The sequence below is a fragment of the Motacilla alba genome, chromosome Z, assembly GCF_015832195.1.
Source record: "Motacilla alba alba isolate MOTALB_02 chromosome Z, Motacilla_alba_V1.0_pri, whole genome shotgun sequence".
NCBI lineage: Eukaryota > Metazoa > Chordata > Aves > Passeriformes > Motacillidae > Motacilla > Motacilla alba.
The window spans coordinates 13,261,800-13,378,274 of record NC_052046.1 but is presented as its reverse complement, the minus strand read 5'-3'; the positions used below and the strand labels follow the sequence as shown (position 1 = coordinate 13,378,274).

The following is a 116,475-nucleotide window of genomic DNA, read 5'->3' as shown; positions in this document are numbered from 1 at the left end:
ACATGGTGCAAACCAGAGGGAGGGCAAAGCTGGATTTGTGCTGTTCCTAGGACTGCAAGTCCACAGGCCCCATGGCACTTCGCTGCTTTGCAGTGGATGTTCAGTCACTCCTCTAAAACAGTGGCACTGGGAATGGTCGATTCTTATTTCATAGGGTACTTACAGCAGCTTTTTTCTACTTAGTATTTAAGCTCTGAACCATTTATATAGTTTCCTATATTTTAATGTGTATTAAAATCTTGACACTTAAGACAATATGCAGTAGCACAAACATCTACCTACACTTGAATTTTGTGACTTGCAACACCTAGTAGAGTCTCAGGTTGACTGACATGTGGTTCTACAATAACATCAACTATAATAAAAGGCCTGATTGGGGGAGGTCCTCAATGACTTCCCCTGATGGCAGAGTAGCAAAGGTCAGAGTGCAATTTACAGAGAAGTGGAAGCTGATTTTTCCCTTACTGTTTGTGAAAATTGCAACAATCTAGTAACAATTTTACTGTCTCATCAGCAACTTCTATTCTTGCTAATATTTCTACTGTGTATTCATAAATAAACCTTTAGAATTAACAAAACAAATAAATTCTTTATCATCAAAAACTATGTTTTAGGGGATTAAAAGTGGAGTAGTTGGAGAGACACAAAGGGTTAGCCACAAGCCAGGGCACTTTTTGTCTTGCATCAAATGATAGCCCTAGCACAGGAGTGATTAATGCAATGCTTCATTTGCTGGGTTAATGATATCCTGCCTGGTCTAGAGACAGCCTGAAATGGTATTGTCTGTATTCTACTTCACACTAAGGTCAGCCAGAATATAATTATATCAACGATATTTCCCTGTAGACTTCTGGCCTTTTATAGAATTGATGCTAAGGTTACTCAATAGTTTACCAAGCTTTAAATAGTCTCGTGTCTTCATTGTCCATGTTCATTATGTATTACAGCCCTAAAGACAGTCTGTGCTCTGTGACTACTGCAAATGCCAAGGTTCCAATGACAACTGAGTGGAGAAAGAACATCCTGTTATTATGGTTTTGAATTGTGAAATTGACTTGGGAGAGTTTTTGTATTTGTTTCTGTATGCTAAGGCAATCTCACTTTTTTTTTAAAGCTTTTTAATTGCCTGTTTTGCTTTTAATGTATTTGCCGTGTTTCAGGGATTAATGACAATGCCTTGGGATGTGTCTCCATGAAATATGTCAAATAGCATTACTGCTGCGCTAACTTTAATGCAAATTATTCTCTCTCAGGGGACCTTGTAGAAGGATATTGTGTTAGATACTGGAATTTGTATGCTGCAGAAACTACACCAAACAAACAAGGGCTGTGAGGGTTCTGGTTTGAAAGAGCTGGGTTAGAACAAAAGAGCTCAAGTTATTAGGATTCAAAACTCAGAGAGCTTCAGTGATATACTGGCAATACATGAGACTTGTCCAGAGCACAGACATTTCAAGCTGTATGTACACAAAGGTCATCCCTGGGCAAACAAGTAATTACTATTCTTTAGAGTTATGTTCTGATCTTAAAACAAAAGACATGGTGAATAAACTCTGCAGCTTGAATCTGCCCAAAGTTGACTTACTGTTCTGTTTTTTTCCACATCTTTGCCTGCTTTTATTCCAAATCACCACCATGTGCTTGCTTCTTCTGCATGTCTGGTGCCGGCTTTGGCACACTTCAGTCCTCTCTGTGCCAGTTTAATTTATCATAAGAGCAGAAAATAAATCCAGGGGAAAAAAAAATCTGGGTGGGTTTGAGCTGTTTTTATGAGTTAGGTCTTCTCCCAGAAAGGTCCAGTGAGCAACAGACCCATGGAGAGGGTAAAAACATAACACAGTCACAGAAAAGAGAGATGGGGCAAAAGAGGAGGAAAGTGGGAAAATAAGGAGGGCAAGAGAACTTTCTGTTTGCAGATGCAGCTAGCCACTGCATCTGCTCAAGTGCCAGTGAATTGCCCCCTTGCACAAACTCTTCTGGTTTCTGCTCCTCCTAGACTAGCAGATAGTGCTCATTGCTTCAAACTACTCCCCTGGACAGGACTGTGGCATCCAAATGCACCATATTAACTTAGCAATCAGTTGCCTAGACAGGCCTGATTTAGCTGTTCATTGAAGGTGAATATTTATCTTTCATTGCTACAGTTACTGATACTTGCCTCCCCGAGACATTCTACCTTCAGGCTGACAAAAACTGCTCAGATTCAGACCATCTGTCTGGGGAGACGGCAGCAAACAAAGTATGGCTAGTAAACATGAGAGGGATTTTCAATGGTCTTCATCACCAAGGGTTGGGAGCAAGCTTGGATCCACTCTGAGCCTAAAAATCTTGTCCACAGAGATCACAGAGGTCAGTGGCTTCTGCACAAGCTCTTCTGAGAGCTCACCTGCCAGCTGTGTGCAGAAGCAGCGGTACTGTGTCTACAGCAGAGCTATATGCTCTCATGCGTCCAGCAACCGCACACCTATATAAAACAGGTGATTTTAATGAACCAGAGGGCTGGCATCATGACTTTAGCACTTTAAATACGCTAACACAGAAGGAGTCACATGAAACAGACTAGAGTGAAAGCACTATTCCATTTGTGTGTGATACAGAGCCACACACAGCATATAAAGGTATGTACTAGAGGTTAAACTACAGGGAGGACTGCAGACACTGTTCTAAGCAATTACTCCTCAGGCCCAAATAAAGCAAATTTTTCAAAAGAATCCAATGATTTCAGTTTTTGTTGATTTTTTCTTGTATTTTTCTACATTGTTTACTCTAAGTTTTCCTTCAGTTTAATAAATTCATGAGGTGCTTTATATGACTGCCTGAAAGAGCAGTATCTCATACTGATAATCCAGATCTCTTCTGGCCTGAGGTCTTTGTGCTTTTTAAAATATCATCTCTTTCTGATTTCTCTGTAGAGTGAATAGAATGTCAAATATCAACCATTAGCAACCTTGCCCATGCTTTTATATTTCTGGTTCTTTCTGAATCAGTGAATATATTCTAGACTTATTATTGTAACTAGTTGAAAAGCTAAAATCCCTCAAGCACCAAACCTTGAACAAAATCTTTCATCAAAGTCCATTAGTCTCCCTCTGAAAATTTCCAAGTATCTTGAAATTAAAACCTTAAAAATGTTTTCCAATAAGCAGAACAAAGTTTCCTTTCCTATAAAGGAGAGTTGGGGAACAAAAGGAAGGCAGGACTTCAAAGAAACAGATCTTATTAGGATATCTTTTTGAACTGCAGCATTTTTAGGACCATCTAAAATTCATTTTCTCAGCTTATTTAAAAAGTCAGTAATTAACCCTAACTGCTACTGTGAAACTTCCTGGAATAAGCTTTTGTGGATATCTTCCATCTGGAAACAAAGTTCAACAAATAAAGTAAGGTTTTGCAAACTTTCGTAGAGGCAACAGAGATGCGGCACGTTGTGTAGAAACAGAAGCAACACAGCCTTGACTCCAGCTCTCCCTCGTTCTGGACTGGCTATGCATACAACCAACATCAGACTGTGATAATTGAAAACATGTACCAGTAATAAGAAAGGGATAATTCAGTTGCAGAGATTCACCTGAGCCCAGAGAAGTTTAGATGAGCTCAACATTTGCTATTTTTTCAACAACAAGCTTGTAAGTGTAGTGAGTTATTCTAGTTTTTCTCTGTACTTGCAGTTCAGTTAAAAGGAGCAGGACTGAAGCACAGGGTCACTGTGACCATATTAATGATGTACTTTTTTATTTCCAGATACAAAATTCTCAGAAAACCTCTTCCTATCCAGACATCCAATTACTTTTATGTAACAGTTTTTGATTAGTTGGAGTTACATAAATAGGAAATGTTTTATCTGAGAGTGGAGACCATGTCACTAAACAGCTCTGAAAGAAGTTTAGTTTCTCTGAAAGAAACTTCATTTCTGGGGATTGGACTTGTCCCCACTTAGCCTGAGAAGACATCCCATTCTATGCTTATTTGGTTGAAAGACCACCATGAAAATAATCAAAAGTATGGTGTTTCTAATATAGGTGGAGGTTCTGTAGAACTTCTAATAGCTAGAAAAAAACTATTCAGCAAACAACAATCTACAAACTCTTCAGAACCAGCAAATAACTTTTGAGATTTTTATAAATGATTAAAAAAAAGAGAGAGATAAATACTGGTAACTCCAAAGAGAGAATGTAAAATATAAAGTTTGTGATAGCAACAGACAAGGAAGCCTCCTGATTCATCCTTTGTAGGGCCTCAAGGCAAGAGAGGTACACAATTCTGCTAATTTATTGGTGAATACATATTTGGTCTTCTGAGACAGTAATGAAAAGCAGGTGTGCTGTTTTTTGCTGGAGTAGGGTTAATTTTTTCACAGTAGCTAGTACAGGGCTGTTTTGGATTTGTGCTGAACACAGGGTTGACAATACAAAGATGTTTTTATTGTTGCTGAGCAGGGATTTCATACAGCCAAGGCCCTTTCTTCTTTTTCTACAGCCATGCTAGCAAGGTGCTGGGGCTTGTGGGAGGCTGGAAGAGGCACAGCTGGAACAGCTGACCCAAGGGATATTCCTGACCATATGACATCAAGCTCAGTACATAAAGAGGGGAGAAGAGGGTGGTACTCGGGGACATTTGGAGTGATGATTTTTGTTTTCACTAGACATAGCCATTATGTGTAATGGGGCTCTGCTCTCCTGGAGATGGCTGAACACCTACTTGATCATGTGTAGCTGTGAAAGAATTCCTTATTTAGCTTTGCTTGTTCACACAGCATTTCCCCTGTTAAACCCTCTTTATCTCATCCGATGAGATTGCAGGCTTTTACACTTCCAATTCTCTCCTCAGTCCCATTGCTGTGGGATGAGCAAGCAACTGCATGGGGCTTAGTTGAGAGCTGGGCTTTAAGCTAGGACGCCAGGACAGGGAAATACTTCCATGTAAAAGCAAGTGTCATCCATAAGAAAGATACCCTGAGAAAGGCTGGTGGTCAGTTTTGCACTGAGGTCAATTACAACCTTGTAAAATGGTCGAGATATGGAGCAGAAAAAGTAAATCACCGATATTGTTTCTGGGAGGGCTACCATATTTATTGTGCTGCTAATATATAATAAGTAGGTTTAGACATGTCACAGTTTTGTGACCTTTACACAGTGCAACATGCTCTCAGACATTTTTCCCTATTTGAGCAGACATTTTTTTGGCTATATATCTTCCTAATGTATATTCAAGTTCTGCTCAAAACTGTGCAATTAGTTAACAAGGACTAGCTACAGGGATAACCCAAATCTGAAACTGTACATATTGGCATATTCTCCACCATCTGCCAGAGAAGTTGAGTTTGCCCTGCATCATCTGGAAGACTGTCCATGCTAGGTGTGTTAGTCTAATCTAGGTCTTGTGGCCACAGGACTGAAAGTTCCATTTTGTGATCAAAAAAGAAAAAGTTCAAAAAGCTCCATTTCTTTTCTGTGCCCTCTTTGCACACACTAATAAGGTTAGGCACTATTTTGTCTTCTATTTTTGGTAAAGTGAATTAGTGTAAGAGGGAAATTGGGTGTTAGGGGAATTCCCTGATGGAGCCGGTATGCCTCAGTTCCAGTAAATGCAAAGCTGAAAATGGGAAAACATTCCAGAATAAACAGAAGATGGTATTTGTAACTGCAAAGTTGAGCTGACCTTTGTTAGCAATTCATTTGTACTTAGGGAAGGTTTTCAGCCAGTGAAAATAATAAAATGCAACAGTGATTTTGAAAAAGGAAAGTGAACTTAGGAATAAGCCTTTATCTTCAGTAAACATAAAACTTAAATTTGTCTGTTCCATTGCAAAGCCTTTTTTTTTTTTTACAGCTTGTGTCTCACATCCAAAAATGAAAAGCAACAAATTCATACAAGGTAAATAGTGTTAAGCAAGTGACAGGTTGTTATACTTTAAAGTGAGCTTATTCCTGATTATTAGATCTAAAGTAAAACTAGAAACTTATAAACAATAAATATTTGTGAAAAATTGATTTTTCCACAAGAAAATCAGATACCTTATATTTTATGGACAGCTTTGCATTTACTCACATAGGTGGATACTTCTAATTGCAATATACATGGGGAATTTGAAAATTTACCATGTATATGCTGTAGCAGTTCTTTTAACACTAACAGGTGTCAAACCTGGATGAGTTCTGTAAAACTGAATTATCTGCTTACCTGGGGAGACAGCAGTTTAAAAAGGCATGTCTCTGTATTTCTCCAGCATTTCCAGGAAGAGAATATCAAGCCATATTCTAAAGAATGGGTGGTGAGAAGTAAAATCATTCACATTTAGTAAAATCACACTATTATGAAAGATAGTCATTCATATATGCACTTACAGCATAGCTGAGAAACACAAGGAGGGAATGTAATACTGAAGACATACCTAGCCAAGCATTTAATTCTATGTAAAAAGTCAGAAAATTGAGAGAGTAAAATAGCCAAAGACTTTTACTCCCAACACTTCTGCAGGAAAGAGAAGTTTTTTTTCACAACCAGTTGATACTGTGTTTTTCCAAAGATTATGCCCATGTATCATTCATACAGAACATTTGGAAATAGAAAAGAATTGACATTGTAAGTTATGTTTAGACATTCGGCTTCCAAGTTAGCAAATTTCAACCATATTGCCTGGGCTTAGGTATAGGCTGTGTCTAGCTATATATGAGACAAGTTTTGATATTTTTTAGTACAAAAGAAAGGAAAGAAAACATTTTTAGAACAGCTAAGTGTGTACCATCTGTGTATGTGTCTGCACAGAAAGATACACACAAGTATCTCAGAATAGTCTGAGTTGGAAAGGACCCACAACAATGATTGGGCCCAGCTCTTATCCCATACAGACCCACACAGGGATCAAAACCACAACCTTGGTGTCATTAGCACCATGCTCTGACCTACTGAGCTAATCTCAGGATCATGACTAGGTAACATTTGCTTTTCAGTTATATAATTTTCAATAATAAATCTTTTGGATTTAATGCGCTTTAGAATAACTCCAAAAATGCAATTCAGAGAGTTACATAACACAGGGAAAGGATGGATATTTAAAATGAAGGCCTGTCAGTGGGCATGTAAAAAAGGGGACTTAGCACTTATTTGGCCAGCCACCACAAGAAAAAAGCTACCACTACAAGAAAAGTAGGCAAAATTTGAAAGTAGAACTAATGAAGATCCGACCTTTTTTTTCCAAGTATAAAATTGGTCAAATGCATTTTTCTGAGAAAATGGCAGCCTTAGAGATTAGAGATACAGTTATGTCTCTATAGTTAGAGGCCTTTTATCAAATCACAGCATGACAAAAGTACAGCTGGAAGAAACCTCAGAAGGTCATCCAGCTTATTTGCCTTCCCACTAAAAGATCCACCAAATCAATGCCATTTCAGACAACCATTTGACCAGGCTTTTCTCAAAAATTCAAGAACCATCTGAAGGAAAATTAAGTCCAGTACTTTGCAGTCTGTACTGGTACAAACATTTTCCTCACAACTCACTAAAATATTTTCTGCTGCAATGTAAGAGGCACATGGTTAGAAGCTACGCATTTCCACCTGGAATGTGATTCAGACTACAGTACCAGACAGTGGTAGCTTAAATGCTTTTTGTACCTCCTCAATGAAAATTTTGCTCCAGGCTTGTGTGTGCACACATTTTTGCATGAATAATGCTACAAAGTTTTAAGACAACAGTGTCAAACAAGACAAGATCAAGAAAGGTTGCTTTTTATCAAAATAATACCAACAAGAATATTTTGTTGTTACAGAACTGAGAAGTAACTTATAAAGGAACTTGTGGCTTTCTCCTATGCACTTTGTTTGGTGCTCAGCCCGAACTGCCATGCAACCACCTCTGCAAACAGTGAAAGCCCCTCTGAGAATTTGGCGCAACAAAGCCCCACAACCCTGTAGTGTATCTAAGCATAAGAGTAAACAGAAAGCAAAAAGGAATCAAAATTAAACAAAAACAGAACCAAAGCAAAAAAAAAAAAAAACAAAACAAACAAACAAAAACCAGGGTCATTTTAAAATTCTGTATTTTCTGAATTCTGTTGCACTGTGTAGCAAGCATGTCCAAGGCTTGTTCCTACCTCTGCTGAGAAGAGATATGCTCTCCCTGTTCCCCTAGACAGATGGAACAGGAAAGATTCTAGTGTGGTTTCTAATGGGGAAGAAACCAGGATCCCCCCTGCAATGACTCTAAGATAAAGGTTAAAGGCAGCTGAGGAAATGGGCAGGGAGATTTTCCTGCTGTGTTTGTGATGGTAGTCATGCTTTTGCCATGATCTACAAGTATTAGTGCTATTCCCAAGGTGGTCTGAAGGCTATTACCTAGTCTCTCTCTCTCTCTCTCTCTGATGCTGAGGAGTGCAAATAGAATAACAGAATGGTTTGGGTTGGGAGGGACCTTAAAGATCATCTTGTTCCACCCCCCCTGCCATGGGCAGGGATACATTCTACTAGACCAGCCTCATCCAGCCTAGTATTGAACACTTACATGGATGGGGCAACACAGCTCCTCTGGGCAACCTGTCCCAGCACATCTCTGCTCTGACAGTAAATAATTTCTGACTATTACCTAATCTTAACCTGCCTTTCTTCAGTTTAAGGCTATGTCCTTGTCCTACTACTACATGCCCTTGTAAGAAGTCTCCCTTCATCCTACTTGTAGGAATCCTTTTAAGTACTGGCAGGCTGCCATAGAATTGTAATTCAAAATATTGAGTTGTTAAAAAAAAATTTGCACTTCCACTGTATTTTAACAAGCAATTTCAGAATTAATGTCAGCTGTTTAATTTTCTTATGTTCATTTTCATCTTAAACAAATAGAAAGATTTTTCTGTTATGCTTATTAGTTTCTTAGCAGGATACAATAGGCTTATTCATAAGCACTGTTGTTTGCTAAAATTTTCTGTTATTGTCATGAAGATGTAAGAACTGTACAGATAATATTCATTAATATTTCAATTTATTAACCTAATATACTGTTACTGTTGGAGAGTTTTTACTGAGTTGTTTAGTAGAAAGGTTTTACTTGAACTCTACTGTCATCTTGTGGTGACCAATGTTGCTGGTTCAAACTAACATACAAAAGTTTTCAAACTGAAGAATCTGGATATTATACAGATGAAGTTATGCTGCTTCTGCCTGCTAGGTAACAAATAATCAGTGTCTTCCCCACTAATTCCAACTGAGATATTTACCTCCGCAAATCAGGATGATAACCAGACACAAAGGCAACTAAACCAACCCCCATGAAAACGTTGCCTTTGAATTCCTCAGTTTTCCTGTAGCATTCCGGAGATGCTGTTAACTTTGTTAAAGTGTTTGATATTCAGGAGGATACCAAAAGGCATGCCTTTGATCTATGAGACCACACTAAGAAATAAAGACTTCCGTTTTTCTGCACCACAGAAGATAACTGAAGATAATATTTAGTGCTGACTAGCTTCAAACATCTATATATGTAGGTTGAATTTTCACTATTCCCATCCCTTTAACTCATTCCTGCTTGAGCAAAGGGTGCTACATGTGCACAAATGAGCGACGCCATATGGTGACATTGGACAGAACTTGCTTGGATATCAGTTGCTCATTTGTTACACACTAGTCCTTTCAGCTGTTCAAGTTCAGTAAAACCAGTTCAACTCCTCTGTTTTGTATCACACCACAGGGTGTGTGTGGCTGTACTGCAACCCAGTGATGGTGTAATGTAGTAGCATGACATCAAACCTGAGCAAAAGAAATTCCACTGAGGTTATTTTTGGCTCACACACCCCTTCCTCTCTAATGCCTAACCAGTCATGGTTCTGGACTCCTTGTCCCTGAACTAGACTTAACTCTAAGGCTTATTTCTAAAGGCATATCTATTTTTTTACTTCAGTGTTTTAACTCCAACCAGATCAGTCAGACTGTGGAACATGGTGCAGAACATGGTATTCAATAAACCCTAGCCTAGAAGATTAATAGGATCACTGTTTGAAGGCATAACAAAGGATTTTTTCCATCAACAAACCTGCCTGAAACAAAATTGCTGTACAGAAGCTGTGATGGGATGTCAGCTGCAGTGATAGACTCCTGTTCCCTACATCAAAAAGACAGTTCTGAAATCCAGACATGTCACCTTCTGAATTTTGGATTACTTCCTATGCAACAAAGAAGCAGCATGAATTAGTCAGTGCTGAATTTAGACTGGTGCCATTCAGCAGCTGCCAGTACATGAGCCTGTGGGTTTTGAGGAATGGGCAATGAACTCTGTTCTCCCCTGTGAGCTTCACACAGACTAAGACCTTCTGGAATGGTACTGGGTCAGCCACAGCTCTGCCCATTCTCTACCCTAAAAGTATTCCTGAATACTAAAGAGAAATGCATGATGATAGCAACAATCTTTCTTTCTGAACAGGTTTGAAGACATGTAAATGAGGAAGATTATTTTTATCCCACAAAGGACAGGAATAATTCCTGCATATTCTTGCAGGCAGCCAAACCAACAGACTTCCTTCGGAGGCTGTTGCCATGGCACCTGTCCAATGTCCATGCCATCTTTGAGATTTCTGAGATTTAGTGAGAAAGAAAGAGCAAAGGATGCACTAGATAAAAGGCACACAGCAAGGCTGCTGGGAGAAATATGACTCCAGCTCAGCCTCTAAGATGTACTCATAACATTTGAGTTAAGTGGTTTGTTTTGGGTTTTTTCTGAATGGTATTTCATCCATAGAAGACTGTGATTTCTCTTCTGATTTCTGGTAAGGAAGACAGAATTGCTATAAAATATCTTCATTGAGTCAAGTAAGGGCAAAATTAATTTTACCTACATTCAGCCACCTATGTGCCCAGACTAATGGGCCTGCCTAGTCCTCTCTTAGAATTCATGGAAAAAGGGTTCCTCCCAAGGATCACTTCTTCACCCTACTTCAGACACCTAATTTAAGATAGAGTGATTTACCATTTGGAACCAATCTCTCCCTTTTAACTACTGCAGGACCATGGATGGAGTAAATGTCTGGATTTCATGTGAGGTAAAATTATTACAGGCAAAGATTTTTGTTATTTCAGAAAGAGATATTGCCACCCAAAAATGAGAGAACTGAATGAATAGCCTAAGCCACAACTTTTTGGGTCTGGAAGCCATGCTGCCGAAGTCAAAATGGCTTTTTCCCTCACCCCTCAACCTTAGCAGATGTCAAAGGCCTCCCACTACACAAATTAGCATCAAAATAATTCAAAAAGAGGCTACACTCCAAAAGAAATGGGGAAAAAATTAATATTTAGACAACCATATGAACATGATTTGTCCAGGAGTGAAAATGCAGCAGCAGGTCAGACACAGTTTTACTAATCTGCGGACTGTGCTGTGGGACTACCCCTTTTTCTGATCAATGAGCTCCATGTCACAGGGGTTTAACTCATTCATAGTGGGAGGGTTGCTCACAGTTTGTTGGCTTCTGGTGGGCCCAGACAGCTGTACTTGGGAAAAGCTGCATTTTTAGTCAATAAACAAGGACTGAGATCTAGCCTACCAGAAAAAGACATGCTTTCATCAAGTACTGTAAGACAAGTTACATAATTTTACCATCAAAGATAGATAAATAAACTGGCTATAGCATCAATTTCTGGCTCTGTTTGGGATGACAAGGTAATGATTTGGTAATAAGGTATACATAAATTTCTCCAATTTCTCCTGAAATGAACTCTGTCAAGATAAAATTGTGTATAGAAGGTAAGTCTACTGAAGATGCATAGTAGGCAGGCATGTGAGAATTTAAACAGTAGATTTTCAGAGAATCACAGAATATGCTGAGTTGGAAGGGACCTGCAGGACCATCAGCGAATTCTTGGCCCTGCACAAGACAGCCTCAAGAACCACACAATCTGTCTAGAGCATTGTCCTAAAGCCAAATGTCCAAATGTTTCTTGGACTCAGACTCGGTGCTGTGACCACTTCCCTTTTTTGTGCCCATGATGTCCATTGCAATGCTTCTGATCTCGGGCAGACTGTGTAGCACTGTGGAGGGGTCTGGGGGAGGACATGGACAAATGGAGCACAGGAGGGCCTGTTGTTCAAGGCAGCTTACTTCGAAAGTTGTATTACAGGCAGAAGTACCCTGTGCCTGAATTTTACTCATAAAAACTCACCCTTATTATTAAACCTTATTGCTCTCTACAACTACCTGAAAGGAAGGTGTAATAAGGTGAGAGCTGGTCTCTTCTACTGTGCTTAGAGAGGGGAGAACAGAAAATAGTGTGAAACTGAGAGATTGGAGATTCACGTTAAAAATTTTTGTCACTGCTCGGGTGGCCAGAAATTGGTTACCCCAAAGGTGGTGGAATCGCTCTCCCTGCAGGTGTTCAACAGGCGTATGTGTTTGGCATTGGGTGATGTGGTTTAGGGGCTTAGGGTTACAGGGGTAGTGCTGGACGGACCGGTGGACCGCATGGTCTTGGGATATCTCCTCCAAAATTGGCGAGTCTGTGATTCTGTAAAAGTAACTTCGACTGTCGGTGTGAGCAGGGTCAGGACTTGGCGCTGAGTCACTCTCCTGGCACCGCGGCCGCTGCTACAGAGCTGCACCCCCGGGGTGCCCGGCGCCGTGCCCGCAGTGCCGATGGTGCCCGGCCGGGCTCTGCGCCCGCCAGGCGCCGCCTCAGCCCGGGCCCGGCCCGCGCCCGCACAAGCGGCCGCCCCCGGAAGCGCTCGCGGGGCCGTGGCGGAAGCGGGGCGGGGCGCGTCCTCTTTGGTGCTGGCGGCCGGCGAAGATGGTGAGTGCTGGGCTCGCTCGTGGGACATCTGCCGCCATCCGCCGCCATCCGGCGCCGCGCCGGGCCGGGGGCGCCATGGGAGCAGGCCGGGCCGCGGGGAGAGACCCCGCGCTGTGCCGCGCCGGGCTGGGCGCCGGGGCCGGGCCGGGGCCGGGACCAGGGGCTGGCGGCGGGCGCGGCTGCCGCGCCGGGCCGGGCAGGGCAGGGCAGGGAGGCCGTGATGCGGTGTAGGGCCGCGGACGCTCCGGTGACTCCTGCTTCGTACGTGCTGCCGCCGTGGCCGAGCAGCCGGGCCGTAACGTAGCAGGAGGGGTTTTGCTCGGCAGGGTTGAGTGTGCGGCTGCTGCGTGTGAAGCGAGTCGGTTTTCGTCGGGAAAGAGCAGTTTGCAGCTTTAGGGTGATGGGTGTGGGGAGAGGGGAGCCGATACAAGCGCCCTGTGGCTCCGTTTGATTTCAGCACAGGGGCGGGGGCACGTAAGGAATGGCGGCAACGGGTCCTGAAAATGGAGGCTGCTCGTAGTTAAAACTGAGTTGTTGTTCAGAGTTGAATGTGCCTCTGACGTGTTCTTGCGACTCGGTCTGCGCTCGGCTTTTTAAGGCTTGTTCTTTTAGTTTTGAGGCTTGGAAGTGTTAGTGATATGTCCATGTTTTGAAATGCTTTTCAGACGAAGGGTACATCGTCGTTTGGTAAGCGACGAAATAAGACACACACCCTGTGTCGTCGATGTGGGTCCAAGGCATACCATCTGCAAAAATCGACCTGTGGGAAATGTGGTTACCCTGCTAAGCGTAAGAGAAAGTGTAAGTTACAAACTTTTAACTGGCTCTAGTTTAAAAAAATGTGTTTCTTTTTCTTCAGTAGTTTGACTTGTTTTCCATCAAGGAGAAAAACTTCTTGCAGTTTTGTCATCTTGCATTTTGGAGCTTTGTTCAAATTATTGATTTACCTATATGCCAGGTAATATGCAATATTACTCCATGGAAACTGACTTAAATTATAGTCAATTTTTTTTTCTTTGTCAGCTTGAATAATTGTACCATACAAATGTAGCATGTAATCAGAATTACTTGGTGCAGATAAATAACAGTGACTTACATATTTTAGATAACTGGAGTGCAAAGGCTAAAAGACGCAACACCACTGGTACTGGTCGCATGAGGCACCTGAAAAAGGTCTACCGTCGATTCAGGTATACCATTTTATTACAGACTTAGCATGCTGTGAAATCTTGCATGGACACCACTTAATGACAAAATTCACCTCTCAAAGTTGATATTTTAATTTTGTTCTAGTACCACTTAAATGAGTGCAGTATTCTTAAATATGTCATGAAATAATGTGCTTTGTATAGTTGTCTGCGTTTTATTCTCCTTTGAGGATAAAAAAACTTTACTGGTAAGACAAAGGGTGTGTAAAAAGTTCCAATGTCTATACTGAATGAAGGTAGTACATAAATGCTATTGTAGTAAGACGCTCACAGCTAAAAATTATTTGTGTGGCATTTTATTTATTTGTGATTCAGTTAAATAGATGATTACGCTAAAGGTTTATTGAGATAAGTCTCAAAATGCACTCCAGTCCCCATTTGCTTACTCAGAAAGTTCAGGACAGGAATAACTTCTGGTCCCTCTCTTTATTTAGAGGTCAGTCAGCATTAATTAGGTATTTCATCAGATTCTGAGTTGTAAGTTTGTAAGATTTGTTACAAAACTTTTAAGTTGTACTTGGGAGGTAGTGGGGGTGTTGTATGGTTCCTATTTTGTATCAGTCCCATGGAATTCTGTATCTTCTGGTCTGCTGCACAAGAATACTATATGAAAGATATCTTGTAATTCAGGAGTGATGTCATAAAATTGTGGATTGGTATTATTAGCAAAAGGTAAGAAATTTTTAGGTCTCAGTCGTGGGTATAGTTGAGGGGTCAGTTAGTTTGTTTTGGTTAGCTCATTCTTTTCTAGTGGCAGCCGCAAAATACCGTCCAGTCTGCTGCTGTAGCTTGCTTTCTACTGAGTGTTGCTCAGGTAGAAATTTCATCCAAACTCAAGCTCAGGGCTGAAGAGTGTGGTTGGAGGCATAGAGGATTTTTGTTAGAAATAGACTTCAGAAACAGGACCTCTTTAGTCAGATCAGAAGCAGTGTGAACTAAGATGTGCTTTCAGCAGGTGAGCTATATTTGCAGTGTTCACTCAGATAATGAAATCTTCCTGTTTCAAGAAGTCAAATTTACTTCAGCAGAAAAGAATGCATACCATACTGCTTATTCAAGACAATTTTTAATAATGTGTTTCTTCTTGAAAAGGTCTTAATGGGTGAACTCTGTAGTGATTTCAATGCATTACTGAGATAAATTGAAAAAAGGTAGTGAGATTCATCTAAAACGTGAGTGTCAGACAATAACCTGGAGCAGGAATCAACTTCTCAAAGACTGGTAACCATATTTCTACTTGCAGGAATGGATTCCGTGAGGGAACCACACCGAAGCCCAAGAGAGCAGCTGTTGCAGCCTCCAGTTCATCTTAAAGACTCATCTATTTGTTAAAATAAATGGTCTTAACCAGAAAATCTGTCACCTTTTTTTACATACTCACTGAAATGTAGTATTCATGAAAATACATAAACACTTAAAAACACAAATCTGAACTAATTCATTTAAAACAATCCTTTAAATGAGTCTTCATTTGGTAGTACCTTTGTCTTGAAGAGGACCATAATCTCTACACTGAACTGAAATGAGGCTTGTATGTATTACTCAAAGGAGGTTTCCAGGTAGAGAAGTGGACTGTTGGTACTGTGGATTTGCCCTGTATGCTTCTGATCGCAATATGCCATAGCATGGAGAGCCAGAATTTTGTTTTGAATATAGTAGCTATAATAATAGCTCTGTGTGCTGTCTTGGGAGGTGTTAGTGAAAGAGTGATTCCCAATACTGTTCTTTTTTCACTGCTCTGTGGTACTCAAGAGCCTGCAAAGGTACTACTTAGTGTGTGGATCATTACTTCTTGGGCAAAAAGAAACTCCCACGCCTGGAGCATGTGTACTGCAGATAGAGGGGATTTGAGATCTGCTGTGGCTAGGACAAAATTGCCTGAATGGACTGGTGGGGTTGGTGTGGAAAGCTTGATACAGAGAGAGATCTGAGTTAACTGTGTTGTGTGTAAATAATAAATTAATACCAGACAGTAGTAAGTCAGTTGGAGTTACATAAAAATTATAGATAAATGAATATGTACCCTACATTGTGTGTTACTGGCATTCCAACTCGCACTAAGAAAGTGGTAATAAGGTGCTGCTATGAAAGTTTTAGGAATTGCAGTAGTTACTGTAAAGGTTTACAGGACTTTCAGATTGCCTTGCAGAGACAATACCAGAAACTGAAGAACTTGTGATGCTTTAAGCTTCTGAGGCTGTTCTCACTGCACTTAGTTTTGTCATGAACTTCCAGAAGCAGAGTATTGCTTTGTCTCTGTGTGATCAGCAGTTAACATATCACCTGCAAAATCACAGAAATTTTCAGCCAGGTGTGAAATTTGAGTGCCCAACTGTACTTTTCTACATTTTAAAATGGGAGTTAGATCTTACGGATAATCCAGTTTATCAACTTGGGCTTTCTAAATCAAAAGAAGTGATTTGCGGCTGTTCTGTAGTATGCTACAAATAGGCTTGAACTTGCTCTAGATTCAACTAGTCCATTTGAGAAAGTCAGAATGTAAGTGGTAGTGATGCTTTTAAAATACACTGTGCACAGTACTGGCCATTATTCCCAGGGCTAAGGAGTGCCCCTGAAATGTTTCTGGTGATGTTTTGGAAACACATGTAGGGAGGGAGTAATCATAAATGTGTCCTTATTCTCTGAGAATAAACTCAAGACCGTTATAAAAGCAGGTCAGCAGGATTCTAAGGAAGGGCTCTTTGAGCGATGTTGGATTGGTGGTATGGCAGGTGTTCTGAATATGGGTGGGAGTGAAAGCTTTTGCTTGACAAGTCTCAGGTGGTCTTTCTGTAGCATGCGATTTTGCTCTGAACAGCCTGTTTGACCTGCAGACATGATAAAACACCTAAGGACCAATGCTTAGCTACTTGGCTGCTGTTACCTGTTAGCTTCTCATTAATTCTCCTCCTGAAAAATAAGCCATGTGTATAAGCAATACACTATGGTAACAGTGATTAAAACTTCCAATGACTGGGAGTAACTGAAACCCTTTATTCCAGGGAGAATTTTACTTGCAGCAAGAATAAATTTTATGGACAAGAATTTTGACAGCCATTTTCAATTGTTTTAAAATTCTTAGTGAGGGGCAGGAAATCAGTTTTTTGTGGTTTTTTTTGTCCTGTTCAGAAAGGATTGTGTACTTCATGTGTCAGTTACATTTGCACTGTACAGGAAAAAGATTTTGATGCCCTTCTGTTCTTTGTAGTGTGTGGTTAAATACTGAAAGGCTGCTTTGCTGGTTTCTCAGTGTATAATCTTTTGTTGAAATCTCATTAAGCATTTTAACTTGAGTGTTATCTATTGAATCTCTGCATAATGCTTACTGTATACTTTATGTATACAGTAGTAATTTCATACCCAGTCTGTAATGTATGATATGTGCATCCTTCAGACTGATAGATGGTGTAGTCCAAATTACATCTGCATTTCCTATTGTTCAGTGTACAAGTCTCACTTTTTAGAAGGGTATTGGATGAAGGTTTCTTAAAGGCAGAGAGGTGTTCAAGTGACTACAGTGGTGAAAGATCCTTGTGATGCATTATATCTTCAAACAACTCCTCCACCCCCTCACCCCCACCTCTGGGATGGTGCCCTTGAACTGCTCTTGAACTTAAGAGAAACAGTGTCCATAGCAAGGCCTTTGTTGCCTAACCAAGGAGGGTGACAAGAGATAGTAAGTCATCCCCTGATAGCCTAGGAATGTTACTCGTCCAAAACATAGCCTGAGAGGAACAATACTGTGGTTACAGACTTCGGAAAATTTCCAGTAATTACTGCCTTGGATGGTGGCCAATATGGAAACTGCCTGTGGACTAAAGTCAGTCATCTTGCACCCCTGTAAAGAGTGGTCCTAAGTGAGGCCCTTAGAGCTCCCTGGCACAAGAGCAGGCTGCATGAGCATCTCCCTGCTCAGGAGAGTTCAGCAATTCTTAGGTTCTAGGAGCCAGGGTTCCATGGGACCCAGCTTAGGTTCCATGGGACCCACTGCCCTCAGCATGGGAGTGAAACAGCTGGCAGATCTTGAAGTGTGCATTCCACAGGGAGCAAGAGCTCTCAATCCCCATCTGTAAGAAACCAGGAAAGGAAAGCCAACAGCATGGCTGAGTCAAGACCTGCTTGCCAAACTGAAGGGCAAGAAGGAAATAAAAAGGGAAGCAAGAGGAGGTATCCTGGAAAGAGCATGGGGATGTTGCTCAGTTGTGACAGGATAGAGCTGGAAAGGCAAGGTGTGGCTAAAGGAAACCTGGCAAGGGATGTAAGAGGAAGGGCTTCTGTAGGCATGTGAGCCATAAGGGAAGGTCAGAGTGTAACTTCCCCCACAGTGAGCGTGGCATCAGTGACATTCTAGGATTGAGTGCGCCCTCTGAGAATTTGCACTATCTGAATGGTGGGGTTGTGACACGTCCAAGGGACAGGACACCATGCAGAAGGACATGGACAAGATCAAGCTAGCTCATCTGAATTTAAAGATGCTCAGCAAGGCCAAATGCAAGGTCCTGCACTCAAGGCAAATGCCAGCCGAGAGATGAAGGGATTGAGAGATGCTCTGTGAAGAATTGAGGGTAATGGTGCTTAAAAAGCTGGACATGAGCCAGCAATGTGCACTTGCAACCTGGAAAACAAAACCAACCACATCCGGGGCTGTATCCAGAGCAATGTGGCCAGCAGGTCAAGCTAAGTGATTCTGCCCATCTGTCCTTCCATCTATAGAGAGACTTCACCCCAGAGGGCTTCATTCAGCTCTGGGGTCCCCAGAACAGGAAAAACATGTTTCTGTTGGACCATGCCCTGAGAAGGGCCAGAGAGGAGATTCAGGGGGCTGCAGCACTTCTCCTATGAACGTAGAGAGTTGGGATTGTCCAGTCAGGAGAATAAAAGGCTCCAGGAAGCCATTCAATACTTGTAGGAGACCTGGAAGAAAGATGAGGACAGATCTATTAGTAGGGCCTGCAGTTACAGGACAAGGGGTAATGGTTTTAAACTAAAGAAGTGTAGATTCAGGCTGTGTAAAAGGAAGAAGTCTTTTTCTATCAGGCTGCTGAGACATTTGAACAGGCTGTTCAGAGAAACTATAATAGTCCAAATCCCTGGGAGTGTTTCACAGTATAGATTGGACTGAGCTCTGAGCAACTTGGTCTAGTTGAATATATCCTGGCTGATTGCAGAGCAGGTTGGATTAGAGGATCTTTACAGATGCCTTCCAACCCAAACCATTCTATGATTTCTGCAGTGTCTTCAACTTAGAAGCTAGAAACAGCAGAAGAGATAGAAGCCTAGAGCTAGGCAAAATGTACACTTTTAGGGGGAGGAGAGGGAAAGTGGAAATAGTGCCAGGTGCTTGTGGAAGAAATGTGCTGTACATTCAGTGGTAATGTAGTCAGAAGTCAAAGAGAAAAGGGCAAAAAAGTGTGTGCTTGTTTGCCAAACGCACCCATGATGCCAAGGAAGTCTTAATGCCAACTAGTAGAAACAACCCACATTAACATTCCCCCTTTCATACTGTTATTAAAGCTGAGAATGTTTTCTGTTTTGTCTTCAATCCTTTGTTTTCTTGTACTGTCTAATTATTACACCATCTACCACTCCTGGTCTCCTTGCTGGCCCTGAACTGTACAGGGGCCTGATTGTCTGGGCAGACATGTGTCAGGAAAGCCTTGCTGTGTCCCTGAACCACAGCACTGGCTCTCTGTGTGTCACAAAGGGCACACATGCCGGGTCTCCACACTGGTGGCACTTGGAACACCCTGGGTAACGCAGTGCTGGGGGTGTTTCCACAGAGTAGCAGCTCTATTTACGCTAGAATACCCTGAGTCTTCCCACATATGAGAATAAATGATTGAAAATATAGAAACAATTTACATTTAAAAGAAATATACTGTACTAGGGAAACTTAGCAGCAACTTTCTGTCTCAAAATAAGATGGTGAAGATAATTGACAGAAATCATTAAGTCAGCTTTGAATTAATTTTTTCTTTTAAAATTCAGTCTTAACAGTAGAGGCATGCCCAGTGTGAATAAACAAAGAGAAAAAGTGTTTTTAAAGTAGTGCACGGGCTTTTCAAGATAAATAGTGTAATGGAGAGGTTATCAGAAAGTAACTTGGCCTCAAAGACTCATGGAGGAATTCCTCTGGTATGTTTTGTTCCTACAGCTATTCTAAGAGGACAACCTGCACCCCACACCCTAACAATACATTACTCAAAGTTGTGCTGTTGGCCAAAAAAGCTCAGTCTTCTAATATGACTCTAACATGCAAAAGGCAAGAGAGGAAGCAGGGCTGCTGATTAGTATTGTAAAGTGTTTATCACTGTCTTTCACACTGAGTAAAGTTCAAGTAAGTTGTGTCGTTTATTTATTGTACATATTTACTGTACATAAGTATCAAATATTAAAATATTAATCCATTGTGATCTTACTATAAGGCTTGGCCTAGATTATGCTTGATTTGACTCAGCCTGGGAGACTTTATCTATTGTAGATTTCATGCTTTTATTTATTTTTTTTTTAAAAGCAACTTAATGCTCAAGGTGTGACAAAGAACTTTGAGTAGAACTGAATGCAGTGATATAAGCATAATAGTTGCAGTACAAATGGACAAAATATTTTGGTAATACTCACTTTTGTCTGCAAATATAAAAGTAATGAATGGCTTCTACAGTCTAGTTCCCATCTGACTTTAACAGATCATTTATTTTCATTATCTAAAATGTTCTGGTATCTAAGTGATTAAGAGATTATTTAGTAATTAATGAAATGATATAATTTTCTAGTATAGACCTGTAGAGCTTTTTGAATTCTCATTGTGTTGTCATGATCAGGCTTGAGTTAAAGCCAAAAATAGTTTGCAATCATTTGGTATCAAGACACTAACAAGCTCTGCAGACATCCCAAATAATTTTTCCCTCTTCAGCTAGCTATGGCTTAATCCATTCTTTTTTTTTTTTTCCAGTGTGATATTCAACACATAATTTTCTCCTCATACTACAATTAATGTTTCCAAAAGGTTAAAGTAATACTTTTTGCATCACAAAAGAGAACTTGCTAATTTTGCTTCTCCTGATGTTAGATTGCTATCCAATCCCACCCTGAAATTTGATAGCCTGACAATAAATATTTTTTCCCCAAAATCTCAGATCATGAACTATGGTAGTTTGTATATTCTGATTTGTGTTCGTCTTTACTACTTGTGATGAACAAGATTTTTAGAGCCAAAGACCTAACATCAGGCCAAATAATTTTTATAATTACGCTTCAAAGCTTGTACAAGTCTATTGTAGTGTAGTGTAATGTTACTATTGTGGTATAGCAGGATGCTCTAAGTTGGGTAAAACCACTCAAACTTTGTCTTGTTAGCAAAAGTTATCAGAGGTGGATGAAGGAGAGGTGTCATGCTGCTTTTGGTGTTGAAGAATGCCAAGACCAGCCTGACTCAACTATTCAAAGCTGAACATCCTGAGGATGTGAAAAACAATTATTTCCTGCCAGAAACTGGCACTGATGAGGATGTGGTCAAGTTCCTGAGAAAGGAACCCCCAAATGACAATGGGATAACTGAAGTAAAGCTGCTAAGCTAAAACTGATGAGCTGACACAGGTGTCCTAGAAACATCTGGCTGACAATCATTTTATATATGTGGCTTATATACTATAAGAGCTCAGTCCCACTTTTTCATGGACACCTTTCTGACACATCTCTTCCCTTTCCAGAGTGAGGGTATGAAGATTTCTTCCTTGAGTGGGAACACCCTTCAAGGTTACTTCCCTATGAAATTTTTAATGCCATTACCATAGAGGAATTTCTTAAATATACAATTTTTGCATAGACCAGAATTTCTGGTTTCCAACTGTAAAATTAATGTCTATAACATAAGTAATATTGAAGGCTCTCTGAATTGGATTTAGGACCGTTACTCAAATAAAATTGTCCAAACTTTCTTGCTGTGTGATGTATTTATCTCTTTGCAAACACATTCAGGGGCTGCGTGTAGGGTAGGCAAGAGAAACTATTTTAGATTTAATCATTCACTTAGTCTGGAGTACTAGGGAAAGGAAGTAAGGCATGGGAGTTGCCCATAACCTTCCTCTTCAATTGATGATCTCTCCGTTTTGAAATACCTGTCCAATGGTCACTTCTTCTCCAGGTTAATGTGTTTCTTTCAATGTGGAGTTGGAATGTGAATTAAAAAAAATTAATCCAGTTATAGTCAACAAAAAAAGAGGCCTGGTCTTTGGAAAATACCCAATGCGTGGAATGGAAGGCAAGTTAGTGGCTTAAATGCAATGTGAATGAGCGGCGTGAGTGGTTGGCAAGGCAAGCCAGAGAGCAGGGTGTGTGGTCAAGGTAGTTGGAGTTAAGAGACTCCTACTTTTCTTCGTATTCCTGTAATAGGGTCTAGATGTGGGAAGAGGAACTGAGGAGAAGAAACGGACTTAATTTACAAGGTAATTGGAGATACAGATTTCGGAGGTCCGCTTTCATGCGGACGGCCTCGCTGCAAGGGCGCCACTCCTCACAAGCAGCCCGCACGCGCCGCCAACCCCGCGCCGCGCAGCCCAGCAGGGCCCGCTCTCCCCCGGGCGCCCGTGGGCCGGCCCGGCCTCCCCCGAGAGCCGCAATGGTTCGTCCTGGGGCAGGGCGGGAGGGCGTCAGTGCGCCGTTCGCTTCCGGGTTCGGGTGCGGGCGGGCGCTCTGTGGTTGCTCCTCCCCGCCGGCGCTCCGGCCCGGCGCGGGCGGGCGCTATGCGCAGGCTCGGCCCTTGCCTCAAGATGGCGGCGGTGGCGGATAAACAGAAGCACGAGCACGGGCGGGTGAAGATCGGGCACTACATCCTGGGGGACACGCTGGGCGTCGGCACCTTCGGGAAAGTCAAGGGTAAGCGGGGCCGCGGGGCGATCGGCGGCCCGTCAGCGGGGCCCCGGCGCCGGGAGCGGAGCTTGCCCGGGCTGAGCTGCCGGGGTGGGACTTGAGGTCCCGCTGCGGGAAGCAGCGGCTGGGGCACAAACAGCTTCCTCATCTGTGCTTGCGGAAATAACCGCTGCGAGCTGAATGCTGCCTCTGTTTAGAACAACACCGGGCACGTAACTAAAGTAGGGAGTCCTCGAGCTATGTATGTTGCATTTTGAATCTCAAGTGCGAACTCTGGATGCCCTTGTAAGGAAGGCAAAATTTCTCTCTCTATAGAGAAATAAGCGTAAAAAGATGGGTCTAGGATTGTTGGATTAGTTGGTAACATAGCTGATGTGCTACGCACAGCTGTGTGTGATACGGAAAAAATTAATGTTTAATCTGCTTGACCAGTGGTTAGCAAAGTTGTTTTTTTTTTTTTTTTCCAGCTCAGATTTAAAAAATTTTCCAATGTAGGTCTATGGATACCCTATGGCTTGTTTGAGGGCTAGTAGAAATAAGGTAGAATTTAAACTTCCCCATAGTACCATGCACCGCAGATGCCAGGACTGTGCATTAGTTTACACTGTTCTTGCCGCGTTGTTTGTGAGAACTTCAAATATTGGGGCAAGCAAATAAAAAACATCCTTTCTCAAATGAGTAGAGCCAGGCTTAGGCTGTATTCTTCATAAGAGTTGTTTTTGTTTGTTTGTTTGTTTTTTTGTTTTGTTTTTGGTTTGTTGTGGGGTTTTTTTGGGGGGGCTTTTTTTAAAGAGGTTTTTTTTTAGACCTTTTTTTTGTTAACTTAATAGGTGCATAAAAAACTCAGCTTTTTTTTCTCCAGTATAGATAATCCATTGTCTATGCTCTGCACAAGCTCTTTTAGCTATTGACATGTTCTGAAAAAAATTAATAATGTATAGTAAATAGGATGATATTTTGCTCTAGGGAAGCAGTAAAATTATTTGGAAAGAACAGCCCTTCAAGTCACTTTTTCAAGAGAAGCTTATAAAAGGGGCAGCCCCAGCCATTTGGGAGCAGAGACAACCCCCCCTGCCCCATCTGGCAGCTGAGGTGCCATTTTTTTCTGTGGGACCTTAGTACTTCCTTGAGTAGAGACAAAAAAAAAGTAATGCAGCAGACAAGCATTCTCTTTACTCAAGGAAGGATTCCCTGCTTGAGAGGAGGGGTCAAAGCTGTGTTTGTTCTGTGGTTTTTTACCCAGCACACTGCAGAAGACTAGGATTGACACACCATCAATGTTCTAGTATGATCCTAGATGTAGGAGAGCACTGTTGTGGTACTGCTTTTCTTGTCCCCATATGATGTACTGTGTTACTTTTGTCTTGCTTCAGCTGTGTTTAATAAAGAACGTTTTATCTATGGTGCACTGATTTTCCTCTTGACCACACATTTTCTTCATTTAATACCAGATCTGCAATTGTTTTCCTGTTTTCATAATTTCCTTCTCTGGTGATATGGTTTCATCAATTGGCATAAGGTGAAAAACATGTGTTCACCTCTTAAAATTCAGTTAGGATATACCTTGAGCTCATGTAATGTAGGGGGTCAGGCATATGGCTAAGTGAATGTTTTACTCTAACACTGGTGGCAGCCTGAAAAAATTGGACTGGATAAATCAGTGCTTTATTTGGTAATTGTGAAAGGTCTCCTGCTGTCGCATTCAGATGAATTCACACTGCTGGTAGCTGTCATTGATGTGGTTCTGTCCAGTTTATCATTTTCACCTGGCTGTGCCACTCTGAATGAATTCTGAGTGACTTGGTTACCTGATGGTGCCTCAGATGGGCAGTCACAGAAATGGCTGTTCCTAGCCATCATCTAGGCAAAGCTAAAATGCCACTAAAGTGAAAAGCTGAGGTGGAAGAATACTGAATTTAACCAATTGTATGAGACACATTTATGTTCAGACTTCACTAGGATTCAGTGTAAAACATCTATCCCTATTTCCATCAATTTTTTTAAGCACTGCTGATGTTTTCTGCTGAAACTAGATGCAAACTTATTTCCAGATACTTTTTTTTAAAGTTATCTTCGATAAAAGGAAGAGTACTTGGGTTTCCAGCGGTCCATACTGAGACTATAAAGGATGTTACTTAAGGCTCTAAATATACAATAATTGTTCCAGCTCTCTGTATCTAGAGTATCAACACTTTTCTGTATAGACTGCAAACCAAGTGGTGTGGGTCAAGGCAGCAGTAAGACATCTGGAAATGAACAGTGCAGGTCAGTATGGTATCTAATGTTGTGAAGCAAGATGGCCTTGCACAGCACAAACTGTTGTTGTTTAGGATTTTTTCCCATGTTAGTGAAAATATTTGTTTAGCTCATACTCTTAAAGACTGCTTCCCTCTGAGCTTTGGATTGGCTTTTTGGCCTGCTGCAAATTGTTTCATTAAATACAACGTAGCCTTCAGATTATTTTTTTTTCCTCTAAAAACTTAATGGCTGATACCTGTATTTCATAAGTATATTGTATTTGGTCTGCATGGCCTCAAAATAAGTTTTTTTCCAATTTAAGAAGTGTTGAACAAGATAGAGACTCTTCCTCCTGCACTTCTACAGTTAGTAAGTCACTGCTGCTTTGAGACTCTGTCACTGTCATGAAAATCTTGATGCTATGCAAGGCCAAAGTGAAGTTTAAAGGCAATTAGTATTATTGGAGAAAAAAGAAATATAGGAATATACTAGGTCTGTTAATTTAATTTTTCTTTTTTTTTTTTCCTTTTTTCAGAGATTATTTTGAAGGACTGATAGCTAGTTGAGGATTAGGGTGTGTTCCCTTTTATAGGTACAACTTCCATTGAGTAGTAATGGAAAGTAGATTTCAGGAAAGTAACACTGGCTGCTTATGTTTCTACATGATATTATCTGGTGTGACGCTTTCACTGTCCTAATGCCTAATGATGTCCTAATGTTGAATTCAAAAGTGTCAGCAGTCTGTAACCAGTTGGTATCTGCTGTTTTACTGGTAACAGATACCTTGAACTGTATCCAGGAAAGGCTACATGTATCTTAAAAGGCTAGATTTGTTGTAATTTCAAATTGAGTTGAAGTAAGCCAAAATAGAGATTGAATTTGAATGTCTTAAGCAAGAGAATAGGCTTTTTGGGATCTTTCTGCACCAGCACCGAACCACAGTATGTTTTCATTACAATATTTTATTCAGAGCTGGAGGAGTTGAAGAAGCAGAAAATCTTGTTTTCTCCCAGTCAGTGAATAAAATTAAGGCTTGAGGCTCACAGCCTTGAAGGCTGTGACAGCTTTGAAGGCTGTGACAGCTAGAATTGGTTTCAGTCAACTGCAAATGTTACTGTTTAATTACTTTGAAAGAAAATTGTTTTGAAAAGCTCTTTTCTTATGTGCCTTTCCTATCGAACATAGATTGTAGCTAATTAATTACTTTCTAATGTTTTTCTGAGTGCTAATGGAATTCCAGTCTAAGGTAGACTGAGAAATAGAAATAAAACAAAGCCGTTTAAAAATGAGATTTTATAACCCAGTGCGTGTCAGAACTGTGTATTTATATCCTAAGCTGTAGACTTGGTCAAATATGTATGCTACTTACTGTATTAAACATCTTCTTAAATGTACTTTGTACAGCAAAAGAAGCTGCAGATTCATGTGCTTGACCAAAAGATTTTTGCTTGGTTTCTAAGAAGTTGTTTCTTACTAACAAAAACAAATGCTACATTTTAACTTACTGATTAAAGTTGTGGTTTTCTTTTTTTTTTGGGGTGGGGTTGTTTGTTTGGTTTGTTTGTTTTTGTTTTTTTTTCAAACAATCCTGGTGTACATCAGTTTCCATTATGGATGGGTAAAGACTTTACAATTAGAATAGTTGCTTTTCTAATTTTTATCACTTTTTATGATGATTCTTTACTCCTGAGGGTTTGAACATAGGTGATATAATTTGTTTGGTTCCTTTAAACTGCAATCACATTTGAAGAAAATAAAGGGAATGTGATTGCTTTGATTGTAGGTCTGGTTCAAGGCAAATAATTCTCATACATTTCTAGGCACTCACCTGCCACTGCTTTGTGGTCTCTCTAGAACTTGCTATGGATTCCAGCTTTGTCTTGCATTCCTCAGTAGTGCAAATATGCCTGCCCAGCACTTTGTGTATTGTGGCCGTTATTAGATAATGGCCTTCTGAATTAGGGAATGTCTTTTCATCCTAGTCAGAGCTCTTCTGTTTTTTCATGTGTTAAACATATCTCAGTGCAGCATTGTCATGGTTCTGGGTCTTGGGTAATCCACTGTTTAGTTCCCTGCAGGAATTCAGACTGCTTAATTTTATAGGTGGCTGTCTTCTTACAGGAAAAAAACATGAAGATGCTTATCATTATCTTCTGCCTCTCTGCTAAAAACTTCTCACTTACATTGGTTTTTAGCTTGCTATAGAGGCAGAATGCAACAGGAAGGTATTTTGTGCTGGAATGAGATTTACAGATTGATGGGTGTTTGTTTATTCAGATTATCTGTTAAACACAAATATTTTTGTGGGTCACCACTGTTTAATCACAGCTTCCCATTTAAATTAAAAACTTGAAGCTCAGGGCTTATTTAAATTTTCAGGTGAGGGTAGGCACCCAAATGAGTGAGTATTGTGTTCAGCACCGTCCTGTTACCAGTGTCTATTTATGTGGACAAGGATGAGCCATACGTGTGTCTGGAGAATCTGGTTTTTCTTTGGAAGGTAGAAGTCAGGGTGGCAAATGAATGGTATTATTATAATCACTGCATGTGGCAGCCATGCAGACAGGGAAGCCTTCTAGTAAAAGAGATACTTAGCTTCTTGGTGTTCCATCTGTGATCATGTTTTGGGTTTAAGAAAAATATTCTGATGGACTTTGCTGTGACTACTCCTAATAGCACTTGCAAAGTTAAGGACTTTAACAGAGGTAACTTACTGTGAAATAGTTTATACTTTTTAGTTCCTCTGTTTAAAGAACAGTGAAACCGTCCTTAATTTCTTTTCCACTTCTAGGAATGCATTAGGTTGCATGTTTGCATTGTTTTTCCTTGTTTCTGTTCTATTTTTTGTGCATTTCTTGTCACATTTGCCACTTATTTAAATAGAATAAAGCTCTGGTGTTAACTGCACAGAATGTGAGGCTGTCAGACTGCTCCAAGGACAGATACATTTTTATAAGTAAACTCATCAGGTACTTACACTGGTAATTCAGAGCAATTGCTGAAGCAGGCTTCTTGAGGGAGTGATAGGAGTGATCCTTGCAGATGAAGTAGAAGTACACAAAAACATGCATTGCCAAGCAAGCTGAAAGCTTGCAGTGACTTACACAGTGAGTGGAAATGCTCTCTCTAGTTAGCAAGGATGGCAGGGTTTGGGTATATGCTTTTTTTTTTTTTAACCAATATTGCAAAAAATGGTATGCTGCAAGACTTCTGCTGGTTAGGTTTAGGGAATTTCTTACATGTATAAGTCTACTAATTATAGAATTGTGGGAGAAATTGGAGTAGGGCTGAAGAAATTCCATGTCATCTGGTTTTCAACCTCCCCAAAGATAATGGGAGGTATGTGGAATGCTAGTGTCTTAACTTTGCTACATTCAAAAAGGAGAAATAATGTCGTAACTGAACAATTTAAAACCTTGACTAAATACTTCCTTGTTTCTTGCAGTTGGAAAACATGAGCTAACTGGGCATAAAGTTGCTGTGAAGATCCTGAATCGACAGAAGATTCGCAGCCTTGATGTTGTAGGCAAAATCCGCAGGGAGATTCAGAACCTCAAACTCTTCAGGCATCCTCATATAATAAAGCTGTAAGTTTTGTGTAGTATAATCAAGCTTACTTAGACAGTAATGTCTTTTTGCTCTCACTGATCTGAAAAACATTTAAAGGGCAATACTACAAACAGTAGTATTATACTACAAACAGTAGTATTACTTAAGTATATAAGTATACTTACCTTGTCAGAAAAGTAACCAGCTTCAAAGTGTGCAGCTGTGCACTCTGTAATGTGTTTTTACAAAGCTGTAAAAGGTCTTTACTGCAGGCTGGAGAGTTTCCATTAGATCTTTGCTTAGACATTCTTTGGACAGATGTATGAAAGGTAATGTCATATTTCTGGTAGCAGTCATCTCTGAGTTTAGTGGCTACTTCAGTTTTCTTTTTCTGTTTATGTTTGATCTTTTTTTTTCTGCTTGGAAAATGAGTTACTAAGAACAAGAGTGTAAAGGTCATTTCTATAACAAGTTTATTGTATCTTTTCAAAGTGTTTTTAGTGATGTGCTGGTCATTGATATATGTTTTTTCAGTGTAGGTGGTGCAAGATTTTTCTGAATTAAGAATGTAAAGTTTGATAAATATGTTTGCTATTTCAGAAATCTTCCGTGTAGTGGCTACCCTTTGTCTAAAAGTGGTATTTAAAATGTGCCTGATTACATCTCTTAGTTGATCAATAGTTCATCTGTGGATTTCAGAGTAAAACTATGTCCCAGAGTAGACCCCCCCATGTCTTGTCTGTGGTAACAAATTATAAATAACATTGATTTTCTTTGACTAATTTCCTGTTAAAATAATCTGCACTTTTAGATTGTGGGTGACTTCCACTGTCTTAGTCATGATGTGGGTGGTTGTTTTATTGGTAGAATTTTTTCTAAAGACCCCGTTGCCACCGGCAGATGCCATGTTTCTGCACTTCCTTTAATTCAGCAACAGCTGTTACACTGAAGCTAAATTACCTTGTGTAAGGTCAACTCACCCACTTCTTCAGTGAGCTAGTTTTCTGAAGGCTGTTGAGCTGATTTGTCAGCAAAATTGCCAGTGCTTTCAGTTAATCTGTGAATGGGTCCAAAGGGCATACCTATAGCCAGAACAGAATCACCAAGTGACATACCAGGGTGAAAGAGGAATGTGTGCTTGTGGTGTTGCTAAACTGAAGACAGTTTAGCAGATTTGAGATGACAGTTTCTTTCTCAGGGAATCACAGGGAAAATTTTTTCTTTTGCGTGTGGAATGCTGTAAAGAGGACAAAGGAAATAAGTTTTAGGTAAGGATATTAGAAAAAATCAAAATCTCTTAAATTTTGATTTTGTCCTTAAACTTGTTATTTCAAAGCTTCAACGCAATGTTTTTAAATATAATTGAAGTAGAATGATAAAAATATAACAACCAGAAATCAATACTCTTAAATATTAATATCCATCATTCTTAAGAGGAATTTTTTCCTAGTCTCGAAGTACACTTTCTCATTTATGGCAAGTGAATTTTTTTGCATGTTAATGTTGAAAAGTGTGTATTTTTGCAACACTAGCAAAGTCCTTTTGAAGTCCCTTTTCACTGCATCAAGCTATTGATGAGGCAGCACTGTCTTATACAGTCTTATAGTCTTAAACTGTCTTAAAGAAATCACTTGTTCCTCCGGAAGAGGGATTACAAATTTTCTGCTAGTCTTTGAAATGGTGGCATCACACAGTGAAAGGAGAGTAAAAAGCTCCTGAAAAACATTGTCATTCCAGTAGCTGTAGATTGATTGATAACTATTTTAAAGTATATTTTTATCTGATTATTTGTATGACTTCAGTTTTAACTAAATGTAACTATGTTTTACTGAGTGTGTAGACTAATAGTTGCCTTCTCTTATCAGGTACCAGGTCATCAGCACACCCACTGACATTTTCATGGTGATGGAATATGTTTCAGGAGGAGAACTGTTTGATTATATCTGTAAAAATGGAAGGGTAAGAAGTAGTCCAGCTCTGCAAATCAGTGACTTGCATTCTGTTATTGCATTTTCAACGTTCCTGTGTCACTCTACACTGAGGGGACAGACTTCTGGGTATCTTTTTGGGTATCTTTGTCAGAATGATGCAATAAAAAGTTTTCTTTTCTCAAAAGAATATTATGATTGGTATAGCACAGGATTTATGATTAGAGTGGCACAGGATTTCTATGAGCAGAATGAATATACTATAATTTATAAGTAGTGTAGTACAGAATTTTTATACAACTTAACTTGGGATATCTATTCACCTAGATCCTCTGTAGATATGGTCAAATCTTAAAACATATTTTGCTGTATTCATATAACGTCACAGTCTAGCCTTGAAAGTCCTAGGGATGAATACAAGTCACTGTGTCCTCAGAGGAAGCAGAGGATGCTGGAGGTGTCTGTGGCCACTGAGAAGTCCTGGGTTTCATTCCCCTTAGGACTCATAACTGACGTTAAAGACATCAAACTCTGGCTGCTGTTCCACATGCCATGACAGTCATGGCTCTGTGCCTGAGAGCTAAAAGCTGGTAAGGCAGCAGATAATCAGCCTAGCACCCAGGAATCTTGAGGCTGGTAGGGAGGGGAAGAAGAAAACTGGTTTATTTGCTTCACAGGACCTCCAGGGCCTGATAATGAGGTAGTGGGCACGAACACATGACTTGCATGGTCACAGAATGGCTGCTTGCCTCACTAAGTGGCCTTAATTAAGCTAACCACTTTATCATAGGCTGGAAGCAAGGGGTACTGTTTACATCTTGTTAACTGTGGGTGTGTTTTGCTGCTATCAATTAAAATATATTTTATGACTGTGGTTTTTGTTTTTTTTTTTTTTTTTGAAAGTATAAATGGTTATATGTGTTATATATATATATGTTATATACATTCCAAATGTATGACTTTGTCTTGTGTGACTTCCTTTTTACTAATCTGTTAATTTACAATGGCTGGGAATAAACTAGGTGAATATGTACCCAATTGGGAGTAGCTGAAAACTGTTTCTTTAGTATATCCCATTATTAGAAAGCTACCATTGTCCCCTTATTACTGTCTTCTACTATTAGAACAGCTTGTGTGAAAGATCTGAACTCCCTTTTTACAGACTAGATATATAGGATACTTCAGTTGCTGGGACAAACTGATAGGGATTATGGGTCTTTGTAGGAAAGGCCCACCTAAGTCTGCTGTTTGGGACTAGCTGCTGAGAGCATAAATAGCATCTGAAATTTATAATTTCTGTGCTGCATTTCAGCAGCTTTGGCCAGCTTAAATCTTGCACTGTGCTTAAACATCAAACTGATAATTCCAGTTATACAAAGCTAAATGTTTGAGTGCTAATGTTTCTAGTTAGTGAGTAGGTAATATCTGCCAAACCCAATTTCAAAAGTGTGATTAAGAACTTTCAGTGACTTTCTGAGTAAGTGGGTATCTTTTGTTTGAGTCACTTTAGAGCTGTGCTACAAACAAAATGATGTATGATATGAAGCTGCTTGCTACTAGTTCAGATAATCTATAGGAGTATCTATAAAGCTGTATTAAGTATCAAATGATAAGTATAATTGGTAAGTTTAGGTCATGGGAAAGTCTCCTCTGGCTAGTAAAAATGAAAAACAAGTTAACTTCCACTATCTCTTAATTATTTAAAATCTTTGTCTGTTGTAGCTTGATGAGAAGGAAAGTAGACGTCTATTTCAGCAAATCCTTTCTGGTGTGGATTACTGTCACAGGCACATGGTAGTACATAGAGATCTGAAGCCTGAAAATGTGCTTCTTGATGCACACATGAATGCTAAGATAGCTGACTTTGGTAAGTATTGCTTTATTTTTTCTATCTGATTGCATTTCTGGTGTTAGATCCTGTTAATAACAATAGGAAATATTAAACAAAGTATGTATACTTTTATATCCTGGTGGTGGGATACAACAGAGGAACATAAAGAAAATAGATGTAAAGCAAAATAATGTTCTTGCACATTTATTGAGCTTGTTTTCCTCTCAAGCTTTCTTGCTTTCTCTTGAGGTATTGTCTGTGACTGGCTGAAATTGTGAACTGATTAGTTTGGTTTCACTTAACAATATTTTCTCTGAAATGCTAAGTAAACTTAGTTTCTGACCTTTCTTCTTCAAAACTCACTCCTTTTCTGTTTCACCATCTGTAAAATGTAGATGCTTAGCTCTCCTGGAAGAACAGTGCAGGGGCGATTCATCATATTTAAGAAGCTACAGTATTATAGAAAAATACACTAGTCTTCCTGATTAGTTTATGCCAGCTGTTCATGTCACAGCTGCAGAGAAGTCTTGAAGCTAGGTTTTGGAACCATCTGAGTCAGGAAACCTCATCACATATAAGCATAGTAAGGTATCCATACTGCTGTGTCAAGACAGATCTCTTGTAGACATAGTTGATAATACCTGCTTATCTAAGTCTCCAGTGAAAGGTGTTAGGTAGTGCTGAGTATGCAAAGTATGTTTTAAAAGTATGGTGTTCAACTGTGTGGGCCCTGGGAATCACATTGGTTTCTCATGTGAAGAAAATTATTTGGGTAAATGGCTCACATGGTAAAGAAATGCAGTATAATAACTTACAAAAACATCTTCCTGTAACTTAGCATCAGCAAAACTGTAGCACTCATTTATTCATGAGTGGTGTATTGAACAAGAGCTTAATAAAAGCTTTTGTTTGTTAGAATATGAAAGCTAGCCAAGCTATACTCTTTCCCCTCCACATTCCCTGCTGACCCATAAAAGGGCATAATTCTTTCTTGGAGATTGAGTTCTTTGGCTTATAGTAGTCTTGATCATGAAGCCTCACTGAGGAAACTAGAAGAAATTTTCTGCATCTGTTAGGCTATACTGAGTGCTGGTGAATGCAGGTGGCCTGGTTCTAAAGCACACTTCCATTGCTTACAGAGTCTCTGAAAAGCAAACTACTAAACTGCAGTGGTGCAGGAAACAGGTGCATAATGTAGGGGTGTAAATTGTAGTAAATTCATGTTTCTTCCTCAGTTCCTTTCTTCTGTGTAACCTCTAACAGGATTTTAGGGAATTCTGTGGTAGCATTTCCCACTTTGGCATTTTAGAAGCAAATGGGAATTTTAGTATTTCTTGTTAATGACCAAAATCCTCTCTTGCTATACTGCTTCATTCCCTTTGAGCAACTTTGTTCTCTGTCATGCCTGTGTCATCCAAATTTAACTGTTCTAGTCTAGGAATGAATATGTTCTCAAATATCTCTAGGCTGTGGGCAGTAACGGATTGATGTTACTCAGATTTCTGGTAAAATATATGGAGGATTATGTGGCATGCTCATATAAAAATTCCGTAACTCCAAACAATACTATTTCTTAACTGGAATAAATTTGTTAATTTTCTAATTTGAATCACTAGTGGTTTGTTCTAAGTGGTATATGCAGTGTGAATTAATTTTGCTCCCTGAATTTTTAGTAGTTACTCTTATACACTTTCAGGTCTATCAAATATGATGTCAGATGGAGAATTTTTAAGAACAAGCTGTGGTTCCCCTAACTATGCTGCACCAGAAGTAATTTCTGGAAGGTAGTTTCTTTTATATTGGATACATGTATGCATGTACTTCAGTCATGTTGCTGCTTGATTTTAAAGGGTACAAAAGTAGTTCAGTTGACATGCATTATGCTGAGGAACTGAGGGCTGTTAGTGGTATTGATAATTTTAAAAATGTTTAAGCTTCTGTGAACTAGCTGTGAGTAGTTCCTGTAAGGTAGAGGTGATATCTAGTGCCCCAAATGCGTTGTGTATACTCTGCCTGAATTGCTTTGAAAATCTCATGTATAGCTCAGATCTTCGAAGCTGAGGTGCAGAGTTACAGGCAGAGTCTGCTGTGAAGTTGAGTATCAGTGAAATACGCGCTGCAAAGTAGATACTCATTTTGGAGGTAACTTCCCTTTTTATAAACCATGATTGTCAAATCTGCTTTCAGCTACCTACCCTAATATTGCCTGTTGTTGACTGGACAGCAGATGTCTCTTTTACTCTGGCAGGGGCACAGAATACATGACACGGTCTGCTATATGGACTTGTCTTATTTCAGCCACAATTTGGGGCATAACTGACTTTGCACAGATTCCTCTAAAACATTGATAACAATATATAACATGGGCTTTCTTAGTAGTAGAGGCATGTTTCTTTCAGTTTGCCATTGTGAGAAATTGCACTATGGATTATTGTTACACATTAGAGAGGAAAAACTGTACTTGTGCCCTGGTTCATGTGCTTTTAATTACTGTGAGACAATGGAAAAATGACAGAAAACATATTGAAATGTATTAAACACTAATCACTAATAATTATTTTTTTCACAGGTTATATGCAGGTCCAGAAGTTGATATTTGGAGCAGTGGGGTTATTCTCTATGCTTTGTTATGCGGAACGCTTCCATTTGATGATGATCATGTGCCAACCCTTTTTAAGAAGATATGTGATGGTATCTTTTATACCCCTCAGTACCTGAATCCATCTGTCATTAGTCTTTTGAAGCACATGCTACAAGTGGATCCAATGAAAAGAGCAACAATCAGAGACATTAGGTAAAACACTTGCTGATGTCTGATCACAAGATACTGGAATTACAATAGCGTAAATATGCAGAACAAAAGAGTTATTCATACAGCTTGTCCATGTTTTCTAGACTGAGATGAAAAATTGCGCTTGTGATGGCTTGGTTTTAGCTCTGATAGTGCTGATCTGCAGTAGACAATGAAGTATCTATTGGAGAGCATAGTAAAACAAATTATTTATATTATATGTGGAAATATATATATATAATTATATATAATTTCCATATATATATTATATATGGAAATTCTGAGACACTTTAGGTTTAAGACTGCCATAGCAAAGCTGATTACTTGCATAATGGTTTGCAAAAATTACACTATATAGACATCTCTGGGAGAAGAAAATTGTCTGTGCTGTTAGGAACCAGTGCTCTCTACTGTAAATGTCTCTTTAATCTGATAACTACTGCTTTTATTCATATTTCTTCAGGCTCTGAAAAGCTATTTGTTAAGACTATCACTATTCCACATGTAAGGCATGTGGAATGCCTTCAATCCACATTTATAGCTTCAAAGCACTGGCATGAATTTGTGTATGAATGGTAATTACTTCACCAAGTACTGATAAGTTAAAGTTTGTAGGTAGAGAGAGGCATCATGGGCTCCAGATTCCAAGAGATAATTCTGGAGAAGTTGATTGTGTTGACAAATGTGCGCTGGATCAAACTAAAAAACAGGTAGCTGAGAGAAATGTACTTTATGCAGCTGCTTAGTTTTCTTCATAAGAAGCTCTAAGGAAAGAATGTTGCTATACTACCATAGTGAAAATGCTGCTCCTTTTAGGGCTGGAAGTTAGGAAATGAGCAACCTCAGTTGTGTTAAATAAATAGTGTGTGGAAAAGAAGTGGTATGAAACAGATGTTGAAAAATGTTGGTTACAGAACATGGATGGAATTTGAATCCGAAATGGCACTGTCCTATTATCCATATGACATGTCACCTCACAGTTTAAAGGACAAAATGAGTTTATTTAAATACCTTAATTCTTCTACGGGTTGTATGTATGTGCATGCAAGGGGAAAGGCCTGGTGCCATGAAGAGTAACAATATTCTTCTGGGTTCAGTCATCCCAGTTATGGCTGAGCCTGTGGCTGTTGTGATATGGGAAAATATTCTTCTGCTTCCAAATCAACTGTCTTTCTGATTAAACTATATTTTGCTCAGCACATTTGTGCTGAGGCACAGTGTTCTCAGGATCACACTGAGTAGAGCTTAGTGCACTATGCTGATTTGGGCTGGAATAGAGTTGAATTTTTTCACAGTAACTCTGTTTTGAATTTGTACTGAAAATTGTCTTGGTATCAGGCGGATATTGTAGTTACTGCTAAGCAGGGCTTGCACAGAGCTTCTTACACTGTCCTAACAGAGCAGGCTGGGGGGTGCCCAAGGAATTGTGAGGAGACAACTGCTGGAGTAGCTGATCCCAACTGAGCATAGGCATATTCCATACCATATGGAGTAATATTCTGCAGCAAAAATAAGTGGAAGGCTGATGGGGCTGGTCATCAGACATTTTGTGATGAGCAGTTGTTTTTATCTGCATTACTTGTCTTTCTTGGGTTTCCTTGTCACCTCTGTTTGGATTTCCTTGTCACCTCTCACCTGTAAGCATATTTTTTTTGCTTAGAATTTTTTAACCAACATTCTAATTATTAAACTGTTTTTATCTCAACCCTCAAATTTTTTGCACTTCTACTTTTCTGATTCTGCCCCTCATCTCACTGGAGAGGACCAAGCAAATGGCTTGGTCCAAGTAAATGTGGTGCTTAGTTGCTGGATGGGGTTAAACCATAGCAGTTGTGTTTGATACCCAGTGTGGGGCTTGAAGGTGAGATAAAAACAGATTTGAACAGAGCATATTTGATAAAATAATTATCAATTCTATCTGTATAATGGTTGTCAGAATATTGATTTTTCTGTTCTCAATATTGATTTACCTGGTCTCTTCCATGTTGCATTTTTTGCTGTACATGTGGAAGATTTGGGGTGGTTTTTTTGCAATTTGCTGTGCTATGTAGTGCTTAGTAACTTCTTTCATGGAGGTTTTTTGGTGTTTGTTTTTTTTTTGTAAATTTTTATTAGACCATTGGTTTTGAGCTTAATCTGGTATCTGGATTTTGTACTGAAGCTGTGTCTGTCCTCTAAATACCATCTCAGGGAGATAATTAACAATTATATATCTTTGTCCAAGATTTTTTTTTTGTGGAGCAAATACAGAATGGCACCTTTGCTACATTCTTCTGTAATGCTTTCTCCTTCATTGCCTTAACTTCAGTATCTTGAACATCCTTGGGCAGTCAAAATATTTCTACTGGTATTTCTTAGGAGCATAGTTTAGACTTTTTGGAAGATTAGCAAGCTGTTTTGGAACATCTCCCAGGCCTCACAGCAGTGTGATTATGGGTGGTAAGGTGTGTGGGAGAAAATGTGCAGGTAGGACATGTTAGAAATGGCATTTTGTCATGAAGTGATAGAATGTTTGAAAGAAAGATGCTTTTGGAAGGCCTGGCTTATTAACACTGTGCTGGGACATTGCCTGCTCCTATTGAACACTGCTCAGTACTAATCAGCACCCTCAAGGAGAAGATGGGATTTCTGGGTCTGAAAACATATCAACAGACACTGGCTAAGACAAAAACCCAGCTTTCAACCATATCACTTGCTCCTTTAATTAAAAATAAACAACTAAAGAAAAAGTAATCTCATTTGGTCAGGGATGAAGAAGCTTCTAGGAGGGAACAGGAGAGGGAATCAGAAGGATCAGCCCTTTCTGCAGCAAAAGAGTCCCAAGAACAGGAGAAGGAAGGTACTGAAATTATAAATGAGAAAGTAACCACCTGATTCCTATCCCTAAGCAATTTGTGAGATAACAAAAACATTTTTTTTCAGTTTCCTGTGAAATGTCTAGTAGAATCTTGTGCAGGCATTGATTACTTTCTGTACTGTTTTATTGTCTGTGCTACAAGGTGTCTTGGACTGGCAACCATTATTCTTTCTTCCAGCACAGACTAAAATTCATTTTATATTTTAAAGGAATTTCCTGTTAAAAATGTTTTCTTTACTTACATATACTCAGATTTTTTTTTTAATTTTTAAATCTAGGGAACATGAATGGTTTAAGCAGGATCTTCCAAAATACTTGTTTCCTGAAGATCCATCATATAGCTCTACCATGATTGATGATGAAGCCCTAAAAGAAGTGTGTGAGAAGTTTGAATGCACAGAAGAGGAAGTGCTAAGTTGTCTGTACAGCCGAAATCATCAGGACCCTCTAGCTGTTGCTTATCACCTCATTATAGATAACAGAAGAATAATGAACGAGGCCAAAGATTTCTACCTGGCCACAAGTCCACCAGATTCTTTTCTGGATGATCACCACCTGTCTCGCCCTCACCCTGAACGAGTGCCATTTTTAGTAGCTGAAGCACCACGTCCTCGCCACACCCTTGATGAGCTGAATCCACAGAAGTCAAAACACCAAGGTGTAAGACGGGCTAAATGGCACTTGGGAATACGGAGTCAGAGTCGGCCAAATGATATCATGGCTGAAGTTTGTAGAGCAATTAAACAACTGGATTATGAATGGAAGGTAACAAGATAGAGGACCTTTACAGCAAACAACAATGCATTTTGGTTTGAGCTGTGTAGTTACATAGCCAAGACATCTGAAACTGTTTTCATATTCTGGCATTAATCTCATGTGCCTGTGCTGTCTGTGTTTGCTGTGCCAGAAGGGTTTTGGGGGGAGAATGTACATGCTGACAGGAAAAAAAAAAGCTAAAATTTTCTCTTGGGCCTGCAGGAATATATTTCTCTTGGCTAAAAAAACCCCACTAACCCTCAAATCCAACAGGTAATGAAGTCTGAAATCATCTGATAAATACTAGTGAGTTGAAAGGACAAAAACAATATGCAGTGATTTTCAAGCAGTTCTGGCTAACTGACTCAAATCTCTTTCACACTAGGTTGTAAATCCATATTACCTGCGTGTGCGGAGGAAGAATCCAGTAACAAGTGCATATTCCAAAATGAGTCTCCAGCTGTATCAGGTGGACAGCAGAACATACTTACTGGACTTCCGTAGTATTGATGGTATGTGAAGAGTTGCTTAAGTTAATTGAGTTGTAGGGGAAATCATTCTACTTGCAAACATGTCTTTATTTACTTATTTTGAAGTGAAGTAAGTGTTGCCCTTTTTTTATTTTAAACCAATCTAACCTGTATTAGTGTTTCCTTATTTGTTCCTGGACTAGTGTCCCTGTGATATGTGCTTAGCTGCTGCATCCCATTTGCTTTTTTGCTATATCAGCTCCTGAGGTATTTTTTGTATGCATCAGAACTAATACCAGTAGTGCAAAAGGGGACAGGATTGTTGGAGGTTAGATTGGGACCAACTTAAGCTGCCTTCGGAGCCTCACCTCAAATTTAAACATTAATTTAGATCTGAAGTAAGCATGTTAACAGTGTTTTCTTGTGAAGATAAATGTGACATCTAGGCATTTAAATTTGACTTGGACTGTACCTCGCTGTACTGGGTCTGACTGAGATGGAGTTAATTTTCTTCCTAGCAGCCTACATGGTGCCGTTTTGGATCTGTGACTAAAACAGTATTGATAACACACTGCTGCTGAGTGTTGCTCAGCAGCACTGGCATAGTATCCAGCATTTCTTTTTCCACAGTGCTGTGTTGGGAGGGGAGCTACTGCTCTGCAGAGCTGAGCCAAACAAAGGGACAATGCCATATTATGTTATGCCTAGCAAAGAAAGGGCTTTTGGGGAAGGTAACCTTGAGACTGGTTGGGCATCAGTCTGCTTTGGAGATAGTGAGTGGTTGCCTTTGCATCACTTCATTCCTTCACGCCTTACTTAAAACTGTTTATTTCTACCTGTAAGTTTTCTCACTTTTGCCCTTCAATTTTCTTCCCCTTTGCTCTGAGATATCAGCTGCAAGGCAAAGTTAACCCACCAGTTCTACTAGTAGCTAAAATTTGAGGTAGGAATTTTATGCTTGAAGAAACTAAAATCTTGAAAGCATATAGTTTAACCTGTACAAAAATATATTTTATGGAGTGACAGTAACACAGTATAAAAATCCTGGATAGATGAAGTGAGCATAGGAGCTAATAGAGACTGCCACTTTTTTATGGGCATAGTAGACTAAAGGAAAATTACCTACAGCCACTGGTGTAGATGACATACCTAGGAAAACATTGCATGGAAAAAAGGAACTTTTTTTTTCTTTTTGACTGCTCAGAGCCGTGCAGCTGTGGGAGGGCAGCCTGGTAAAATCCTGGTTTCCACTTTTGAGGAAATACAACAAATCTGTGCCCTTGGGTTGTATCTCTTCCAACAGTTAAACTGATATGATATTCCTTCCCTCTGCCATGGTTAACGGTTCTTTGTTCCTCTTAACAATTTGTAAATATAAATAGCTTTGTGTAAACAAGAGATATTGCCTTTTCACCAATTTCTCCTGAAATAATTTTTCAGGAGCCAGCTTAGGGCCAAGTTAATGTTCAGTATTTAAAATAAGAATAGAGATGCTTCAGCAGAACACTACTATTAAGATGAAACTAATTTCTCTTCATACTGAAGGTAAAGATCAGTTGCTGCAGCCTAAATATACATTCTATGGTAAAAAACTTTCAAAAGAGAAGAATAAATGAATGCAGATGCTAACAAGTATATAGTGTTGTAACAAATTATCATAAAATACAAATAATAATATATAAATACCCAAAAGAGAACAAAACTAGAATAAAAATAAAGTAGATTGTAGAAAAACATCTACAGACTGCTATTGAACTTAATCTTATGATGCTGACCTGTTTTTATATTGAGTAACCTAAATTGAACAGTTTGCTGCTGAAATCAGTTAATGAAAAATACAATTAGTATTAGTCTGAACTAGATGTAAATAGTTTGAAGTAGAGTTCAGAGCACAGAGAGAATTAGCATAAGAACATTTGCTGTTGTGCTGCTGTGTATACAAGCTTTTATTTTGTATCAAATGCTGTTTGCAAAAGCTGTTCATTGATTAATCAAGATTTTAAAAGACAAGATTTTAAAGTGTGAGAAGGGGAAGATATTTGCTCTTCCTAGAAATGAATTTTTTTTTTACCAAGTTTTCCTCTTCTCTTCCCTTGTTCGCAGATGAAATTGCTGAAGCGAAGTCTGGGACTGCAACTCCGCAGAGATCAGGTTCTGTGAGCAACTATAAATCTTGTCAAAAAGATTCAGATGCTGATGCTCAAGGAAAATCTGCGGATACATCCCTTACCTCATCAGTGAACTCTTCGCTTGACTCTTCTGCAGCTGATGTAACTCCAAGACCAGGGAGTCATACAATTGAGTTTTTTGAGATGTGTGCAAATCTTATTAAAATACTTGCACAGTAATTTTGAAGATGGGCTTATTTCTTTTTAGAGCAATAAGCATGTCTAAATCATATTTAGATGCTTCCAATTATAATCAAGTGAAATTAACTAAGGCGCTGAAAAAGCTAGCCACAGAATGCAATTTTCATGGGGATTAAAATTATTATGGGCAGTTAACATGTATTATTTTGAAGCTGGTCTGAATTCTGTTTGCCTGCTGTCCAATAGCATAACACAGGTACAGGAAATAACATGCCCTTTGGGTAGTGTTTAACATTTTACCTTGAGTGCAAAATAGGCTGCCTATAACATTTAAGCTAGATGGACCTCCTTGTTCTTTTATCTAGTTATACATATATCTGATGCACTGTAAGTTAACATACATGTACTAGTTCTGTGATCTCAGTATGACTTGTTGGTCACCCTCTACAGTTGTGACTCAGAACTATCAGCATCTCCTAACAGATGTTAATGTGTTAAAACTGCTATGTTTCTTCCCCCTTATCTGACAAAAAATAATAAAGAATGCTATGATGTGTTACAGTATATTACTTTTAACAAAAAGTGTTATTAAAGGCATGCAAATCTGGCCAGTTGGAAATGTGTAGGTGCTCTGTAATGAATTGAGGGTGAAAATTCTGTGGACAGTGAGTAAAATGACTGAGTCCATAACAGTGGCAGGAGACTTAATGCTGAGAAGATGTGGCATCCCATGGACTAAACCAAGATGTTGCTTTGTGGAGAACTTGTCAGGAAGCTCCTCCTTGTCTGAGCATATTATCTTAGTGTGATAGCAGCACAGCAGCTCCCCACTGCTACTGCAGACCAGGAATCCTTTTCCTTAAAAACATGTCCCTGTAGTTAAGAGCAGAGCCTGAGGGCTGTTTCATGCTATTCCAGAAACTGAAATTTACAGGTTTTTAACAGATATGTTCATACCTTGATACAGCTGGTTATCACGTTAGCTTTAATAAACTATATAGTATTTAATATGAAGTGAAAACCACGTACACAGGTTTCTAGTTTTCCCAGACAACCTTTATAGGAAACTTAGCTATTTAATGTAACTGAATTAAACTAACTTTTCAGTTGAGCATTGAAAACTGATCATGACAACTTGAGCGCTAGAGTTGTTAACTGTAGATTGCAATTACCCATAATAAAAGTCCTTCTGCATTTATGGTTTTTGCAGCATTTCAGGAAAAAACCTGAACTTTGTATGTTAAAATCACAGGTAGTACTTGCATGAAAACCTTTAGTCTCTTTAAATTGGATGTAATTAGCCATGGTTCCATTTCCATCTTGCACTTAGTAGACATAAACAGTCATAAAATACTTAGTTTTGCATTCAAGACTTAATGCTTGCTTCTAAATAATATTCATGACCTACGTAGTTTCAAAGGTTGCTCCCCCAGGAATTGGCTGGAACTCCAGGCATTACTATGAGCAGTGAAACCTGGACTCTTCACATGGATGGAAATTCTTGCCAGTGGCTGAGATTTTATCCATGGGAAACTGCTAGCTACAGATATAGGAAGAGTTTAAATCCTGGCCAGTTGTCTGCAGCTCAGAAATTCACATGCACAGAATCTGAAGAAACATAAGGCTGTTTTGAAGCCCCTGAATGGCTGTAACTGTGTTTTGAACTGGGTGATTGTGAGGTCTGTCTCATAGGTGGGTACAAGTTTACAACTTCATTTTTTTATCCTCATGTGTCACAGATGGTCCCTGTAGGGACAGTGGCTGTATCACTGTACCTCAGAGTGGAAGATTTTCCAAAGTGGAAGTTAGTATCAGAAGTTGAAACCCAAAACTTTAAGATGCCATTGTGAGGGACCAGTTGCAAATCCTACAAAAAAGTCCTGTCTTTATTCTTGTACGAATTGGTACTGATGTACTGAATGAATCAATGTGTTCATTTTTGTTACCCTTTATTTTGGAATTAAGTATTGCACTTGTATAAACACTACAAACGCACAGGTTTTTAAATTGTAGCAATTCCTCATCTGGAATTGGTTTGGGATCACTTGCATATATTGAACTATTTATAAATGCTATTTGCTCCTTGTAATGCTGACAACACATGCAAGGTGCAAAGATGCAAAATAGTTCTTAATTTTATATACCTTTTCAGCCCTCTTGTGCTTTAAGACAACCCTGGTTTGTCCTTAGTTTTGGTATCAGGAGGTTAAAGCAAGTTTCTGGCAGAAGTGTACAATATATGTAGTTGTAAATAAAAGTGCATTTTTATGGTAGATCAATTTTGATGGCCAAAGGATTTCTGATTGAATTGAGATTTTTATAGGGAGGGGGAGGGGTAGAAAGGGGCACTAACAACCCAGTTGAACCCAGTTGCCTGTTTTGTGACTTTCCTATGCTTTGTAGAACTTGCTGTTGAAATTGCTTTCTTCACATGTTCCTACTGATCTTGCAGACCTTTAAGATTGCACTAGAAGCTGCCAATAGGCTGTGAAATGAAACTTCACTAAGAGAGCTGCCAGAGTTGTAAGGCAGTTTATGCAGATACACAAACTGGTAAAGTGTGTTACTCTGTATTCCCAAGCTTACTCCTGTTGGAGTACAATCAGTTACCTTGTCTTTGTATTGTCATTTTTTCAGTAACATGGATGAACCTGGGCTGTCCATGTGCAATATAAATCACTAGGTAATGGAAAAAAATTCATCTTGGTGGTGCAATATGAAGAAAAAAATCCTTTCATGTTTGTCTTGATATGAGTGTTTAATACAAATTTCGAGCTAAATTTCATTTTACCAATTGGTTACTATTGTTAGATATGAAGTCCTGTTCTTTAAGAAAGATGTGCCTACTTCCTGTTAATTTCTTTTGACAAAGCTGAATGGCAAAAATGCTTGTTTCTAACTGTATAACTTTTTAAACTTTCAAAACTAAAAACTAAGTAAACATGAAATACTGAACCATCTTGTTTGCAACTGTGTTCTTGCTCTTTTCTAGTGTTATATGTAAGTATACAAGAACTGTTACTCTCGTTTTAGAAACAACAGCTATTGCAATTATAGAAAAAGCAGCAACATGACAAAAATGACAGCACATTTCCCAGGTGGACCGGCTGGTGCACCAGCTGGCTCACCTGATCCGATTGACCCTTTCCCCCTCGATTTTGTAAACTCTTGCTGCAGAAAAGGAGTTTGAGATGAAACAAACTCTGTTTTTTAATCGCCACGTATTTTAAGCCCCTGTGGCGATGAGCCTCCTCTCTCATCTTCACTCAGCCTTTCCCTCGCACTACGGATGGGGCTTTTCTCTCGGTATGGGTCTCTGTAAGTAGGGATCAGTTTTAAACATTGCCACCCTGCAGTTTTAGAACCTGTGTTTTCTTTTTATTGAGGGTTTTTGTTTGGTTTGTGTGTTTTGTTTTTTATTTTTTTTTTTGGGGGGGGTTGTTTTTTGTGTTTGGTTTGAGTTTTTGTTGTTGATTTGTGTTGGGCTTTTTTAATGCTTTTGGGGGGGTGGGGTTTTTTGTTTGTTTGTTTGTTTTGTTTTGTTTTGTTTTGTTTTGGTTCTGGTGTTTTAGTTGCGGTGTTGGCTTTTTCCCGTGTAGAGGAAAAAGCCGTGCTTGTGAGCCTGGGTCACTTCTCCTTACGGGACTTCCCGGCCGGAGCCGCCTCTCCGTGGTGCATGGCTGCTGTCCCAGAGCGCAGTCGGGACGCGCGGGGGACATTCCCGCCGTCCCGCACCTGTCCCCGTGTGACACTCGAGCACCGTGGGCAGTGGCACTCCCAGGCCCGGCTGTTCTGTCCCCTCCAGCCGCGCTCTCCGCCGCTGCCTCACAGGCACAGGAGCGGCGAGGCCGCCGGCGCCTCACGGCACCCTTGCGGCCCTGCCGCCCCGCGCCCGGGCGAACTACGGCTCCCGGCTGTCCCTGCCGGGGCCACGGGCACCGCCGCCGCCCTTGCTCCTTCCTGCTCCTGCTCGGTTCCTGCCGTGCCGCCCCGCCTTTCCGCTTCCTGCCGCGGGCCGGGGCTGGCGCTTCCAGTCGGGAGACGCGGCTGGCGGCAGCGCCAGGTACCGCCGCGGGCGTCCGGGCTGTGCGTGCCTCAGCGACAGCTCCGGTGCAGCCGGTCGGATAAATTCTGTGTGGGGGAGTGCCGCTCTGTATTACTGCTTTAGCTTCGAGATGAGCGAGGGGTGATTTTCCTGCTGTGTACTTAAAAGCAAAATTACCTAACTATTTAAAATGCATTCTTCCTAGTTCTCCAGATGGCTTCTTTTGGGTGGAAGAGAAAGATTGGTGAGAAGGTCTCAAAAGCTACTTCTCAGCAGTTCGAAGCAGAAGCTGCCGATGACAAGGATCTGGGTGACGATGATGATGCTAACTGGGTGCTCGCAGCTAAGAGAAGAAAGGAGGTTCTCTTAGAAGATTGTGTAAGGAAAAGTAAGGAGCTCAAGGATGAAGGTGCAAATTTGGCTGAAAATAGGAGGTACTAAAGTTGTCTTACTCTTTTTTCATTGACTGAAAAGCTGAAAAGCTGCTGAAAAAGCTGCTGCATGATATTTTAATCTCTTCTCTAAACACTAGTAATTTGCTAGTATCTGCATAATTTGAAAAGTGATAATTTCTTTAATTCCACCTTTACTGCTGGATATGAAATAAGTTTTTGTCTTTGGTGGTGTTGTCAGTTGGGAAACAAAGTATATATTCCACCTTATCTTTGCATGTTCTCGTAACAGCAGCAACAGCAAAGATTGCATTGCCACTTGGGGCATAGTGATAATGAGATTATAGAGATTTCTATATTTGGTGAAATCAGGAGGAACATCAATAAGACTATTATTACCCTGGACTTCCGGAGGGCAGAGTTTGACTTATTTAGGAGAATTATTCAGAGAGTTCCTTGGGAGGCAACCCTTAATAACAAAGGAATCCAAGAAAGGTGGGTGAGATCTTGAGGGCAGAGGAAGAGACTGTCCCTGTGTGCTGAAAGATGAGTCGATGAGGCAAACATCCAGCCTGGATGGGAACTTAGGAATAAAAAGGGGATGTATCTTTGGAAGGAGGGTCAGGTCTCTCTCTCAGGAAGTATTTAAGGGGATTGCTAGGGCATATAGAAAAAAAAAATTAGGGAGGCCAAAGCTCAGTTTGAACTTAATTCGGCAACTTTTGTAAAGGATAATAAAAAAAACTTTTACAAATATATTTGGCAAAAAGGAAGGGTAAGACCATCCTTTTTTCTCTACTGGTTGTGGGAGGGAACTTTGTAACTGCAGGTGAGGAGAAGGCAGAGGTGCTTAATGCCTTCTTTGCCCAGTCTTTAGTGGGAAGGTGGCTTGTCCTCAGGACAGCTGTCCTCCTGGGTTGGTAGATGGTGACACGGAGCAGAGTGGTTCCCCCCATTATCCCAGAGGATGCAGTCAGAGAACTGCTGAGCTGCTTAGATGTTCGTAAATCTATGGGACCAGATGGGATCCATCCCAGGGTGATGAGGGAGCTGGCAGATGAGCTTGCAAAGCTGCTCTCCATTGTTTACCAACAGTCCTGGCTCACTGGTGAGATTCCAGATGACTGGAAGCTGGCAATGTGATGCCCATTCACAAAAAGGGTGGGAAGGAGGATCCTGGTAATTATAGACCAGTTATCCTGACCGCAGTACTCCGTAAGGTGATAGAACAGTTTATATTGAGTGTGATCATGCAGCACTTGCAGGATGGCCAGGGTATCAGACCCAGCCAGCAGGGGTTTAGGAGGGGTAGGTCATGTTTGACCAACCTGCTCTCCTTTAATGACCAGGTGACCTGCCTGGTGGATGTGGGAAAGGCTGTGGATGTTGTGTACCTGGACTTCAGCAAGGCCTTTCACACTGTCTCCCACAGCATGCTGCTAGCTTTTCCAACTCCTGGAAAAGCTGGCAGCCCACTGCTTGGACCGGAGCACTCTGTTGGGTTCAGAACTGGCTGGATGGCTGAGCCCAGAGAGTGGTGGTGAATGGTGCTGCATCCAGCTGGCCTCGAGAAAAGGAGACTCAGAGGTGACCTTATCACTCTTTGCAACTTCCTGAAAGGTGGTTGTATTCGGATGAGGGTTTGTCTCTTTCTCCAGGCAGCAACTGACAGAAGGAGAGGACATAGTCCTAAGCTGCGCCAAAGGAAATATAGGTTGGATATTTGGAAGAAGTTTTTTACAGAAGGGGTGATAAAGTACTGGAATGGTCTGCCCAGGGTGGTGGTGGAGTCACCCCCCCCGGATGTGTTTAAAAAAAAGACTGGATGTGGCACTCGCTGCCATGAGGTATTAGGGCATGGGTTGGACTTGGTGATCTTGGGGGTCTCTTCCAACCTAGTGATTTTGTGATTACAGAAGTCAAAAGATGAAAAACTGACTGGATCTGAAAGCTGAAAGGGTAAATAGGATGCAGGGTGATAAGCCATACCATAAGTAACACTTTTGCCACTCTTGAAAATTTGTCTTTTTTCTCTTACTGAGAGTAAGCCTATTTGCCTGTGCACAGTGCCCAGGCAAATACTGCCAAGCAGCTAATGTGCTGTTAATCTGCCTTGTGCTTTGTTAAGTCAGGTACAGGGAGCTGCTGCGAGTGCCCTCTGAGTATTGGGAGTTTGCCATTTCTGGAAGGATATTGCAAGAGTGGTTCCATTGTCTTGTTGTGCTTCAAGCAGGAAGTCCTTTTGGAGTTGAGGTGTGTTAGAAGAGGGAGAGGTGGACTGTAAATTGTGTATCAACTAGATATTTTGGCCAGATCTTCACTGGAGGGGGAAGAAACAGTTCTGAGAATAGTCCCTTTAAAATCTTCAGAATTCTTTGACATGTGAATTTTTATCCTTTCTTTACTTTTAAGAGCATCTTTATTGTCCCAGATCAGAGATAATATTTTCCGGGTAGAAATATTACCAAGATGTCAGTAGGTGCTTCTGTGCTGTTAAACTTTTTGTCTTAAGAAGTATCATGCTAAAAAAGGGTTCCCTGGACAATGTGGAAGAGAGAACAACTTGGAAGTTTAATGCAGGCAAGTTTATATATCATAATAAACATACTGTGAGTATGGTTGGGTCTGATTTAAAAAAAATAGAGGAATAAATACAAAATCTCTTTGAGAAAAGGCTTATTTTCAAATATTTAAATACAGTTTCCTCAAAGGTTGCTCAAATAGTGACACTGTTCAGTGAGTGACTTGAGTTGATACTTTTGTGTTCCTGAGGCCTGTAATTTCTGAATAAAATTTTGAAGTCTTTTAAAGTTGAGTTTAAATTAAAACCAAGTTAAACTTAATAAGTTTTAAGCATCCTGCCATCGTATTAATCAATAGATTTTAATGCAGTAGTTGCATAAGTGGGTTACATTACTATTAATAATTGAAAACACAGAATGTACAAATTAGTAGTCAATTAACATCTCTGTTTTTAACAACAGAAATAAATCATAGATTGGTCTACATAAGGTAGATCCATTTTGTCCTTTAAGGAATACAGAGATAGCTAAATATTTTTATCTAATCTTGTATCTTTAATACATCCTGTACTTACCTATATAAAATGGATGGATTTTTTTTTTTTGTTGTAAATTTCTGTCTTTGGTTATACATATCCTTGTATTTTGCTTTGGATGTTGCATATCTTTTCTCTATGTTCTTTGATTTTTTTGGGTGTATTTTTTTGGTGTAAAGTGCGGTAAGTCTCTTGACAGAGAGGGTGGCTGATACTCTGTTGTAGATGTGGTTTAGGGCAGGGACATACTGAACAGCAGGTAATTTTTGATGCTTTTGATATCTTCACTTGGTCTTAAAAACTGAGTTCTCCATTACCTGTTGAATAGAAAACAATACAAAAGCTTCATCCATCCATAAGTAGCAATGTAAGCATTTTCTGTGAATTTAGGGAGAACTATCTCTCATCAGAAGTGCTTATAAGAACTACTGAGAAACTCTGAATGGCTTACAACAGGTATGCTGAAGAAGTTAACGTTCATATCTGAGGCTCAACAGAAATTGCCACTTGAACTCACAGTTTCCATCAGTTACTCCAGCACAATCTACAGTTCAGGCAGTGATGGTGATGTGGTGCTGTTGGGGTACATAAACTTCAGACAGATTTTCTCTTTTAAAAATTTATATTCGTACAGGTTTTACTCTTTCTGACAGAAAGTGGTTGCTGTGATTCCGTTCAGGCCTAGACCACATAGGTCTATTTCTTGAAATACGCATTTGCACAGCATAAGCAGACTCATGTAAATAATGATATACTTAAGGTGGATGGTGTCCTGAAATATCAAAGTATGCTAACAGTTAAAAAAATACCTGTGTTGGATTGTGTAGCATTGTAGAAGAAAAGCAAAGACCTAGCACTAGAAAGTAACAAAGGTTGGTTCTTAGTTAGTGTTACTTGTGGAGTGAAGGGGATCCTAAAAGAAAAACTTGTGAAGAAGCAGGGGGCGAAAAAAAAGAAAGAATGGAAGTAATAAATTAATTTCTTACGGTGGAGAGACTCTGAGGTAACGTGCATGGCAGAAATTAATATGATGAATTTTAAAAGCAGGCCCACTATTACTTAGCTAAAATAGTCATTACACATTTATGCTTTATTTGTCTGCTCAGCTTACTTTTTGGGTAAGGGGAGGCGGTGATAGTGTTACAAGCCCCATCATGGTTTTGTTACTCTCTGTGTACACCATAAGCCTGTTTGTGTGGAAAAGTGAGAGCTCACTGTTTGGTGTTTGGTAAGTGGGGTCTCAGTGTTTCTCTAGGGTAGGGAATAATGAATAAGCTTCTCAGGCACCAGAATTCATGCAGCCTGTGTTATTTGCTTGCTGTCAAAGTTGGGAGTGGCAGCAGGGGAATATTTGGGAGGTGGTGAAAACGCTCTATGGATTTTCAGCTTTTGTGGAACTGTTTGAGGAGTATTTGTACCTGCTGTAATGTGTGTGCATGAACCTGATAAGCTGAGCAGACAAACAGAAGAAAAACAGTGATGAAGACGACAGTTTCTGATCCATATTTTGCATTTTTTTGTGGGATGGGAAAAAAGATTAGGAGTCTACCAGAAAAATGTGTTAAACTAAGTTGATCATCACAGTGGGGGTGTTACTGTGAAAAACACTGTTAAGGAGAGACTGACCTAGAAATTTGATAAGTAGGCAGTGTTAAAGACAGCTTGTAAATTTGTGATCTTGTCAGAACAGCAGTAAAAGGCAGATAAAAGAAGTATTTGTATGCTCATTTGATGTGCGAGAAGGAGCAGGGAAACAAATACGTACAAACATGCACACAGTCTTTTGGGAACAGGCACATGGTGTTATTCTTTAGGCTGGCATGTGCAGGGCAAGGAGGTGACCTTTGATGATCCCTGTGGATCTCTTCCAACAGGGTATTCTGTGATTTCTATAAACAAAATATTGTCTCTTGGTGGAAAGTATGGAGAATATTCTAGAGGACAATTTTTTTGCTTATAGGAAACTTGAAATACTGGTGAATTATCCATCTTGAGACACCAAGTATGGATGTGCCCACACACACTCAAGTTACAAAAAAAAAGACAACTGAAAACAATACTAAAACCCAGTAACCCCAATCCAGTTTTTTTTTTTTGTGTTGCTAGTCCTACACTGTTTTAAATCCAGCGTAAGTTCACATGTTGTGCCTTAGTATTTTGGACAAAGCAATTTGCAATTGCAGTGTTATTTGACTGGGAGGGTGGAAAGCCTTTGGCTCTGGCCACATGGTTAAGAAATGGTTGAGGTGCAGGTAAACAGTGAAGTATGATGTCCTTAAATACATGGCACGTGAGAGCTAAAAGCAGGAAGAAAAACTTCTGTCAGACTTGCGTCCTCAGTGTTATTGAGTTGCCTGTCCCTGCAGTAGCTCTGCAACCATCCCTGTGCAGTTTTCAAACCTCAAACTTCTGCAGCTGCCCAGCAAGTGGCGATAGAGCTCTTCTCAAAGTGCCCTGATGAGGTGCAGGATTTCTGTTGGCTGTAGACACTGTTGGGTTTAAATTCTAAATTCGCAATGATTTGTGTTTTGTTGTTTTTTTTTTTTCAATTTTGCCAAATAGAAGTTAATACTGCTTTCGCATCTCATGATGTTTATTGCGCTAAAAAGGAGTAAAAATTTTCATCTTGATTGGGAAGGTCATATTTTCAGGTGGAACACTCTCACATTAGAGGTTGCCCTATATTAAAAAAAAAATTTTTCACTTTGTCACTTGGTGTCTAGATTAGATTGATTAATAATATTTTACTTTTTATTTCCGTTAGCTTTTGCAAGTGCAAATTAAACAAGGACAGGTCAAAGTGCAGTGACTAAATTGGTCTGCAGGTAGCAGACCAATTTTCATGAAACTGTTTACTTTTCTAGAGGGATTAATTTTTTAGAATTGCTTAATTTTCTAATCTGTTGAAAAGAACTGAACTTTTCTGAATGGTCATTTTTTCCACATTTTAGCAGCTGAGACTTTTCTCTGATGTGAATGCCAGCATGATTCCCAGATGGGTAGTTAGTGATTCTTTAGCTATATACACTGAAATTGAGTTTGTTTTTCTCACTAGACATTGTAGCTTGTCAGATGATGAGGCACACATCTTTAAAAAGTATGCTTAGAGTAGTGGTAGGTCAAGTGTTTAATGTCTATCAGGTGGAGCAGATTTTAACAGTTTCATTTATTCCATTTACCCATGTGTGTTAGGTTTAGATTATGGTAAGTACTTGATTAAAATTAGTTATGAAAGTAATAAAATTGTTTTCAGATTATATTACTAATTCATTTTGATGCAACTAAGATGGCAAAGGATAGACATCATTGTGTTGAAATTGCTTTTCAAGTTTCAGTCAATAAAACTGAAGTTACTTACATAATACAGTGCTAATAAAGAGGTTTTCCAGAAGATCCTAGCAGCTGTCTTTGGCAAAAACTTTTCATCAGTTTAATCAGCTGAGTTACATTATAGAATAGCCTAGAAAAAATAGGTTATGTTAGAGAGAAGAGGGATCCAGGAAGAGCGGGCAGCATTTGTTTCAAGTTTTCTCCCCTAAACTCAATAGTAGTTTTTCCCAATGAAATCATGAAAAGGTGAATAAGAGTGCTATGTGGATATGTTGGAAGCTCCTGACAAAATCCAGATCTAAAATGGAAATTTACAAGAGGCAAGGGCAGAGCTGTGTGACGCAGTCAGACCACAGAGACTCTGTCTTAGTATGCAGGGGCAGGGATAAAGTTGGCAAAGCCACAGCCTGTGTGGAGTCAAATCTGGGGAGGGATGTGAAGGGCAGCAATAAGAAAGGCTTGTACAGGTGTATCAGCTTCAAAAGGAAAAGAAGCAATAATCTGGGTCTTCGACTGGTGGGGGTGGAGAATCTAGTGACAGAGGATGCAGAACAAGCACTCACTGTCTGCTTTGCCTTGGTCCTTACTGTAAGTGTTGCCTTCAGGAACCCCAGGCTCACTGACCGCAGGGAAAGTCTGGCTCAAGGAAGACTTAACCTTTGTGAGTCAGACTAAAATGTTCAGATAAACCTGATGTATAGAAGTTCATGGTACCTGATGGGGTCCATCTCGGAGCGGTACAGGAGCCGGTTGATGTCACTGCAAAGAATCTACAACTGCACTTGACAGGTTTTGACAGCAGCGCATGGTTCCTGCGAGCTGACAGACTGATGGGGACTGGTGTCGATTGTCCGTTCGTGTTGATACTGTGGACAGGAGCCTGAGCAACCTCCTTTAGTCGACCCTGCTTTGAGCAGCTGATCTGATTAGATGATCTCTAGAGTTTCATTCCAATCTTGGCCTTTTTGTAAGTATATCCCATTAAAACTTCAGACACATTTAGAATACAGAAGGTAGTTCCTGTGACTTTTTAAATTTTGATTCACTAGAACAGGTATCTTTGGTGGAATACTTTGGGTGAGGAAACAAATAAAAAAACTGTACTGCCTTCTTACCATCTCTGCTAATTGGTCTCATTTAAAGCAAAGATGTGTTTTAAATTAAAAAAAAAATAAAAGGATTTGATTCAGTAGATAATCTAAGAGTCTATGAACTTTAGTGTCTGGCTTCAAGAATAAAGTCTCAGTTTCTGTTATAGTATATTGGCAATGTTGACTCTTTCTTAGACTCTTTCATAATCCAAAAGTCCTACAGAGTTTGAATTTTTATGATTAGTGTAGTAGAAGTTGCTGGAAAATGCTTATAATGAAACCTGAAGTGTGTAGTAAGTACTCATGCCTACTGTTCCTTGTAGGCTAAAAATAAGTACTCATGCCTACTGTTCCTTGTAGGCTGTTTAGTATGAGTTTGCATGTAATTTGCATACCAGGTACAATTAGCTATTTTACATAATGCTTATGTCCTTCAGAGTGAATTGCCAATACCAGTGTTCTGCAGACAAAATGAAAAGTTTTAGCATCAGTAATTATTTGATTGAGAGTTTTCTTGGGTCAGTCATGCAAAAATGCAGAGAACATAAGTAGATTTCATACTGTAAGTCAAATTATACACTGCAAATAGGGGCTTGATTAAAACTGTCATGAGTTCTAGTCAAAGTACCTGATCACTTTTTAAAAAGTTTTTCAGTGTTTAGCATTACTGTCCATATTGTGTCTATATAAAACTTCCTAACTGTTACGCTTCCTTGGGAATGCTGTACACGTCGTATGCTCACTAAAGAGGCAAAGGGTGTGTAAGCTGGAAGTCCTGGCTGCACAACACATGAGCTGAAACAGAAAAGACTGAACAAGTACAGACTTTGTACCTTTGTTTTTGGAGAAAGCATGTTACAACTTCTCTTTTATTAGTCAGAATGTATGGATTTTTTTAGGCCTCATAACCTTTCTACAGAATTAAAAAAGTGCAGAGAGTATTCTGCAGTGTTTAAAACCTTCCTGTAAGCTATTGTGTAAAGTAAGACATTGATTATTTTGTCTCAGTTAATTTTATTGCTAGCTTTATTTTGTTCATCACTTACTGATAGAGTTGCTGCTTCCTGGTGATGCATCTAGGTGGCCCCTTTCATTGAGAAGTAAGTTCTTTGCAGACTGCTTAAGCAGTTAATTCTCGTTTAAGTTGTAATTTATCTTTAAATTAGCTATTTTCTTTTCGTTCTGGGAAACGCTGTTTTCCAGCAGCTGGTTATTATTTGTCAAAGCAGGAGTTCAGTTATGAAATTATTACTAATTTAGTGCAGATTTTTCTGAGAGTGAGTCCAAGAATTGTAGATTATTTAAGCTGTACCCAGAGTTTGAATAGTTTTGAGAGTATTTTTTTGTTAGAATTGTTGTTCCTTGAGGATATTGAAATGTGACACCATATGAGCCATCTGTATTTGAATTTGTGCATATTTCTGTATGTATGTATTTGTAAACAGAAGCCGAAGGAATATTCTTGTGCCAGCTGTAGACTGTGGAATCATTTATATAAGTCTTTATAGATATATTTATATTTTTCCTCAGAGAAAGCGTAATTTAATTGGTGCCTATGTATCATTCTGTATAATTTAGGCAGTTGTTGTCAGCCAAGACAAGAATCAGTATTCATTCAAGGTCTCTTGACAGTGTGAGGAGAAAGAGGTGAGAAAGAGGTGCAGCCTGTGAGGTGACTGCAGAGTGGATGCAGTCCTCCTGTAAACACCTCAGGTGAGGTATCTAAACGTAGGTGAGGGTGTGAGAGGAACTGGGCCTAGCAGTGCTTTTTTGGAGGTGAAGGAAGGGTAATTTGTGTTACCTGCCTTTGTATTTATGTCTAGAGGGTCTGTTCTTTCTGTGCATGGAGCATAATTTACAGAATTTATAAATGAAAAGCTGTGTTTTTTCACTGGGTATGTCTTGTGCAGTGATTTTTTTAAGTAAACTCTTCAAAAATATGTCTGTTTACTTAACATTCTTCTCATATTTAAATATGTAGAGAATGTTACTGGAACCAAAGAAGCATAAAAAAAAAGTTTTTAAGTGTTTCATCAGTATGTATTAATTTTTAATGTATATGTTAATGTCTCTGTGTAGAGTATTCCTGCCTTACAGTTCCTGTTTTCTGTCCTTTCTCTATATATGAATGAATACTTGTCTCAGATTTTTATATGCAGTAATCAGTTGTTTATAGATTTTTACATTACTTTCTGGTCCTCTTGTTTTGTCCCATTCCTAGCATGCTTTCCAGACAACTTTCATTTATGACAAAGAGTAGGACAGTTGCATCTAATCCGAGAATACCTCTGTGGTACTTCTTAACTATGTAACATACTGGACAGTAAATAAAAAAACCATAAAAATATAAATATTGATATTGCATTACTTTTATTTTCATTTTACTCATTACGATAATATTTTGCATTTGATTTTTTATCACTCACTATCGTAGCTGTGCTTGAAAAATTAAAATACATGAAAGCACATGGGCTGGCATATTTCTAGCCTTGTAAAGCATACACAGGTGGAGTCATTAACTCTACCATTTTTTACTTAATTTTTCTGGCAGTCTGATTTTCCTTGAATCTGATGTTTATATGCCATCTGCCAGTCTTTGAGATATTTTCCCACATGAACATTCACAACCTTCTGCTGCATACGAGGGACAGTGAGTGTACCTAGCAGAGTGCTACTGGTGCATTCTTTTTTCTCCTCCCAAGTGCTGTGTTGAGGTGAAGTGCTTCAGTGTGAGTTTCTCTCACAGTTGGCTTGATTTCTGAAACTGTCTTCATTCCTTTTCTCTTCCTGCATGTTAGTGGGATAAACTGCCTGAGACAGGGATCATCTTTTAAAATAGGTGACATGGTGGGAATATAGCCAGCACTACTGCCATCCTCCAAAAGTCAATTTCTGCTGGCAGGTCTGTATTGGTAGAGGCATCTAGAGGTTCATGTGAATTCTTGGATGCAAAAGTCTACCTATCAGGTTAAAGAATATGCTTGAGCTTAGAGATTTTTCCTATAACTTCAGTTAGGAATTCTAATGGTGCAGCTTTTAAATGTAGGCAATTCTATTATTTATATGCCTAGCAAAATAAAATTTAGCAAAACCTAGTAATTTAAAATAATAATCTAAGCAGTTTTTGTAGAGAAATACAAACTGGGACCTTTTGCACATCCTTCATGGAGTCCCCTATATTAATTATATCATGTATTACAACATGGATACTGTAAAATGTGATCATATCTAAGTTTTTTAAAGTGATGGTTTTGTTGTTTTGCTTTTTGTCCAGACCTAGTGTTAAATACGTGTAATTCCTTTTACTTGAATAATGAAACCTTTGTATTTAGAAATATTTTTTTCATAATATTATTTCTTTTCATAGGGGAAGAAGTAGGGAAAAAAATTAAGTGGTTTCCAAATTTAATAACTTTGGCCAGTTGCTCTGTAAGTGTAGTTACTGTTGGTGACAAAGATAATATCCCCCTCCACTGCCTCTGTCATTCATGGAATTTAATTTTGAAATAGTAATTTAGTATCCCTTGCCCAGTCCTTACTGAACATGATGTGTACCCATTGTCCATATCTTCCAAAATTAAAATGTACTGATTTTAAGGGATCGTAATTGACCGTTTGGTTCAGTGATTTTCTACAGAAGTAGGATACAGCAGTGTACTTCGTTATAAGGTCTTGGTTCCTGTACATATGTCAGCTTGTCTTCTAGTTCCCTAAATGGTGCCCTCCATGTCCTGTGGCATATTGTGAAAGTATTCTTAAACTGAAAAGGATGCTTGGCAGTAAAGTCTTAGAATAAAAACTCTCTATCAACTTCTTGTTCAGCCAAGTCTTTTGAAGAGTTACCTCAAATGGCAAATGGGGAAAATTGACAGTGGTGCGTTCTCAGTTTATATTGTAGGACTGATTCTCAGTTTATATTGTAGCACTGATGGTTGTTAATGAGTTGACTTCATAACATTAACTACTACCACAAGAATACTGCTTGGAAGGTTCCTGTAAAGTAACATATGGTCATCAAATTTATAGGACCTTAATTTATAGTGTATCTTGACTTCCTCTATTGTTTTTTGTCCCATTGATTTATTTATGTGGCAGTTAACAATGCAGTAATTTTGTAGACAGTTGTTAAATTATGTCACGGCTGAGTTAACCAAGAGCTAGGGCTAGCGTGTGCATTCTCCCTAGCTTTGGTTGTTTTGAAGTGCCTGGTCAGAGATTGCAGTTCTACCACTGGATAAACTCACCTGAGTTGGGGGTCGATGTGACCCAGTTCTGCTGCTCTTTCATTTCCACTACTTTGCCATTGTCCCTTTTTTTTTTGTTTGTTTGTTTTTTGTGGTTTTTTTTTTGTTTTTACCCTGGGGGAAGCCAGCTCAAAGTACCAATTAGTCACAGCACTGCAGAGGAAGCCTGGCTGGAAAATAGTCTCTTTCTGGTTGGTGCTTCTGATCTGGTTCATAAATGCTTTTGACAAAATAGCCAGAAAAATGGGAGTGAATGGCCAAACAGCAGGGGAAGAGCGGAGAAGTTACTTCATTTATGCTATGTTGTTGTCTAGTTTTTGCCTGTGTTATGTTCCTGTATTGCACATAAAATTTGAAATTGTTATCGGTGAATTTGTTTGCAACAACTTGTAGTTGTTACAATTTTAAAATACTCATCTGTTTTCAGATGAGTCTTTTTGTCTCACTTCTATCGTTAGACTGTGAACAAACTACTTCTAATTAGTTCATTTTTTTTTCACTTCATTAGTTCACTTTACTAGCAGTTATTTTCTACAATTTTAGCAGTACAAACTAAAATACACTTTTTTGATGGGGGGTGGGGGCAGAGAGAGTCCTAACATGACAGAAATGTTAAAATACACTGTCAAGCACTTTTGGTAAATCATCTGACCCATATGAAATTGGTGATAGACATTGTGTATTTTTCTTAGTAGTCATTTGGGGGACCAGTACATTTGTCCTGGTCTCAAAGAGAAGACTCAGTATTTACAGTATCATCCTCAGTACATCCTACAGTATCATCCATCAATTTTATACTGCTGTGTTTAAATACTGAAATTCGGATGTTTTAGACAGGGACCATACCTTTCCACCTATGAATGCTGTCCAGTACACTTGTGACATATAGTGAAAGAGGTAATGCAAGCCTCCTCTCTTCCTTTTTGTGCCTGCTGAAAAGCAGTCACAGAAATTTTGTTTTTATGAACTTTGCTATTTTGCAGTCAGTTCAAACCAATTAATAACAAGCTGCCATTCTTATCACAAATTAGATATACTTTCATGCCTGTCCCTGGAGTTTTACTGGCTCCAGCAACTAAGTGACAAGTATTAAAACAATGTTTTGTCTTTGACCTGTCAGCTGGGAATAGAAAGCCAATGTAGTAGACCATGCATGGCTTAAGTTTTTTGTCTTCTGCAAAAATTAGGAAATTACTTTTAAACAAAATGCAGTTCATAGTTGTGGGTTTTTTTTCAGCAACAGTCTTTGGATAAGAGATCTTGGCAGTGAATAATGGATTGTGTTCAGCTGGCTCCACAGTCCTGTTTTTACTGTTAAAAAATAGGAGACACCTGTTAAATATGTTGAATAGCATAAACTTACTGAAAGGAGTCTGCAGCCTAGACTTCTCTGTAGTAAGCTGTATTTGTCTGGAAGATTTAACATGAACTTTTCTTTTCCTGGGAATTGGCTCTTGTGACAATAAATTCGCCTTCAGTGAATTTGGATGTTGATATAAATGTTTTTTATATTGGTTTTATTCTAGGCTGTGAGGGAAAGTCATCTGTTTGTTAGAAGGTTAACCTTTCCTAGTGTTGCTCACATAGTTTATTTTCCTTGATAGATTTGAAAGATTGTGTATTTTAAAACAGATTTGTCATTTAGTTGTGTTTCAACTTCCAGTCGTCAAAGAGCATTTCTGATTTGAATTTGATTAGTATTTACTGAGACCTCAAAAAGGACTTAAATAGGGGCTTGATAAAGAAAAGGTGCACATATAGCATTCTGGGGGTAGGATCACATGCTGAGATTGAAATGAAAATTTTCCAGTCCAGAAAATAAACTTTGTTTTAGTCAGCCCCTGCTACACCATCTTTCAGATTAGAAAGTTTTTTTGAAGAGCTCTGAGTATGAAGGTAGTAGGATGCTGTTTGCTAAAATGCATTTTTATTATGTGTTGAGTTTCATTACTATCACAATGGCTGTTTTGTTTGGTGAAGTAATTCTCCTGCGTAATTCCAGTGTGACACTCCAGTGTAGTTCTCCAAATGGAGAATTATACTGGGGAGCTGCCTGGTACCTTAAAACAAACTGTTGGACAGGTCATAACCATGATTAGGCTGTTCATTTGTTTCAAGGAGCAAAAGCTTTTAAGCTGGCGCAAAGCAGGGACGGGGAAGTAAACTGAGGTAGGTGAGGAGAGTGCAGAACAACTTTGAAGGACTTACCAGAAGGTTGCAGAGTCGTTGGAAGACGTTTGCCTTTCAGAAAGATGGCAGAATTCTGACACTTCTTGATATTGTGGGTGGAATTGAATGAATAATGTTTCAGAAATTACTTATTTTTGTAACTGATTTCTTTTGTGAGAAAAGGAAAAAGACTATTTGTAAAATGTCCTGATTAATTTACAGAATTGCTGTAATAAAAACTAAGGAAGTTTTATACAGATTAAGGGTATTATTACATTGAGCATTGTGTAAGTATGAAGAATCTTTAACCTTTTTTCTGTGTAATTTATTGCTTTTTATTTAATTTAACTGGTTGTGAGGGTGTCCAGGTTACTTCATTTTGGTCTTTATATTCTGATAAAAAATTGAGATTGAGAGAGAAAAATCATAAATATTGAGGAAAACTGGGAAAAACCACCTGACTGAGGTAGTATATGTCTAAATCTAAAGAACATTCATTCTTGCTTTTAGAGTTTGTAGAGCCAGAAATTCCGGAAAAGGAATTTTAGAGATAGACTTCTGTCAGTCAGACTTAAGTATGTTCATTTCAGTGCAATCAGTGCAATCAACCTCATGTGTAAAGAGAGAAAGTAGTAAAGAGTATATGTTAAAGGGTAGTAGTTTCAGCTGTGTGGGAGGTTTATAGAGCACCTGCCTACTTAACTTAGTGGAACTTTAATGAAAAAATAAAATTGCCTTTCAGGTATGAAAATACATTAGAGAAGTATACATTTCCCCTATCTTTGTCTTTTTGTCTGTTTTTGTCTATAACTTTTGTCATTACTATTCATCAGAAAACTTTGTAAAGTAGCTGTAAGTAATAGAAAGAAAGAAAATTAAGCAAAATCACATTAGTTTGGCTTCTACTAGTGTGTGTCTAAAGGATTTCTGAACAAGTGATTCTCAAGACCAGAGTATTGCTTCAAAGGTAGCATAACAGTTTTTTCCTTCCTGCTGCTTTCAGAGGAACTGCTGTTGAAAATATTTTGAGGAACTAAAGCTTTGTATTTAGAATTTCATTCCAGCAATAAAAATGTGTTACTTCTCTGTGAATAGCTAAAGTACTACAGCTGTTGCAGTGTCTGATATTGATTTATATTAATTTGCAGCTTCTGTTTACAATACTAAAATGGTGAACTGATTTTACCAAAACAATACAATTAATTCTGGTTTGAAGCTTGCAGGGTTAGGATAGTCAGTTCTTACTGCTTAAATAATAAAAATAGCAGGTTGAGTTGTAATAAAAATTTATTTCCTTCTTGTATTTTCATGCTGCTCCTGTTTGTCCCTGTTTATTTGGGCTTCCTACAGAGCTCTCAGTTGTAAAATGACTATGAACACCTGATATTAATTATGTTAAATTACAGGTCTGGTCTTTAACAAAGCATTCCACATGTTTATAGATGGTTGAAAAGCAGCTTTTTGACCCTGTAGAGGGATTCTCAGGTGTTGTCTTTTTTACCAGTTGTGGTCTAGTCTGATACTAATGTTGAACATAAAAGCATTTGAAACTGAATTTTAACTAATTCAGTTGTAATGTAATGTAATTAATATTTATCCTTTTTAAAGTTCATAAATGAACTTTAGTACGTTATACAACATACTAAATGTTCCTCTGTGTGAAAATATTTCTCAATGATGTGGAATGTCTTGACAATTGCTGTTCTTGAGTTCTCTAATATGACTTCCACTATGTGTGGATAGCTGTTGTTTCTTCTGTATCAACAAGTCTGTTGTTAGCACTGCCTTTCTAAATAGAAAACAGGTATGTTACCTAACTTGCAGCTATAGATACCGGAGAAATACAGGTAAAAGGTTTGCCTGTCTGAAGAGAAGTTCTGGAATGTTGCTTGGTATCTGGTGCATTAAGGTATTTCACTGTGCATTTTTATACATCTTTGTGTTCTATTTTGTAATTGGCAGCTTAGTGTTAATAATAATAAATACAGGTAGAAATAGATTATTTCTTTTGTCTCGTCGTGAAGGTCAAACATTTATCCATACTTCAAATTTTTACATGGTAAAAACCTAAATACTTCTCACCACAGTCTATCTGTTAATATTTCTATAGTTAATCAGTTATGCAGTCAGTGACAGTAGCAAGATCCTGAGATATTAGGTATTCTCACTTAAAAAATACAGTACCGAGTTCTCAAGACTACTGCAAATGATTAGCAGTGTATTTTTAGCCCTTCTGACAGTCAGCATGATGTAATCTTATTGCAGGTAAGTCAGTTCCTCTGTGCTATATAGGTTTTCTATTAAAGCCATATTTTGAGAGAAAAATATGAAGTAGCAGTGCCAAGTCCAGAGAGGATCTGCAGCCAGGCCAGAAACAAAGCTGTAGAATGTCCAGCATCTAGAATTTTGCATGTGATTGGTGTCTTTTAACTAAGATTTTGTTCACTAATATGCAACTTATTTGTTCTGTTTCCCTGAATAAAAAGGGTTTTTAAAAAGAAAAACATGTGCTTTGAACTTGCTTGTTAACCAGCTATCTAATTCTCTTCAGTCAGAGCTTAAGTAATGATGTCATTTTTGAAGACTAAAGACAAGTATAGGCACATGGATATGTGCTTCCCAAAGCCTCCGTTGGAGACAAAGCCCTGAAATTGCACACACTGATGGCCCAGGAATGAAAATTTGCATTTGTGTTGCAAATTTTCTTGTCTGCTTACAGATAAGTGAGGTATCTGAGTGGGATGGAGCATGAAACAGTGATTGACCAGGTTGTAAAGAATGGGGTAAAGTAAGTCAAAGGCAGCAGAGCCCTCAGCTCACAATTCAATGCAAAATGTACTTGTGAAAAACAGGTTTGCTCACTGCCCATTTCCTCTGTATTTGTTGCTTTAATTATTTACTGCAATGTACTCCATTCCCGTGTTTCAAAAAAGTGATTGTGAAAAAGTAGCGAGTAATTTTTTGAGATTACTTTGTCATATCATATGTGCGGAAATTAAATGTTATTCCTGTGAGAGAGGCTATCTGTCAGATGTGGTACCAGAATCCTGATTCTGTGGCTTTTGGTTTAGGGTACTTGATTTTTTTATATGAACTTATTTATCTTTCTCCAGTATTGTATTTCATAGTTTTTAAATGAGAAAGGTAGTTTCAAAGCTGCATTTGCCTAATAGATACAATGATAGAAATTAGCCATATTTACATTTGTGTCTGGCATAAAAATTAGGAAACTGGTGAGTGGAGCTTACATGAAAAATTTAGTCTTGTAGTTCATTGTCATGATAGATGGTAATTACTTTTGGCACATGATGAAATGGTAATTCCCATCTGTTTTTCTGTGGAAGTTGTTGGGAGAGAGAAGTGTCTTTGAAGTACTTGTGTAGTTATTTAATTTTATGGTATGTTCAGCTGATTCACGTGTAACAGAGCTGTGTGTTCACTGTATAAACCAGATATATTTTCATTTTGTGCACTACAGGTGTCCAGGTGTCAATGTTCTGATATTGAATGGTCTAATATGTACAAGAATAGTGACTCCGACTATGTAGGGTTTGAAATTATGTACTTCAGATATGTTCATGCTGTTTTGCCCCACTGTCAATTCAGAAGAGTTAGTCTTCTCAAAGGGTAGCTGCAGTGAGTTTGTTTATGTCTCTTTTACTGTGGGTTAAGACAGTGAAGTTGTAAAGTAAAGACAGTGTATGGTCAGGTGCCGTTGAAGAATTGCCATGCGCCTCTTGTGTAGCCACACCTAATTGAGACTGTTAAATTAAAACATTTTGTTGAAAGGTCTAGTGGATAATAAAGCAGCTGTTTTTTTTTCATACATAATCAGAAGTGACCTTTGACACTTTTCCACAAAAAAGCCATGTTTTTGTGCTGCAGTGATCATGGTTCACCAATAGTTGTCAGAATTGTCTGACAAAAAATAGGGAAGCTGCTAAAACTTCAGAACAACAGTTTAGAGACATGAAGTAAGATAGTAAGATGTACCAGTCCTACAACTGTTATCAGTGTATATGTGCTGAGGACATCAATTTTCTCTGTGTGTTTAAGCAAACAACTTCTTTTCGCTTTTTTGTGAACTGTTTTTCTGTAAATGCTTTTACTAACTGCTGTACGTCTCCTTCCTCACCCCCAGCAGAAGTACTTTACTGTGAAAGCCTGGCTGTGTTAGAGAAATCTGAAGTTATTAAACCATGTTAAACAAAAAAGCCATGTTACATTCATTCTTCTTTTTCCTTCTTAGTTTTCTCATTTACCTGTTGTTTATCTTTTCTCCCAGAGTCTAGGCCTGCATCATCTCCCAGCTTAAAAAGGGAAGTTTATTCCTGTAATCAGCTTCTGCTTTAATTTTCATTTCTCTTTTTATGTAGTCTGTATAATTACTGACTAGTGTTCTTTTTCTCTGGTTTCCCTGCACTAGGTTAGAATTGTTAGCTGGTGTTGCTGGGGGCCACAGACCATTCATGTTCCTCCTCTGTGATAGGAATCTTTGACAATTAGGCATATTCTTTTTAACATTTGCTGTCCCTTTCTTAGCTTTGTCTGTTTTTTTCCTCATTATCGTGTAACATTTGATTGTGGGAGTATCCATCCGTGTCTGAAAGAAATCCCAGGTCTTACGTTTCTTCATGTCTTCTGACATTGTACTCCTGTACTCTTCCTCTCTCCTGCAGATGTGTCTCATTTTATCCGAATTTGATACCATCTACTCTTTTTACTATATTGGCAGATATTTTCAGTGTCATTCTGATTATGTCCTGTCTCACTGAAGCATCAGCTTCCTCTGTAGCTTCAGCTTCTTCCTGAAGCATCAGCTTGTGGTAAGCCTGAGAGTAACAATATAGAACTCTAAATCCTGCATGAGCTGTGGTGCTGCTTTTTAGCATTTTATGTATGTGATTCAAAAATTGATCTCTCTGTAATCTGAATGTTAGGTTTTTTACCAAGCATTTTTTAAAAATTGTTTTAATGATCTTATTTAAGAGTTCAAGAGATCCTGTTTTCCCAGGAGTGGTGTTGAAAAAGTGAAGTGTAAGCGTGAGATGTTTGTTTCAAAAGTTTGGCAAGCTATAAAAAAATGTGCCAAGTTTCTGCAGCTCCCAGATGGTCAGGAACACATCTGAAGAGAGCAGTTTCAGTACTTTAGGGGAGCTCTGCTATTTCATGGGCTGTTAAATAAAAATGTCTAAATCTATCAGGTCTTTTGTCCTGAAGCCATTCCAGATGTATCCAGTTGTCAGTATTTATTTATTTTTACAGCTTTGCAATAAAGAAGAGAAAATGCTAATTAAATTCTGATTGTAACTGCATAATAATTTTTTTTATGAAGTGTACTACTTGGGTGAAATCACTGTAGGTAGATAAGTGTGCTTTGTCTGTGTACTCATATAACAGGAATTCTGCATTTCAAACTATTACAGTCTTATCTTAAAAATGCTTTGTATTACTGTTTAGGTGCTTAGTTGTAATGAACATATGCATAAGGCTTTTAATTTTTCTGGAAATACTCTTTTCATAGCCTTTTAAAAACAGGTTATGTCCATTATTAGTATTCTGTGACTTTACTACTACAATAGATAAATTTTTATAGCCATCCCAGAGATCTAAAAATTAATGGATCTATTTTTTGTCAGTTTATATTTTACTTAGAATTGATTTTCATTTAGCCAAGAGATAATAACATCATAAAACATGTATCACTGGTTTTGCTGATATCTTAGTATCATACAATTCTAGTGAACTCAAGATTTTTCTATCTGGCTCCTGCTTGAAGCAGGGTCAACTACAGTGAGTTGCTCAGGATGTTGTGAGTTGAGTTTTGGATATCTCCAGTGATGGAGATATACTTAAACAGAATTTTCTTTGCTTTGGTTATTGCCTATTTCTTCTTGTCCTGTCACTGGGGCATGACTGAGAAGAATCTGATTCTACCTTCTGAACTCACTGCCCCACTTCCAAATTGGGTAATTTTGCACCATGGTAAGATTACTTTGACCCTCCCCTTCTCCAGGCTGCATAGTCCTGTTTCTCTTAGCCTCCCCTTACATGACCGATGCTCCAAGCCCTAAGCAGATGTCATATTTATATCAAAGCTTTCCTTTTCAAAACGACTTCTCCTCACAATGGTAAAGTACAGTGGTAAAGCTGTACAGTTCAGCTCAAAAAAGATCCTGAGAAGCAGTAAAGTGATCTATTTTTATTAATATTTTTTCCAGCACTACCCCTGTGTTAACTCCCTTCTTATTTCAGTCAAGGTTTATGGTTTTCATAAAGTATTTACTGGAACAGTGACTTTATAATCTTATCTTATATCCCTAGGAATATTTTTCAGTATGGTGGTCAATATTTAATATAATCTTTTATATAATCTTTTCCTTCAGAAAAATGAGGTAGAACATTCTTTGATTAATGGACTACCTTTTTATAAGGAATTTTTCCTAAATTTGCATTTCTAGAGCAAGCAACTGTGGCTCATTTTTGCTTAATAAGGACAGCATCCTTAGTTTCTCCTGGAGCAGCAATAGAGAGATTTTTTTTTTCTGAGTATTTAAAAGATTAGAGCTGACATGTTTTATGAGACCTTCTAAAGGAAATAAGTGCCCTGAAAAGAAGACAGTTTCACAGGCCTGTGGCATTCTGCAGACTGTAAACTGATAATTAGCAGTCCTGTGTAGGTGGAACCTTTCCTTCACCAGCCCTTTGCTGTTGTGTTGTTAGTCTGGGAAGTGATTCTGGCATTCTGTTGTTCCTTCTCTTGGATCATGCTTTCTGAGGCTCACAAGCAGAGTTACATAATTTACTGTTCACACACAGAACACACGTAGCATAGTGTTTCTCTGAATGTACTACTTTTTCTCCTTTGTCCATCTTTATTCTCTTGGCTGACTGTTGACAAATCAGCAGCAAAACCTAACAGGATTTGGGGGATATTATCTTATATTTGATTCTTCTTTCAGAGTTAGCAGGTTCTTGCTTTGAGTTTTATCACATTCAGATTGCTGCTTTGAGCAATTTTGTTCCCTTCATGGAAGTAAAAATGAAGGTTCCTGAAATGTAGCCTCTTTACTTACATCTTTTTACTTGCAGAATGCCAGGGCTGGTCCTTTCTGTCTGGTTACTGATGCTATTACTGTAATTCCTCTGTTCTCCAAAACTATTTTTTAACTAAACTTTTTCACTGTACTCACAATATTTTTTGCACCTTCTGCATGACCAGGACACTACCTAACTGAGCTGCGGACCCTTATGTAGGCTTTATTTGCAAATCTGTGTAGGCTTTATTTGCAAATCTCTGCTAGGTCTTGAACTAAACTGTAATCTTCTTGCCCAAAAATAGTCCCCACTAAGTAAATAGCAGCATAACACTTCTACTGAGACATGTAGAAAATGTCATGTTGTTTTCTTTAGGGTGAACACCTGCCCATGGGGAATGAACTGAGATGAAAAATGTGTGGCTGGTGCCTAAACTTTGAGGAAATGTGAAAATTTATTGAAACATCCTTTGCTTAGCACTCAAACATCACACTTATTAGTGCAATTTACAAACTAATAATACCTGAATCATAGTGAGAGTTTGACTTGAGTTGCATTGCTTTTCCAGTCTGTTTTTCTATTCTGAATTGATTCAGAAGTTTCTGAAGTCTTTATGTGACTACTCTGGCAAACCTGCAGCTGTAATACAACCCAGAGGACTGAAAACTGGGGGGAGGAAAGGGAAGGAACAGTGGGGAGTAGGGGAAGATAAAAACTATCTCATATGAAGGGCATGTGAAAATTGTTGTAGTTTTACCTGTACTATATTAAAATTGAAGCATGTGTATCTCCCAAGAGTAACTGTTTTCATACCTTTGCAGTGTAATTAATATAAATATAGGCATTCCCACACAGTTCCATAACAAATGTGGATTTTGAGGTTTCAGAGAACATGTGATAACCCCACAGACTCATTAATGTTGATGAAAGGCCACCTTTATTGCTGAAAGACTGCAATTGCATGTCACTATTCTTTTACAGTTCTTCATTGTGGTTCGAGTGGCACCTCTTTGTTCAAGACAAAAAGCTACTTTTTATTGGTTTTAGTCAACTATTCTGTTTTGTTCTTTCTCCCTGGGAAAGAGCAACATGGTGTATGCTTTCCCAAATAATGATTTCAGTATAGCTGTTTACTTTCCACTTCATTCTTATAGTTGTATGCCAAAGTTGTTTCTATATCTTTAGAGTCTTACCTTATCTTACAGTACAGAAATGTAGGCTTTTTAGAATGAAGTTTAAATTATGACATTATCATGACATATTGAGTTCAGAATATATATTTTTATGCCTGGCTAAGGATGATTTTGACAGTGAGGGAAGTTGGACTCAGTTCAAGATTTCTAGTTTTAAATCATTAAGCTTTGCCTCAGGTTTCCAATGTTGCCTTGTAAATTCACTTGAGGTCAGTTCTATAGTAATACTTAGCATCCATGTGATCAGAACAAAAATACCCAGTTCCTGAAAACAGTTCTCATGGGCAAGTAATTAGAAAAATAATGAATACTGATCATATGCCATGGCACTTTCTTTAGGACAATATCAGGATATGAAAAGAAATATGCAGTCCCTTTAAATATGTTGACTTTTTAATTCTGTTTTAACTACAGGTACAGAGAAGCTCTTGTCAAGTGGGATGAAGCACTTCAGTTAACTCCAGAGGATGCTACACTTTATGAGATGAAATCACAGGTAAAGCATGACATTTCTTTGCCAGTGTGGAAATCAGGAAAGAAAACTCTGTGCTTGTGAACAGGTACCAGGCAACATTATTTAGTTGCTGCACACAGGAGCTGCACCACAATTCAGGTATTTCATTTTTACCAACTAACAGAGCGTCTTTTAATAGGAATTGGAATAATGCTGTTATCCCAGCCAGTCACAGTAAACATCTTAGTTGGGTTGGAATTGGGATGCTACATTGTGGAGAAAAAAATGATATTGGAAGGATCAAGGAGAGCCTTAGTGTGATAGATTAGCAAATCTGACCATTAAAAATCTGCCTGCTCTTTCTAAAGATTGGGCTTAATACTATCTACTGTCAATATTAAACACAGGTACTGTGTGCAAATGGTTGTTTGCTTCAATCTTGTTTTGTATTAATTGTTACGTAGATAAATCAGTCATGTAAAAGACTTCATAATATCTCATGCAAACCTGCCCTCTTTCTGTTGGAAGCTGTTCCCCCTTGTCCTATCACTACATGCCCTTGTTAAAAGTCCCACTCCAGCTTTCTTGTGACTCCCATAGGAACCCTCCGGATTCTAGGACGCATCTTAAGAGGCCCCATAAGCTGTGCCTATTGAGTTTCAGCAAGTGGTCTTGAAAAACTAAATTGTTTGAGGAAGAGAGGAAAAGAGAAAAAAAAAATAAATTGGTGAATGTATTATGTAACTTTTAGGAAGTTGGCTATACTTAGTTTTGTTGTTACTCCAGTTCTTTTATTGTCTAAAAACCCCAGTCAAGACCCTAACACCCCTGCTTCCCCAAAAAAGAAGCCAAAAAAAACCAAACCCCAACAAACCCCAGGAGCCAATGCTGGTTCTTTTCCAAGGTGTGGTGACTGTTTTTTCTAATGGATATTACCACATTTGCTCCTCACAGTTATCTTGTCTGGTGAAGAAAGTTTGATTCTGCAAAAGAATGAATAGAATAATCATGACTTCATTTCAAGACAATGAATACTGAAAGACACTTTTGTTTTATGTAGCTGCATAAGGTTTAGATCTTACTAGGTTATGCATTTGGTTTGAGAGATTCTTATGGCTTAAAGGTTTTCCTTTAAATTGTTTTGGGAGAAGTGTGTTGTTGTCTTTCCGTAAGTGTTAGTGTAAGTGAAAGATCTGTCTAGTCTAGTGGAAGGCTGGAAAAGAGTTGCACAAATGGCATGAGCATGTAGCAGTACTACTCTCCTGATCCTTTTCCCAGACTCCAGCAAGCTTTGGCCTGGGACTTCTCTGTGTTTAGAGGTGCTTGAAAGATTTTTCTTCAACAGATTTGTTTCAATGCTTTCTGTTCCCATGTAAACTTCTAATATCTGCAGAGCTATGTATTAAGGAATTTCAAATCCCGATTATGCATTATTGGAAGACATGGGATAATACAATTCAGCTTTAATTAGCAGCATTCCAGATTTATGTAAAGGGTGTTAACTTACATAGCAGTTCCTTTATAAGTTTAATTTTTAACTTCACTAGTAAAGAAGGTCTTCACATCTGCTAAGATGTGAAGATGGTATCAGTAAATTTTATTATCATAGTTTAAAGATTTGACTCTGTTTTGAATAAAACAGAAAGCTGTTAAAAATTTCAGGACAGTTCTGCTCAGTGGGACAAATTAGTGAACAACTCCATTGTAACTGTTTTTATAATGGTCTTATGTGAATGCAGGAATTTAAGATAGGTCCCCAAAAGCCTTCTGTTTAATTGAAATTACACCAAAAGTAAGTATTTTCACACTGAAAATAGCAGGAGAACTGTGAAATATGTAAACTTACCTGGATTGGAGCTGTGATGCAGTGAATTATCCAAAGAGGTGCTTGTTACAATGTGCTTCAATTTGTGCTCCAGGAAATAATACTGAGGGGCTGTTGGTTACTTGGCTCCCCAGTCCCTCTATTTCAGCAAAATGGCAAAGGTGAGTTAGAGACGCACAGCTTTTCTGCTGACCAAGAGGAACTGAGAAACAGCTGTGTTACACTGATTCATCTTGTAAATCATCTGTTCTTGTCTGATGATATGAGTGGAGAATAATAAAAGCTGTAAAAACTGAATAAAATGCTGAAGGAGCCTGGGCCTCTCTGCAACCATGCCTTTGCTTTCTTTCTGGAAAAAGAGAGAAAAAAACCTCAGCAGTTGCACCATTTCTTTTTGATTTCACTTTCTTGTATTGTGTAACACTTGTTCCACTATGAATGAGAACACAAGAAAAGCTTGTGTATAAAATACACATTTATAAAACTATTTATTGAATAGTTTTATTAAAACATGTAATGTTTCAATTGGTAGCGTCTCTTTCATACATGCAAATAATTATTGCAGATGTTTTTTGCAGTATGACTTATGCTTACTGGAAGCTGTTTAGTAGAATGTGTAACTTGATACCTTTGTACTTCTAAAAGCACTGATGTGAGCTGTAGAAATCCACTTTTGCCAAAATAGAAATAATAGTAATTCATTCAAAAAATATTGTGGCCAGTATTTAAAAGATACTGTCTTAGAGCTGACTGTGTTATTCCAGTCCAGCATACCAGCACAAATACTGCAGCTGTTACAGTGTAGCTCAGTGAAAGAGTTTTGGAGGAACTGTACAGCAGCTTCAGAAATGCCTTGACTAGCACGGGGTCTATAAAAATCCCCCTGTCTTGATATACTTGTCACATACTAGAGGAGGAGATTCGTGTTAGGGATGACTTTGTGCAATATGCAAAGATTCTTTATAGTCTGTATTAGTTTTCTATCAGTGAGAAAATCTCTATTCATGAAGAAAATCTATTGGAGAATTAACATTGGAGGATGAAGTTTTTTTTTTGGTTTTTTTTTTTTTGCACAGGCTTGAGTATCTGTCTTATACCTTTATAGATATTTATTTATTAGATTTATTAGATAACCTTGTGTTGGGTTACACAGCAGCTTCTGCATTCTTTAGTATTTCCTTTCTCAACAGCAAACTTAACATTTTCAATACTACATTGTTCAATATGCAGCTCAGATAAATATGATAATGGCACTGTAGGAATCTGTAAATGTTTGTGTTAAGTTCTCAAAGATCTGTGTTTTAACATATGTAGGACAAATGTCTTTCAGTGCTTCAGAAGAGCAGAAATAGTGTTTAAAGTTCCTATTTGTCAAAATTCGAAATAAATATTTGAAATAAGTATATTTCCAGAAAATCACATGGGAACTGTGGAATTGCTCAATAGCTTCAAAAAACCATCGAATTTGATGAGATTTTTTTCTGTTGCTCTCAGCTACTCTTTGATCCATTTAAAAACAGATTTTTATGGTTTTTGAGAGGTCAGGGGTCCACTTTTCTTTGCATGCAAGATCTGTACTATACATACTTGATACTTCATCACCAGCCTAAACTGCTTCCCCTTTGCAAGAACAATAACTGGAAAGTAAATATTTATGCACATTCATTTCTGCATTTTTGTTGAAAAACGAAAATCTTTAAAAAAGATCCAACATCAGCAGCCTAATATAATTAGTATTGTCAGTATATTCAAGGGAATATATAAAGACTGCCTATATTAATGCAGCCACTAAGACTGCCTGAAATTAATTGCGGGCTGAATTTCTTAAATATTGACTGGATTATTTTGTTACTGCTTTGAATTACAGAGATGGAGGAGCAGACTTTGACATACTCTCTGATTTTTTTATCTTAACGTTTGATGACTGGACCATGTGGGATATTTTTGGATGAAGAGGGATATCAAAGGACTTGATACATTGTGATGTTATATAACAAACTGTCTTGGGAGTCAGACTTGCTGCTATTCAGTACTGCTCCTGAGAATTCACCTGGTTCATGTTGCTTATCTCATGACACTTGCACCTCAGGTCTCAGATAACTATGCAACTATGCAACTAATTTTTAAAGTAGATGATACAGGTTTTTAATGTGTATTTTTAGAAACAAGTAAATTCAAATGTAAACTGTCAGGTTAAGTTCCTTTTTGTATTTTTTTGATATTTTGTCATCAGCTGTATGAGAATCTAGTTTTCTTCAATGCTACATCCTCAATTTGCATTCATTAAACAGGACCAGGCTTTCAGATATGTGTCACTTCTTTGTTTTTGTATATGAAACCCATAATCTTCAAATCATTCCATTTTCCCTCTTCTAAAGGCTTTCTTAATGCTGAACTCAGTGAAGAAATAGTATCAACTTCCATCTCTCTTCCTACTTAAGAAATTACAAGTTTTCTAAGACATGACCAGACTTAAAATCCCAAGTTTGGATTATAACAAGTCAGTTAGTAAGTGCTGATTATTTTAAATTTTTCTTTCTTAAATTGGAATGTGTACAGAGAAGAGTGAACTGTCAAAAAATTAGTGTGAACTCCAGAAATCTAAATTGCAATAAAGCATTTCTGTATGGTGCAATGGTAATTGCTTTAGAGCATGAGTAAATGTTAACTACTTATGGGTAGGATGAATTTTATTAATCTGTATTTTGAAATGGGTTACTGGATGGAAAAAGGAATTGGGTTATTTTCACTGGACGCGGAATGTATCTATATATAGTGATTCAGCCTCTGAGCACTGAGCTCATTTAAAACCAGAACTTACTCAGATTCATAACACTTCCAAAATATTGTGGGCAGAACATGATGGGTCACTCTGCTGCCTGGATTTCTAATACTTGGTCAGTGTCCTGATGAGAGTTGCTATGTTTGTTTTTTTTGCCACCGAGTTCTTCTAATTCTTCTAATCTCTCTTGTATGACTTTTTCTACAGATCAGTTAAACTAAGTTATTATAGGACATGGATGTTTTAGTTTTAAAGCATGTAATAAGGATAAAGTTCTTTGAGTCCTGAAAATCCACTTACTGAACATCTTTATAAGACATTTCCCTCCAGTCAGGTTTGACTCATACATATGTGTGTGTGTGTGTGCCCGCAGTGAGAGTCTTGAGATTTTTTTTTCTGCTTCGTAAATTATTTTCCTAATTTTTTATTAGTTTTAAGAATGTTTTCTAATAGAGTATTAGCACTATACATATATATACATCACTATATATATATACACTATATACACATCACTTTATATGTACACTGTATATATATTATGAGTGTGTGTGTGTATGTGTGTACACACATACTTGATGTGGCTGCACTTTGAGCATGTAGCAGGCACGCTGTGTGACAAGGAGGGCTACAGCACATGTGGTTCCTGTGTTTGGCTTTGTCTTGCTCATGTGTCTGTACCCCAGAAGGGCTGAGCACCACTTGTCATATCTGTGCACAGGAAATCTTTGTGCTGGCAGTGGTTTTTATTCTTTGTTCAGTGTGGTTTTTCAGGTGTGGAATATCTGGTTTCCTGGTTCAGTTTCCAAGTAGCATACAGAGATGTTTTACTAAAGTGATAATGATATACAGGTAGAGTAACGCCAGACAAGGCTGCATGCATTCATGTCTGCCATTGTAGGTTCATTTTGATGACCTCTTCACCTGAAAAAAAAAGTGTAGGAAAATAGTGTGCATTAATATGTATATTTGTTATACTGACTGACAAGTGTAGCTGAGTCATTTTATTAATAACTAAAAAAACTACCTGTGTTGGATTAAAATGCATATACATTCAAATGTTTGAATGTACTTTGAGAATCTAATGCCGGAGTTATTACGAGCAAAGTAATTACTACATGATCTGGAAGAGCATTTTTAAAGCAGCTGTTTATGCTGGTGCACACAATAGTCATAAATAGACGAAAGTGGAATAACTGCCTTTATTAGTAAAGTAATAATTCAGTAAACAAACCAGTGAAATTCATTAAACACTACAAAATATTTCCTAAGCACTTAAACAGATGTTTTGTAATTAGTTTGCAGTAGAAAGTACTGGTAGGAAATATGGACTACTTGGGATGCATAAAAATGTTCCTGTGAATGTATACTTGGATTTGTTTTCTCTTATGAGAATAAATACATTAAGACACTGATGTAGAAGATAGCTGATAGATGCTGAATCCCTTCATCTTGGTAGGATGTACACCTCTCCACTAATAACAGTTTGATTCACTTCACACACCTACTGCAGATAGGGGAAGCTGCCCATACAAATGTAATTCATCTGAAAGTTTTGGAAAAACACATAACATTCATCACAGACTTTGATACAAAATGCAGTCATTGTGAACTGTTGAGCAGGAAAAAGAGAGAAGATGATATACTGCTGTAGATTGTTTTTCTAAAGATTTTTTTGGGTACTTCTAAATTCTAAAGTACAGTCCATTGAATGGAATTAAAGTGAAGCCATAAGACTAGTCTTGAGAAAAGGTTGGTCATACTACAACAGCAGAAGTATCAATCCAAAGGGCTATTCAGAAGCTATGCTTATGATGTTTCTTGGTTTTTTCAGTCCAGGGTTGCTTTATGTTATGTAGTAAATCTCTGCCTTCCCCTTGCCCTCTTCCTCTTTTATTTACTGTACTGCTCACCTCTATGCTGTTAATGTACTATTTGTTAATTAGAGTAAATACTCAAGATCATCATATTTGAATCCTCCTCTACTCCACACTCATATTTATCTATTTAATATATCATAGAACAGTAAGGTTAAATAAATCTGTTTTGAACTTCAGCAATAGCCCTAACATGTTCTAATATTATTCATCATAGTTGTGGTCAGTTGGGATGAAAGTGGTTGCCCACACATGAGTCTAATCCTTGTGGTTGACATTCTCATCATACTGCAGGAATGCAGTTGTCATTTGTTTCTTACACTGGTATCTATGACCATAGCATGTGGGTGTCTGGAATCATGATCTCAGAGTGATGCAGGTCTTCAGGTGATGTGCCAATCTCATGGTGGTATAGGAAACATAAGGCAAGCTTTGAGCCACATTGTGTATTGCTAACTGTGATTTATTGTCTAAGTTATGGAGATTCAGTGTGAGGAGAATAATCCTGTGGTAACTGCTGAGTAACAGAGATTTTCACATTCAGAAACCACTTTTTTCCTTAATTAATGTAGGTGCCTTCACATCTCAGTTAGGCTCTGCAGAATGCTTGTTCTCTAAATACAGCAGTCATTGTTAAGGTCTGTTTCCATGCTGAGTTACAGGGATTGTTTCTATAATTATATCATGTGCACTGCACTATTTCTGGTAGATTACAGCTCTCTATTAAAAAGAAAAAATACAGTCCAGGAGTTTTTCAACAGTACTTGCACATTTATTATGTTTAGCTCTCCATGTGTTTGTCCTTCTGACTATTCTGTTATGCTTCTATAGACTGTAGTGTTTGTTGATAAGGAGAGACACCTTCAGAAGCAGTTAATGTACTTCTAATAGCATTGCTTAAATAATTTGGGTAAATTATCCTCTAGCATGCCTGTTTCTCTCTGTGGGGACTGAAATGAGTCTGGGTGACTATCTGAGGTCAGACAAGCAACTTTTAACTAAAAAAAGCTAGGTAAGATGAATCTTAGTTATTGAAACAGTGGTTATTGTTGCCTGGGTAATCCCAGAAAAGTTAAATTTATTTTCAGTTTTGCTTATTTTTCTTCCTCTTCTTTTTCTATTTCTGATACAGGTCCTGATGTCTTTACATGAAATGTTTCCAGCAGTGCATGCAGCAGAAATGGCTGTCCAGAGAAACCCACGTTCCTGGGATGCCTGGCAGACTTTGGGACGTGCCCAGCTTGGATTAGGAGAGATAGCACTGGTAGGATAACAGAATTAATTGTGTGTGAGAAGGAGAGTACAGAAATACCAAGGTTGCTGTATATCCTTATGGTAACTTGAACAGAGACAAGGAAAAAGATTGTTATTATTTATCTCTACTGGATAATAAAGCAGCTCCCTCTGCTTTATTGTATTTCACAAATGCTTCCTGTATGGTTTTGTTGCTGGACTTGTGGAAGACCAGTCTATCTCGAAGACTTTTGTGTCATATACTATATTTATGTGGTGGCTTTATGCAATAGAACAATTATGCTGACATAACTGCACATACTACATTCTGTGTGTTGTACTGCTACAGTGCAGTTCACCACAGTTTAAAGATGAGGGTAGTGTGAAGTCCAAGGATCAGATGATTATTCAGGCTCAGTTTTTACACATGCCTGCTGATAAAATTCTAGTGTCTTGTTTTTCTTGTGTCCTGCTTATGCAGCAAGTAACGTGTGCTCATTCCTTCTTTCCTCTGGATCCTTGACCTCAAATGGTGGCTGAGGTTGCTTCTTCATTTAATAAGACAGCAAAAAGCCAGGGATGCTCTGCAGTAGCTGAAGTGCATTTTTTGGTTTTTTTTTTTTTTTCTGAGGTATAATAGTTTTTTGCAAGTTTCTGTGAAAACACAACAGGCGAACTTTTCAGATTCAGATACATTCCCAGAGGTCCATTAGAAAAACATTGCATCATGGTCTCTTAGATGAAAATAGATACTGGTTGTATTTTGAATAGAAGTAGCTGTGTGCTGTTTTGGTATGAATAATTTTGTTGGTAATTTGGAGTGGTTTTGCAAAGTTACAATGTTTGGTCTAAAAATTTTCAAGAATTGGAAAAACAATAGGGTTTTTTTGATGGAGGTTAATAATTCATACAAAACTAATTTTTAAAATGTAGTAAGAAGCAGTGTTAAAAACCCCAAACCAAACAAAACAAATGTAAACTATGTGAATCACCTAGAGTCACAGAATGGTTTGGCTTGGAGGGAGTCTTAAAGATCATCTAATTCCAAGCCCATCCAGCCTGGCCTTGAACATTCCAAGAGATGGGGCATCCACAGCTTCTCTGGGCAACCTGTTCCAGATTCTCAGCACTTTCACAGTAAAGAATATCTTCCTAACAACTAAATTTCCCCCATTTCAGTTTGTTCCTATAACTCCTTGTCCCTATGGTCACTGACAAAGTGTCCCTCTCCAGCTTTCCTGTATTCCCCCTTCAGATACTGGCAGGTTGTCATGACGTCTCCACACAACCTTCTCTTCTCCAGGCTGAGCAGCCCAAACTTTCTCAGCCCATCCTCATGGGGGAGGTGCTCCAGTCCTGTTAGGCAAAGCCTAAGACAAAACCTGTGTTACAGATGTGCAGTGTGCACCCTTTGTTGGTGCAGTACCATAATATGAAATATCTCATATAAATCTGTGCATATCTGCATTTCAGCAGTGGTGACATTCCATGGTTTTTGTGGTGTAGAAGGTTAGGGTTGATGGTCTGGTCTGTCTGGATCTTTTCCTTTTAAGTGTATGAGACTGTCACTGTAAATTGTGGCTGAGAATTTTAAATGCACTAGTCTCAGGAAAATAAGAGTTTTATTTCCTTCAAGGATCCTAAGTAACTTAATGCTGCTGGCTGGGTTATGGGGTGTTCCCAGGTAGCTACATTAAAGCCGGATAGTTCAGCTCTGAGAAGAGCTAGTCCACCCGAGCTCTAGCAGTGCCTCCGGCCTGCGCCTTAGCAAGCCTTTGGTGATATTCAGCTTTAGTGATTCTCAGCTCATGAGTGACGTCAGCTCTTGGGCTTGCTAGGCTCGGCTGGGGCATGCAGCAGGCATTCGGTAAACGGGAAGAGAGGAGAGAAGCTGTGTGAGGTTCTGAGAAGATGTCTTTATTGGTCTTCTTTGTAGCTCTTCCATGAAGGGTCTCGAAGGGTCTCAGGGACAGCAACTCTAGTGAGCTGGGCAGAAACAGGGGTTTATATAGGGCAAGAGGGGATCGAGGATTGTCCAATGGTAAGGGTTAAAGGAAAGTTACCTATAGCCTTACAGAGAGATAAACAAGGGTCTGAGAGCGGGAGAGAGGGGCTCCTAAGGTCCGGTCATCGTGACTCAGCATTTTGCCTATCTTAGGCCTCCAAAGGCCAAGGCAGGTTTGCAGGGCCTGTGCCTGCTACAGTAACTGATGCTGTTTATTCTGTAAAAAATGGTACAGTTGCTGTAATATCAGTTATAAATAGTAATATACCCGTACTAGTTATATCCAGCAGGTTGATTCATCAGATCCTGTAAGATTTTTCTGCACAGACAAGTCATGAAGAACCAGTGGGACTGGATATCTTGAGTGCTGAGGACCTAGTGTTCATATTATTTTAATTTTGTCTTATTTCAGAGTAGCACTTCAGGTGCTCTCTTAGAGTGCAATGTTGAGCTTAATCAGAAAGGGATCTAATTTATGTATCTGAGACTATTCAGTGATGCAAAGCATTTTAAGTGGGAACAATCAGAGATTTGCATCAAAGCACTTCATTAATCTGAAACACTTCTCTGGGTGCTCCTGTAATTGTTAAATTGACCTTACTGTGACGAAGAGGGAGGGAGGGGGGATTATCACAGGTAGTTTGCCCTCTTAGTTTTTGATTGTCTCTGAGCAGGGAGCTTGAGGTGTGGAAGCTCCTGTTGATGTCCCCAGTGCTGTGTTACTGCATGTTCATACTTCATTGCCTTCTGTCTGTAGGTTGAATTGCCTTCTGATAAATATGTTTTCACATACTGAGAAGTTGGGGAGTTCTTCTAAAATGCAAATAATGTTGACTATTTGTTTTTGAACCAAGTGATCTTTAAGGAATCTTAAGAGGCTAAGACTGTGAAGGAGTTTTAAAATAAGAAATGAGTTCATAGTTACTGAACTTCTGGAGTCTTCTAGACCAAGTGGTTTAAGTCATAATTATCCTTTTTCCATTAGTCTTTCATTGCCACAATTTTCAGGTTTTCCCTGTATCATGTTTTTTACAAATAAAAGTTAATAAAGCATAAATATCAAGGCTTTTTTAGGTTTTTTTTGAGATTTGGGAATTACTATCCTTCTCAAGAATTGCTTCTTCTGCTTCTTTGTTTCATTTCTCCCCCACCAACATCTGTCTTCATTACCCACATCCTGCCAAATGGTCTGTTGTGAATACTTTTATTGCTTCACAATGAATGATGCATTTTTTCTTAGGGAAAAAAACAATTTACTGTATTTTAATTTGAAGTTTCCCAGGTCTAAAATGCTGCTTCCAAACAAATCTAATATATATTATGAGCTGTGCAATAATAAAAAAAAGGAAATATTTGCTTGGATTTAGTTTTTGTCAAACTTGTGACAAAAAGAATGAGCTAAATTAGTCCCTTTTTATTTAGCTTTTATGAAAGTTGTTTGCTCTTTTTTTTTTCCCCTGAATTTACTAAATAGGGTAACTCAACAGTAGTACTTAAATGTGAGCAAGGAAAAACTTTATTTCTGTAAAGGCAGAAATTCCTTAAATTCTAAAAATCAATGTGCAGAGCACACCTGAGTAAACCTGCAATGTGAATGTAGTAACTGTAGAACTATAGCCAAGCTTGCAGTATTTCTCTCATTTCATTGCAAATACTTGGTTTTACAAATTAAATTTCCTGTACTGCTGATAACATCTTAACAATTTCGCACTAATAGCTTCATTGCAACAGTTCCTCCAGTGAGACAGGGTGAGCCCCATGCTTTGATTAATCAAGGGAAAAAAAATAAAACCAAACAAAAGAATATTAAAAAGAAAAACCAAAACTAATAAAAAAAAAAAAAGCAAGGACTGAATGAAAGCACTGAGTCTCCCACCACGGAGAAATTCATCAGCCCTGTGACATGGTCATGGGCAGTCAGCTCAGGTGGCCCTGCTTGAGCAGGGCTTGGCCCAGGTGACCTCAGAAGGTCCTGGCCACCCTCAGCCATCCTGTGGTTCTATGACTTCTGCTTTAATCCGTTCTGGGTCCCTGGCAAACCTGTAGTACTGAGGATCACAAAGTTGAGAGGGTAGATCTGTAAATATGCATCAGTTGTGCATGGGTTTTGTTTGATGTTTTGAAGGATGTGGTTTCCTGTGTTCCTCCTAAGTATTTAGTGCTTTAGCAGTCTTTAAGTGTGACACAACATTTTGTCAAAAGAATCATGCCGTGACAATGTGAATCCTCAGATCAGCCCTTTCCTTTCATCTCTCTTGAAAGAAATAGTTTTCGGTATTTTAGATAATGATGGGAGTTTTATACTCCCAAAGAGAGAAATGTCTATGTTTTATTGGAATGCAGCTAATTAACATAACTAATCTGAATTTGAGATAATTTTTCAAGATGTTACAAATGTTAGCATTTAGAAACATACAGCATTTTGGTAATAAAAAGGAAATTGGTGGTTGGCCTTCCACTGAAAAGTCAAAGTATTTAGGAAGTATTTAAGAGAGAAAGTACCATGCTTTTTTATTTAAAGTGGGGTTCTGTTAAATTCTTTTCAACAGCTTTAAACAGTCCTACTGAGTTATTGAGGCAATAGTCAGTATTATAAGCTTCCCCAGGAAGGTCTGGTGCTAATCCTGCCCTCTCCATCTACTACAGAGTAAACCTTTTTTCTTTTTTAACCACTGTTGGAAATTGTAAATATATTTTGTGATAGTGCTTGTTAATGCACAAAAAGATCTTCTAGTCAGAGGTGAGTTTTATTTTCTGTCAAGAAAGCTGAAGGGTAAACAAGTCTCCAAAAGTTTAAATGCCCTTTTCAGCTACATTTCTGCCTGGGGTACTCAGTTTTTGTAAATGATTGTGGCTGATTTAGCTGGCGCCTACCTTTGTTAGATGCTCAGGACTTTCGAGGAGTGCATTTCTCAATATTGAGACCTTGTAATTGAAAGTTTTAGCTAAATCATATGCACATGATAAGACAAACAGGGGTGTTGGACAAAGTTCATTTGACCATTGTTTTAAAATTCCTGTAATAAATTTGGCAGTATAATTCGGTAATAAAGAAGTAAATGTGTTCTTAGATTTTCCTGATTTGCAAGATGAAAGTACTGGGAACACTTAAGCTTTATTTTCTTAGGCTATGTCAGTTTCTAGAATGGGATTGATTTTTGTGGTTGTTGTTTCCTTGGTCCTCCTGGATGATCGTATCCTTGTGTCTGGTAGAGCACAGTGTAAGAGGTCTGTGTGGTAGAGGCAGCCTGAAGCAGTGACTTCAGCAGAGCATGCAGCAGCCTTGCAGGGGTGTGCACTGAGGTGCAAGGGCAGAAGGGCAGTAAATGTGAGGAAAGAGGGCTGTGACGGAATGACTTGGTGCAAAATGACACTGTGAAATCTGTCACCGGAGCAAAAGAAAGTACAGGAGGGGTCTAAGGAGGATGCAAACTTCTTCAAAAAGAGAAGAAGGAAGGTGTGGAAGTGAGGATATCTCACACACATCTACTAGATGGAAACAAAGACTCTTATGCATTTGGAATTTAACCAAATCCCAGTAAGCATACAGCAAAAATAGTCTTTCACATCTGGAAAATTACTATATTTCAAGTACTTTCTCCAGAACATGAGAGTTCTAGAACCTTTGAATAAAATGGTTTTGGAAATGTAAGAAGTGCAAAATATTGTGTTCACCTCGTTTTGTAAGACACCAGAATTACTTTTTGATGAAATTTTCAGAGAGAATTTTTTTATTGAAAAGCAGAAATAATCTGAACAGAAAATTACACAGAAAAGTTCAAGATGACAGTTTAAAGCAAAAAAAAAAAAAAAAAAGAAAAAAAACCAACTCTGCCATTCAGATTATATCATAGAAACTATTAAACTAGAGTGAAAATACCTGAAAGGATGGGACTTGTTTTCTTGTTTGAAGGAGAGAAATGTCATGAGAAGTCTTTAATTATACTAAAATGTCTTATTTCCCTATTTTCTACATTACTGTGATAAATGCTTCTGTAAAAATTGGTTATTTATGTTCATGGTGAGTAGTACAAAAATAAGACTCAAATTCCAGTAATATATTGTATAGAAGTGTAGAAAGCTTCAGTTTGGAAGGAACCTGTAAAAGTCTTCCAAGACATCTTCAGCTAGACCAGGTTGCTCAGAGCCCTATCCAGCCTAGCCTTAAATGTTTCAGGGATGGGGCATTAACCGTCCCTCTGGGCAACCTGTTACAGCATCTCAGTAAATCACTGTAAATCACTGTAAACTGTGTCTTCCTTACATCTAGCCTGAATCTTCCCCTTTTCAGGTTAAAGTCATTACCCCCTGTTCTATCGCTGTATGTCCCTGTAAAAGTCCTTCTCCAGGTCTTTTGTGGGTCTTTACGGGTACTGGAAGGCTGCTGTAAGGTGTCATTGAACCCTTCTCTCCCCAGGCTCAACAGCCCAAATGCTCCCAAAGTGTCCTCACAGGAGTTGTGCTCCAGCCCCCTGATCCTCTTTGTTGCCTCCTCTGGGCTCACTCGAGCAGGTCCCTGTCCCTCCTGTGCTGGGAGCCCAGGGCTGGATGCAGTGCTCCAGGTGGGTCTCAGCAGAGCAGAGCAGAGGGGCAGAATCCCCTCCCTCCCCTGCTGCCCACGGGGCTCTGGATGCAGCCCAGGACACGTTTGGCTCTCTGGGCTGTGAGTGCCATGGCTGGGCCATGTGCAGCTTTTCCTTCATCAGCACCCCCAAGGACTATGCTGAGTGCTGTAAAAACACACAGACAAAAAATTTTCCATATTAAAGATCATTTAACACAGAAAAAGATTACTTACTTCACTGATAGACATCCTTTTGAAACAGGTCAGAAAGTGTCTGCCTAGTGTAACATAAAGGTCTACCACATACTTTCGTAGCAGATACAACCTCTTAAAATGATGGCTTTTTTGAGAGTTTAGTGTAGTGACGTGTTTAAAAAAAGTGCGGTCTGATCAGAATTGCCCATCACACTTGAAGGCTATACAGACCAGCAGAGGAGACTCTACTCATAGGACAAATGGAAAATTGTTTGCTACAGAATACTATTTAGTGAGAGAAAATGTAAGATACTTCAAAAGTACAGATTTTTCAATACTGTAATTCCACAAGGAAGAATGTCTTGCAGAAGGTTTTACATTGCAGTTCCTTACAGAAGCAAAAGCAGATACATGACTGTACTGATAAAAAGTCCTGTAGTCCTTATATGCAGGGTCTCTAACATCACAGCTCCTCTTTAAAATGAAGCTAGAAATATCCATTTTATATCCATAGTGTCACTGTGTTTTCCTACAATGTGACAGGAAACTGGAGAAGGAGATTCACATCTCCATTAGGGGAAGAATTAAAAGTACTACTGTTCTTTTCTTTTGTCATAATAGAAATTAGTGGCTTTGGGCACTATTAGAGTGGCAACATAAAATTTCAAATGGGTGACAAGTGTGTATTTTTCAGTTTTACATCGCTGCTTTAAAATTAATCCCTCTGATCTTTTGCAGCACTTAAAATTTACTTTAATATTTTGTTATTTCTTTATAAAAATGTCAAGCACAAAAACTCTTTTCTAATAGATTCACTAAGATGATCTTTTTATGCTTTATTGTATGAATCATCAAAGCAGCTTTGACGCTTACCAAATGTTATTTATTGTGCATGAACATAACTATATAGACAGGTTTTAATTAGGGGACCTCTTTCATGGAAAGCTTAAAAGCAGATGGTGTTTGTTTATATTTTGTTTTCAACAGAAATACAAAAATATGCATTTAGTGTTTACTTATTTTTCATGTGTCCCTGAAAATTAAAAGCTAGCAAAGGTGAGTAAAGTGACACTGTTTTACAATAACTAAACTTCAGTTCTTCTTCTCTTTAAAGTTCAGCATACTCCTGCACTTCAGAGCTGGCTGTGGACCAATAATCAAGCTTTTTTTTTCTATCTGGAACTGAAAGGCTGCTTCTTACAACAGCAGTAATAATGATAGCATAGACAGCATTTCTTAAATCTGATTTTGTATCTCTTTCTTCTGAGTTCCCATTGTATGGAGTCCTTACATTCATCTGTGCCATCAGAAGGATGAGCTATCAGTTTCTGTCAGTGCAGAAGAAAAGTTGTGATTTTCCAAATTACTTGGCATGCTTTAAATATTTGTAATCTACAACAGAATAAGTAAACTGTAATTTACCATATGTCTTGAAAGTTTTAATATTCAAATTGCCAGAACTCTTCCCAAATATCATCCCAATCCATATCCTCACAGTTTTCCCATCTTACAGGAAGGCTTCTGTTCATGTCATAAAAGAGTTTGGTCACTAAGATGAACCATTTTCATAACTGACTGTGCAGTCATAAATGTGAAATACACTCACACTTTTGTGTCCATGTACCTAAGTTTGAGGAGGTAGGTTCAGCCTTGACCACTGTTAAGGTAACTAAAAGACAATACAGTTGTAATTCTTGGTGTAGTATATTTTTCTACTATTGTAGCAACCTCTTATTTTAGATAGTCACATTTCTTTGTTTTTAATTTCACAGCTTCTCTGTTGAGGATTTGTATTTGTGAGTATTTTCTCAGTTGAACTGAAAGAAACGAGAAGCCTCACTAACTATACTTATTTCTATTATTATTATATTGTTTGTAAGATTATAGATTAGAGCAGTTTTCAAGGTTTGGAGTTCATTTGGTTCCTTCTGTGCATTTTTTAACGTGTTTTTATAACCACATACCTATTACAGAAACTCTTTACCATGTGACTAGTATTAGTGTAGTGTTAGGTCTGTGTGTGAAACAGCTGCATTCTAATTTAAAGGCAGCAATACCAGTGATACCAGTCATCCCTGAAATTCCAGTCATCCCTTTTCTGTATTTCTTTAAACCATATCTGTCTGCTTTTGCCTTTATGTACATCTAATGATGAGAGAAAAGTGGAATAGGAAACCATCCAAAAATTGTTTTTCCTTTTACCTTTTTAATAATAGCATTGTTTTCCATATATGAACTCTCTATTTGTGCCCTTGTTGCCAGGTACCTAGTTTATTCATGCATTTTTGTCATTTCAGACACAATTGTTTGGAGGTCAGGCTGCTGTTGAACCAAGATGAGGGAGGATTCCTCCAATAAAGATGGGAGTAAAATGGCTTTTGGCTTTGCTCAGATGATATATGTATTTTTTTGTTGTTGTCAATTTTTATGAAAAAGGTAGGCTTTAAAGTGTCCCATCTTTGTTTCTTCCTTGTCTGCTTATAGGCAATCCGAAGCTTCCAGGTATCCTTACACATTTTTCCAATGAATCCTGAAGTATGGGAAGAAGACCTTTCCTGGGCAAGAAAACTACAGGAACAGCAGAAGGCCACAAAGACTGAGTCAGTGCAAGCCCTGGCAAAGGAGCTCGTGCAAGAGTCAATCCCAGACTATGACTTTGAAAGTGATGAAATTGTGGCAGTCTGTGCTGCCATTGCAGAGAAAGAAAAAGCTCTTTCAGCAGCTAAAACGATGGTGATTGTGTCTGCTTCAGGCACAGTAGAGACTGTTACTGAGCAGGACAATTGTCCTGCAACTCCTGATGAAACCCTTTTCATCAGGGCCCGGTAGGGCAGCTTCATGAGTTGTCATACCCATAGTTTTAAGAACTGCTGTTATTTATTGTATTTTGCTTGTTTTGTGTTTTTTCTTTTTTTATTAAATGGTGGGATAGCCTACAGAAGTTAAAGAATTGAAGTTATTTTTCTTTCCTTAATTAAAAAAGCAATAACCTGAGTTGTTGCTCCATCCATATTTGTCAAAAAAAAAAGGCAAGAGTTGATTCTAAAAATTCAAAATTCTTATGAACAAATGTAATGTTGAAATGCTTAACTGCATTCTAACAGCTGCTTCATCTTTGTGTATTTCATAATTTTACAAGTTAATGTGTACATTTTCCCAGTAATTAGGAAAGTTTTATTTAAACTGTAAAAGTGCTGTGGTTTGTCCCCAGCTGGCACCTCAGCCCCACACAGCTGACTGCCTCCTGGTGGAATGGGGGGGAGAATTGGAAGAGTAAAAGTGAAAGAACTTGTGGGCTGAGATGGAGACAGCCTAATAGGGAAAGGAAAAGCTGCCCGTGCAAGTAAAGCAAAACAAGGGATTCACCCACCAGTTCCCATGGGTAGGCCAGTGTTCAGGCATCCCCAGGAAAGCAAGGCTACATCACGTCTGACTTGGGAGGACACTCGGAATGACCTCCCTTCCCCTACCTCCTTCTTTCCCCAGTCCTCAGTTCTGTGTGTAGTGCTGTGAGATTGAATATCCTTATTGTCAGCTGGGGTCAGCTGTTCTGGCTTGTCTCCTCCCAGCTTCTTGTGCACCCCCAGTCTTCTCACTAGTGGGGTGGGATGAAGAGCAGAAAAAGGTCTTGACCCTGTGCAAGCACTGCTCAACAATAATAAAAACAGTTGTGTGTTACCAATATTTGCCGGCACAAAATCAAACCTAGCCCCCTACTTGCAACTCTGAAGAAAATTAACTCTATCCCAGCCAAAACCAGGAAAGAAACAAAAAGAACAAGGGATATTTAAAAATTATTTCAATCACTATTAATTAACATTATTTTTCTTCCAGTAGAAGTGTGAACTGTTTTCTGTTATTGACAGTCTTTGTTTTTATTAAGAATACTTCTTCTATGAGAAAGTTTCCTATGAAGCAGGGATGGATTATTATTTTGTATGTCTGTGTGTGACAGATCTGATTTGTAGCCAAATCAAGTAGAAACCTTTATGTTGCTTTCCTCGGTGAGTGGATTAAACACTTCTAATTAGATGAAAGGTAATGCTTCGCCAACCAAAGCCCTGAATGCTTAGTTACAACTAAATGTTTCACCAGAAGAAAGAACACTGTTTGTGACTGAAACTGGCCTTTCCTTATCTTGTGTGCTGTGCTACAGACATCACCAAAAGTAGAATGGTGGGAGTAGGAAATATGGCTGAATTGTATTGTATTTGATAATCTGATAAAGGGAGTCAATTTGCTTTTCCTAATTCTTATTACCTGCCATTAAATGTATGCTCTTAGGGAAAGAACGAGTTTTCCGAGACAGCACTGCTGGAGTCTTCCTTTTTATCCTTTTTGGATTTTGGATGCAGTGGTGGGTAATGATGCATACCCTAGGAAATTTTTTTAATGTTGATTTTTTTCAGGGGAAGGTGGCAATTGGTTCCTCACACAGGGAGTTCAGAGAAATGAAATCAGGCTATTTTTTCGATGTGCTCTGTGCTGAGGCTGTTCTCATTTCACTGTCTTTGACACATGGTAGAGATGATCACATCCTAAGAGTACTGGAAAAAATGGTCAGCTGAGGAATTCCTGAAGAATTCATTTTGGGAACATGTAATTTTTACTTGATTTTGATAAAATTTTTATGATAATAGATAGTTTTGTAGACAAGTGAAACTTCTGAAATCAGTCATCTTTGAACTTTTTAAGTCTGATTTCTAATCTGATTTCTAATTTCAAAATAACTCATTTTAAAAGAAAATAATGTTGCTTGAGAAGTATAGTGCTTTTGCAGTGGAAAGTGCATTGCAGAAAAACTATCTCAAATCATACTTTCTGTTTATCTGATATCAGAGTATCTTTATGTAAGAGGATACGTACAGTTTTTTAAAAAGACTTAATTGCCCTGTTGTACTAAGTTTTCATTAATTTTTGCAAGAGTCTCCCTAAATGTTTTTTGTATTTGTGAATTTTTAGATCTGTGCTTGCATGAGCACACATTCACACAAAATCATATGAGTATTCAAAATAATTAGAACTACAGTGGCATAAATATATTAATAAATGTAAAACATCATCATGCTAGATTTTTATTTCTTCATTAAGTTCAGAATGATTTTAAATGCTTACTGGATAGACACTTGATTAAGATATGATTTGATAGTTTAATTTATTAGAGTTGAAGGATTTCTTAATCTTTCTCCTATCAACTTAATACAATCTAGTCAGCTGTAGAAAGAGTTAGCATGAGAGGGATTTGGACAGATTTCTTCAAAGAGGAAAGAGATCTTCCCTGGCTGGAAAAGGAGATGTGTGAGATGCTCTAGGGTATGTTTGCATTTTGAAGGAGCTTGGCTGTATCCACCTCATCTTTTCTTTCTTTGCGCTTTGTACTTGCGTCAGTGTTCTGTCTTTACTCATACAGGAAGGACTCTTGCCCTTCTCTCAGAGGCCTGTGTTATCACAGAATCTGTTTCCACTGAAATGATTCACAAAGTTCCTATTGAATTCAGCACTGCAGGGCCAGACTGCTGGAGGGGCATACATCTGCACCATCAAGCTGCGCCAGGCTTTAGGGATGGTGGTTTCCATCTCATATACTAAATGTGTTTTCCTTCTGATTAGATTAGGTTATGAATTCTAGATATTGTCAGAACCGTAGTGTTTTGTAGAGCAGTTAAGTTCCTGGGACATTCTTTTCAAACTGGGGAGAAGTTCAAATATTGATGATTTCAACATTGTTTTTGTACAGCATGCCATGTTTTGCATGTATGTAATTTTCTGGATCGATTTGCGGTTTGAATAAAATACTGACTTCTGCTGCTTAGTGATGCCTGTTTATTCTCTGGGTTATAACAAAAATAAGTATTATTTCCCATTCTGGAATGTTCCTCATTTAATAATTGGCTTTTATATCTGGTGAACATGTTAATTTGTTTTAGTAAAAAAAAGAAGAAGACATATCAGGGAAAAATATTTAACAAAAGGGGATGCTCAGAGCTTTTAAACCTTTCAGGGATATCCACATGAGATGGAGCAAAAGGAGATGTTATCCAAAACAGGATATTAGTGAAATATACTCCCTCTTTGACATTAGAAAATTATTTTTATTGTCCGTCATCATTAGTGGCAGTGACTGCAGCATGTGTTTGCCTTCCATATGAATCACACACTAAAATGCTCAAGTGTTGCTTTCAAGAGGAAAGCTCAAGAACAACACTCTGTTAGATGGATTGATTTTGCTTGATTTAAAAAACTACAGTTGAATATTCAGATATATTTTTCCCTTTGAGTCCCTTTGTATACAGTGGAAAGAAATACACAGCCTCACAGGGCCACTCATATGCCTTGTGTTAGATAAGTATCAATGAGTTGAATCAGCCTTCCAAGGTGCCTAATAATTTCCCTTGACTACAAAGGAAGCTCCAGGTGACTGACTGGCAGTTAACCTAAAATGCTGAAACCAAGCATGTGACTTCCACTCTCATAGATTGAGATAAATATCTTTAAAAACCTTAAATGTACTGAGAAGAAATAAATCCTTTCTGACAATACTAGAGGGTAAAAAGAAATAAGCATCAGATAACACAACAGTGACTTCTACTTGATAATACCATAAGATACTGGATTTTAAAAATAGGCATGGAGAGGGATAAAAAGCAAATGGAGCAATTTACTCTGGGTTTAGAGATCAATATCAGAGAGGTAGCACTGAAAACTTGTTTGCCCACACAAGGTAAGCTCCCTCCCAATCCTAAAACCAAGGGAAAGGAGGTAAAATACTAGCATTGAGATGCTATCTTTAATTTATTTGGAATTCATGGAATTGCTATAAAACTATAGTTACTCTAGTTAGGACTGGGGCACAGGAGAGCAGAAGCACGTGGGCTTGGTTTGTTGTCAGGTTGCAGGAGCTTTGTGTCACTGTCATGTTAACATGGTGTTCCCAGATGTGCTGGAGTCCCTGGGATGTGCTATCTCCAGAGGGGCTGGTTCTGGAGCAGGAGGGGCTGATGGGCACGGGTGACTGCTGAATCCTGCCAGGTGTGCTGCCTGGCTTTCAGGGCTGATTTCCTAAGAGCAACAAGGCTAGGAGCTGTAAGGGTTGTAAAGGATAAATGATCAAAGGGAATGATTAGATGAAGGGATTGAGCTGCCTTTGGTTTCACAAAACAGGAGATTCACTGAGTTTCTAGGTCTGTAAAGCTGTCAGGCCTAGAAGAGGGCCTGGAGTGCAAAGGCCCGGTGGTATTTAGTAGCTCTAATAGTAAATCTGCCTTATGTGGACCAGGTTTGCTGTTGTGTCTGGCAGCAAAAATAAAACCTCAAAAGCTTCCTGACTTAGGATGTTTGCTGTGCCATTTGAAGACAGTAGATTACACTGATCCTGTTAGTGCATTGGCACTGGGCCTGTAGTGCCAGTTCGGGTCAGGCAGCACGGGTGTTCCCGACAGCAGGAATGTGTGAGCCTGATTTAAAACAGCCCAAGCCCTCTGACAGTACATCCTACACCCTTAACCGTTCATAAGGCTAACTTACCATGGATCAGAGATTCAAACTAATCTACAGATCTTCACAGAAACCACTGTCTGGTACAGATACTGGCTCTCATCCTGCCTGTGGTGGGTGGATCCTCCAAGCCCAGCCACAGGACAGCGGCTTAAATGGAGTTAGGGCTGGGGTTTGGGGTGTGGCTGCAGGCTTGGAGGTCTAGCAGAGTCTCTGCAAAGGTTTCAGCAAAGAGGTGATCTGGCATGTGTGGGCAGGACAGACTGCTGGAAGTGAGGGAGGGGGACTGCCAGTCACAGGACTAGCAGGGTGGATGGAGTTTAAGAGATAAAAGTTTGCTGTGAGAAATTTTTGAATCAGTATTTTCTGTGAACACGGAGGACTGGGGTACGTGGATGGTGATGTGAAAGGTCGTTCTGAGGGGATGTGGACCTCTGGGGTTTGGGAATATAGCGGAGATACTGATGTGTGAGAAAGGAAACCCTTTTGTATATATGGAAAATACTCATAATACCTAGCAAGAAAATAACCTTTTAACCTCCATGTGGCAAATTAGACTCTTCAAATTTGTAGCCTTATTTTAGACTTGTTAGACACAGGGAGGCCAAGGAATGTAGTTCAGTAATGTGTCTGTGGTCAGCATCGGAAGAAGGTGCTAAACCTGAGTGGGACTGTGGGGCAGGTGAAACAGATGTCACTACTGTCACCCTAAAAAAAGGCACACTTGCCCAGTCCTTCTGCCCAATTGTTCCTGAACAGTCACCTGTGTTCGCAACTAGACAAAAGAAGTGCTCTGATTTTGCCTTTGTGCACTGCCATGGAGCTGTGGCAGGCAATTCCAGTATTGCTTTGTGGGCTGTTTGGGAATCATGGAGTTCATTTCTGAGGGAGTTAACGTTGATAATGAGTCTAGTCCACTACTGACATATTGTAAACGCTGAGGGCAGGAGGACCTCAGGCCTATCCTGTTTGCTAAAGAAAGCAACTTAAGATGGTCTATTCTTGCTTAAAGCTCTTTCAGACCATGTGTAGTTCTTATCAGTAATGATGACAGGGAGTAATAAAGGCATAGTAATGAAATAATTTTAAAAATAGTGAGCCCTTGCTTATTTAAATACTTACACACTGTAAATATTCAACTCTGTCATTGCATAAAGTGCCAATAATATTGGTGTGCTGCAGTAGGCCAGCTGCAAAGGCGTGGTCCCGTATTGGTACATGTGGTGTTATCTGCCAGTGACAGTCCCACCTTCCTGCTCTGCCAGGTGCTATTTCCTGCCTTGGGAAGTATGGTGAGTCTGTTCTATTTGTTGGTCACTAGTAAGCAACAGACCACAGTGAGGTGGTTTATTTGCAAGGAATTCAGGCAGATCTTTTATCTGTAGATCTGTATCAAATCTGTAGCTGCAGTAGGAGCTTGGGCAATACTGTTCAGCTTAACTGGTGTAAAGTGGCTGCTGCTGCTGCTGCAAATATTTGTGTAGAGATTTAACTTCAGTTTCTATATGTATGAAGGCAAACAAACTCAACTCCTCCCCCATCGAAGGGGAATGTCTTTGTGCAAATAAAGAATTTTTGTGGCCCTATGTCAGTGCTCTTGGGGATAGTTTTGAAGACAGCTGCTTCTTGCTGATGGTGATCATGCTGTGGTGTTTTGGAAACTTGCAGGACGAATTATGTTTTGGCAGTAGCTGGGTGCAAAGCATTCCAAGATGGGAGGCTTGTTAAGGCAAGGAGTTGGCACTGAATGGCACACTCATGTAGACATCTGAGATCAAGCAGAACATTTCCATTTAATTGTGATCCCCAAAGTTGCTTTGGTAGGTACAACTGCTTAAACATAGCAACATAAGGCTCAAGATTTTCATTACAATGTAGCATTCACATGAAAACACTTTAAGCAGCATAGCATGCTTTGTATTTGACAAAACATCCCCCAAATATCTGTACAGAATTATTTTGATACACAGTATTTCTGGAACAAGATCTAACCCTTACAACATAAAACACAAAACTCCTTTTTGTCAGTGGTTAACAGCTGGTTTTGGTGATGTGTTTGTCATCAAAACTCTAGCAACAAATGCTTTTCAAGGTGTTTAAGACTGCGGTAAAAGTCTATATAATCTATACTTTAAATGAAGATTCTGCTTCCATGTTTCATACATTTATTTGATGGAGTATCAGATTACACAGTCATAAAATTCTATTTACTATTTAAAGTAAAATGATAAATGTTATGAAAAAATACCTTTATTACATCAGTGATGCTTTAACTAAAGTGAATATTAAGACTATTAACCAGGAGTTGAAAGTTTCAGGCCCTGATATTGAAAGCACTTCTATATGTCCTTAACTTTACATGTAAGGAGTCTCCCTGGCAGCAGAGGGACCACTCTGATGGGCAATGTTAAGTGTGTGCCTAAGGTGTACAGACTGTGGGCCAAAGTACTCAGAGAGGCGCGCATGTGTTACACAGAAAAACATTCTCAGAACATAAATAAAATTGGATTTTTTTAGTATATACATATACTGAAAACTAATATTCTTAACTGGAAGGATGTGTTTTCTTTTTCTCCCTTAGAAAGGCATATATTCCCATTTCACTCAGAAAGTGCTTATGTGTTCTCAGCTCAAGAATTATCTCATCAGCTGTGAATCTAGCATGAACAACAAATCTAAGCTAAGAATGCCTTATCAGCAGGAAATACTGAGGGAAGAGAAGGCTGGCAATCATTTCTATATACCTTGTATTCATAACAAACCTTCTCATAGAGAAGAATACACTTTTAAATATTTTCAATCCTGATATATATACACAATGATAAAAATTCACATTTTCATGCTTTAGTGAGACACTTTAAAATCCTACTGCAGGCAGCTCTCAGAGCAGCTGTGTCCAGTTACTAGCAGCTGCCTCATATTCAGCTCTAGAACCAGAAGCTTAAACTCTTGATAGCTGAGCAGCCACAGGGAAGAAGCAACAATTCTACCAGACTTGGAAAGGGAAAGAAAAAAAGAAAAAAAGCAAGTGATGGGGTTTTTCTATTTTCAGAGGCACAGTAGCTCTCCTGTGTCCTACAAGACAAGGCAGTTCATGTTTCCAGTCCCATCAGACCTGCTCTGTACCATTTCCAATGCAGGGCCCAAGTGCAATGTCTGTTCCACACAGTCCTCAGTAGTCTAAAGGAAATGTACCCATCACACAGCAAGAGAAAAATAGCCCTTTGAAGCACAGCTGAACCCCTCTTCCCACGAATAGGCAGAACACCTATCTATTGCACCAGTTTTTCCAATGTACCAGGAAGTATCCCCAGGGTTGATGCCTTTCACGGCTATCTATATGCACTTTTCTGATAAATTCAATGTCTCTGTGGGGAAGGTGACCTGGAGAGGGCCACTCTTGGGTGCAGAGCTGGCCCTGCCACCAGAGCTGATTTCGCTCACCAGAAAGACACTCTCGGAGTCGTGTCCCTGTGAGGAGTCCGAGGTGTCGGAGCTCCGCAGTGTCCTTACGGACGTGGTGTCGGACTGAGCCGAGCTGGCGCTGGGGCCCGGGAGCAGCACGCGGCCCCCGACGCTGCTCTCGCTCAGCTCTGGAGGGTACAGCAGCGTCTGCGAGGTGCTGCTGATCTCCCTCAGCTCGCGCGAGATGAAGGAGGGCGACTGGCTGGACATGGCAGAAGAGGTCCTGTGCCCATCCGCGCAGTTGAAGTTGCCCCCCGAGTGCTGCCTCCGAGCCCCTCCAATGCGGCAGAAGAGGCATTTGATCTTCTCAATGGCTTTGCTGAGCACAGTCTTACGGAGGAGGATGTAGATCCACGGGTCCAAAATGGGGTTCACCGAGGCAATGCGGATAGCTTGCAGGTCAGGGTTTTGCCTGATATCTTCCACTGATTCAGGCCGGTACAGCTGATTCACGAAGACACGGACCTACCCAAGTAGAAGGGGGAAAAGGAAGACACAAATACGTAATTGCATCAGGATAGACAAGCTAACACTTCAAAGCAGAGATCTAGATTTGCAGATGTAAGCTACAACAAAAGAGCAGGCTGGCAAAGTTAGGCATCTCAGATTGCCAGCCATGAATTTGTTTTTGGAAATATTAAAAAAAACAAACAGATGAAAATTGTAACACCTTTGTTACATGTAGAAAAAGACTGGCTTTTTCTCTCTCTTTTTCCTCATAATTAATCCCCAAACCTCCAAATTTTGGCTGGTGTCTTTAAACTTTCTCAGGAACAAAGATGTAGACCTGTATCCTGCTTCCTTGCTATACCTCAAGTCTCATGCAACCTGCAAAGAGGTAACTGACTGGGGAGACCTGACCAGTTCCTCCAGCAGTAATCACTTAGAAATGAACTGAAACACACACAATAATCCAAGTACAGGAGACTCTGTAGGCAAGTCCTGAGTTGTTGATTCCCAAGTTTAGAAATGTATTTTCCTGGCACCTGTCCTTACTGGAACTGTTTATATAACCACAAGTGTTTGCTTGCTGCAGCATGGTTTAGAAAAACAGAAACATAAAAAAAGAAAAGGAGGAAAAAAACCCCAAAAAGACAGGTTGCCCAGCTAGGAGATTTTTAACTGGCCAAGATAAAGAGATTATTTCAGCACTGGACTAGAGTACTCTTTTCTCCTATTCAGCTAGCATTTTGGTTTTACTTACAAAAATACTGATGAAGTGGTCGAGAGTTTAAGATGTTGAAGTTGATGTGTAAAGTGACTATTTAATTAGTGATTCTAGTTTATCATGCACAAATTTTAAAACTGAAGGGCCCTGTCTTCTACATAGAAATGTATTCTTCAGCTTAATCTCCTAGTTTCTTCTTCTGGTCTCTCTGATCTCTCTCCTTGTTTAGAAGCCACTTTTGTAAATGCTGCTGTAAGGCACAGTCCACAGTGGCATCACAGGAGTTTGTTGTGTTGATTAGTCTCAAATAGCTCTTCTCCATTTTAGCAAGACGTAACCAGTGTCCTGTTAGAGAAAGGCTTAGGAAAGCCACTGAAAAGTAAATAATGGAAGATTCTATTTTCTTCAGGCTCCTTCAGATAAGTCAAAATAGATCCCTTAATTATATTTTTATCTGATACAGTAAAAATCTATTAGCAAAATGACGAGGTTTGTAGAATCTTATTCTTGGCTCCTGAAATGAATCAAGGCCTGCCTAGCTATGAGGTTACAGTCATGGAGGAAAGCAAGAATTTAAATAAATGAGCCAAATTAGGATAGCTCTCACAAGTAATTTTTTTACAAGTTCTGCCTGTGAAGCCATCCAGGTCCGGTGGAAAATTTCACAATTCTTGAGAAGCTTTCTTGCAGGAGGGCAATGTGGTGGCATTCAGCCTTATCCATATTCAGAGATGGAATATTCTCCAAAGCTATCAATGGTATGTTTAGAATAATGCAGTCCCTCTGTGGAAGCCCTGTGCCTACAGTCTTTCTCAAATGGACTGCCAAACTGATGATTGAGGGTATTTCCTTTCTCAGTACTTTTCTCTAGGTTTGTGGGTAACCTAGTGAAATCAAGATATGGGAAAATCTTGAATTTATAAAGCAATATAGTGATGCCAGTTTTATCCACAGTTACTTTTCTAATAATTTATAACATTGCAGATGTCTTTCTGACTACTAATTTCTTGGCCTTATTGATCTGTCAGGCCAAATATGCCCTTCAGGTGCATCAAAGAGTATTCCTGTGCATGATGAACTTATTTTTATGGCTTTTGAAAAAAAATTTTTTAAGAAACTTTTCTCCTTTTTATAATACTTGGCTTTATTTTAAACTATTTTGGACAATTTTATTTTTCATTATTAATTTTATTTATAACTAATTTCATTATAATTTTATTTATAAGATCGTAATTTTATTATGTTATTTATGACTTTGACTGTTTGTTCTGTAAGCAGCTTTCCCTATTTATGCTGTGAATAAAGGATTAGTAAATAAATTATTGATAAATAAGTTGTTGCTCCCAGGTAACACCGCTAGATGGCATGGCTGCCCCGCGGCGGGTGTGGATCTTTGTAAAATATTTGCGTATATGTATAATGTGAATGTATGTATGAAGTGTGTGCATACATATGTTTAATATGTATGTGTTTATGTGTATAATGTGTGCATATGTACAATAGGTGTGTGTATATGTGTAATATGTATGCGTGTATGTGTATAAAGTGTAGATATGGATATTGTATGTGTCCATAGGTACAACATGTGTATATGTATAATGTGCAGATATGTATAATGTCCACGTGTGTATATGCCTAATGTGTATAACAAATCCACCCAGACCACACAAAAACCAGAAGGTACACTTTGAAGACAGCTGAAGAAATGCACAGCTCAATTCAACTTGGAGACCTGGCTTACATTTTTTTTTTTTTTTTTTTTAAACTCAGAGCTATAGTTACACGCCAGTGATTTAATAGTCGGATTGTTCTTATGATAAGCAGCACGTGAAATTGAGGTACCTATTCCACCTCTTTCTCCTACCTGGCAGACTTTATGGAAAGACAAAAATGTCTCCCACTGTTCACTCCGTGGCTGAAAAGGATAGCTGAAAAGGATTATTGCTAGTGGTACAGGACAGCTCATTTTATGCTGTCTCTGTAGGTTGTATTTCCTTTTGACAGCTACACAGCATGTGGAGGTTAACGGTTCACAGAGTGGACCTAGTCAGTGAAAAGTCTGATTGTACAAAACTATTTGTACTTCCCAGAAGAGTTCCATAGAAAATGGATTCACCAGAATGCCATATGCATTTATCAGTTCAGACCTATTGTTGTTTTACATTAATCACAGTAGAGTAAAAATTTATCCGTGTAGGAACATAAGTTCTATCCTTCTTTACTTACTAGTGAAACAACATTTAGTAAAGGATCACAGCAAGAGATGTACCCTCTTTTGGCTACAAGTCCTCTGCTGCAGGAGGTAACACAATAAAAGATATTGCCTATCATCTTCTAAGCAAGTGCCAAGTAAGTGTAATGCACTGCTAAATAAATTATCTAATCTGATGCTTGGATTTGTGCAATTTGAAATCCTAATTAAAAAAGGAAGCACAGTAGAACAATTCAGATCTCTAAAAAATAGGGTTTGTATATTGGGTTTGCAATTGTAGAATCCAGACAACATATCTTAAGAGTACTAGGTTTGTGTTTGCAATTAAGAACTACACAGCTTGAAGGTATGTCAAGTTTATGCTCCAGACAGGCACTTGTAGGATCAGATTCCTTGTGCTGTTTGCGCTTTTCCTTTTTACTAACTACAGATGCAAGTCATGATTTCTAATCCTATTAAGCATTATAAAGTGACTTTTATAGTTACAGTCACACTTGTAATTGTTTCCACAGCTTCCACCTGCTCTCAAAATCTCCCCACATGCTGATATGATAAATTAAAAAAACATATGGTAGTAAGCAGGAACAAGTTTTGCAGCTCCACAAGCCAATAACCTTTGCCCTTCAAGGTCTTACTGTCTGCTTGGTGACTACTCCACTGCCAAAAAAACATGCCTGACACCTTGCAGTGGGTCACAGACAGTCCCTGATACTAAAAAGTTAAAACCAGCCAAGCTAAGCCAATTAGATCAATTAAACATCAAGTTAGAAAATCCTGATCATTTAATTCAATCAACAAGATGTACACCCTGAAACATTACATTTTATTTTTCATATCACCATAACTTAACAACAATGTTCAGTGATCAGAATGAGAAGAAGATCAGACACTTAAAAATTTTAAGTTTTTGACAGACTGCTGGATTGAATTCCAGACTTTGAGTAGTGTGTGCCTATTTACTCTTGAAACAGCTTGAGGTTTTCAGAAAGGCTAGATAAAACTTTCTGCTCTCTTCCTGAAAAAAATCTCTCCTAAAATAACTTATTCCCTACATTTTACACTATGCAATTCTAATTTCTAAAGAGCTCAAAAGATTTTAAGAGATGACATAAGCTGTGTGGAGTTAAGACACGAGTCAGCACGTAAGTTATGTGCTTTTCTTACTTAATTTTTAAACTATTGTCAGATTCATGTCTTTCACATCCCCTTCTGCCCATTGAGAACACATCAGTTTATATAAAGTTTCCTTCACAAATCTATTTTTCATTCATCGTTTTTCCTTGATATATTTGATCAGCCTTCTCTCAAGTTCATTCAGCATTTTACATAACCCCCTATAATTTTGTTACAGCACTTGTTACTTTAAACTTTTGCAGATTTTATTAATCACTAAAACTCTAAACCACCCTATATGTAAATCATATGCTGAAGCATCTTATTATTAAAACCTGCTGTTATCTCTGACTCAGTTATTTCAGGGCTGTTTAATACTTCAGGTCTTGAAATGTTTTTCTATCAAAGAGTAATAAGTGGCTCCTGTTGGATTGACCCCATCTGCTGTCTTACTATCTTATGAAAGTGTTTGTTCTAAAATGTTTAAGGTTTATGTGTCTCTTTCAGAAGTTGCTTTTCTTTGATTTACTTGATGGTTTATTGAGCTGAAATCATCAGTGGGAAGTCAGCTCATCAAAAGGAAACTTAAGTCACAGAGCACCCTCCGAGCCCGCTTTGCGTATCTGAATCACACTGGCACCACTTTTATGGCTCTTGATGACTGCCAGGCTGACCTGAGGACTCCTTAAAACTTTGAGTCATGAAAATGTAAGTCTATTAGTCCTGTATTAGTCCATTAGTCTATATTAGTAATCTACCTACTTTGCCTAGTGGCTCTTTCTAGGGATTTATACTATAAAGGTGTCACTTCTCTGCGTTTCCCCATTCTTAACCTCAGTGTCCGTGCAACCAGAGGGCTTAACACAGCAGCATACCTGGCAGTTCATCGTGGCACAAAGCAGCACAAGTGGCTGTGGCTTATTCCCGCAGAGGGAGGCAAAAGACTTTAAAAAGCTACTTAACAATGAGGAAATTTAACCACACTGGACACTGTGAGGATGTGTATATATGTGGTTATTTGGGTTTGTTTTTTTAGAAAAAGCTTCCTTTTATTTTTAGTCATTCATCTAAATGAAATGAGACTTTCTTATGTCATTTTAGATAGAGAAAATACATCCGGCTTTATTAGGCAAAAGCTAACTTACGTGAACATTCCCAAGGTAGCACTCTGCTTTTGTACGAAGTAAAATCAAGGTCTGGGAGAGCTATACAAATTAATCACATGTACCTTCACATACTTCTGCTATATGCAAGTTTTTCACTAGCTACTGTTTAAATAATAAACTTTTGCCTCACCCAGGTTCATTAATTTTAACTCTCAACAATCCAGTTCACTTTCTGATAAACCCTCCCTCTTGATTCCTGCCCCGCTCCTCTTTTTTTCTAAAGTATTATTTAAAAGACTGCCTAGATGCAAATGGATATAACCTATTTCATTCTGCTTTTCACAGTCAGACTTCTTAGCACTCCTCTAGCTGCTTTGCTACAGGATAAGGCTTGGCTTGTTTTCTGAAGCTGCTTAAGTCCATCACATCATGACACTGTATTTAATTCAGAGAACTTGTTCTCTGCATTTACCAAGCGCATCTTTTGAAAATGCAATGTTGTTCTCTTGTGAAGTAGCTGTTTTGATGCTGGATTAATCAAATTAAGTACTTTTCCCCCCAGTACTGTCGGGGTTTCGGCCACCTGATGCATCCTGGTGCAGTGAGTCAGCTTACCCCTGCCGTTTCTGGAGCTGGACTGCAGGGCAGGCTGGCACAGTTCTTCTGTCTAAGGCATGCGTTCCTCCCGGGGACACCCTGTGTGCAGCTCAGACAGCATCTCTCAACCTCCTTTGGATGTCAGGCAATGAACGCATGGCACCATGCTTGGTCACGCCTTGCCACCACACCAAGTGACAACGCCGAAGGAGAGGAGATAGCCTTTGGTAACGGCTGGGACCCTGAAGCTGCAGCACAGCCACACTTCACTAGCTCCTGTTTGCCAGTAACTTGGCAGCTCTGACCAACCCTTGTCATTACAGCTCCTCTGAGCAGGGGGACAGACTCGCCGACACCTGAGTCCTGTTCACATGCACTTCTCCAAACTTCCTTACAGTGATATGCACTGTTTTGCATCTCCAGCTGGCCAGCTTTATTTGGCATACATGGCATCCCCTCTCTGTGATAGAAGGATCACCCTACTGACAAGAAACCTCCTTAAAGAAGTCCTTCTAAAAACACCTTCTGTCTGACAGTCGCTGCTTTAGTCCCTACACTGTGTTTTGCAAGATGGCAAATAAGGCAAGCCAACTATTTGTTTAATGTCTCTGAGCCAGAATAGGACAGGATTTTTTACAAGCTTTATTATGGCTGTTGGCAAGGAGGAACTCTGCCTTTAGCTGGTGGATTTGACTTGTTTTGTTTTTTTTTCTTTCCTGAAGATAAGGTGGAAGAATAGAAAAAAGTGGATCGATCCTGTGTGTTTAATTTAATAACACTAATTGTATCAGCCTTTTCATAAAATGAGCAAACAGTTAGTTGTAATATTGTTTGACATTTCAGCATGATCTCAAGGCTTATGTGGGCCAGATTCCTCCAACGCTCCTTTCACTGAGCCATAACACCGACAGGTGGTTCCACTGAGTTCACTCTTCCCACTGTGTGGGGAACTCCTGAAAGGATGCCTGCGTGGGATCTACCCCAGAGATGGTGCATGAATCCCTGAGGAGTGGAAGCTTAGCTTAGGCTTTGGTTGTGAAAAACTCTGTGTGTTGCTAGCGCCAAGTGAATACAACTCTATCCTCCTTTTGCACATCAGGGACTCTTGCACCCTACAGCAACAGCACGCACATTTGAAAAACACACTAAACAGCCAGAAATGCAGGCCAGCCCCAAGCCTCACCTCTCACAAATTAATTTTGCAGGTGAACTTTAAAGTGCCATTAGCACTCAGGATTTTACTATGTGGATTCCAGTTGAACACTGATATAATTATTGAGATTTTTGGCACTCTATTTTAATCAAGGACTCCAGGACTTGGGATAAGCAGGTTTCTTTTTGAGTAAATGTAAATCTACTCAACTTTCTCTTACCATGCATGTATGCTAGCAGCCATTGAGTTATTGTAACAATTTGTGACACCAACTATGGGTGCCACAAATAAGCACCTATTCCAACAGGAATCTGTTTGACAAACACAGACTGGGAGAAGAAAATATTCTGCAGTAAGGGTGATGGAACAGAAGAAGGGTTGCATGATGTTACTCACCACCAGAGGAATGGAGCAGATGACCACGACCAGGGAAGTGGCAATGAGCAGAATAACCATCTGGATTTCTGCTCCAGCCATCCGACGGAAACTCCGGCGTCTGCGAAAGTCAGATAAACGGCTGGAGGTGGTGTCTGTCCCCAAGGACGTGCGTCGCATGAACTGGCGGTGCATGCGAATGAGGGCCACGCACACCAGGATGTTGCAGATCACAGTCACCAGGATCAGGAAGGAGCTGAAGCCCGCGTACATGTAGGAATATGCTGCATGGGTGGACACATTTGTTCGCCAGTCTATGAAACACCAAGTATAAGGGTACTGCAAAGTAGATTTGCCGAGCCCCATGCTGGGGAGGGCGCAGAACAGCACGTTGGAAGCGTAGATGGCAAAGAGTGTGAGCCCTGCCAGCTTCTTGTCTACATAATGATTGTAGAAATAGGCATGGTTGATGGCCAGGTACCTCTCTATAGACATGGCACAGATAATGCTGAGGCCAGAGAGACCAAAGAAGAGGAGGATGAAGGAGCTGTACTCACACAGTGCAGCTCCTCCTGGCCACCGGTTCTGCAGGTAAGTGGCAATTGTGACCGGACTCACCAGGCAGGTCCCCAAGAGATCTGTGACTGCCAGTCCACAGACCAGAGTGTAGAAAGTGGTCTCCTTCTGCTCCTTCCTGGACTTGCAGAGCACCACGATGGCTATGAGGTTGCCCACCACGCCGAAGATGAACATGACAGTGGGGATAGTGGGGGGCTTCCCGCCTTCGGCCCCGCTGGCGGTCCCGTTGGCGGAGCCGTTCGCAGGTGGCATAATGGTGGGGTCGAATGACATGATACCCACGCTGCAGCTGACGAGCTGAGAGACGGCAAGACCGGGTCCGAAAAGGAAAAGCCGAGAAAGGGAGGGGAGAGGGCTGTATAGTGCGAAAGTAAAAATTCAAATGCGCGAGAAGTTGTTAAAAAAAAAAAAAAAGAAGAAGAAAAAGAAAAAAAGCGCTGTGTTTCAGTTAAAGAAAGAAAGAACAAAAAAAGTCCTAAAATGAGGCCGAACCGGGGTGCCGTCCGTCAACCACCGACCGCAGCCGAGGGAGCCGGGGCTGCCTCTTCCTGCCGCAGCGCTCCGCGCCCAGCCCGGAGGGGGATCGGGGCGGCCCGAGCCGAGCCGAGCGGAGCTGTCTCACCGCCTCTCGCACCGACGCCGTGGAGGGCTCAGCGCGGCGCTGGGGCGGCGGCTCCAGGTGCCCTCGGGGCGGCGTGAGAAGGTGCCGGAGCGCGGTGGCCGCGGCTCATCCCCCGCCGCCGGCCGGCGGTGCGGTGCGCTACGCTTGGCTGTGCGGAGCGGAGCGGTGCGGGCCGTGCGGGGCGCGGGCACCGTCTCAGCCCCCGCGGCGCTCCCGCCGAGTTTCGCCGCGGAGGGCGGGGGCGGCCCGGGCCGCTCCGCCGCCGCTCCCCGCCCTCTCGCCCCATTGGCCGCGCCGGGCAGGGCAGGTTGCGCGGGGCGGGCGCGGGCGGGGGCCACGGGCGGCGGGGGCACCTGTGCGAGCGGCGCGGCCCCCGTGCCCCCGGGCGCGGCCAGCGGCAGCGCGGGCTGCTCGCCCCGAAAGGGCCGCGGCGCTGGAAGGCGTTTGCCGCGGGGCTGGGCTGTCGCTTGCCGGGCCCGCCGTGCTCCAGCGTGGACCCGGGGAGGTGTCCCGCGGTCCGTGTGCCGGGCCGAGCCGGTGTCACCCCCGGGCCCGCCGGGCCGCGCATCACAGCGGGGGGCGCGGGTGCGACGGCGAGACGCCGCACAGGACGACCGGCAGCCGATGCTCCGGCATCAGGGCGGCATGTCCCGCTGCCAAGGAGAAGATCTGCTATACTGCCTGTTTCTGGCCTCTGTTAGTGTGGGTACCGAGCACAGGAAGTGTGTATGTACGTTCAAGGCATGCATTTGTATGTCAGTACCGAGAATTTGTTCGGTCTTGACTGTAAGACGATCGTGTGTGAACTGGAAATAGGGTTACATTTGCTGGCTGCGATTATAGTCAGTCTTATCTGGGCTGATGGAAGGACAGCAGTCACTTTATGCAGTGCCTGTGTGCAGCTTTCACCCGAGCGGCGATGGTGGTGATGTAGTCCCTAGTCCAAAAATGTCCATACAAGACCTATGACCACAAGTATGTCCATGGGAGTTTCTGTGCTAGTGTCCTGTGCTCTCACTTCTGGCTCAGGGATGAAGCTTCACATTGTCATGCTGGATTTCACACTTGCTGGTCTATTGCCCTTGTACACTTGGTGACATTAGTTGCTACAAAAAACACAAAACCTCTGTCCCAAAACACAACATTTGTATCCTTAGAAGAATCTCTTCTCTGGTGCAAAGTGTATTATAAAAGTCTATTATTTGTCCATCTTTTCATCTTCCATCTTCTTTTTATTTCCTTTAAGCCTATGAAAATGATGCCTGTGGACTTGCTATCAGTAAAGTCATGATAACATCATAATATGCTGATGACAAAAGTACTGACAGAACAAAATATATGAGGACAAGTTTGTACTATGGGAAAGAGGACTAAGAGTTTCAGTTTTCAGTGCTATAAGGGCAGACATGAAGAAAAAAAAGCTGGTTTTTATTTGACCAGCTTTTTATTTAGTGTTGTTATCTAACTTCCTTGAAAGCTAAAATGCAGTTTTAGAAAAAACTTGATTTTTACTTAAGAGGTATAGGGATAAATAAACTGTAACAGTGGTGGTGATCTGGTCTGGTCAGAGAAAACAAACGACACTTTTCCTTACATTTTGCTGGTTTTTGTGGCTTTTTATTTTTTAAAAAAATTACAAAGTCATTTTGTCACAAGCACAGGGGAGTGGGAGTAGAAGTTGACCAGTTACATTTGCCTATCAGAAGCAAATTAGAAGCACTTCAAGAGAATTTCCAAAGTAAATGCAGCACAAAGGTTGTTTTTTGTTTTAAACAATTTTCTGACTGTTGCAGGCACACTGACCCAGGTGCAGAGCAAGCTCTGAATTCAGGAGGTGTAATTGCACATGCTTTCTCAACAGTCCTTTTTTCATACACCAGGACTTTGGAGCTCTGGCATTAGAGACACTATCTGGGATTAATTTAATACATGTGCAGCAGTATTTACCAGTATGGAAAAAGAACTTCCTTGCTTCCCTGAAGCAGTGCAAAACTTTTTCATGGCTAAAGGCAGAGGAAATTCTTTTTGTTTCTTTGTTGCTGCCTTTTTTTCACTTATTTTCTCATCTTTGCATTCTGTCTTATAAGGTATTTTGCCCACCTGATAACAGATGGTGTGTCTTAACAAGGCTTAGTCTATAGCAGAAGTTGCTCAGGCCTTTGTGTGTGTACATGAATGTGGGTGTAAAGGAGTGAATGCTATCTTTTGTTCTATAAGGTCTGTCTTATAATGGATACACATGAAGAGCTAACTAAAAAATGCAGGTAAGTCAGGAAAATCAGTGAGGAAACAACATGGAAAAAAAAACCAACAAACCAACAACCAAACCAGTTAGTTTTTTAATTAGAGAATGGATTAGAAATCAGTCACAAAACTGTGGGATGGATTTCTGGGGATGTGAGCTTACTGTGTCTACCCATTGTCTAGCTTTCAGAGTTATTAGAAAAATATAGTAACTTTTGGGAGTTTCCCACTGAACTAATGGTTTTGGTATATAGAACTCCTAGTCAAGATGAAAAGCATAATCACATGAAATCCTTAGTCTTCAGAGCAAAGCTGACACTGTGGAACTGAAGTGCTACTGAAAAAATGAAGAAGTTCCACTTGTAACATGAGTTGTCATCCTCTCATAGCAGAAATGTCACACGTAGCATTGAGTAACCACCAAAGAACTTCTGTTTCTGAGGAAACCACTTACGTGAGAAGTCAAAGTATCACAAATTAAAAATAAAATCTTCGAAGAGTAATCATATATGGAAAAAAAATCAATGAATTAAAAAAATCCTAGATTAGAAAATATTAGGACTGTAAAAATATTTAGGATTCACTCTTAATTGCCTCAGAGTAAACTTTTTCTAATTATAATGCTACAGTTTTTAGAAGGTTAGTTGTGACACACATGAATCAACTACTGTAGCTTGATCAGTTGAGATATGTAACTAACTGTGGTCATATTTTTAGCTAGGTGAAAGATTTTAATTAAAATATTTGACTTTTCTTTCATGACATATTTATTCAGCATGTCTCAGCTGCCATGTGGTATCCCTTGTATCTCCTTTAGCTGGCTGAGGGTTCTAAAACCTTACCTGCATTGCTCAGGGGCAGTTGGAACATAGCCAAAAAAACTATGCAAAGCCATTTCTGCTATTTGTAATTGTGATTTTAATACTGAAATGCCCATGTAGACATTTGAATTGATGGGTATTTTCTGGCAGTGCTTTTATGAGCTCCCCTTCCAGAGGAGTGATGTCTTCAGCAGGCAGTGGAAGTGTGTATACACACAATTTTGGAAACTTTGGACTGCTCTTAGCATGCTGCAGGTCTGAAAAACATTTTGCATGTTAAACTCCCATTGCATACATGGAGTTCAGTAACATTCTTGACTTACTCAAGAATTTGTCAGCCTTTCTCCTTTCCTGGATAATTTGGCTGTGGGAAAACTTTATTTCTGGGGTTTTTTTGCTTAATTTTTGTTCTTATGCTTTTGACACATAAAGTTTTTTTTCAGGAAAAAAATCAACTGCTAGAGTAAACTCTGTCTGTATGCCAAAATAAAATCATTATTAATAGACCATGGAGATAGATTGAAACAAATGTTACATAACAGTCTTTAATTAACAATTAGAAGAGAAAAATTAAGCAAGGAGTAAGCTGAAAAACCATTTCAGAGGAATTGGGGAATTCTGTAATGTCACTTGAGCAGAAGTAGCACTTGAACAGAAGAGCAGAAGTAGCTACAGAAGTAGCAGAAGTAGTAGATAAAAATTTTATACTTTAAGACATAGAATATTTTCCTGCCCTCATACTTTTGTATAAAAACATGACAGATGGTAAAAGTTTGGTTTGTCTTGGGTTTGTTGTGGTTTTTTTTTTGGTTTTTTTTTTTTTTTTTTTTTGGGTGGGGGGGTTTAGGAATCCTAGTTATTACTACTATTACTAGAATTATTACTAGCACTTCTGGCACTTTTCCTTTGTTCTTGGTAAAACATTGTGATGAATGGGGGCTTTTCCAGGGTGTGGAGTGAAAGCAGTCCTGTCCCATTCCTGCTCTTCTTGCTGCATGCCTGTCTAGGAGAGAGCTGCAGAATGCCACTGCCAGGGGACCCAGTGGTGCACCCGCGTGGGACACTGCCTGTAACACAGCTCTACAATTTACTCCACAGTCATGTGTTCCATTAGTCAATCATGCTACTGAAGTTTGGGGGTTTTTTGACTGTGTAAACGATGTTGTTAATCTTTGTAGTACACTGGGTTTTTCCTCTGTAGTAACGTCTGTAACTGTGCTAGTTCACAATTCTATTTTAGCAGTTATGAAGTCTGCATTAGTTGTTAAAATACTTAAAATACCTAAATATAGCTTTTCAATCTGTTTCTTTGGAACAATATATGTTAAAATAGATTATCCTTCAACTGTTGGTTATACTGTCTTATTTATTTATTTATTTATTTATTTATTTATTTATGTTTAAGTTAGCAGTTTTTACTTGCCTTTCAGAGGCCAACAGCAGAAATGGGAAGTTCATAGAAGAGCGCTGACAAATAGCCTGCCAACATATTTTCTTTTTTTAGAGCCCTTAAAGTACTTTTGACTGTGTCAGGCATTACCTGATGTGTTACATGTAGCCAGCTAAGCCAGATCCTATGCAGAAAAAGATGTTTTGAGTTAAATTCCACTTTGGCACAAACTGTTACCTTCGCTGTAAGTAAACTCGTATTTTAGAAAATACGTTGGACGAGTTGCATGGATGCCTTAGAATGTAATTTTTTAATATTAGTAATTGGAATTGTTTTGTATTTTTTAAACTTTCTCTGGCTGATGCTGTGTGCTGTTTCATTTTGTTGTGTGGAGGTACTGTAACTGGCAGCTGCGGTGGAAGCAGAAACAGCCCAGCACTGCACAGGAAGCAGTTGTGTGGCAGGTCCTGTTCCAGTCTAGCCATTCTGCAGATTTTCCATGAGAGATCATAGGACTGAAGACCCTTTCCAAAGATCCTGACTGTAATTCTATGACATTATCTGTGTTCCAGCAATTTAAATAAAGTATCAGGCTTCCCCATGGTTATTTTTGGGGTTTTTTTGGGTGGTGTGATTATGTCATGATATGATACTCCCATATTCTGTAGCTTTGAAGAAAGAAACAGAGCTTTGCATTTCTGTTTGAAAGTTGAAACTTTTATCTGGTATTAAAAACTGTGTACCAAAGGCACCTGTGATGAAATCAGTGGACCTGTGATTTTGCAGCTGGTTTAGCAGTCATGGAAGTGGCTTAACTCATGATGTGGTTTTGTAGCATTCCTTTCTCTGTTGTCATACTTGGCTTCGTTTTTTGTTCAACACCTCCATGTAAAATAAACTGTAGTTTCTCTGGAAAATATATTGCCTGTGTACAAATTGTGTTCTGTGTCTATCCTGGTGAAGTGGTCCAGAAAGATAGTCAGAAATTTCAAGGCAAAATTTGTTTCCTTCCATGAAGGTACTGGGACCATTTTGGAAAGAGTGCAGAATCCTTCATGGTATGTGCTGAGTCTCTGCTACCTTTGCAGTGTGAGGGCTGGCTTGGGCATATGATTTGAGGATAGATGTGAGTTACAATCAGCTGAAAGTAATAGAAGTTTCTTCTTGTACCATCCTGCCCATTGTGGTGCTGCAGTTGAAAGTGTTCCCAGCTGTCAGGATGGACTAGCAACTAGTAGTGAAGTGCAATGGCTCTTCTGTTACCTGATGGAAGAATTACCGGAATAAAACCTATGCCTGGGGTCCTTGGGAAAGGGTTTTTTCTTTTTCTAAATGTTTGCTATTGCAGTTACTCAGAAAGGGTTTGTACACTGTGTAACTACTCTGTGTGATCAACTCTTGCATGGGGTGGATTATGTTACATTGAGAATTGAATTCTGAGAGATTCCAGGACCAAGAAAAATAATAGAAACCTGAAAGTTACTGGATATTATCCATTACTCAGCAGCTTGGTTCTTAGAAAAATCTACTAAAGCTCCCTGAAAAAAAAAGGCTAATTTTGTGGGAATGATTCATGTATGAGGTGAGTCAGTTATCTTTCACTAGGAGGACACTGGCTTCAAAATCACTGGAATAAGCTCCAGCTTTAGTAAGTCTGCAACATGTGACAAACTGTATTTGCAGCAGAATGTTTTTAAGAAGGTCCAAAAGAAGTTTGCAAGGAAGTGTTTTCTTGCCTGTAAATTCTCTGTTATTCCAGCAGAGGGTAGTTTATCCTCTAGGAAGCTAGGTGTGTTGAAGGAATGATTGGGAAAGGTAACTTAATGATTCTCATTTCCTCTTGTTTTAGATAGGGCAATAAAAATTAACTTCAATAGACTGACCTCATCAGATTAACAAATACTAAAACATATTGTTAGGATATGGTATGTTCTTAGGCTGGGACTGGAAAAGGCAGCCAAATTCAACAGTAGTCCCATTTCTGTCCTGCTACCAAGGGCTTCATTTGCCCTTCAAGAATTACTGCAGTTTGCTTATGCTGAGAACAGTTGCATTATCAGCTTAAGAGCTATTTCACTTTCATTTGTCAGCTAGTGAAGTAGATACAACATGAAGCATTTTTTTAAATTTCAAATACATAAAATCACTCTAGTTGAAGAGTGTTTGGCTTGTTTACAGTTGCTTAAAAGCCCTTCTTTCTGCCACTGCACTTGCTGCTGCAGTAGCTATTATTAAGGAGAATATATGCTTGCAGTTTGTTGTAGTAGCATCCACCTGCACAAGCTCCCTGCTCTGCTCACTGGCAGTGGGTGTGGACTGGGGGATGCTGTTTCTGTGGTCTTCTGTGATATTTTATTTTACAACAGTCATCAGCAAGCAGTCCTGAAGTGGCTTTTGTGGCTGTCAGTCCTGAGGTGCAGCAGAAACTCTTCGGACAAGAGACCATGAGTGAGAGCTGAATATTTAAAAGGGTAGCAGAAGTTATGTGAGGATCCACAGTTGTTCAGTTGCCACGTTTCAATGAAGCCCTGTTACTCAGAACTTGTTTCCCTTCAAAGCATTGTTTCAGCGCTTCATGAAAAATTGGCCTTTTTTGCCTGATTTCTAAAAAGAAAATACTAATATTTATCTTCTCGTTTATCTTAGTAAGAGGTGTAATATGATCAATACTATGCTACATATTTTAATCTTAAATTTCTGTATAGTTTGCTCTTAAAAAAAAGTCATGCAAGGAGCATTCCTGTAAGAAAGCTGTGAATGTGGTCAGTGCCAATCATGTCTATGATTCAATGGCTAGCTTGATCTTGACATTATTATCGCTTAGAGCTTTCCCTATGGTGCTCCAGGGAAGAACAGGGAGCTTCACAGGACTTCTGTCTTTCTTGCTTTCTTTCTTGCTTTCTTTCTTGCTTTCTTTCTTGCTTTCTTGCTTTCTATAGGTCTGTAATTCACATCTAGCTGTTTCCCTCTGTGTTATGGACTTTCCCCTCCTATTCCAGTTTTGAATTTCAGAAATTACACATTTTTGGTTTCTAATTATGAATTTCTATTTCTTGGGTAAAAATGCCCTAACTACATTAGGGATGAATAGTGTGTCTGAATTGGTTTTTTTTTTGGAGCAGTACAGGTATAACCAGTTAACTTACTTCTATTTTTTACACCAATATTCTACAATGTCAAAGGAATATAGCAAAACCTTTGCATGGATCAGGAGAAGACAAATGCCGTGCTGTCTACCAATTATACAAGAAGCCTAGGCAATTAATCTCTTAGTGCAGGCACTTTGGTAAGATATTTTACTAACATGGGATGATTCTAGACCTGAATACCAATCCAAGATCACTCTTGTCTAAACATTAGACAGACAAAAGAAGGAGGAGGAACCCAGAACAGCTTTCCCAAAGTTATACATAGTGTTAGTGCCAGATTTGCTGCTTGCCAGCCCCTTCCAATCTCATAGACTTTGTTGCCTTTCAAAGTGGAAATAACTTTGGAGGAGACAGACTCATTTATAGTTGATTTAAAGTATTTAGTTTGTACTTTTTGTTGTTTCTCTGGTAAGCAGTTTGCAAAGCGATAATGCCTGGTTAATCAAGACTGTAAGCTTGTCACACAGATGAGGAATGTCTGTGCTAACAATTAATATATTTTAAATATAAGTAAACTTTGAACCACTGAACTCCATAACAACAGTTCACCATTTATTAAATATATGTATTAGCTTAGTAATATTTTTTGAGATGTTTGTAAGTGAATATTCATATGTGCTTCTTAAATTTATCTAACTTATTAATTAATCTGATATTTGGCTATGGTAGAGTTACAGACTGGAACAAAAATGAACTTCATTCTCTTTAGAAATGTAGATAGATAATAGTTTTAAATAATATACACATTGAATATCTGATGCTGTTTTCTTCACCAGCTGGAAAGCCTCTCACTGTCGGAAAGGCATTCAGTATGTTTGACATTAAGGGTGGGGGAATGTTTGTGTAATTTTATAAATGTTAGACTTGCAAATACGCCTTCTGATTGCAACAGCCTGAACTTCCACATGTCAACAGGAATTTTAACTTCACAAGATAATCCTTGGCTTATGTACCTTGGCACCTTTCTCTTTTCTATATAATTTCAATACGTATATTGCCTAATTGTAGCTGAATTTTACATGTGTGCACATGAGAGGTTTGGATACTGTAAGTACTCTTGACTAAATGTTGGGTTGCTCCAGCTACTGTGTGCAGCTGCAACAGTTTTGGTATTGCGATGAAAGCTGGAATCGCACAGCATGTGAGTAATTACCTGTGATCTTACAGGCTTGTGATATCTTGTGCAGTGCTGCTGAGCCTGGTATTAATTCTAGAAAGGCTGCAGGTTGCTGAGGTCAGAACATTTTCAAGGAGCGCTATATGATTCTTCCCTAGTTATGTAGCACCAAAACTGCAGTGCTTTACAGTGTCTCCACAGTACTTCACAGGTGGGTTATTTTTAATGTAGTGGTATTATTTTTTCTTTCAGCTGAAGAAATTATTTAAGAACCTGAATATGGTTTCAGGAAGCAGAGTGGCTGCAGCTTTCATCTGATCTGAGGAGGAAGAAAGAAAGAAGATTGAAGCTGCAACCATGTTGTGAAGGATTGCATTTTAGGACTGTTTACTTTAGGATGGCAAATGAATTGTCTGTGTGCTTCCCAACCTTTCATAGATAAACTGAATTTCACATGCATGACATATGTTATCGAATCCTGGGAATGATCTCAGAGAAATGATAACTCAGGATATCTTAAGTATTTCTGTGGTATGAGAGACCCCTTGAGACTTGCTGACAAGACAGAAAAAGGAAAAAAATGCAAAGGAACAATATTTCTTGTTGGATGATAAGGGCCTCTGGAGATCCCAAAGGTTTATGCCATCTCTTTTGTAGATTCTTCCTGCAAGTGTGTCTGTGATATGCTTACTGCAGTAGTGCTGCAGCCTCACCCACCTGAGCAGGTGCAAACATAGCAGTGCTGTGGGACACCCTCTCTGACATGGCAGATCTCGAAGGAATGTGTGTGGATGTATCACTCAGTTCATGGACATGTATGCCATGTGGAGAGCATTCCTGCATAATGTCCTGATGCATATTAATTAGACAAGCAAGATACTCATGTGATGTAAATCAGATCCTTTCTTGGAGATGTACTGATTCATATCTCAAGTCAGAATCTAACCTAGTATGCCCAGTATGTCAGAAATAACAATCTATTTTACAAATAATCTAAACTATTTCTTGGTACATTCAGGGAAAGAGAATGTTTTATTTTAGTGATTAATGGTTAATCATGATAATTTTATTAGTGTGATGAGAGAAGGAATATTATCTGTAAAGGCTGTGGAAAGATGGTAGCTTTCAAGAAAATTGGTGTGGCACGCAAATTGTAGGAGGCTTGGTGATAAGACTGTAAATGTTGGAAGAGAGGAACATAATGGGAGCACGTGAAGGAGAGGAGTTGGGGAAGACTTGTTTTGTAAGTGCACTGCTTTTTCTTGGAACGTCTTTATTTGTACACCCTAAAGGTTGTCATCACTCTATTTCCTCATTGCTTTCTGTTGGGTTACAGTGAATGCTCTCAGTCTGGGCTGCTCACTCTGTTGTCTTGTGTACAGCCAGAATTGTGCTGACTCCAAGTGATTAAGGTATATTTTCCCACTCTGCCAGTGACACTGTGCTTCTTGATCTCTTCTCTAAGCTGCTGGGCACTACACTCACAAAGAAAACTATGCAAAGTTGCTGCAGCTTCACAGTTTGCTGTACTTAGGTGCATGGTGTTGCATCATTAAGGTTACGTTAGGAAGCCTCCAGGAAAAGGTAGTTAAATGGCAGATCCCAACAAGCTGAAGGGAGAGCTGCTTGGGAGAGATCTTGAAAACAGGGAGCAGTGTCATTGCCTGGGACCAGTGTCCTTCAAGACAGGCTCCCTTTCCTGAAATTAACCATATGGCCTTTTTTGTTCAAAAACTCTTACTGTTCTGTTGCTTGCCTGCCACTCCCAACGTGTGCTATGCACTACCTCAGCAGTTAAAAGGCAGCAGGCTTGCATTCAGCTCCTTCCTCTGCCTGAGGGAGCTCTAATCAGCATCTTTTATCTTCCAGGAAAGTATCCTGGCTATAAAATACCTAGGTGGCATGGTTGCAGTGTCTCCTCTTGAAGGTGTTTTGCTGTGTGTGGAATAATTAAATAATAATTGGGAGTGTGAAAGAAGATCAGTTTGCAGATTAGCTCACTCTGGGAGCAGAGAGACACGAGTTTTAAGCCCTAGCTCCAGAGAGTGCTTGTTGTTAGTCCTGCCTGGTTTCAGTGCCATCTAGGCCCCTTCAGCCTGGTTTTCTGAGGATGTCTTTGATTAGAATGCCACAGTTAAGGGAAGCAGCAGAATGTGGAACTATACATAGATATGAACAGAAGTGAAACTGATTAAAATTAAAATAGTAGTAAAGATGTCAGCTCTCTTGAGCAATAGCAGCTGAGTGTGCTGATAGGCAGGTTTAACTAACAGGGATGATGCTGAGTATCTCATTTGGAACTTTAGCACCAAATTAAGCATCTAAATGCTACCTCTAGTGTACTTATACAGGTCTAACCATAAATGGCAATGCATGCTGAAAATGTAAGGTATTTTTGCAGTCCCATGCAGCCTCTTGTGCTGTTATCACTGCTTTGCTACTTTTTGTGTTGTATGTATCTCTCAAACCTCCTCCCTGTGTCTCTTGCTTTCACAGCTTTCCATTTCCTTTCGTTCTATCAAGAATCCCTTGGTTCCTTTTTGCTAGATTCCGTGTCTAAAATTGCTTCTTCAAATACACTGTGCCATGTATCAAAGATGATTTTCTTACCAGTGGTTCCTGCAGGTTGTTTTTGTATGACAATGATGATATCGATGCTCTTTCTGCTCACTTTTTTTCTTACAGGAAATAATCTGTTTTATCTGAATTACCATCCTAGATGAATATTTTACTGGATAGTCATTGGTAATCACCTTTTGAGAGATAAATGGTTCATGTAGTATCTTATAAAAATATATAAAGATATAAATAGTAGAAATTGTTTGTAGTAATAATATTTTATCAGTGATTTAATCTCTTCCAGTGTTTAGGGCCTATGCAGTTTATAGGACTTTGCTCTATTTCCTTAATAAGTATGACCATCAAGAAAATAAGGTGCTTTTTCTCCCCCAGTTTCATTACTGGTTCAGAAGGAACTGGGATGATAATTGTATTTTCAAGATGTAATTTGATATACTTTTAGTTATCAAGTACTAAGTGTAGTAAAAAAGCCTTCTGTTTTCAACTTGTGACTGATGTTAAAGTTAGCACTTTACTGCAAACTAAATTTTTTTTTGGCAGAACCCGGTCAAGAAAACTAAATTGGTTGTGGTAGTTTGCTTTCACTGTCACAAGGCTTTCCTAATACACAGTGTGCTTGTAAGACGCTTCCAGTAGCTAAGAGAGTGCCACAAAATAAAGTACTTCAGAAATTTTTGCAATAAAATATATGACATCTGTAAACTCTACTGTCTTGAAATTATTAGTACAAAAGATGATGTTGTAGACATATATTTTTGGAGCCATTCCTATTCAGGAAGTTTAAATGCCAGAAGCAGCTGTAGTGAAAATTTTGAAAAAAAATTGAGTATTTTGAAAAAGTGTGTCTGTTCTTTCTTGCAGGGTCTTACTGGAAGTTCTGAGCATTGTGTTTTGTCTGGGAATGAGAAGATAATGCGTTAGAGCAATACCTAAGCTCTTACAAACTAGAAAACCTGACATCAAGTGCTTTTTAATAGTAACCAAAACCTGTTTAGCTGTCTGAAATATCTAACGGCATGGCAGATTAATAAGTATTTTGGTGATACAGAGAACTGCAGTATCCATTTTAGCAGACCAATGTGAACTTTAAAAAATACTATTTGTTTTGTCTGAAGGACACACAGATATTAGTATCATTCCATTTTAAAGGAAATGGATCATCATGACATTTTGAGAGCACTAGTAGAGGTAATTTTGACTAAATGCTTGCCCACTGATCAAAAAGCACAGTGAATTTTCATTCAGCCCCAACATAAAGCATCTATGTCTTTTATCTGTGCAGAGACAGAGTGAGAAGCATATTCTCTTTTAATACTTTTGTTGATGTTTGCGCTGTTAATTTAATTTTTTTTTATCTGTGCCCTGCTTTTAGCCAATTAATTGCAAATATGGTTTTCATTCAGGTGGATGAACTCAGTTACTGTACTCAAGGTGTTTAGCCTTGCAATAATTTCTGGCATCACAATTCAAATCTGAATTAACTGCTTCTACACTTTTTTATTCCCCATCTCCCAAATAATTTACTATTAATGCTAAAACCTGTTTCTCCTTGTGAACTTACCAATAAAGCAGTTATGATGCTGGTCTAAGGGGGAAAAGTATGCAGATATGCTTGGAATTGCCCAATTAGTCATGTCTTTCTAATTTCCCTGTAGCAGGGAAGTAGTGAAAAGAGTTTTTGATATCCAGCCAAGAAAGTTGCATCACAAAGGTTTTAAAATGACAAATTAAATTCCATTAATTGTGACCTGTTTTTATGAAACTATAGTGATGTTTCTGAGTCAAAACGGATTGAAATCATGCTGTGCTGTTCCTGGCTTGTGCTTTCAGGATATTTACGCTATTAGAATATTTGCTGACTGGTTGAACTGAAGGTATGTTGAAAATGTTATCAACCATTGTCATGATGAGATGCACATATGGAACCTTCCTTTATTTGTCAGCAATTTTTCACTCACTTTTTTGTTCTTTTTTGATCTTGACACTCTTTGCGTCTTTTTCACTTCTTTCTTCACATTGGTTTGTTTGTTTTTTTTTCAAGCAGCCTCATTTGATTTGAACTTTCTGATTTGTTCATTGCCTCAGAGAGACATGAATGGCATGCAGACCTGATAAAAAATAGAATTGGATAACAACTAGCATAAAGTAGCACTGTGTGACAACTACAAGCCCTCACACAGAGTTTTTTATTTCATTTTAAAATCTGACTTTTTAAAACCCTTTTTCTTAAGT

General features: G+C 39.1%; 4 protein-coding genes across 4 annotated transcripts; 3 read left to right on the top strand and 1 right to left on the bottom strand.

Annotated features, from left to right (window-relative positions):
• The first annotated feature begins 12,612 nt into the window (after window positions 1–12,612).
• RPL37 (ribosomal protein L37) lies at window positions 12,613–15,324 on the top strand. Its single transcript, XM_038123582.1, has 4 exons — window positions 12,613–12,761; window positions 13,427–13,562; window positions 13,867–13,951; window positions 15,213–15,324. Exons 1-4 carry the CDS (start codon window positions 12,759–12,761, stop codon window positions 15,280–15,282), a joined length of 294 nt encoding a protein of 97 aa, XP_037979510.1. The 5' UTR covers window positions 12,613–12,758; the 3' UTR covers window positions 15,283–15,324.
• A 7,386-nt stretch (window positions 15,325–22,710) lies between these two features.
• On the top strand, window positions 22,711–44,525 carry PRKAA1 (protein kinase AMP-activated catalytic subunit alpha 1). The gene is made up of 9 exons (XM_038123580.1): window positions 22,711–22,843; window positions 28,521–28,662; window positions 30,490–30,583; window positions 32,275–32,419; window positions 34,080–34,167; window positions 34,953–35,177; window positions 38,310–38,796; window positions 39,173–39,299; window positions 41,361–44,525. Exons 1-9 carry the CDS (start codon window positions 22,711–22,713, stop codon window positions 41,603–41,605), a joined length of 1,686 nt encoding a protein of 561 aa, XP_037979508.1. The 3' UTR covers window positions 41,606–44,525.
• Window positions 44,526–45,112: 587 nt separating this feature from the next.
• Window positions 45,113–88,870, top strand: TTC33 (tetratricopeptide repeat domain 33). The gene is made up of 5 exons (XM_038123581.1): window positions 45,113–45,629; window positions 45,817–46,045; window positions 68,541–68,622; window positions 76,194–76,325; window positions 85,543–88,870. The coding sequence occupies exons 2-5, from the start codon at window positions 45,825–45,827 to the stop codon at window positions 85,885–85,887; spliced, it is 780 nt and encodes a 259-aa protein (XP_037979509.1). The 5' UTR covers window positions 45,113–45,629; window positions 45,817–45,824; the 3' UTR covers window positions 85,888–88,870.
• Window positions 88,871–92,326: 3,456 nt separating this feature from the next.
• Window positions 92,327–103,187, bottom strand: PTGER4 (prostaglandin E receptor 4). Its single transcript, XM_038125358.1, has 2 exons — window positions 101,763–103,187; window positions 92,327–94,482 (listed from the first exon to the last, which is right to left on the bottom strand). The coding sequence occupies exons 1-2, from the start codon at window positions 102,591–102,593 to the stop codon at window positions 93,889–93,891; spliced, it is 1,425 nt and encodes a 474-aa protein (XP_037981286.1). The 5' UTR covers window positions 102,594–103,187; the 3' UTR covers window positions 92,327–93,888.
• Window positions 103,188–116,475: the final 13,288 nt, after the last annotated feature.

Excerpts from the sequence above, each read along its gene's own strand:
- PTGER4 (XM_038125358.1), bottom strand. The coding sequence starts at position 102,593 with ATGTCATTCGACCCCACCATTATGCCACCTGCGAACGGCTCCGCCAAC. Across the intron at positions 94,483-101,762 it reads TCTGCTCCATTCCTCTGGTG|GTCCGTGTCTTCGTGAATCA; the intron begins GTGAGTAACATC and ends CTACTTGGGTAG.
- TTC33 (XM_038123581.1), top strand. The coding sequence starts at position 45,825 with ATGGCTTCTTTTGGGTGGAAGAGAAAGATTGGTGAGAAGGTCTCAAAA. Across the intron at positions 68,623-76,193 it reads TTTATGAGATGAAATCACAG|GTCCTGATGTCTTTACATGA; the intron begins GTAAAGCATGAC and ends TTTCTGATACAG. Across the intron at positions 76,326-85,542 it reads GATTAGGAGAGATAGCACTG|GCAATCCGAAGCTTCCAGGT; the intron begins GTAGGATAACAG and ends GTCTGCTTATAG.
- PRKAA1 (XM_038123580.1), top strand. The coding sequence starts at position 22,711 with ATGCGCAGGCTCGGCCCTTGCCTCAAGATGGCGGCGGTGGCGGATAAA. Across the intron at positions 22,844-28,520 it reads CACCTTCGGGAAAGTCAAGG|TTGGAAAACATGAGCTAACT; the intron begins GTAAGCGGGGCC and ends TGTTTCTTGCAG. Across the intron at positions 38,797-39,172 it reads AACTGGATTATGAATGGAAG|GTTGTAAATCCATATTACCT; the intron begins GTAACAAGATAG and ends CTTTCACACTAG.
- RPL37 (XM_038123582.1), top strand. Across the intron at positions 13,563-13,866 it reads TGCTAAGCGTAAGAGAAAGT|ATAACTGGAGTGCAAAGGCT; the intron begins GTAAGTTACAAA and ends TACATATTTTAG. Across the intron at positions 13,952-15,212 it reads AAGGTCTACCGTCGATTCAG|GAATGGATTCCGTGAGGGAA; the intron begins GTATACCATTTT and ends TTCTACTTGCAG.